The sequence below is a fragment of the Hemicordylus capensis genome, chromosome 1 (assembly GCF_027244095.1).
Source record: "Hemicordylus capensis ecotype Gifberg chromosome 1, rHemCap1.1.pri, whole genome shotgun sequence".
Taxonomy (NCBI): domain Eukaryota; kingdom Metazoa; phylum Chordata; class Lepidosauria; order Squamata; family Cordylidae; genus Hemicordylus; species Hemicordylus capensis.
In genome coordinates this window covers 31,714,121-31,858,299 of record NC_069657.1, presented here as the reverse complement: position 1 = coordinate 31,858,299, position 144,179 = coordinate 31,714,121, and the positions used below count along the sequence as shown (strand labels likewise).

General features: G+C 45.7%; 2 protein-coding genes and 2 pseudogenes across 2 annotated transcripts; 3 read left to right on the top strand and 1 right to left on the bottom strand.

The window, feature by feature from the left end:
* The first annotated feature begins 1,292 nt into the window (after positions 1-1,292).
* Positions 1,293-1,952, top strand: LOC128340307 (thyroxine-binding globulin-like; annotated as a pseudogene).
* A 41,002-nt stretch (positions 1,953-42,954) lies between these two features.
* LOC128340304 (corticosteroid-binding globulin-like) lies at positions 42,955-61,654 on the top strand. Its single transcript, XM_053285278.1, has 5 exons — positions 42,955-43,006; positions 54,721-55,254; positions 56,394-56,664; positions 58,036-58,174; positions 61,601-61,654. The coding sequence occupies exons 1-5, from the start codon at positions 42,955-42,957 to the stop codon at positions 61,652-61,654; spliced, it is 1,050 nt and encodes a 349-aa protein (XP_053141253.1).
* A 21,172-nt stretch (positions 61,655-82,826) lies between these two features.
* On the top strand, positions 82,827-96,408 carry LOC128340960 (alpha-1-antiproteinase-like). The gene is made up of 5 exons (XM_053286900.1): positions 82,827-82,970; positions 86,858-87,505; positions 91,028-91,298; positions 92,000-92,147; positions 95,995-96,408. Exons 2-5 carry the CDS (start codon positions 86,878-86,880, stop codon positions 96,181-96,183), a joined length of 1,236 nt encoding a protein of 411 aa, XP_053142875.1. The 5' UTR covers positions 82,827-82,970; positions 86,858-86,877; the 3' UTR covers positions 96,184-96,408.
* A 15,252-nt stretch (positions 96,409-111,660) lies between these two features.
* Positions 111,661-120,869, bottom strand: LOC128339487 (alpha-1-antitrypsin-like; annotated as a pseudogene).
* Between the last annotated feature and the right edge of the window lie 23,310 nt (positions 120,870-144,179).

Here is a 144,179-nt window from a genome sequence, read left to right as displayed (position 1 = left end):
CTTATGTAATAGTGATGCTACAATGCACAATAGAGAATTAGACAGGCACTTCTGTTTAGTTTTCCAAGTACACCTCCACATAGTATTTGGGTATTTCATGAGCCCCAGCATACTGAAATTTGTGGTTTTCCAGCATTTTTTGGTCTGGCTACGTCCACTTAATCCAAAAGATTAACGAATTTAACTTGTATTTTTGAGCTGATATTATGGTTAAGTTATCTGAAAGATGGGTGTCAGATGTCTGGACAGGGGGCGCAATTTCAGTGCTTGCCCTAGGCGTTATTTCCCCTAGATACGCCTCTGGCTTTCCCTCCTACCTTGCTTCTACACACAATCTCTTCTACCCAGGTTTCCCTCTCACCTTGATTCCACACAAGCAAAAATTGAGAGCACACACAGTTCCCAAACCCGGGTAAAACAAGATTTTTGAATATGTGCATGACCTCTATGTGAAACTGGTCTGAGATTTCAAAATAGTAGTAGTTTTGAGGAAAGGACAGAGGGTGGTGGTGAATGATACAATGAGGGGCACAGAGGTGGAGCGATTCCTCACCCAGATATTGTTTTTCCTTCTCTGGACCATTACCGGGGTGATGGCGCACATCTCTCCCACAAGGGGACAGACATCTATTTGGCAGACCTGCAGAGGGGATTGGCTGCATTACTGCAGGGTTGGTGGGAGATGCATGGGGCCAAGCCAGGATAACCCCCTGCTGTGGCGCGTATAGTGCAGTTTGCAACCAATAGCGTAGGGCTGGTGCGGTGAGCATCTTAGGCACATGTTTTCAGGGAAAGAGAACTCCTAGCCATGACCTAGAAGCTTTATGGCTTAGGGATTTGTGGCTGGGATTTCTTCCAGTTTGTGGAAGCAGCACCTTCCTGAAACACTTTACAGCTTTGTGGTGTTTTTGTGATGCTGTTTGCAGATGGCTGACATTAGGTTGGATAGGAAGGGCAGACTAAACATAGGGCAAGGGGGTTATCTGGAGCCTAGTACATTTTAGTACAGGCTCGCACAATTGGTTGTGAGCCACTGGTTACTGCAGAAGAGCCAATCCCCATCTGTTCCAATTGTTATCAATACAGTTGTGGCCCATTAATACCAGTTTTGCTTGTCTCGTGTCTTCATTGTCTGGGTGCAAAGAGATGTCCTCAGTATCAAGTGCTGTAGAGACCATAAGCACAAAATAAAGATTCTGTCCTCATGTGTGGATAAATATCTTCCATTTTGACACTGAAATGTACAAAGATAATGTGATTCTTTTGTTGCAGATTAACTCCATAGGAATACAATGGCTAATGTTCACCTCTGTCTGCTGTTTGCTGGTCTCTGTGCTTTTACTTATGCTAATGATATTACTCTTCACCATGAGGACCATGTCCTCCAGCATGACACTCAATCTTCTGCTGAAGGTCATCAAAGAAGCAAAAACGAGATTTGTCTAAAGATAGTTGCAGGAAATGCTGATTTTGCCTTCAAATTATACCACCAGGCTGCTTTGGAGGATCCTGGCAAGAACATTTTCTTTTCTCCACTGAGCATTTTCACTATCCTTGCAATGGTCTCCCTGGGGACTGTCTGCCACTGCAAATCACCTTTTTTCAGTTCTTGGTCTGAACTATTCAGAGATGAGTGAGCAAGAAATACATGAATGTTTTCATCATCTCTTCCAAATGCTGAACCGCAATAACTCTGAAATTGAGTTGCATATTGGGAATGTTCTTTTCATAGATAAGAATGGTTGCCACTAGCAGAGTTCTTGAATGACTCCAAACATTACTATCAGGCTGAAGTTCTTCCAATAGACTTGAAAAATTTGACAGAAGCCCAGGCCCTGATCCAAAGCTACCTGAAGAAGAAGAGCAATGGGAAATTAGTCGATGTGATCCAGGGTCTTGATCCAGAGGATGTCATGGTTCTATATTATAAACTATATTATAATGAAAGGTAAAGTAAGTGGACTTTCCCTCCTAAAATAGTTGGAAAGTGCAAGCCCCTTCTCATCATGCAAACCATCAATGTTTTCCAAGCACTTATTGCAAATCGTAAAAAACCATGAAGAGGTTTTATGAGTGCTTGCAAGTTTATTCTGACAAAATTGCTTTTTTTTTTTTTTTACCCTTACCCCTTGGAAGCAAAATAAATTAAAATAAGACCTACCATTACTGTATGATGTGTGTAGGTGGTGGTGGTGGGATTGGTGACAAAAGGCTTTCCAGCCTACCCCAGAATTTCAGATGATGGTCCTGTTTATGTTGAGAATGCTTCAAGGGTCAGACCTGTATGAGAGCAAGCCAATCTCCCTCCTGCTGCCAATTACTGCCCACCAAATAATAGGGGTTTAGTTCTTGAGATGGGGGAGCTGGGAGTGAGGGAAGCACAGTTGTGATTCTTTTTGAAGATCAATCCAGATCTGGGTCTCGTTTGCAGTAATCTTCTCCAAATGAGCTACAATTTGTTCTGAAGTGGGTTTATACATATTGTCCCCCATCAGTTTGTGAACCTGCTCTATCCTTGAAGTGTAGCAATGCCTTTTTTAGTTGCATGTTGTTGCAAACTTCCTTTTTCTGCTATTAGGGATCTGTTCTTTGAGTAGTAGTTCTAGATGCTGCTTTCTCCAAAAGATTAGTTGCTGCTTCTCTCTGGTGTCCTTCTGCTCATTTTCAAGCTCTGTATGATGTCAGCAAATGGTTCTTCGATATAGTCAAAGAAAATCTCCTTGTCAAGAGAACCCCATAGACCTTGATCAGCCATTCAGATTATAGGCTTCTTTTAATTAAACAAGATGCAGAGGGGACGATCCTCAATCCTCAATAGCAGATATTTGTGGGCTTCAGGAAATTCTAGATAAAAAGGGGGATTGGAGAAAATCACTCCTCCATTTTATGCAAATGAAAAGAAGGTTTTAGAACACAACTATGAACACAAATGTACCTCTGAAAACTGAATTTCTAAAGCAAGAAACTGAAAATGTTCACAAGCATAAAGGCTCATATTCGATTTCTGATCTTTTAATTATTTTGGAATACAAATTGCACTCCTTTAGATTTTTAAAATGCACATTTTTTTTTGGCACAGTATAAACCTGATTCTCTTGCCTTTCTTTTCATAAGTCTCCTGGGAAAATCCTTTCAGTCTTCTGAATGCTGAAGAAGATTTCTTCTTTGTGGATGAAGACACAACAATGAAAGTTGACATGATGAAGAAAGACGGCTATTTTAAGAGTTACTATGATAAGAGACTGTTCTGTGAGGTGGTTGAGATCCCCTACAAAGGCAACGTTTCAGCACTGTTCATTCTGCCTGAGCAAGGAAAATTGAAACTGGTGGAAGAGGCATTGGGAAAAGAAATTTTACTAAAATGGAAGGGCTTATTGAAACTACGGTAATGCAGCATTCTATAGGGGATGTTTTGCCTCCATTTTCTGTGCAGATATTCGCTATCCCTATGCAGCTATAACTATGTACACTGTACCCGGTTGTTGTTGTTGTAGTTGTTGTTGTTGTTATTTCTTGTTTACACAGTCAGACAGGTTTTATTGACTGGTTTGTTTTATCCAGACATCGAGTCCTTCCCAAGGTCCTGGGATGGCTGAATTTTATTGTCAATTGTTATAGATATTGTCGCAGAATATAGGCTGTTCCCAGTAAAGCTGCTTTTTGTAATTGGCTGATGGTGATTTCTGTGGCCCCTATGGTGTTGACTTCAAGGTCTTTTGGAACTGCACCCAGGGCGCCAATTATCACTGGGATTATTTTGGTCTTTTTCTGCCACAGCCTTTCAATTTCAATTTGTAGATCTTTGTATTTGGTGATTTTTTCTATTTCTTTTTCTTCTATTCTGCTATGCTAAGTACTGTGCTGGGGGTGGATAGGGACAGTTACTCTCCCCCTGCTAAATAAAGAGAATAACCAAGGGAAAAGGTGCCTCTTTGCCCAGTTAGCAGGGGTTATCAGAGTTATCCTGTCAAATTAGTCCTCCAACCTCACAACAACACATGGTGTAGCCTAGGAGTGTGTGAGCCAGCTTGAAATTCAGCCAGCTCAGCTTGAAGGCTCTCCCTAGAACCGGATGGGGTTGGTGGTATGGGCGGGCAAGTCAAGCCAAACCCCCACTTCATGAGCCAGCTCAACAGGCATATTTGTGAAGGGAAACCTTGAAAACAAAGCCGTGGGTGTAAGGACAGTGGAGGTAGCCGTTAGGGCTCCTTCCACCCCATCACTGGCATCCCAAATAACCAGCCAGCCACACTGTGAATGGGTGGCTATGGTGGTGAGGCTGATGGAGGCAACCTCTCAGATTGCTGGAGGGGCCTGTGCATATGTGAATATTTCATTTTAATTGTGTGCGCTGCCAGAGCCGAGCCAGGGGAGCAGAGAATTCCCTGCCTTGGAGTAGATGTCAGTTGTTTCCCCGGCTTGGCTCTGCAAGTGCACACAATGGGATTTCTCAATTGAAAGGCAACATCCATGCATGCGTGGAAAGAGGGAGGCTGGCAGGGGATGGAAAGAGCCCCTGCTTCCACTTCCGCCATCCAGTGTCCCACTGATGCTGCAGCTTGGTTTTGATGTACTGTAGTTTACATGACAAAAATGCTACCTTCCGTCCATCCACCAGGGTTGTCTTTAAGGTGTGTGTGTGTGTGTGTGTGTGTGTGTGTGTGTGTGTGTGTGTGCGCGCGCGCACGCATTCTCGTGTTTCTTGATGTCCACTCAGTTAATTTTAGATACCGCTCAGGTTGCATCAGGAAGGCCCCTTCTGAATGCACATTCCCACACACTGCCTTGAGACTGCCGCCCAGAACAAAACTCATTACACACGCAGATGAAAAAAATTTAAGAGAACACTGCCCCCCACACTGTTGCCATCCCCCGTCCTCGCTGCTGCCACAATCAAGCCTAATTAGTCAGGGTGCCTCGAATCCCATCTGGATTCAAGCCAAATCAGGCAGTGTAGCCTTTCCCACTGCACCAACCACTGGTACAGCATTTATCTTAAGAGACAAATGTTTTACTCATGGATGGCAGGGAAGATGGGACTGTGTTGCTTCTTGATGTGGATGAGGAGTTATTTCAACTTGTGTCATAAGGCTGATTTTCTATCAAGCCAGATTGTAAATTGCTATAGTGAGTGCCTTGTACGATGTATTCTTGCAGGATGGTAGCTCACATGGCCTCTATTTCTTCTTTCACAGGAGAACAAGTGTGTATCTTCCAAGGATTTCATTGTCTGAAAGTTATGATATCACAGAGATGCTTAAAAACCTGGGTGTTACTGACCTTTTCAAAGAGAGAGCAGAACGATCTGGAATTACTGGGAAACATGAGCTGAAGGTATGCTTTGCAAGAATCGTTATGGGGCTTACACTGAATTAAAAATTCTGGCTTATATCCAGACTAACACTGCACTAGTGCTAACATGTCACGCTAGTGCAAGGATGTTACATTAGCTAGTTTTGCTAAGTCAGGAGTTTGAGTTCAAGACTACTGTTGTGCTGGTGGCATGCATTCTGCTGTGAAACCTGTTCCTCAGCCCATACATGTTCCAGCAAATTATGCAAAGCTATTCTTGTTGTGCATGTGTAGCACTTGTTCAATTGGAGCATCTGCTCAGCTAGTTGAGACTAGTAATGATGCAACCACTCCTAAAGGAATATGCAGATATCCTTGTGTAACCACACTTGCTCAGATGTTGGTCCAAGCACATGTGGGATGATGCCTTTTTCACTGCATTGGGGGAATGAGCAAAAAACCAAATTGGCAAGGATACAAAAACAGAGGTCCACAGTCTGGGCACAGGCAGATATGAGAGTAGCCCCTGAGGAGCAACAGACTCAGGCACAAGAAATGAAATTTATTGAAATAATAAGTACAATTCTAACAGGATTATCTGGCAAACAAGAAAAACATAGGAACATAGGAAGCTGCCATATGCTGAGTCAGACCATAGGTCCATCTCGCTCAATATTGTCTGCACAGCCTGGCAGTGGCTTCTCCAAGATTTCAGGCAGGAATCTCTCTCAGCTCTGTCTTGGAGATGCCTGGGAAGGAACTTGAAGCCTAGATGCTCTTCCCAGAGCGGCTCCATCGCCTAAGGGGAATATTTTACAGTGCTCACACTCCTTGTCTCCCTTTTGTCTGCAACCAGGGCAGACCCTGCTTATCTTAAGGAGACAAGTCATGCTTGCTCCCACAAGACCAGCTCTCTTCCCTAAACAGGTTATGTGGGCACAAATGCATCAAAAGCAAACAGTACAATGACAGGAGCAAAAAAAGTAGAGAAGGGGAGCAGTTATGTAGGTTGGGAAAGGGAATGGGGGTGAGGAGGAGAGAAAAGAGCACAAGTATCTATCTATCTATCTATCTATCTATCTATCTATCTATCTATCTATCTATCTATCTATCTATCTTCTGATAGTAAGTCTAAGGTCATGGTTTTCGCTAGAAGGCCTAGAGTGCTGCATTGGTCCTTTGAGGGCCATCGACTTGAGCAGGTCAACATCTACAAGTATTTTGGTGTGATTCCTCATGCCAGAGGGTCTTGGAAGGCCCACATGGACCCTGCAGCTCAGTTGGCACAAAGGAGTTCTGCTGCCATTTTGAGATTCTTTCGTACCAAGGGTGGTGAGGTTATACTAGCTGCCTTAAGGTTATTTGCGGCCAAATCTAGGAATCAGCTTCTTTATGGTGCCCAACTTGGCCCTTACCCTTCTTATAGGACGTTGGAAGTTGTGCAATCTAAATTCATCTGGGCAGTTCTTAGAGCCACTAGATGTTCTTCTAACAGGGCACTGAGACTCGAATTGGGGATTCAGAGAATGGAAGCCATGGCATGGATCTTAATCTTAATTTATTGGCTTAAGAGCAATTTCCCCCCTCAAGGCTGGATCTCTCTGGTCCTGGCTGCTAGATTTCAGTCATCTTGGATGCAAGCTGTCTAGAATAAAATTTCAGACCTGGGTCTCTCTCAAGATTATCTTTCTCTACTAAGTTATAACCAGGCTGTACAGGTGTTGAAACAAAGAATTCTGGACATAGAATATCAGAATGACCTTAGTCTTATTTCTGACTATATCAGGAGGAGACTTGATTTTCCTTTTGGAGGATCGTCTTCTTATTTACAAACTTTAATCTACCCCCACCATCAAAGGGCTTTTTTCAGGGCGAGACATGATGTACTGCCCTCTGCAGTGCTTTCTGGGAGATTTTTGAAGATCTCAAGGAGTGATAGACTTTGTCCTTGTGGTCTTGGGGATGTTGAAAATGTACAACATGTTCTGTTGCATTGATTATTCTATAGGGACATATGACAGACTTTATTAACTCCAATTGTATTATCTTTACCTGGTCATTCAGAAGAATTTTATGTTGCTTTTTTGCTTGCAGATAAAATTCCTTCCATCACATATAAGGTGGCTAAGTTTTGCTCTATTGCTATTAGGACTCGATAGCTACTAACTTCCTGTCCTCTCTTCTAGATTCTTGGCTCGGTTAGGATGTTGGATAACAGCTATCTTTATATGCAAATGGATTTGTTCTCCTTCTGATTATTACTATTGGTATTTTATGTATTCTTTTTTATCTGTATTTTTCTGTAAAGTTTTAAATTGTATTGCTGATCTTTGATCGTTGATAGTAATAAACTAAACTAAACTAAACTAAACTAAACTAAACTAAACTAAACTTCTGATTTATTTATATATTTTATTTTTTATTTTATTTTTTAATTTTACATTTATATCCCGCTCTTCCTCCAAGGAGCCCAGAGCAGTGCACTACATACTTGAGTTTCTCTTTCACAACAACCCTGTGAAGTAGGTTAGGCTGAGAGAGAAGTGACTGGCCCAGAGTCACCCAGCTAGTTTTTTATCAACTGGGGGGGGGGGGTTTGATAGAGGCCCTCAATATAGAGAATGAAGGGCTTTAGCTGGAGCGTGAGTGGAAGATGGTCACTAGTGAACTTTGGGATAACTTCAAATCTCTCCACCCAGGGGAGCAGATTCAGTGAAACAATAAAATATTTGATGATGCTCATACGGGAGCCAGAGAAATAGGTGAACTTGCTTGTGTGGTTATTTTCAGCTGAGCCATTTAGGATGAAGAGGCTAAGCATGTTGGTTTAGGAATGTGGCAGTGCAGCCCCGCTCGGGAGCAAAACCAGCCCCCCCATGTCTGAGGTTGGACATGGGGGGGGCACCTTGGGACTGTTAGGTACAACCCTTGAGAGGTGGTGGCCCGGGTTCTTTCAACCTGGTCACCCAATAGTAGCTACACCCCTGTCTACCTTGTAGTAAGGGTGTGCAGGGAACTGGAAGTTACAGTTCAGTTCGAGTCTGGACTGGACCGGGCCACTTCAGTCAGCCACACCCTCAAACTCCCCTGATTCGATTTGGTCAGGGGATTTCGTGAACAATTAAATAAATAAATAAATAAATAAATAAAATTTTTACTTGTCCCCTTCGGGGGAGTTGCTGGAGTGTGTGTGTGTCCACGGAGTGTGTGTCCATGGTGTGTGTGTCCACGGAGGTTCCCCCTCCCCCCGCCAGCCTCCCTTCATGCGCATACCAGCCCGTTTGGGAGGCCGCTGTGCCTGTGCTATTGGCCTCTGCAGGACCCGAATGGCCGGTATGGGCATGAAGGGAGGCCAGCAGGGGGAGGGAGAACCACTGGATCCCTCCCACTGACTCAAAAACTCCCCCAAATTGTGGATAAAAATGTATTCATTTATTTATTTAAAAAATGTCCACGAACGCCCCAAACAATCAGGGGTCAGACCAAACGGGATGGTTCAGTTCAACCCCGAACGGTTGAACAAGTTCGAAGTCAAAAATGTTTGCACGTCTCTACCTCAGAGTTGTGTGAGTAGGACTGTTGTTGAGTATTTAGTAGGAATGTGCAAATCGATATGGCTATAAAATGATTTGTAGCCAAATTTACCTATTTTCGGCAATTTGTGGGAAACAAATCACCCCTGTGCTAGCTGGCCCAAAACAAATCGCCCAGATTTCAGACCTGAACAATTCGTAGATTCAGACCTCCATTTTGTGGTGATATCTCTTGCTGTCTCCATTTTGTTTCAAGAATTTTTTTTTGAAAATTCCGCCATCCCAAACTTCAGATTGGTGACCTATAGTGTGCAACGATTGGCTGGCAATTCCCCCCTGGTTCCTGATTGGCACTTTTCCATTCAAATATTATCTTGCGAGAGGTGACTAACCCCACATAGGCTAGGGGAAGGGTCAAAGAAGGGATAAGGGTAGGGGAGTTTGAAGGAGGGATTTTCAAATGTACTTAAGGAGGCAGGCAGCCACCATTCTGTATCTGCCTTGTGGTGGGGGAGGAGAGCAAGAGAGTGAGAGAGAGAGAGAGCGCTAGAGGAGTTTTGCTTACCTTGCCTGCCTGCCTGCTGCCTGGAGTGGATTCACTGCTTTTTGTTCCTGCTTTCCTGATTGAGGAAAAGAAAAGAGATTTTTCCTCCCACCTCATTCCTGCTGCTGAGAGAATCACTGCCTGTGCCTGCGAGAATCAATTTGGGTACAAAATGATTTGTACCCAAATCTACTTGTTTTGGGAGATTTGTGGATAAAACAAATCACCCCTGTGTTAGCTGGATAGATTCGTACCCAAAACAAATTGGGGGTTATAAATTGGATCAAAAAAATTGATTTGTGCACATCCCTAGTATATAGGGTGTGACTCAGCCTTGCATTGAAATCATCTCCCATTATCACAAACGCATTAGGAAGAGAAAGGAGGAGATCAACTACTTTATGTAGTTTTGTAGTTAAGCCCACATAGTTCTGACCTGGAGTTTTCTCAGTTGTGTAGGGAGATAGATATTGATTATCAGCAGTGCACAGCAGCTGAATTGGATAAGAACTGCCATAGCATATTGGTTTGTGGGGGGAGGAGCTTTGAAGATGCACCAAGGGTGGTAGAAACAAGCACATCCATGCCACCTTTACATCTACCATGACCAGCCCCAGGTACCAATCCTACTGTAGAAGACTGAAATCCCTTGAGCGATAGTTCCCCAAGCGTCTATGATTCCTGAATCAAAATGATGTCATGAAGTGAGAGGTAGTCAATGAAGGAGGAATCTGCAGCAGATGCTGCCCACTCGGCCACATTCCAAGATAAAAGAGTCACCTTATGCTGGTCTACCAAGTGTCATTAAGATGAGCTGTGGACTGGAGACTCCCCCAGCACTGGCAGAGATTCATGGTTCAGGAGTTCCTGTGAGGGGGCTGCAGGAAGTGTACTGATGAGGTCCTGAGCACTCATCTCTAGGGTCACACCTGGTCTCCCTTTGTGCATATGGTCTCTTCTCTATGATCCAAAGACTGTTGCTGATCAATGGAATGGGCCATCAAATCCCATGGAACAGGCAAACTGTCTGATGAGATCAGCATATTGATGTCATCAAAATGTGGGTCACTGGCAAATGGCAACTCAGGTCCTGTCACTTGCAGAATGATACTCCTTGGGGCAATGTACACTGGCTTTAGCTTATGAGGTGATGGGTGCCACGCAGAGACACCATCCTCCTTTGAGACATGACTCATGGTGGGGGTCAAAAGGAGCTGGGGAGGCAGTAGTTCCTCTAGGGCAGCCAGGGTTAGTTGTGGCTGACTGGGTTGTGCAGGTGGTGCATGCAAACCTTTCCTTGGAGTAGCAATAGCTGCATCTTGTGGGTGGGAGGGGTAATGATGCTGAGGAACCCTTCTCAAGTTCAGGAAGGCTTGGACATACAAGATATGTGGGAGGTACAAGGTGCTTCTGCCAGATGGGGGAAAGCATGAGCTCCTTACTCTCTTGTTCTGATGGCAAAGCCTTCCTGGATTAACTTCTCTGAGACAGGATCAGGTGGAAGAACTCTTCTCATGAAGGAAGGCTCAAGAGGTTACATAAGAACAGCCCTGCTGGATCAGGCCCAAGGCCCATCGAGTCCAGCATCCTGTTTCACACAGTGGCCCACTAGATGCCGCTGGAAGCCACAGGCAGAAGTTGAGGGCATGCCCTCCCTTTTGCTGTTACTTCCCTGCAACTGGTACTCAGAGACATCCTGCCTTTGAGGCTGGAGGTGGCCCACAGCCCTCCGACTGGTAGCCATTGATAGACCTCTCCTCCATGAAGTTATCCAAGCCCCTCTTAAAGCCATCCAGGTTGTTGGCTGTCACCACATCCTGTGGCATAGAGTTCCACAAGTGGATCACGCGCTGTGTGAAAAGGTACTTCTGTTTGTTGGTCCTAGACCTCCTGGCAATCAATTTCATGGGATGGCCCCTGGTTCTAGTGTTGTGTGAGAGGGAAAAGAATTTCTCTCTATCCACTTTCTTCATACCATGCATGATTTTATAGACTTCTATCGTGTCTCCCCGCAGACGTCTTTTTTCTAAACTAAAAAGCCCAGGTGTTGTAGTCTTGCCTCATAAGAAAGGTGCTCTAGGCCCCTGATTATCTTGGTTGCCCTCTTCTGTACCTTTTCCAGTTCTACAATGTCCTTTTTAAGATGTGGTGACCAGAATTGTATGCAGTACTCCAAGTGTGGTCGCACCATAGTTTTGTATAAGGGCATTATAATATTAGCCATTTTATTTTCAATCCCCTTTCTAATGATCCCGAGCATGGAATTGGCCTTTTTCACAGCTGCCGCACATTGAGTTGATACTTTCAACTAGCTGTCCAGCATGACCCCAAATTCCATCTCCTGGTCAGTCACCGACAGCTCGGATCCCATCAGCATATACTTGAAGTTGGGGTTTTTCATTCCAATGTGCATCACTTTACACTTGCTAACATTGAACCGCATTTGCCATTTTGTTGCCCACTCTCCCAGTCTGGAGAGATCCTTTTGGAGCTCCTCACAATCTGTTTTGGATTTCACTACCTGGAAGAGTTTGGTATCATCTGCAAATTTGGCCACCTCGCTGCTTACCCTGCTTCTAGATCATTTATGAATCAATTAAAAAGCACTGGTCCCAGTACAGATCCCTGGGGGACCCCACTTCTTACTGCCCTCCATTGTGAAAACTCTCCATTTATACCGACCCTCTGTTTCCTGTCTTTCAACCAGTTAGCAATCCACACATGTACTTGTCCCCTTATCCCATGACTGCTAAGTTTCCTCAGGAGTCTTCGATGGGGTTTGCGAGGAGGCAGCATGCAAACTTTTGAGCTCCTGTTTTTATTTTTTAGCAATTGGTTATTCTTCTCTTATTAACTAGGTTTTTGACCTTGGTTTTTATCTACACTGAGCTGCTTAATTTGGAAAATAGCAGAGCTACCTCCAGGATGTTTCTGCTAGATTCTTCTGGCCCGGCGTTCTTCTGTAGGGGAGTATAAGGAGTGCTTGTAAGGAGTGTCAGTAGTTCAGCAAGCAATGAGGAGAAAGCAGTTTAAGGAGCAATCAAAGAAATTAAAGAAAACAAATTTTCTTGGAAAAAGCTCCCAGCGTCCTAAACCTTCTAACATAAAAGACACAGCCGTACAAGCGAACATAGATTCGTCCTTTTTGCAATCACAGTATGTAAGTACTTTGAATGCTAGAGATACTGGGGATACTTATATCGTTAATAATTCAGCTGAGGGACCAAGGATTAGTCCATTGGAGGTTTGCCAAGAACAGAATCATGCATGCAATAAATCATCTAATGCCCATTGTAATCTGAGTGGGGTGAGAGAACCTCCCGTACTATCCATGGATGACTCAGCTAATTCACTTTCTAATGCCTCAAGGAAAACGTCCTCACCTGCTGCCAGCGAAGGAATACCATTCAAAATGTCAAAACTTATATTGGAGACTTTGATATACTTATTCCAGCATTTCTCTGAGATCTTAGCTCAGATGGACTCTTTAGCTGTGGAATTAAAAAAGCTATCTAACTTAGTCTCAACTGGCAGTTCTGAAGGCAACAAACCATCATGACTAAAGGAAGGCAAAAGTTTGCTGATGTTTATGTCCAAACAGGAGTGCAGTCTCCAACCGCTGATAAAATGCTGACAACTGAGAGCCCTATTATATATAGGGGGGATGTTGGTTCGTCCCCTTCTGGCAGTTACACCTTAAGTAGCAAACAAAGAACCTCTCAGTTAATATATCAACCAAAACATATTATTTTGGATATTTGTCTAAACTCAATTAATCGTCAGTGTTGGAATACAAAAGGAAAAATTAGAGCCTCGCTTGCTCAGATTTTGTGCTTTCCAATGCAAGCAGTCAATTTGATATTTTCTGAATGAAAAACCTTTAAATTCTATATGCTTAAATTGCTGCTCAGATTTGACTATGCTTTAATTCCACAGTCTTTGCTTAGAATGCGGAACCGTTTGGCACAATGGGAGATATTTCCCAGGAGGGTGATCAAGGAGTCTTTGAATGTTCCTGATGACCTTGTAGAACTTGGGACCATGAGGAATTGCATGGCTATGCGAGTGAATCAGATCACTGGTGATCTACAGAAGAGAGAACTCTCTTATAGTTCCTCTCCAGTTATGAAAGATCAACAAACTCAGTTTAAGTGTACGGATCAAATCATGAATACTTATGCTGTACCCAACTCAACTCTTTTAAGTCCAAGTGAACCTAATGATCCTCTGTTTGTAACTATCTCGGAAGTGGGAGAACTATCAGAAATTTTCCAACCCCCATATTATTTGGAGGATTGTGAAACATCTGAAATACTGAGGAATTTATCCCTGACATCACAGGCTGTTAATTAGACTAGAAACAAACTATGGGAACACGGGTAATAGAAGCAAAAACTTTATCACAAAACCCATGAACAAAGACAAAGGCAATGATTACAGAGGCACAACACAGATAGAGACCAAATTAAACATGTAATAACAAATTCCCACAGGCACCCATATTATGACAGTAAATTGATACAGTGATAAGGGCTAAAACAAGCACCACACGATAAAGAATGTAAAACTGACAATAGTCACTGGAATGCTGGTCATGAATGATGATGTAAATGGTGCTGCTGTGCGAGAAAACAGTCCTCAAAAATGCAAAGTGCTGCACTCTGCACAAAAACCTTGACCTGAAAGGCTAGGCACAGAAATCTTTAAAGTAGAAACTGGAATCTTGACAGACTTCCTAGGTAGTGGTCTGTTTCGCAAGTATCTTCATCAGAAGTATGACAATCTGTGCATCAATGATCATAATAATGAAGCCCCAATCATACAAAATACATACTGAAAACATGTAATAAATGCAAACAAGCCAGCCTTAAATCTGGAAAAGCCTTGTCACTAAAAGCAGCATCTCACCACCGTGCCTGCTCGGACATGCTATGCTCCTTAATGAATGATGCTTAAACTTAGAGTTAAATACTCCCCCCAACCATCAATCAATTATATAATGAGTGGGAATATTGGACCAGCTGTTCTGATCTTAATTTCCCTTTCTTTGCAATTTATTTATTTAAAGGAAACAGGAGAAATCACAATTAACATTTAACCCATTGGGTATACATGTATTGAACTTGTGAATGAAAAATGATTCTTTTTGAAGAAGGATCCTCTGCTTATCTTGTTTGTCGAAGGACCTTGGTGTAAATTTAAACAGCATGAAAAACTTAAAATCTTGGGTGAGTGAGATTTCTCAACAAAATGTGGCACTAGTGGGGCATCTAATATTCTATTCTTAAGCCTAGATCTGTGTTCAAGAACACGGGTCTTAAAAGGTCTCATAGTGCTCCCAATATACCACAGATAACATGGACACACTATGAAATAAACAGTCCCTTTCGTCTTACAGCTAGCAAAAATTTTTAAGCTAACATGTTTCTTCAAACCCGGGTCTAGGGGTGTGCAATTCGGGTTTTTGGGTGATTCGGCTCGGACCCGAACCGAATCACCCCTGTTCTGTTTTGTGCCCGAATCTGGGTCACCCGAATCACCCTTGATTCAGTTTGGATTCGGATTTAATCTGAATCTGAATCTGAATCGATTTGGGGGGGTAAAAAGGAGCCCAGGGGCAAAATCTTGGGGTGGGGTGGTAGTGCCCAATGGGTAGAGTCTACCACCCCAATTTCAGGGGGATTGGGCAAAGTTCTGATTTTTGGTGAATTTTTGAAGTTTTAGTGACTTTGGGGCAGTTCAGGGGCATAGCATGGGATCTGGGCAAAAGGGGTGGGGTGGGGTGGTAGTGCCTAATGGGTGCAGGCTACCACCCCAATTTCAGGGGGATTGGGCAAAGGGCTGATTTTTGGTGAATTTCTGAAGTTTTCATGTCTTTGGGGCAGATTGGAGCAGATTGTGGCAGAAAGTGGGGCCTGGGGCAGAATAGTGGGGTGGGGTGGTAGTGCCTAATGGGTGGAGGCTACCACCCCAATTTCAGGGGGATTGGGCAGAGGCCTGATTTTTGGGGAATATTTGAAGTTTGGGTGTCTTTGGGGCAGATTGGGGGCAGAAAGTGGATCTGCCCCAAAGGAGTGGGGTGGGCTGGTAGATAGTGCCTAATGGGTGGAGGCTACCACCCATCCCCAATTTAAGAGTGATTGGGCAGAGGGGTGAATTTTGGTGAATTTATTTTTATGAGGTTTGTCTTCATAAGGTGAAGTGTGCTAAATTGATTACTTCCTCATATTATTCATAGTAATAGAGAGTGTGAAAAAGTGAAAGTGGGGTCATGAGAGTTGTTTAATTGAAAAAAAATCTCATTTGCTATGATACAATGAGAATTCACACCTCAGAACCTTCGCACCAGGCAGGCAAGTCACTGTGCGGTCAACACACGGGTCACAAACCCATCTCTCTATCCCCCTAATGATCGAATCACCAACTACAAGGAGGCCCCCACCCCCCAGAGGAGTATCCCCTGTGCGAGAGGATATGGGCTCCTCATCCATGGAAGGGGTCCCTTCTAAAGGAGCATTTCCCTCTTCCTCAGACCGATGTCCTCCTCGCCCAAGACCTTCATTCTCCCTGACAGCAGAGGAGCTACCAGCCCTGGAGTGGGATGCCTCTATCACATCCCTGAAGGTCTCGTCCACATGCCTCTCTGTCTCTCTGAGGTTCTCCAGATCTGCCACCTTGGTCTCAAGGGAATGAATTTGTTCCCTGAGCGCCAGGATCTCCTTGCACCGAGCACACACCCATGACTTCTGCCCATGCGGCAAATAGTCATACATGTAGCACTCTGTGCAATATACTGGGAAGTGCCCCTTCCCCTGTTGACTTTCTATCTTCATACTGTTTTTGTTGGCTGTTTACAGTATTTAGAGATAGTTTATTAGAAGTAGTTAATTATCTGTTTATTAGATAGTTTATTAGAAGGATAGCTCTCAGCTGTAATGGTCAGCTATTTTTCTGTCCAAACAGCCTTTCCCAAGAATATGAGGGCGGGATTTGTACTTACGTTCTCTTCTCCACCAGGCTCCTTGTGATCACAGGGGTTTGTTCCAAACACCCCCGCACACTTCCCGCTAAACTCCTGCAAAACTCCTACGTCCTGTTTGCTATCCCTGTTCGCTATTCTCTTGGGCCTTCACCTCTTATGTAGAGTAGCCTTCCAACTGAGACACAGGATGTGAGTCAAAGGAATGTGGGGCCTCTCCCAGCCCTAGCTGACTCCACCCCCTTCAGGCAGGGACAAAGTAAAACACTGGAGTTTGGTAGCCCTAGCAAATCCTAGCCCTGGGAAATTCTAATCCTAGCAAATCACACACACACACACACAGAGAGACTAAGACCTACCCCTTAAGGAGAAACAGCCCCTGAAAATCTCCCCTCTTCCTGTTAGTTTGTTTGAAGGGGAAAAGGCTAGATGTTTAGAAAAGCTTGCTCACCTTCTCAGCTGTGTCTACTCTTCACAGCGTAGCCTTCCAACTTCCAGGTTGTCAGACATTGCCCCAATCCCTGACACTGTCACTGTCACTTTCTCTGCCATCGTCAAAATCTTCTGCATGGACTGACTGCTTCCTCTTGTATCTAGCCACAACACTTGGGCTGAATGGGGAACACATATCTGTGTATATGTTGAGTAGAGGTACTGTGACTGGACACAAATGTTCTTTAAATGTGTACTTCATGTGTGCCTGATTTCATAACTGTATGCCCAACCATTCTAGATATCTGATATTGCCAGAGCCCATAGACTCTGAATCAAATATTGTAAATTTGGATCGGGTTGATTCCAAATTTTCTGATCAGGCACAGGCCTAATCTGTAGTATCTCCCAAGGATTTTTATTAAATGTTCTCTGGATTGAAGACTGATAACTAGGGATGTGCAATACGTTTCTGGTACAGAACAATCTGGAAACGAATCTGCCTGTTTCAGACGATTTGTGCACAAAAAAAATCACCTATCTGCAAGTTCCAAAAGATTTGGGTCCAAAACAAATCGCCCAAATTTCGGAGCCGAAGGTTTTGTTGTTTCAGACCTCCATTTTGTGGCGATCTCCATGTAGTCTCCATTTTGTGTTTGACATTGCTTTGAATTTCCCACCCTTCCAAGCTTCAGATCGGTGAACAAAAGCATGGGCTGATCTGCTGATGATTCCCTCCTGGTTCCAGATTGGCTCTTTTGGCTCTTGCCACTCCTGACTGACCCCACATTGGCCAGGGGAAGAGTCGAAGAAGGGGCAAGGGTTGGGAGAGAGTTCAAGGAGGGATTTTCAATGAGATCTAAAGAGACAGCAGCCACCATTCTGCCTTTCTGCCTCATGGGAGAAGAGAGCGAGAGCTTTGCTTTGCATTGCCAATTGTCTTCTGCCTTGCCAGAAGACCTGAGCCCAGCCTGCCTTGCCACTCAACCTGCCTGCCCCTGTTGCATGCCAGCCTGGGAATGGATTATCTGGTGCATTACTTTTTTGGTTCCTGAGAAGAAGAGAATTTTTTCCCCACCCGCTTCCTACTGCTGAGACAATCACTGCCTGCCTGTGCCTGCTGTGTCTGTGCCAGCCACCAGCCCCAGCCCCTGTGGCCACTGGCCAGCTACTTTTTCCAGGCTTTTGCCTCACCCCACCCCCAAATCTGAAGACTGAAGGAGAAGAAGAAAGAGTAGACTCAGAGACCAGACAAAACAAGTGGACAACTGGATACACAATGTAGGTGAAGCCCTAGACTGAGTGAGTGTACCCCATTTTCACACACACACAGAGTGACACGCACACATCCCTCTGGAATTCTGTATTCTTGGGGTTTTTTTCCTGTTTCGAGGGAGGTTTTGGGTTGCAATTGAATTGAAAAAGTTTAAACAGGGGTTCTGTTTGGGAGGGATCTCCATTATCTAGAAGGGTAGCATAGCCTTGTGGTTTTTAAAAACAATTCTGTCTTATTTCTCATTCAAAATATTTTTTTTTTGCATTTTTTTAAAAAATACAGAAGCCAGTCCTACAGCCCTCTGTGCCCATGATAATACATCAGTATTAATATTCTCTGCCAAGCAGCCTGCAGGCTCTGAGTGGGCAGGAAGGGAAAGACTCTAGCCTCCTCCCTGCACCCATTTACCCCACACACCCCACACCCAACTGCAGCATTCTGAGGCCATGGAAAAAATTAACTCTAAACCCACTAACCCTTTCGCAGGGCACACATGCACAGGTATATTATGCTTCCCCCCTACATATTCTCAAGTCTAGCAGTATATATATATACTGTATAGATATAGATATAGATATAGATATAGATATAGATATAGATATAGATATAGATATAGATATAGATATAGATATAGATATATAGCAATTGAACAGCCTTGGATGATTTGTTGTTGTGCCTATATTTTGGAGATCTCATGGATGGGCACAGGACAGGGTGTGTGTGTGTGTGTCTGTGTGTGTGTGTGTGTGTGTGTGTGTGTGTGTGTGTTTACTTCTTTGCAATGAAGATTGGGTCATATTGTGACCTAGCATCATCATCATTTTTCTTCGAACTAGATTGCTTGCATCTACAATAGGTTGTGCTGGTGCCACAGGCTCCAACCTGTTTCAGAAATGTCAAAAAAAATGCGCCAAAAACTGTGTGCCATTGTTGTCATCATCACTCTTTTACTTGTGTAGTTAGCGGGGGGGGGGAACCTCATTGTTCCACTGGCAGAATGTTGTTTTGCACCCCTCCTTTCTTAACCCACTTTTATGGCTGGGTGCCACAGATGTAGCTGTGTCTGTTGCTTGTGGATGAAAAATTATTGGGGGAGGGAGGGCAGGGCACATTTGATGCTGTTGATGGCCCTAGTCTGCTGCATCTGTGATATCATGCTTGCTTGCTGGCTGGCTGGCTAGCTGGCTGCTGCTGTTACCCTGAGTTGGGAGGGGGTGCATAGGGTGGTGCATTTCACTGTTTTTGTTTTACACTATTGTGTTGTTGTGTGTAGATCATTTGCATTTCTGGGGGGGGGGACACAATGGATGTGGTGACTGTGTGACACAGTGGATGTGTGTGACTTTTGGAAACCTTGTTCTTTGCAAAGCTCTGCTGTTCTTCTTGATGTGTGCTACATCCACCCTATGGGACAATGGGGACAGACAGTGCCCATTTCTGTCTGTGGATAACTCTTGGAGTGCCACAGTGGGTCAGGTGGTAGTGCCCCAATAAGTGCCTGCTAGCATCCAGGTTTCAGAGTGATTGGGGAAAGGGTTGATTTTTAAAGAATTTCTGAAGATTGTGTGTCTTTGGGGCACATTTAGGTCAGAACAGGAGTTTTGGCGGTAGAAGAGAGGGTGGGGTGGTAGTGCCCCAGTGGGTGCCTGCTACCATCCAGATTCCAAAGGAATTGGGCAAAAGGCTGATTTTAAAATAATTTCTGAATTTTTCACATCTTTGGTGCAGTGCCCCAATGGGTGCCTGCTACCATCCAGAATTCAAAGGAATTGGCCAAAGGGGTGATTTTTAAATCTTTAAGCTTTTCCCCCATACGGAATAATTGGGATTTCTTTTCTTTCTTTATAAAAATCATTTATTGGGTTTTATTGAAGAGAGAGAGAGAGAAAGAGAGAGAGAGAGAGAGAGAGAGAGAGAGAGAGAGAGAGAACAAAAGAATGATAACATCTCTAAGCTTTCAACTTACATCAATGCAATACAACAATATCTTAGCAAAAGATGTTCTTGTCCAACCAAACACCCTTCCCAGATTAAGTACAAAATTGGAAATTGGAAATACAGAAAATACAAAACAAAGGGACAAGCACTAAAATCTCAAATATAAATCAGATTAAACCTGGATTCCATTTGTTTTATATTCTGCATGCATTTCCAACATTTCAGATATTAAGCAAACAAGTTTACAGCTAACTATAATTTAAAATCTTATATGCCCTTAAAATACTAACCTAGCTATAAAAGAAATATAAAAGAAGGAAAGAAGAAAATAAAGGGGAAAAAGAGAACACTTGGGGATGTATCTTTTAAACATTGTCAAAAGTTGGGTCTAATTGATCTTTATCCGGAATAAAAATCACAAGGAGGAAAGAAATGCAGTTAAAACTTATTTTGAATCCAAAAACATATGTAAGCACACTCTTCTGTAACCTCGGAAGGGTTCTTGCCAAGAAGTCACTGCCCATTTACAAAGATGTGACTGTAAAAAGGGGGGTAGATGATCGAGTTGTCTTCACCATTTGCAGATCCACTGTTTAACCAGTTTCAAGTTCTGAGAAGAAAAAACTTTGCGTAGCTGAAATTACTGCTGTAGAAACTGAGCTAGCACTTAGGTCCTGACTTACGATTATGCCGAGAAAACCATCATGCAGCTTTCTGCAGGTTGTATTTTCCATCAAGCAGTTTCCTAACATTGTTTCCCTAATTTGCTCTCAGCGGGGAAAAATGTTATAAACATGGAACTTAACCTCTTGTCTATGCGTGAAAAAGCCTTACTAGTGTCCATAACAACCTTCAAAAACCGATGGAGAGATCTCATTTCCCCACATAGGCCATGTGTTCTCAAGAGAAGCTTCCCCTTAAATTTGGAAACATGGTTAATATGATTAATGTTTAAAGATGTATTAGTCATGTTGTAAAAATTTCTTCTTTAAAAATCTTTCTTCAGAAACAGGCAGGAAATAAGCCATTCAGCATTGGGATATGATTAAGAGAGCTTCTCTATCGAGAATCCCTATTTAACGCAGTACTAAGCCATTTACATCCATGGAAATATCACCTTTCAATCCATAAATTTGTATTAGGATATATAGTCACTATTTCTAAATTAATGCCCTAGAATCAAGAATAATGCAATAGCCATTTATACATCGGGAACCCAAAAGATAAAAATCAATTTCATTATATCTCAAACAAAACAAAACTTAAGCAAATACAATGAAAACAAAAAAAGTAAAACCTAAAAGTAATCCCTAAATTAATTGCCTAACCATGATAAAATCAAAGACAAATTGTAAAATTACAAACAGCCACCATTTGAGAAACAATTTAAATGTCTTTCTTCAAAAGCAAACAAGTAATAAGATCAAAGACAGTTTATGAAATTGCAAGCAATCACCAATCACTGAATAAACACAGTGGTCAGGGAAGAATTCAACTATGAAAAGTCAATATACATTAAAGTCTTGCAGTGTTCATATAATGTCTCTCTAAGCCAAAGTTCAAAACAATTGTTCTCTCCAGTGAAAAAGCATACTTGGTTTAAACGCAGGTCTTCTCAAGGCAATTGGAAGTATTCAGACGAGAGGGTTAATAACAATCCAGTCCCCTCTTATAATAACAAGATTGCAGTAGGGATGTGCGAACTGGTTCGAATTTGAACCGGTTCGAATTCAAACCAGGTTGGTTCGAAGGTTCAAATTCGAACTGAACCAGCCATCAGGTTCGAGCTGCAGGTTCGAATTTGAACCGAACCAGGGGGTGGTTCGATTCAAACTGGTTAGAACTGGTTCAGACATCCAAAAATTGTTAGGATGATAGCTGGCACCCAGGGGTACCTGACGCCCAAACCCCAAAGCAATTGGACACTCATACGATTTTTTATGGGGGTGGTTGGCACCCTCTTTGCACTAGACCACCACTCACTCTGGGCCACCCCAGCACCCCACAAGTGGCTTTAAGGTTTTTCTCCATAGGGAAAAATGGAGGTTTCAGCAGCCCCATAACTGCACATGGGGGGTGCTGGGGTGGCCCAGAGCGAGGGTGCCAACCACCTCCATGGGTTGCTAACCCATGGGGTACTGGGTTTTGTTGTTTCTGAAGTGTCCTGAGTGTAGATTCTTTGGTAGCATATAAGATTTTCAATGACAAACCATGAATCCACTCTCATCTGCTAACCGTAAAGACACATAAACTTCAAAAATCACTTAAAAATCAGCCCTTTGCCCAATTCCTTTCAAATAATTCTGATAGCTTCCTGGCCCCCTTGGGCACTACCACCCACCACACTCTGCTATTGGACACCCCTTTGCCCCCGATGTGAAGCTATACATTTGCTGACACCTCCATGCTTCTTTATGGAGAAAAACCTTAAAGTCGCATAAACTTCAAAAATCACTTAAAAACCAGCCTTTTGCCCAATTCCTTTCAAATAATTCTGATAGCTTCCTTGCCCACCTTGGGATCTACCACCCACCACACTCCACTCTAGGACATCCCTTTCTCCCAGACATGAAGCTATACATTTGCTGCAATCCTCATTATTCTCTATGAGGAATTCCAAAATAATTCTAAAATTCACCAATAATCAGAGGAGTGTCTGATTGCCTTGGAACTTTGTGGATAGTAGGCACCCCTGGTTGTATACCACCCACCCCACTTTTGTGCCCCTAGGTGCTCCACAATAGGGGATATGGGCTGGTTCAGTTCCCGTTATACCCTATGAGAAAAATAATTAAAAATATTTCAAATATTCATAAAAAATCATAGGGGTGTCCAATTGCTTCAGGGTTTGCATGGTTGGTGGCACCCATGGGTGCTCCACAATAGGGAATAATGGGCTGGTTCGAGTCCCATTATACTCTGTGAGAGAAAAATAAAAATAATTTTCAAAAATTCATAAAAATCGTACGAGTGTCCGATTGCTTTGGGGTTTGGGTGGCAGGTACCCCTGGGTGCCAGCTGCCATCCTACCAATTTTTGGGTGTCCAAACAGGTTCAAACCAGTTCAAATCAGTTCAAACTGGTTTGAATTTGAACCAAACCAGGGGGAGGTTCGAACAAAACCAAAACCGAACCACCCCCTCCTGGTTCAAACCTGGTTCAAATTCGAACCGAACTGGGCAAACCAGTTTTGTGCACATCCCTAGATTGCAGTCCACAGATTTTCCATTTGGGGAGAAGATAAAAGAAAGGGAAAACCTTGAGGGGCAAAAACACTACAGCCGAAACGAGATCCGACGGGAAAGTAAAAGCATCAACATTAAGAATTGATTAAACTTGAAAACAACTTCAAACTGTGGTAAAAATTAATTAAAAAGTTTCTTCAAAACATTCAGATGCAGTTTTTTACTGCTTAAACACCACATAAAGTTACGCTTAAGAGCTGTATAAGTTGATTTAGCAAGAGAAAACCAGACACAATCCAGAAGCCGTCTCACCTCAAAACATTAGAATCCTTCTGAGAAAGCCACAAAGCAATAACCCAAATTCTAACCTGATTGATTGATTGATTGATTTGATTTGATTTGATTTGATTTCTGTACCACCCTTCCAAAAATGGTTCAGGGCAGCTTACACAGAGAAATAACAAATAAATAAATGGACCCCTGTCCCCAAAGAGTTCACAATCTAAAAAGAAACATAAGATAGATACCAGCAACAGTCACTGGAGGTACTGTGCTGAGGGTGGAGAGGGCCAGTTACTTAAATAAAAGTTAAACCGGATCCTCCCGTAAAACAATAAGTATGACCTGACTTTACTCCATGAGTGTTTCAAAAACCTCTTATATAAATGATTATAAATGCCCAATAAAATGTGATAGTTCTTTAAATAAATCAAACTAGAAAAAAGAAAGTAAAATATCCACACCACTAAGGCAATAAACGTAACTCCTCGTCTCTGTTGTTTAAAATCTTATTATGTAACAGCAACAAAAATAAATATAATCGAAGAACCAGAAGAACAATGAGGCTATTTTCACGATCACCCAAAAGCAGGTTAAGGGAGCCTAGCCCACTTTGGTGCTATTGTGTGCTGCTATGGGAGCCATCTGGCTCCTGGCACCAAACCCTGCTAAGTGCTTCATCAACTTTTTTCTTGTGTGTTGCCGCAGCGTGTGGTGACACACGAGTAGACCCCCAACCAGGAGGCTGGAAGCAGTTTCCTGGGCTCCGTTGTCTCTCCAGGATGCTCTGCGCATTTGTGAGGGGCATCCTGGAACTTCTGGGGGCCGCACGACCCTCGATCCCCACAGACCCCACTGACTCCGTTATGGAGCTGGCAGTTGTGTGGGCAGCCAATCCAGCTGCCCAGGGCTGCCAGTTGATCGTCTGCGGGGAGAGTGGGCTTATCCCACTCTCCTGGCAAATCCCCTTACGGCTCCTCACACTGATCATGTAAAGAGCCTCAATATATTCAGGATAGCCACGAACAGAAAAACAAGTTCTTAGTCAGTTTCATCCATTTATCCAAAGTCCTGGTAGGAAATTGCAGATTAAAGTTTGCAGAAATATCCCATATCAGAATGCTTTTAGATATCCAGGCTTGAATAACAGCAAAACTCTAAAGAAAGCTTGTAAAAGCTTGAGTGTGTATTCTTGAGGCTGGGAACTAGGGATAGATTGGGGATTCTGTTGGTGTACCGTTCACCCTGCTGCCCAACTGACTCCCTAACTGAGCTGATGGAGTTGGTTGCAGAGTTGGTGTTGGAGTCCCCCAGGCTTTTGGTGCTGGGGGACTTCAATATCCACTTTGGGACTGGCTTGTCTGGTGCGGCTTAGGAGTTCATAGCGGCCATGACAACTATGGGCCTATCCCAATTAATTTTTGAACCAACTCATGTTGCCGGCCACACAATGGATTTGGTCTTCTGTTCGGATCAGGGGGTGTTCCGTGGGTGGGGAATCCGGTGGTTACCCCATTGTCATGGACGGATCACTACCTGGTTAAGGTTGGTATCACAGTCACAATCCACCCCTGCAGGGGTGATGGACCGATTAGGATGGTCCGTCCAAAAAGGCTGCTGGACCCAGTAGGTTTCCAAAAGGCCCTGGAGGGTTTTGATGTTGGTGCGGCTGGTGATTCTGTCGATGCCCTGGTGGGAACATGGAATAGAGAACTCACCAGGGCAGTGGATAGTATCGCTCCTAAGTGTCCCTCCAGGCCTGCTTCTAAGATAGCCCCCTGGTACACAGAGGAGTTGCGGGGGATGAAGTGGCTTGGTAGGCGACTGGAACGCAAGTGGAGGAGAACTCGGCTCGCATCTGACAGGATGCAGCATAGAACCCACTTGAAGACCTATGCAATGGCAGTGCATGCAGCAAAAAAGCGTTTTTGGTCAGCGCGCATTGCGTCTGTGGGCTCACGTACGGCAGAGTTATCCCGGGTGGTGAGGAGGATAATCTCTGCTCCTTCTGCCCCAAATCAGCTCCTGGAGACACTCTGCTGTGACGCCTTTAGTGGGTTCTTTGCAAATAAAATCTCCTGTATTCGGGCTGACTTGGACTCCACTATTTCTGCGGGGTCTGTGAGGGAGGTATCCAGCAATCCCTCTTGGAGTGTTAGGTTGGATCAGTTTCAATCTGTGACTCCTGATGACGTGGACAAGCTGCTTGGAGCGGTACGGCCTACCACTTGTTCTCTGGATCCTTGCCTGACCTGGCTGTTTCGATCTAGCGGAGAGATTGTTGGAGATGGCCTAGTTAATATCATAAATGCATCGCTGGGGGAGGGTAGGGTGCCTCCTTGTTTGAAGGAGGCAATAGTTAGACCACTTCTTAAGAAGCCTACCCTGGATCCCTCAGCGATGGATAGTTATAGGCCAATCTCCAATCTCCCCTGGCTGGGCAAGGTAATCGAGAGGGTGGTGGCTAACCAGCTCCAGGCAGTTTTGGAGGAAACTGATTATCTAGACCCATTTCAAACTGGCTTTAGAACGGGCTATGGGGTTGAGACAGCCTTGGTTGGCCTGATGGATGACCTTTACCGGGGAATTGACAGAGGGAGTGTGTTTAGTGTGTGAACGTCTTTAGGCAGATTAGGAAGATGAATGGGATTTACCCTAAACTGACTGGTGTTCCTGCTTTGGTGTCGGCAGATGGATGTGTTTCTGTTTCGGATGTGGAAAAGGCTGAAACGCTTGCTGACTTGTTTCAACAAGTTGGCAGCTCGGATAATAGACCGGCTTCCTTTGAGCAACGTCAGGTTGCCTTTTTGGAATACAATAGGGAGGTCTTTGACGTGTCTACTCCTTATGTGGAATGTGAGCTTGATGCATTTTTCTCTCATTGGGAGCTTCGTAGGGCTATGTGTTTAGGGAGACGGTCAGCTCCCGGCGAGGATGGCATCAGTTATGAAATTCTTCAACACTTGCCCGAGGACTCAGTTCAGCTTTTGCTTCGGTTATATAACTTAATTTGGGAGGTGGGTGTTGTTCCACTATCCTGGAAAGATGCCATTATGGATCATGTGGGCAAACCGGGTAAGAATCTGTCAGAACCAACGTCTTATTGCCCTATAGCCTTGCTCTCTTGTTTTTGTAAACTCATGGAGCAGATGATCAATGATCGCCTGATGTCATATCTTGAGAAAAATAAGTTGCTTACAGATTTTCAGAGTGGTTTTCGGAGGGGTTGTGTCACTTTAGACCAGGTGATCCAATTGGAAATGGAAAGGGTTTTTGGTTGTGGCAATTCTGGACCTTGAGAAGGCATACAATATGATTTGGAGGGAGGGCCTGCTGTATAAGATGTACTGTTGTGGTGTAAAAGGAAGGCTTTTTTGGTGGCTATTGTCCTTTTTTGAGGGTAGATGTATTAAAGTCCGAGTCCGGGACTCGATTTCTGAGCCTCGTGAAATCGAAAACGGGATCCCCCAAGGCAACGTTTTAAGCCCTACTTTGTTCAATGTGATGATAAATGACTTGCCTCTGGTTTTGCCACAAGGTGTGGCCTGCAGTATATATGCTGATGATTGTGCGATCTGGTATAGGAGTAAAAATTTGGGTAGCGCTGTGGACAAAGTAAATAGGGCTCTCCTTGCTTTGGAGACTTGGGAGAACGAGTGGGGTTTCAAGTTTTCGTCTTCGAAGTCGAAGGGGATGATCGCTCAATATCGGTGGCTCCCAGCCTGTTTCTGTACGGCTCTCGTATTGAGCTTGTTGCTGAATTTCGGTTTTTGGGAGTTGTTTTTGACTCCAAACTGACATGGGTCCCCCATGTTTGTTCCCTTGAGGATCGTTGTAGGCCGCGTCTCAATTTATTGAGAAGTGTTTCTGGTAACTATTGGGGAGCGGACCGGGGGTCCCTTCTGTTGGTGTATCGAGCCATGGTCCGCTCGGTGCTGGACTATGGTTGTCAGGCCTTCTCATCTGCTTCCAAATCTACTCTGCATAGGTTGGATGTAATCCAGTTTGTGGCCCTCCGGACTGTTTGTGGGGCTTTCCCTACTACTCCTTGCAGTGTTCTCCGGGGGGGTGACTGGCGAGATGCCTGGGGCATTGCGTCGGAAGTACATGGATATTGTGCTATGGATCCAGCTCCGGGATCTACCATTTGGGAATTGGGGATCCGTATATGATCAATGTTGGGAGTTTAGCGATCCTGGTAAGTTTGGTAGAGGTCGTTGCCCTCATGCGGTAAGACTGTTTAGGTGGCTTGAGTCGGATCTCACTGAGGGGCTCCAGCAGGTGAGGAATGTGTCTTTGATTTATCCAATTTGGCTGTATAGTCCCCCTGAGGTTCTGCTGGGTGGTACGAAGGTAGGCCCCCTTGGGGAGTCTGACGTTGCGTTAAAATCTCTGATTTTGGAAAGGTTGTTAGCAGATTCTGATTTTTGCAGGATTTATACAGATGGAGCCAGGACCATCCAGGGAGATAGGGTGTCTGCGGCGTTTGTTGTTCCCAGTTTGGGCGTGAGAAGGGGATATAGGTTAACTGAGGGTGTCAGCATTATGACTGCTGAACTCACCGCGATACTCTTGGCTCTGGAATGGGTCCAGGAAATGGCCCCTGGGAGATATGTGATCTTATCGGACTCTATGTTCGGTTTGCAGGCAATTCAAGGGGGTGCTTTTTTGAATAAATCCCCCGTTGTTTCTGACATCTGGAACCTGAGCAACTCTCTTCATTTGGGAGGTTTTTGTGTCCGTTTCTGTTGGGTACGGTCCCATGTTGGGATCTTTGGTAATGAACTTGCGGATGCTATGGTGAAGGAGTCTTTGGACCGCCCGACTGTAGATTGCAGAATCCCCTTTAATGGTATGGAGGTTAGATCTTGGGTGAGGTCAGAATTGAGGAAGGTTTGGCAGGCGGATTGGGATGTGGATTCCATGGGTCGGAGGGTTTATGCTTAGAGCTGCAGTCTAAGCATGTGGGGTGAAGTGGATTCCAGAACAGAAAAAGAATCAAGTTCAATAGCATGGTGCTGGAAGGCAATTTGGCAATTTGAGCTTTAGAGTTCCACCTATCTCGGTTAATTGTATTCAAATAGATTTCCAATAGGGGTGTGCAATTCGGATTTTCTGTGTTTCGATTTTTAACCAAATTGAAACAAACCTGATTCGATTTGGATCCGAATCTGACCCATCCGAATCACCCCAAATTCGATTCTGGTCCGAATCGTAGCTGATCTGAATCGAACCGATTCGGATTTTGGATCTGTCCTAATAATTCCCCCAGATTCCCAGCTTTCATTTTTTTTAAAAAAAGCTAAGCTCTAGCCCTTATAGAAGTGGTGTTATGGAGCAAAATCTGTGGTCACTATTTTTCAAGTGTTCAGATTCTTTGGTGTATAATAACTTTCACTCAATGAATCCTTATGAGGATTCATTACACACATATAAATGTAATCATCATCATCATCATCATCATCATCATGTGATGCAACACTTATTAACTAACAAACAGCTTCCAGTTGAACAGAAAGGAAATTGCCCCAACACCAGAGGCACAAAAGACCAGCTGCTGATTGACAAAATGATTTTAGAAAATTGCAAGAGAAGAAAAACAAATCTAAGTGTTGCATGGATTGACTACAAGAAAGCCTTCGATTCATTGCCTCACACATGGATACTAAAATGTTTAGAAACAACTGGGGTCAGCAAAAACATTCAGATATTTATAAAAAAAAGGAATGAGCATGTGGAGCACACAGTTAACAATCAATGGCGAGACACTTGGACAGGTTAGCATTAGAAGAGGCATTTTCCAAGGGGACTCACTATCCCCTCTGTTGTTTGTAATTGCCATGACCCCACTTTCACAAATACTAAACAAAACAGGCCTCGGATACCAAACATCTAAAACATCAAGTCAAATCAACCATCTGCTGTACATGGATGATCTGAAGTTGTATGGAAAGTCCCAGTCAGAAATCGAATCACTGCTAAACACTCTCCGTATATTCAGTAGCGATATAGCAATGGAGTTTGGACTAGACAAGTGTGCTGCATTAATAATGAACAGAGGGAAAATAACAAAAACAGAAGGAATAAAACTGCCCAATGGAAGCAAGATCAAGAACCTGGAAGAGAAAGAACCTGACAAGTACTTGGGCATTCTCCAGGCTGATAACATCGCACACACTGAAGTTAAAAGAAAAATTGGAAGTGAATACATCAGGAGAGTTAGAAAAATCCTCAAGTCCAAACTCAATGGCGGGAACACCATACAAGCCATAAACACCTAGGCTATACCTGTCATCAGATACACTGCAGGAATAATAGACTGGACCCAGGCAGAGCTAGAGACGCTAGATCGTAAGACCAGGAAAATCATGACCATCAATCATGCTCTGCACCCCCACAGTGATGTAGATAGGCTATACCTCCCTCGCAGCTCAGGTGGAAGAGGAATGCTGCAAGTCCATCAAACAGTAGAGGAGGAGAAAAGAGGCCTTGAAGAATATATAATGGGCAGTGAAGAAGATGCACTTCAAATGGTCAAGAACGAGAAACTATTCAACACCAATGAAACAAAGCAGGCCTACAAGAAAGAACAAGTCAAGAACCGAGCAGAAAAATGGAAAAAGAAGCCACTGCATGGTCAATATTTGCACAATATAAATGGAAAATCAGACATCACCAAGACCTAGCAATGGCTTAAGAATGGTTACTTGAAGAAAGAAACAGAGGGTTTAATACTGGCTGCACAAGAACAGGCACTAAGAACAAATGCAATAAGAGCAAAAGTCAAAAAATCAACCACAAACAGCAAGTGCTGCCTTTGTAAAGAAGCAGATGAAACCATGGACCACCTAATCAGCTGTTGTAAAAAGATCACACAGACTGACTACAAACAAAGGCATGACAAAGTAGCAGGGATGATACACTGGAACATCTGCAAAAAATACAAGCTACCTGTAGCCAAAAATTGGTGGGACCATAAAATTGAAAAAGTTGTCGAAAATGAAGATGCAAAAATATTATGGGATTTCCGACTACAAACAGACAAACATCTGCCACACAATACACCAGATATAACTGTGGTCGAGAAGAAAGAAAAACAAGTCAAAATAATCGACATAGCAATACCAGGGGATAGCAGAATAGAAGAAAAAGAAATAGAAAAAATCACCAAATACAAAGATCTACAAATTGAAATTGAAAGGCTGTGGCAGAAAAAGACCCAAATAATCCCAGTGGTAATTGGCGCCCTGGGTGCAGTTCCAAAAGACCTTGAAGAGCACCTCAACACCATACGGCCACAGAAATAACCATCAGCCAATTACAAAAAGCAGCTCTACTGGGAACAGCCTATATTCTGCGACGATATCTATAACCATTGACAATAAAATTCTGGCATCCCAGGTCCTTGGGAAGGACTCGATGTCTGGATAAAACAAACCAGTCAATAACACCTGTCTGACTGTGTAAACAAGAAATAATAATTTGGGTGGTAGCCTCCACCCATTAGGCGCTACCACCTCACCACACACTTCCACCCCAGATCCGACTTTATGCCCCAAATCTGCCTCAAAGACACTAAACCTTCAACAATTCACCAAAAATCAGCCCTTTGCCCAATTCATCTGCAATTTGGGTGGTAGCCTCTACCCATTAGGCACTTAATTTAAACTGAGTAGTACCTCAATGCCTTGCGGGTTGGAGTGGGGTGTAATTGGCACATGGCAGTTGACAATTGGCACTGTCTAAAAGACAGTCAAAATGAATAGAAGAAATGAAGGTGTGTAATGAATCCTCATAAGGACTCATTGAGTGAAAGTTATTATACACCAAAGAATCAGAACACTTGAAAAATAGTGACCACACATTTTGCTCCATAACTCCACTTCTGTAAGGGCTAGAGCTTAGCTTTCTTTTTTAAATGAAATCTGGGAATCTGAGGAAATTAATAGGACAGATCCGAAACCCAAATCGATTTGAATCGAATCATCCTCATTCGATTTGTACCCGAATCTAGCCAATGGACCACAGGGGTGATTCGTTTTGTCTCCAAATCACCCGAATCAGCTAGATTCGAGTACAAATCAATTTGTATCCGAATCGATTCGCACATCCCTAATTTCCAACATAAGTTGGGTCAGTTGGTAAACCCATTGGGAGCAAGACTTTCCTTGAGTGAGTACAGAGTCAACCAAAGTTGAATGGGCTGTGGGGGCGCCCCTCTAGGGCTATGATGAGTACTCCAGTTTCATGAGGGAGACAGAGTGCTGGAATGAATATCAGTCTGCACACAAACATCAGCAATGGCGGAGGTTTCCTTAAAGCCCACAAAATCGGCCTTCTGGGGCGGCGGGGCTTGGGAACCCTCCTCAGTTCAGTAACCAACACATCTAGAGGCTCTTTTATTAATGATAGACAGTGGAAAAGAAGTTTTAGGGACTCTTGCACCAAAAGAACCATACTGGCAGAAATTCCCTCAGCAGGATCCAAAGAAGGTCTTTGGTAGGGAGCTTACTTATATGCAGGAGCAGGGGAAAGGGTAGAATTGTCCAGAAGGGTGAGGGAGGGTTCGCTCACTACACCCTCCTCACTGCCGCCAACAGAAGTCAAATGAAAATCACAAACTAGAGGGCATTCCATTGATTGATTGCAGGTACTCACTTCAGAATTCATAGAGGTGTTAAGCAGCACAGAAGCGACCTCCTCCACCTCATTTCCCTTGTAAGTAACAGATGATTGCTTGGATAAGGGTAACTGCGAAGACAAAGGTTCACTCCTCTTCACAGGGGTATGCATATCTCCTCCAATTTTAGTTTTTTTAAAAAGGTTGTTTAATGAGGAGCAAGGCTTTTCCCCACCCTTTTTTTATCTTTAGAAGCTTTCTTTCTGTGCTGTGCTCCCATGGTGTGTAGCACTCGGCTTTCAGCATCTTATCTTCCTCAAAAGTGCAGTAAGTTCTAAGGCCACGATTAGTTAAAAAACAATTGCAAATACTAACAACCATTGGCACATAATAAAAAGAAGAAAAGGAAAAACATTCCAGCCAGATTAGCAAGTGGGAGTTTAAAACAAATAAAAACAAGAGCACAAAAGCTCAGAAGCTAAAAACGTGTGCAGCTCCGCCAACAGCTGCAGCTCATTTCTCCAATCCAAAACACCCCAATTTTGTTATTTGTTCAAAATTGCAAAATCCAAAACATTTGGATTTCAATGTTTTAATTTTAAATTTTAAATCCAAATTTTTAGATTCTGCCCCAGGGCAGAACCAATGGGTGGGGGGTGGTAGTACCCAATGGGTGGAAGCTACCACCCAAATTTCAGAGGAATTGGGCAAAGGGCTGGTTTTTGGTGAATTTTTGAAGTTTAAGATCTTTCCCATAGGGAATAATGGAGCTTTCAGCAAAAGTATAGCTTCACATTGTGGGGAAAGGGGTGGCCCAGAGAAGAGTAGGATGGGTGGTAGTGCCCAGTGGGGGCAAGGAAGCTGCCAGAATTATTTCAAAGGAATTGGGCAGAGGGCTGATTTTTAAAGATTTAATGGAATTTACGCATCTTTAAGGTTCTTCCCCATAGGGAATGCTGGAGGTTTCAGCAGCCCCATAACTGGGGGCATAACAGGGGCACCGTGGTGGCTTAGAACGAGTGGTGGTGTAGAGCACATAGGGTGCCAACCACCCCCATGGGTGCCATCTCCCCCTTGAGAGATGCCATGCCATTGCCTATGCCTGCCTTGTTTCCAGCCTGAGCCCAGCCTGTTGATTCTCTGGTAGCATATGAGAGTGGATTCATGGTTTGTCGTTGAAAATCTCATATGCTACCATAGAATCGACAGGCTGGGCTCAGGCTGGAAACAAGGCAGGCATAGGCAATGGCATGGCATCTCTCAAGGCGGTGAAAAAAATTCTGCTGGAACAAAAATGCAATACAACATATAAATCCATTCCCAGGCTGGCATGCAGTAGCCATAGCAGGCTGGCAGGCTGGGCTCAGGTTTTCAACAAGGCAGGCAGCCATAGGCAATGGCACAGCATCATTCTGGCAACTTGAGGCATGCCATGCAAAGCAAACTAGTTCTCTCTCCCTCCCCACCCCCAATGAGGCAGAATGGCGAATGAGTAACTAACTTGTTGAATGAATTGAAAACTCCTCCTTGAACTCCGCCACCCTTGCCCCTTCTTTGACCCTTCCCCTGGCCAATGTGGGTCCATAAAGAGTGACAGGAGGCAAAAGAGACAATGGGGAACAAGGAGGGAATCGTCAGCAGGTCAGCCCACACTTCAGATCACAGATTGGAAGGCTGGAAGGGCAGGAAATTCAAAGAGATGTCAAACACCAAATGGAGACTGACTCAGAGATCACCACAAAATGGAGGTCTGAAACAACAAAACATTTTGTAGCCGAAACAGGGACATTTTGTTTTGCGTACAAAACTTTCGGATTTGGAAAATGGGCATTTTGTTTTGTCTACAAAACACCCAAAACGGCCCGTTTCAAGTAAAAAAAACCTTTTGTACCCGGAATGTTTTGCACATCCCTACTTTCTGATTTGAATAAGTGAGTCATGTGTACCCAGCCAGGTAGCCTCTGAAGTTGTCACCTGAGCATTTACCACAAGTCATCAGAATGTCATGAGATGTCTCTCAGGAGGTACTTGGGACAGATCTGGCCTTTGAAGACATGGAAGGCTGCTCTCACAACTTTTTTGAAGAAATGTTATTGGGACCCTTTCAAATTTTTATTAGGAGTAGAAATCATATTTATATACCACTTTTCAACCAAAAAAACCCCTCTAAAAGCAGATTCTATAACAAAAGAATAGAAGAAAGTTCCCTCTCTTAAAGATGCTCACCATGAAAAGGGGACCCAGTGTAGACACTAGCAAACAGCCTCTGGGAGGAACACTGTGCTGCTGGGATGAAGGCAGGAGCTGTTCTGCCAGATATAAGAGACAAATATGGATCCACTACAAGAGGCAGCAGTATATGGCTGGTGTGCATGTGTTACCTGAGCCAGTGAGTGAAGGTGGGGGTGCGGAACAAAGGTTAGCAGCAGAGTCTCTGCTATAACTTGAGTCTTACTCCGTATGCACACCTTTTATCTTTTCTGTTTTCCCCATTTGTTGCCAATACTATTATTATGTATTGTTTTTTGGACAGAGGAGTGTACTGCAACTCCTATCCAGAGGTAGATGAACACCGCTCTAACTGTAAGTAGGACTCTGAGGGGCATGGCTGATGCATTCAGGGTGGGACTTCTGGTCCTATTTTAGTCACTCTACACAAGTAGAGCAGCTTTTAGATAATATCTGAAGAGGGTTCTTGTTGGAAACTCTAAGGAACTGCAGTATAATCACTCAGCTAGAGAGCAGCTCCGAGCCCCGTCAACCTCAGAGCCTCCTAGCCAGGCAGACCAGCGGGATGACGGAGGGAGGAGGGAGGGAGGGAGGGAGTCAGTCAGAGGGTGCTGCTCTATGGAGGAGCCTCGGCCTTACTTGCTGCTGCTGTGGTGTGCAGCCTGGCTGCTGTGGAAGGCTGCTCCCTCGCTTCGCAGCAGCCTTCACTCGCTCTCGCTGCCGCAGCCCTCATGCAATCGAACACGTGATGTGCAGGCGAGCATGTTGGATCACATGCTTGCTTGCTCCCTCTCTCGGCCCCCTCACCCCTGGGAATCTGGAAGTCATTCTTTGGCCAGCCTCTGCAAGGAGGAAGGTGGGCGGTCCACACACTCCCCCACCGCCACCCATAGGTGAAACTCTGTGTGTGTGTGTGTGTGTGTGTGTGTGTGTGTGCGCGTTCACACACACACACACACACACACACACACACACACACACATATATGTTTTTTGGGGTGGGGTGAGGGTTAAAGTGGAGCTTAATTAGTGACATACTAATTAATTTTAAAATTAGCAAAATGGTATAGGAATTTTCCCCATAGAGGTGAGTGGATTAATAGAAATAAATTCACTATAAATCACTGGTTAGGCCTAGAGCCTTGAAACTTGCCACACATATGGGAAAGGAGGTCATATTCTGCAGTAGTGAATTTGAAGATAATTTGTCAACCTCCTGATTATTAGTGAATTTTTGAAACTTTTGTTTCAAAAGGTTTAAAATTGAGATATCTGTGTTGTTTCCAAGCCAGAACTTTACAAAAACCTATAAGATCCTGCTTGGACCATCATTCCACCATCATTTGGGGGAATCTGCCCTTTGACTTCATGAGAAACAGCGTGCCCCACCCACCCCTTTATATTTCCTGAATGGATGGGAATACAGTTATGAAACCTGCACATATGACATCCACATTGGTAGGACCCTGTGTTATTTTTTTTCAATGCTATGGGTAACTCCTCTGATTTGGGGGAAATTGGGGGGGGGGATAAAATAGGAAAAGGGGGCTAAAATGGGCTTGTTTCAAGCCAGAATCTCACAAAAAGTTCAGTATTGGAAGCCCTCCCAAGGACCATCAATCAATCATCTTTATTCTGGCCATAAAAAGGAAAGGGAAGATTGTGCCATTGAGTTGGTGTCGACTCCTCGCGACCACATATCCATGTGGTTTTCTTGGTCGAATACAGGAGGGATTTACCATTGCCTCCTCCTACACAGTATGAGATGATGCCTTTCAGCACCTTCCTATATTGCTGCTGCCCAAAATAGGTATTTCCTACAATCTGGGAAACATATCAGTGCAGATTTGAACTGACAGCCTCTTGCTCTCTAGGCAAGTTGCTTCCCCACTGCACCATTAGGTGGCTTAATCCAGCATAAAATGCAAGGCGTGATTACACAGTTTTAAGTATAGTACATAATGATATGTTAAAAGGCCTAAGGAAAAATTAAAAAGTAGGGGTGTGAACGAATAATTTTTTTGTTTTGATTTGTACCCCAATTGAATCACCCCGAATTTGTTTTGGGTCAGAACCCCGCCCCCCGAAATCACACCAGATTCTATTTGTACCCGAATTTTCCAAATCCAAATCTAAATCAATTTCCCCTATGGGGAAAAGCTTAAAAGCACGTAAACCTCAAAAATAATTTTAAAATCAGCCCTTTGCCCAATTCCTTTGAAATATGGCTGGTAGCTTCCTTGCACCCATTGGACACTACCACCCACCAACCCCACTCTGTGACACCCCATTGCCCCCCATGTGGGGCTATAAGGCTGCTGGAATCTCGATTATTCCATATGGGGAATATCTTAAAGATGCATAAACTTCAAAAATTCTTTAAATATAACCCCTTTGCCCAATTCCTTTGAAATTTGGGTGGTAGCTTCCACCTATTGGGCACTACCACCACCACCACCACCACTCTTTTGGATCTGGGACTCTTTTTAAAAATCCAAATTGATTCGGATACGGATTTGGAAAATTCAGGTACAAATCATATCTGGGGTGATTTGGGGGGGTCAGATTTGGACCCAAAACAAATAGGTGGTGTTTTGATTTGGGTACAAATTAAAATGAAAAAATCAATTTGTGCACATACCTTGTGTCTATTCAGGAGGAGAGGAAGCGAGCTTCCATGTATCCTCGGGAGGGCTATTGCCCTAATTATTCAGGAAGAAGTGGGACCTTTGCTGGATATCAAGGTGTTCCATAGTAACCAGTTCATTGCTGATTCAACAACTCCCATTTCTTGACTAGGGTATGGACAGAGAATGCTTAACAGGGTGCCTGGAGAGGGAGATGGTATCCCACTCCACCACAGCTCTCCCACCTGTGAGCCAAGGATAATACCGCACTGGGAAACCTGATGGACATCTCTCTCCTCATCCAGTCTGGTTTCCCTGATGCAATCCACAGCAACAGGCAAGGCACAGGTCCATGTGCATCATGCAAGCTTTACTTCCTATAATCTTTACAAATTTTCACATCACTTGACCTGATCATCATCTTCTCTTTCCTTCACGTTTTTAATTAATGCTGGAATGGCACAATTCTGCAACAAAAAGGGGCACAAGGGGAATGAAGTTGAAATATTTCACTGTTCATACATTCTTTACATCCATAGTTTATAAGTAGGGCAGAGAGCAAAAGGCCCTTACAATGAAGACTTTTTCTTGGAACTGGGGTAGCCAGTTGCTTTTGTACAAGTGCTTTTCTATTAACTAAAGTTTTAATTTTTTCCTGTTTTGATTTATTTTATTTTGTTGTAAACCACCCAGGGACATACATTTTGGGCAGTAAAAAAAAAAAATGCTTAGCTTCTATATTTGTAAATAAACTGGACTTGGAAAAGATCCCCGCAACAGGGTCGTGTCAAATCTTAGAAGTGTTCTTTCACACTTCCTGCGTTGTGAAACCGCAGTCCCTACATGGACAGCAGGGTGCCGTTCACAATGCCAATGCCTTGTTTCGAATTTAATCACTGTGATATAGAGCTAGGACATCATATATCCAGCATAAGAAAGTTGCTATTTTTTCAGGTTGTTAGTTTCCGCAAGATTGCTCTCCCTGCTGTTTACATTTTCAATGCGACTTGCCTGAACAGAGGCATTTTGCTGCTGTTGAGCAGCTAGGCTGAAAAGCGCCCAGGAAACCTGATAAACATCTCTCCCCACATCCAATCAGGTTTCTGTGATGCAAGCCCAAGCAACAGCAATACTGACTTGACTTGCATTATGCAAGCTGTTTTCCCCATAACCAGTCTAGATTTTCACTACACCTTGAAGGAGTAAGGAGCTTGCACTTTTCAACACATACTTATATATACATCCATAAATACCCTTTGTACATTATGCCAATCCTCTATCACATAAGGAGCTTCTATGCTTTGAATATAATTCATATATATCCCTAAGCTGATAGATTTGCTTTGAAATACAACCTGACTTGATTAACTTTTTTTCATATTTTAATTAGTGCTGGCCACACACCTGGAACATAATGATGAAGAGGAACAAGGAGTATTACAGAACAGTCCACAGTCATGAAACCAGCTGTTCTTGCCAGCTGGAGACCAGATGAGAGAGCTCCCTGAGCCTGTACAGAAAAACAATTCTGAATGTAATATAGTGTATGTAGCTTTGCAATCATACCATTAAATATCAGAGAATGATTTATGTCAGAGGTAGTTAGCTTTGCGAGGTTAACACTTTTCGAGACAAGGCACTTACTGGGCCCACTGGTTTCCCCAACACATGAATGCTCCCAATTCCACTTCTCTGCGTAGTGAGAAATGCTGTGGGTCAGTGCTTCTGGGAGCCTTGTTTCCTTTAGACGGGCCTAATGGGAACTTTGTAATGTTTAGATTATTTACAAATATACAAGCTAAGCATTAGACAGAATCTATTTATTTATTTATTTGAAACATTTAATATACCGTCCACTCCAAAGACTCTGGGCGGTGTACAAAAACCTACATAGCAAGACAGCATTAAAATTACATTCTAAATTAAAAACTAAAGTAACTAACAACATGAAAAAACTAAATAGGTAAACTGCAGGGTAAAAGCCTGGCAAAAAAGAAAAGTCTTCAATAGAGATTTAAAAATCAATAAGGAAGCAGCTAAATGAATCTGAATCTGAAGGGAGTTCCAGAGAAGTGGGGCAGCAAGTGAAAAGCTCTTTCACGGGTCCTAGCACCCCGAACCTCTCGGAAATCAGGGACAGACAAAAGGGCCATTTGAGAAGATCTGACCGGACGGGATGTAACTGGATAGGAAAGGCGGGTCTGAATTGAATAGCAAAGCTCTTATACAAACATAACAGGCTACCTCGGTTCCAAGAGAGAACCTGCATTGTAAGGGCCTTCTGCTCCTGAGTAGTAAACAGTATGATTTTCTGACTGAAAGTGTCCTATTCCAGTCTATTTTAATTCACTGATGCCCAATATGTCATTCTGAAGTCGATTCATTTAATCTTGCACTGTGTCAAGCTTACCCATATTAATGCTTCTAACATTCAACGTTCCCATTATAATTCTCTTTGCAGCTTCGGATTTTCTTTTGGCAACATGGCAACATCAGCTGCTAGACATCCAAAAGGATTTTACCTAAGCTTGTCATAAACACCATCAATACTCCTCAGAGATTCTGACTCTGAGAGATCCTCAGAGCTTTCTCAGTAGCATGTTGAGTACCATTGGTCCTGAGGAGCCCATCATCCGGCACTACATGATAATCATTCTATTTTGTCTTCCATGTCTACTCCATGCATAATTTTATACACCTCTACCATGTTTCCCAGTAGGTGCCCCTTTTCCAAACTAAAAATCCCCAGATGTTGTAGCCTTGCCTAATAAGGAAGGTTCTCCAGCCCCCTGATAATCTTGGTTGTCCTCTTCAAGAACTCCAAAAGGTTAGTGCGGCAGGACTTGCCCTAGCAGAAGCCATGCTGGTTTTCCTTGAGCAAGGCCTGTACTTATGTATGTTCAACAATTTTGTCCTTAAATATGATTTTCTCAATCAGATTTACTTGGGTCAGAAGTTAAGCTAACTGGCCGGTAGCTGGGCCTGCTTGTCAGGATACCTGGAGGTGATTATGGAATCCCAGTCAACTACACCTACTCCACCTCCCTACGTCTTGAGTCTAGGCTGATGCTGCACTCAGAAACCTGACGGACAACTCTCCCCTTTCAACCAAAATTCTGGGATGCAGTCTATGCTGACATGTTCATTGTTTTGCGTTGTATCATGTCCTGTTTTTCCATCAGGGCAGCTGTTCTTTTCCATCACCAACTTTTACAAGTTTTCCCTTCACCTGATGGGATTTCCACCTTTGTTTAATGTTCTTAATTAATGCTGGGATTGGCAGAAGTCTGGAACATAAACAATGAGGAGGTACAAGGAGAACAACAGAGCAGTCCAAATTAATAAAAGCCCTCCAGGGCTCCAAAGAACTCCCTCTGCTTAATCAGAAAAACATCTCTGAACATAACATACTATTTATTTATTTATTTACTTACTTACTTACTTATCAAGCTTCTATACCACCCCAACTTTTATCTCTGGATGGTTAACATAAAACAATTAAAACATATATAAAAAGTTAAAATAATTCAACAATTTAAAATCAACCATAAAATTAAAACAGTTTTTAAAAGCTGGGAAAGCTTGGGTGATAAGATGGATTTTCAGATGTTTTTTTAAAAATTGCCAGAGATGAAGAAGACCATATCTCAACAGGGAGCACATTCTACAATCTCGGGGCAATCACCGAGAAGGCCCGTCTCTGTGTAACCACAAGATGAGTTGTTGGTAACTGGAGACGGACCTCCTCAAGCGACTTCAATGGGCGGTGGGGCTCATAGTGAAGAAGACGCTCTCTTAAATACCCAGGGCCTAAGCCTTTTAGGGCTTTATAAGTTATAACTAGCACTTTGTATTTTGCCCAGAAACCAATTGGCAGCCAATGAAGCTCCATCAGTAAAAGAGTAATGTGGTCTCTCTGAGATGACCCAGAGACCAACCTGGCTGCTGCATTCTAAACCAACTGAAGTTTCCGGACAACATACAAAGGCAACCCCACATACAGCGCATTACAAAAGTCAAGTCTGGATAGATAGATAAACTTTATTATGATCGTAGATCAGACAGTACAATTGTCTGGATGTTACCAACAAATATACCATTGTTTTGAGGTCATTGATCTTGAGAAACAGGCACAGCTGGCTTATCAGCCGGAGCTGATAGAAAGCACCCCTGGCCACCTCCTCAACCTGAGAAACCAAGGAGAGGTGTGGATCCAGAAATACTTCCAGACTGAGAACCTGTTCCTTTTGGGGAAGTGTGACCCCATCTAGAACAGACAGATCAAGATAGTTTCTGGAGTTCTGACCCCACACATTAAGTACCTTCATCTTATCTGGATTCAGCTTCAGTTTATTCTCCCTCATCCAGCCCATTACTGCTTCCAGGCAGGCATTTAGGGAGGATATGCCAGCTCCTGAAGAAGTTGACATGGAGAAGTAGATCTGAGTGTCATCAGCATACTGGTAACACACAGCACCAAATCCCCTGATGATCTCTCCCAGCGGTTTCATGTAGATGTTAAAAAGTATTGGAGAAAGTATGGAGCCTTGAGGGACAACATACCTAAGCTCAGATCTCGAAGAGCAACACTCTCCAGTTGACACCATCTGGAATCTGTTCAAAAGGTAGGAGCTGAACCACTGTAAAACAGTGCCTCCCACCCCCATCAGACGTTCCAGAAGGATACTATGGTCTATGGTATCGAAAGCCACCAAGAGGTCCAAAAGGACTAACAGAGTCACACTTCCTCTGTCAATTGCCAATTGGAGATCATCCATCAGGCTGACCAAGGCAGTTTCCACCCCACAGCCCACCCCAAAACCAGTTTGAAATCGGTCTAGATAATCAGTTTCCTCCAAGACCACCTGGAGCAGAGAGGCCACCACCCTCTCAGTTACCTTGCCCAGCCATGGGAGGTTGGAATCAGGCCTATAATTGCTCAACTCTGAGGGATCTAATGCAGGCTTCTTTAGAAGAAGTCTAAAGATTGCCTCCTTAAGACAAGGAGGCATTGTGCCCTCCCTCAGAGAAGCATTAATGATTTCCACCAGGCTATCTACAAGAGCCTCCCTGCTAGATAGAACAAGCTATGTCGGACAAGGGTCAAGAGAACATGTGGTAGGCCTCAACACTCCAAGGAGCTTGTCCACATCCTCAGGAGTCACAAACTGAAACTGATCCAGTCGAATCACATAAGAGGAGTAGTTGGACACCTCCAGTTAAGACATCAAATTAATTGTGGAGTCTCCATCTAGGTTGGTCCGAATCCAAGAGATTTTATCTGCGAAAAACTCTTTAAACACATCACAGCCAATAACTGATTACTCCAAATTCTGGTTCAAGGGAGGGTGGGCGGATACTAGTCCCCTCACAACACTGAACAACTCCACTGGGCGTGAACCCGCAGAGGCAATACAGGCAAAAAAGAACCACTTATTTGCTGCATGTATTGCCTGAGCATAGATCTTTAAATGTGCTGTATGTTGTGATCCGTTGGATTTGAGGCGAGTCTTTCTCCACTTGTGCTCCAGTTGCCAGCCTTGCCGCTTCAGCCCCTGTAGATCTTCCATATACCAAGGGGCCAGTTTTGAAGCAGGTCGGAGAGGACGCTTGCGAGCAATCGTGTCTACTGCCCTGGTGAGAAAGTTGTTCCAATTCTCAACCAGGGCATCAGCAGGATCACCAGCAAAGCCAACATTGAATCCCTCCAAGGATTCTTGGAATCCTACTGGATCCAATAAGCTCTTCAGAAGGACAATTCTAATAGGCCCCGCTAGACTAAGAGTACACTAAACTTAGAGTACATACATTCAGTATGGTCTAATACTCGAACAGGGACCCTAGTCAGGGAGATGTTGTCTTTATAGACCACAGCCACTTCACCTCGCCACCCATGTCCCCTCACCTGCTCCTCTACAGAAAGCCTGGAGGGAGTAGTTGGGACCAGACTGGAGCACTAGCCTCCCCCAACTACATCTCGGTAATACATACCAGGTCAGCCCCTTCATCCATAATCAAATCATGGATGAGTTCAGGATAAGTTTGGACTGTCCTGGCATTGCAGACAAGCAAGGTAAGGCTATTGAGGTAGTTGGCAGTGCTCCCCGAGGTCAAAGAACTGGCAGGACAGCCGGAAGGGGAGACATCTAATAAGTTTCTGACTACCCTTCCCCTGGAATGGCTGACTGACCTGCCAACATTTCTTCTTCTATTCCCCACCACCACCAGGATAGCTGCCCCATAGTCAACAAAGGCTACCCTTGTTTCCCCATCCGCAGACGAACCCAAACATATTACAGCAACTTCAACCCAATTCCCAAACAGCTAAAAACTGATTAAAGAGAAGCCCTCTAGCTTTTGCCCTCCTCCAAAGTGGCTTCCCCAAAGGGAAGACCCTGCCAGTGGCAGACCCACCACCACAAGCAGCGTTCCTATAGGCCCAAGACTGAGCAGATGATGAGAGGAACAGCTGAGTCACTTAGGGTCTGTTCCCAGTCCTGCACACACTCCCCACTGATGTTACCTAGAGGTAGCAGCCCCACAGGGGAAGCAGGAGCAGGCAGGTAACAGCAGAAGGATCCCCCAGGACCCACCTGGACTCTCACCCCAGGCAGCAGTGGTGGGGAGCAGATGGACTTCTCCCTCTCCTCCACTGGGCATAAGATGGAATGAAATGATCCCATCTTAATTTGGTATTAGACAATGATTTGTGCCATAGCTAGCTGGTTTTGTGAGGTCAACATATTTCTAGACAAGCTGCTTATAAGACCTACAAGCTTCCCCAACACATCACTATAAATGGTATTATTCACACTCAAGTCCACTTCTCTGAGAGGTGATAAATTCCAGGAATCCATCTTGGAGTATTACTTCCTTTAGATGAAACATATAGTGACATGTTTATATGTGGCTCATTTCCAAATATACAAGCTGAGCATTAGAGCACAATAGCAGAGCTCTCACACAAACACAATATGTAACTGCAGTTCAGTTCCAAAAGAGAACCAGCTTGATAAGGCACTTTGACTCTCTCCCCTTTTTATACACAGCAGTCTCCAAAAACCCTGTATAGCTCTCCATCTTCCATAACTTGCCATCTGTATTTTCCCCCACTGATTTTGCAGACAATTAGGCTCTCCACCCGAGCAATGTGGAGAGCCTAAAGGGGGTTTGAAGGGAGAGTGGGCTTGACCCTCTCTCCCTGCACATGAACAGGAAACCCTTATTGGGTGGCTGGATCATCCACCCAGACAATTACCGGCTCTGTCATGGAGCCGTTTGGAGTGGTGGGGTTCAGGGGGCTTCCGGCCCCCTGAAGTCCCAGAATGCCCCCTGTGAGTGCACAGGGGATTCTGGGGAGCCCCTCAGCACCAGGAGACTTGTTGTAGCCACTCCGTCAGGGAGCTACTTGTGAGTTGCTGTGCCACTGAGCCACGCTGGGATGACACACGGTCAGGAAAATGCACTTAGTGGACTGCGCTCTGCATATCTCATTGGGGGGGGGCATTTAAGTTTCCCTTCCCACCCTCCTGCACCGTGCCCACATGAGCGGCGATGTGGCAGAGGTAGATGCTGGGAATGGGAGGACTTCTTCCCCTCCTGCATCCCAGGGTGCCCTGGGTGACAAGTACAGCGGATGCTCTCATTAGAGCAGCTGCCACACTTGACACAACTCCTCCTTATTCCTGGCTCACTGCCAGAAATCACGGCGGCAGGGCGGAAGACAGGATTGGTGGCAGGGGAAGCACAAAGTTTAGGATCGCTCTTGCCACTTCACACATGCAGCCTAACCTGGGCTGGCCAGCACCACCCTGCACATGTGAATACCAGGCAGCACATGTGAATACCATTAAAATGTAATGTGCTTTAGAGAAGACATTGAGGTGCTTCTCATCCAAGCAGGTGTCTGTGAAGCAACCAGGTCAACATGCTCATTGCATCATGCAAGGTTTCCTGCCCCCCAGTGTGGCAACAGTTTCTAGGGATGTGCAAAAAATTTTGGGCACAGAATGATCTGTGCCCAAAATGAACAATTTCGGGTGATTCGGGGCTGAACCGAATCACCCCCGATGTCCCCCGATATTTTTCGGGCACGAGCCGAATCACCCGAATTTCGGGCATGAAAAATTCGGGTGATTCGGTTCACGGTTGATTTTTGGTGAATTTTTAAAGTTTTAGTGACTTTGGGGCAGTTCGGGGGCATAGCATGGGATCTGGGCAAAAGGAGTGGGGTGGGGTGGTAGTGCCTAATGGGTGCAGGCTACCACCACAATTTCAGGGGGATTGGGCCAAGGGCTGATTTTTGGTAAATTTCTGAAAATTTCATGTCTTTGGGGCAGATTGGGGCATATTGGGGCAGAAAGTGGGGCCTGGGGCAGAATAGTGGGGTGGGGTGGTAGGGCCTAATGGGTGGAGGCTACCACCCCAATTTCAGGGGGTTTGGACAAAGGGCTGATTTTTTGAGAATTTTTGAAGTTTTAGTGACTTTGGGGCAGTTTGGGGGCAGAAAGTGGATCTGCCCCAAAATAGTGGGGTGGGGTGGTAGTGCCTAATGGGTGGAGGCTACCACCCCCATTTCAGGGGGATTGGGCAGAGGGCTGATTTTTTGAGAATTTTTGAAGTTTGGGTGTCTTTGGGGCAGATTGGGGGCAGAAAGTGGATCTGCCCCAAAGGAGTGGGGTGGGCTGGTAGATAGTGCCTAATGGCTGGAGGCTACCACCCATCCCCAATTTAAGAGTGATTGGGCAGAGGGGTGAATTTTGGTGAATTTATTTGTATGAGGTTTGTCTTCATAAGGTGAAGTGTGCTAAATTGATTACTTCCTCATATTATTCATAGTAAAGGAAAGTGTGAAAAAGTGAAAGTGGGGTCATGAGAGTTGTTTAATTGAAAAAAATCTCATTTGCTATGATAGAATGAGAATTCACACCTCAGAAGTTTTTTAATAATAATAAATAATAATAATAATAATAAACCCTAATAAATAATAAATATGCCAGCCTTGCTTCCCCGCCATTCAAAATGAATCATTTCTGTCTACTTAAAATGGTGGATGGCTAGCTTTGCTTTGTGGTTTCTATAACTGCAAATACAGTATTTAACATTTAGCAACTGTTTGTCTTGAGGATTCCTACTTTTCCTAATTATTTATAGTAAATCTTTCAACCTGTTAGGCCAAATATGATAGTTCCCTTCTGAAGACTAGAGGAAAGTTTTCCCCCTTTGAGTTGCATATTGTTCTCTCCTGCCTCCTTCACAGTTCTGTTCTGTATATTCAGACATCATTAAGGTCTTCTGCATTTGCATTAAAAAAGGGATCACTCACCTATTTTGTCTACCTTCCACAGTAGATCTTGAATTGATGAAGGCTTGTTAAAGAGAGATGGAGAGCAATTTGGCTAGTGAATGAGAAGGGTTATGTGGTGGGTTGTGCTTAGGTGACCATATTCCAAAATGGAATGGACTACACATTTAAGCTAGTTTGAAACAGCTTTCATCATTTTGGGCCTCCCAACCCTCCAAAAAACCCAATGGGAATGGCAATTTTGTGCAAATGATGAGAAGCCTTTATTAGAACCCTTTCATCAAAGAACTGCAGCTCCCAGTGCCTGGGTGAGTGGTGAGGGACCATGATGATTAAGCAGGTTTGAATCTGGCTTAAAATGTGTAGTGTAGACATGCCCTTAAGAGCTAGGGAAACTGCACCTGTGGAACACTGGTTTTGATCAAAGACCTTAAAGGAACTGGCATTCATCTACTTTTTGGAACAGCGCTCCTCCTCCAATTTGTGCAAATAATGTATTTGTGTGTTTTCTCCTTAGACTTTTCTTTTATTACAGGAGCTGGTTGTTATTGTGAAGGGCATGTTGCTAATATACAGTATGCTGGAAATAAACATACCTAATAAGGTCATTTATGAAATATTCCTGCCCTGGTTTTGAGGAGTGTCTCCTTCATCTTCCCGTGTCCCATCCCAACTTGTTCCCAAGATTCCTACAACCCCCCAAAGCAACCTTTCAGGGAGCTGCAGGGAAGAGAGGTGGGGGAATTTTTGGCATCCACTTTTATATGCCCAAGCCACCTAATGGCACAGCGGGAAAGTAACTTGCCTAGGGAGCAAGAGGTTTATTTATTTTATTTATTCGATTTTTATTTATTCAATTTTTATACCGCCCTTCCAAAAAGGCCCAGGTTGCTGGTTCGAATCCCTGTTGGTATGTTTCCCAGACTATGGGAAACTCCTATACTGGGCAGCAGCAATATAGGAAGATGCTGGAAGGCATCATCTCATACTGTGCAGGAGGAGGCAATGGTAATCCCCTCCTGTATTCTATCAAAGAAAACCACATGGCTCTGAAGTTGCCAAGAGTTGACACCAACCCAATGGCACAACTTTACCTTTACTTTCCATATGCAAACATGGGAGTTAGTTGTTTGTTTTTGCTCTACCCCTGCACCACTCACTTTGGCTCTGTCCACCATCTGCCCCGTCTGGCACCCACCCAGTCCCAGGAGTCACCAGCCGCCACTGCTGGCTCCATTGTGCCCTGGGATGCAGAAGTGCACTGGAGAGCAAGCACGCTACTGGAGGCTTTGTCTGCCGTGTCTGGTTAGGGCCCCGGGCTGCCTATTTGAACATGCTGCTGATTCTGGCTACTTTGTGATTTGCTGTGAAATGGAAATATAGTTTCCTTCTTGGGCTGAAAAGGAGATTGTATTCAAATTCAGCTGGAGAGCAAAAAGAAAAGGGGGAATTTAGCCCTTTCCCTTTTGTTCTCCAGCGTGCCTCCCCTTCCCCAGCAGTATCCTGTGCCCTTTCTCAAATCCCAGCCGGCCCTCCCCTGCCCTCCCTTCCTCCCACTTTTGCAAGCTGAGGGAGTTGTCTGCAAAGGAAAAGAGCAAGAAAATCAGAGGAGGGGGCTGAAGAAGAGGAGAGGTGGGGGCAGAAAGGAAGTTCTCCCAGAGTGCCACTCACTTGCCTGCAGTTTCTCAGGTCCACATATTAAATACTAAGTAATACTAGCTGGCAGGATGACTCCAACATTCGGTTGTGACAAATATCTTGGCACTGTGGTGAAGTACTTGTACAGAAATGGGTAGTGTTCAGCAACTAACTGCTAGGAAACATTTACAAAACACTATTTCTTTCCACAATTGGCATTTTCATCTCTCTCTCTTTCCCTGGCCATCCTCCAAGGCATGCAGATAGTCAGGGATGGAGCTGTATTTTTGAGAAATGACACCTGCTTTGCATGAAGTGGGTTCCAGGTTCAGCCCCTGGCAGCTCCAGCTAGGGCTGGAAGGACTGGAACCCTGGGCCCGGGGAGCTGCTGCCCATCAGTGTTGGTGGGACCAATGGCCTGACTCAGTGGAAGGCAGCTTCATATGTTTCCCCTCCATTTATACTCACAACAACCCTGTGAAGTAGGTTGGGCTGAGAGATAACAACAAGTGGGTGAGGATTTTGTGGCATTGGGGTGTATTACTGAGTTCTCAAGTTATGCTGGGGATTGGGGCCTTGGAGTCGGTGGTTGTGTGTGTGTGTGTGTGTGTGTGTGTGTGTGTGTGTGTGTGAGAGAGAGAGAGAGAGAGAGAGAGAGAGAGAGAGAGAGAGAGAGAGAGAGAGAGATGGGACTCAAAGAGGGATCTTTTGCTTATGTCAACAACTGTTACAAATGGTTTTCTCGGTGCGTGTTGGGGGTGGTGGCAGTGGTTTGTACTCATTCCCAGCTTCTGTTCAAGCCAAACCCCCTCTCCATCAAACAGAGAAATAGAAATAAATGTGGGGAAAAGCTGAATACTCAACTATGGTTTTGGAAAGAAAGTACTCTCATCCATTTTTTGCAGAGCACTTTCTTTCGTTCTTCATCTCATTTTCCTATCCATCCTTCCTCTTTATCCTTCTCTTAAGTTCCCTATCCATTATCATTTTTCCCTTCCCTGACCCCCCCCCCCCACCGCATTAGAAATAGTTTGGGAGACACTAATAAGTTGGGGATGATGGAAGGCAGGGGGGCAGGGCTGTAAAGGCCTCTAGGTGATGATGCTTAACGGGAGGGGAGATTGCACCAGTGGTGGGTGGGGGGGCTCCAGAGGCCTTTAAAAAATTACCTAGGCATGCCACTGGCCTCCATAGCCTATAGCAGCTACAAAACAAAACAAAACAAAACAAGCTCTCGCGCTTGGGGGAGACTCAATGGCAGGAGCCTCTCTGGGATATGCATTAGCAGATAGAGAGATAAATCAAACGAGGCTGCTTGATCAACCAGAAACAAATTTGGAACTTCGCCATTAGTTTGACAGTGAGGCTATTCACATAATGGGGCAAAATCAGGCTAGCGGAGGGTTGTTGTTTCGGACCACCATTTTGTGGTGAACTCTGAGTCAGTCTCCATTTTGTGTTTGACATCTCTTTGAGTTTCCCGCCCTTCCAGCCTTCCAATCGGTGACCTAAAGCATGGGCTGACCTGCTGACAATTCCCTCCTTGTTCCCCATTGGCTCTTTTGCTTCTTGCCACTCTTTACTGACCCCACATTGGCCAGGGGAAGGGTCGAAGAAGGGGCAAAGGTTGGGGGGAGTTAAAGGAAGGGTTTTCAATTCATTCAGCAAGTTAGTAGTCACCATTCTGCCTTTCTGCCGAGAGAGAGAGAGAGAGAGAGAGAGAGAGAGAGAGAGAGAGAGAGATAACTAGTTTGCAGCATTGCATGCCTCTAGTTGCCATGATGCCATGCCATTGCCTATGCCTACCTTGTTGCCAGCCTGATCCCAGCCTGCTATGGATACTGCATGTCAGCCTGGAAATGGATTCAGGGGCAGAAGAGTGGGTGGAAGAGTGGCCTGCCAGTCTGCCACCAACCAGATTCCAAAGGAATTGGGCAAAAGGCTGATTATTTGTGATTTTTTAAAATTTATGCGTTAAAATTTATTTTTCCTCATAGGGAATAACGGAGGTTGCAGTAGCCCCATAACTCCATTTGGGGGGCACTGGGATGGCCCAGAGCGAGTGGTGCTGTAGTGCACATAGAGTACCAACCACCCCCATGGGTTGTTAACCCATGGGGTGCTGGGTTCTCTTGTTTCTGTGGTGTTCTGAGTGTAGATTTTCTGGTAGTCTATGAGAGTGGATTCTTGTTTTTCACTGAAAATCTCAAATGCTACCAGAGAATCTACACTGAGCACCTCAGAAACAACAAAACCCAGTACCCCACGGGCTTGTGGGTATTGGAGTGATTGGCACCCTATGTGCACTACACAACCACTCGCTCTGGGAAACCCCAGTGCCCCCAGGTGGAATTATGGGGCTGCTGAAACCTCCATTATTTCCTATGGGAGAAATCTTAAAGACATGTAAACTTCAACAAATCACAAAAAAAGCATCACTTTGCCCAATTCCTTTGAAATAATTCTGGTAGCTTCCTTGCCCCCATTGGGCACTACCACCCAATATGCCCCGCTCTGGGCAACCCCTTTCCCTTCAATGTGAAGTGATACATTTGCTGGAATCCCCATTATTCTCTAAGGGGAAATTCTTAAAGATGCATACATTTAAAAAATTCACAAAAAAGCAGCCCTTTGCCAAATTCCTTTGAAGTTTGGGTGGTAGCTTCCACTCATTGGACACTACCACCACCCACTCTTTTTGCCCTGGGCCCCTTTTTAAAAGTCCAAATCGATTCAGATTCAGATTCTGAAAATTCGGCTACAAAACAAAACAGGGGTGATTCGGATTCAGAAATTTTGGGTACAAAACAAAACGGGGGTGTTTTGATTCAAATACAAATCAAAATGAGAAAATTCCAAAATGTACACCCCTAGAAAACTCTCCTGGTGACTTGACATTGATCATTAATTTGTAGTTATTTTAACAGTTTTATACGTAATGATGTTGGTGTTGTTTTTAGTTCTTTTACCTTTTTTATTGATCAATGGCCATGCAATACATATGTAATTAATTAATTTATTTATAATCGATTTATTATCCATATTTGCTGTGTTTTATCCCATTGCAATCTGACTATGACTTATTTTATGGAAATTTCTTTCGATCCCAAATGAAGGCTACCTTTCCCCCATTTTTCTAACATTCAATCAAAATTAGATAAGATAATTTATCTAGCCAAGTGTATAACATTTTAATAGCTCCTAATTGTGTGGTAAAACTCTGTCTTCACTTTAAAAAATCTCAAAAATCGGCTCTCACAATCAAGATTTCAGAATCCAGCCATTCACTATGGTCCCTCTATGGTGTGGCTTGTTTGCCCCAGCTCTTGAACAGAGAACAAGGCAGGGGCCCGATTGGCCCAGCAAAGTTTGGGAGTAGTGCTAGCCAGGCTGTTATCCAGCTCCCATTTCTGCACCTTCATTCCGGCTTGGAAAGTAACCTGATCAGACATGTTTGGGTTGCTTATCGGCTGGGCATTCAGCTGCAGGCATTGGGAGTGAAGGCGTTGGGAGTGAAGGTGCTGGGCAGCAGCAGCAGAGACACATTCTCAACGGCCTACCATAGCAGTAACAACTGTGGTGGCAGTCCTTGTTTTGGAGGGCTAGGCCTCGGTTCACACTGGCCTTGGCATCGATGATGGAGGTGGAATTTGGCCCAGTGAGCCACCTCACTGGGGGAAAGTAGAAAGGGTTTTTTCTGGTCCATGTTGGTATTGCTGGGAGCCATGGGTGTTGGTTTGTTCCCCATTCTTCCCTCTCCTTGCTTTGAAGCAAGATGGGCCCGAAAAAGGCCTAGGCCACCCTTGTAGGAATCCTCCTCCTCGGCTTTCCTCATCTGTCAGTGAGGAAAACCTTGGTCAGATTGTTGGGTCCCGCCTACCAGGGAAGGCTTGCACCCTCCCAGCTAGTCTGGGTAAGGCCCGACTCTTGCCCTTTATTTGATTATGCCAATTAATAAAAGACAAGAAGGAGATTCTGGTCAGTATCTTTTATTTGGCCAAGCAAAGCTACTGGGTGCACACCCCAAGAAGTGGCACACCGCAGAAGAAGTTACAAGCAATTTTATACTCTCTAACAACAAGCAGTGACAAGCAACAAGCCCCCTCCCTCAGTTCCCCTTTTCCATGGAATCAATGCTATTGGCTATATTCAAATAAGTTGTTTCTCCAGACATGTTATCACACCACCTGTTCTCCACTTCCCGTTTTCCCTATTGTGGTTTCGCAGACTCAAGCATTTCTCAATTGCCTATATGTCAAATGTCAAAAGCACATCCTGCTCCGTCTAGCCAATTGTTTGCGGTTTTAACACAGAAATACCTCTAGAATCATTTTGAAACTCCCTTGCCTGCATTTTATTCCTTCATCATTTATTCCCCAATAGCTTAAAACAGTTTTACAGAAAACAAAATGGCATCCCTTATGCTAAGGGTAAAACACAGCTTTTCATTAAACACAGCTTTTTTTATGTCCCCATCAAGATCAGGGCATTTTTTTTCACATTTGGGAAGCCCTAGAGAAGGGCAAGCATGCACCCTCCTCAGGCCCCGATGCTGGTGGGCCCTCTGGAGTCCCATCTCACCCTGGGAGGGAAACTAGGGATTCTAAGCATGCTAAACCTATGAAATCTCTCTCTGATAGGCTGGTACAGTTGCAGGGAGACAACAGAGGGCCTACCTCATCCCTGGTTGATTTGACGCAGGACAACAATACTCCTTCTCCACAACTGTCAGCATCTGGTAGTGGTGCGCTTGAGTAGGAAAGGGTGAGTCTATATATGTGGGGCACAGAAACACACAGTTTCTACCCCACTGTTCCCCAGTTTGCAGGGCAGCAGTTTCTGCCTTATGGTGCTTGCAAGCAGGGGTGGAAAGGGAGTGCACAGCATGGCTTGTTGCAGTGGCTCTCTCTCCTTGCACATGAGCACTAACCCTATGGGGAAGTTTATTTACCATTAGGTGATCACCTGTTGCCAGCAGTTAAAGAACACATCTGGTAAAGTGAACATGTGGATATTTCAGTTGCTCTTCAGAGAACCTGGAAAAGATCTGGTCTTATTTATTTATTTATTTATTTATTTGAGACATTCAATATACCGCCCACTCCAAAGACTCTGGGCAGTGCACAAAAACAAGCAAAACAAGACAACATTAAAATTACATTCTAAATTAAAAACTAAAGTAACTAACAAAAAAAGAAAAGAGAAATAGGTAAACTACGGGGCAAAAGCCTGGCAAAAAAGAAAATCTTCAATAGAGATTTAAAAATCAGTAAGGAAGGGCTAAACAAATCTGAAAGGGAAGGGAGTTCCAAAGAAGTGGGGCAGCAACTGAAAAAACTCTTTCATGGGTCCTAGCACCCCGAACCTCTCGGAAATCAGGAACCGACAAAAGGGCCATCTGAGATTATCTAACTGGACGGGATGTACCTGGATGGGAGAGGTGGGTCTGTAGGTAGACAGGCGCCAAACCCCGCAAGACTTTGAAGGTCAAAACTAGGACCTTAAATTGAACTCAGAAGCGAATAGGCAACCAGCACAATGACTGCAGGAGAGGTGTTACCCTGTCATATTTTCTAGCACCCATGAGTAGGAAAGCCGCTGCATTCTAGACCATTTGTAGCTTCCTGATCTTCCACAAAGGTAACCCTAGATAGAGAGCGTTATAATGATCTAAGCGGGAGATAACAAAGGCATGGGTCACTGTCATTAATGTCTGCCGATCAAGGTAAGGGCGTAATTGGAGAATCAGATGAAGCTGGGCAAAAGCACATCTGGTTGCAGCATCCACCTGGTCTTGTGGTAGCAAGTATGAATTGTCCTTTTTGCTAAGCTGGTTCAATCCTGGTTTGTGTTTGGATGGGAAACTACATGTGAGCACCATAAAATATTCCCCTTAGGGGATGGGGCTGCTCTGGGAAGAGCACCTGAATGCTTGCATGCAGAAGGTTCCAAGTTCCTTCCCTGGCATCTCAAAGATATGGCTGAGAATGACTCCTGCCTGAAACCTTGGAGAAGCCTGTGCCAGTCTGTGTAGACAGTACTGAGCTAGATGGACCAATGATCTGACTCAGTAGAAGCCAGAAACCTATGTTCCAAACCTAAACAAGTTCCCAAGAAAGGAGAGGCCAATAAGGATATGGTGAAGTCAAAATGGAAATCCATAAAGTTTAATTAATTGGCTATCAGGCTTCACCATTTACATGGGCATTGTTCTTTAGGTGCAGCCCACAAAGGGGTCTTCCCTGGTTAAATGTTTTGATATCATCCATAGGAGTACATGGACTTTGTGGGAAACCCTTGGCAAAGATATGACCAGGTGTTCCGCATGAGACGGACCCTTGACTCAACAATTCCCTGGGATGATCAACACCAAGTTTTATGACTACAAATTATGAAACCATTCAGACCCATGCAGGACAAACAGCCTGACAGCCGTCACATTATCTCAAAGGGCCTAGCAGTGCCTGGTTGCAAGTTGCTGTGCAAGGGGTTCAAACCTGCTCATTTGTTGGGAGTTTAATGGCGGCAGAAGATGCACCTGCTCCCAATGTAGATTTCACCATGACTGCAGATTTGTGTGGCAAGAATCTCAGTACTAATTTATTTATTTATTTAGTTATTTAGTTAGCTATTCAATTTCTATACTGCCTCTCCAAAATGATGACACTGAAATGTACAAAGATAATGTGATTCTTTCATTGCAGATTAACTCCATAGGAATACTATGGCTAATGTTCACCTCTGTCTGCTGTTTGTTGGTCTCTGTGCTTTTACTTATGCTCATGATATTACTCGTCACCATGAGGACCATGTCCTCCAACATGACACTCAATTGTCTGCTGAAGGTCATCAAAGAAGCAAAAACCAGATTTGTCAAAAGGTAGTTGCAGGAAATGCTGATTTTGCCTTCAAATTATACCACCAGGCTGCTCTGGAGGATCCTGGCAAGAACATTTTCTTTTCTCCACTAAGCATTTTCACTATCCTTGCAATGGTCTCCATGGGGGCTGAGTCTGCCACTGCAAATAACCTTTTTTCAGTTCTTGGTCTGAACCATTCAGAGATCAGTGAGCAAGAAATACATGAATGTTTTCATCATCTCTTCCAAATTCTGAACCGCAATAACTCTGAAATTGAGATGAGTATTGGAAATGTTCTTTTCACAGACAAGAAATGGCAGCCACTAGCGAAGTTCTTGAATGAATCCAGACTTTTCTACCAGGCTGGAGTTCTTCCAATAGACTTGAAAAATTGGACAGAAGCCCAGGCCCAGATCCAATGCTACCTGAAGAAGAAAACCCAAGGGAAATTTGTAGATGTGATCCAGGATCTTGATCCAGAGGATGTCACGGTCCTTGTAAACTATATTCTAATGAAAGGTAAAGTAAGTGGACTTTCCCTCCTAAACATAGTTGGAAAGGGTAAGCCCCTTCTCAGCATGCAAGCCATCAATGTTTTCAAAGGAACTATTGCAAATCATCAAAAACCACTAAGAAGTTTTATGAGTGCTTGCAAGTTTATTCTGACAAAATGGCTTTTTAAAAAAATCCATGCCCCTTGGAAGCAAAATAAAATAAGACCTACCATTACGTTATGATGTGTGTATGTGGTTGTGGTGGTGGGAATGGTGGCAAAAGGCTTTCCAGCCTACCCCAGAATTTCAAATGATGGTCCTGTTTATGCTGAGAAAGCTTCAAGGGTCAGACCTGCATGAGAGCAAGCCAAACTCCCTCCTGCTGCCGATTACTGCCCACCAAATAATATGGGTTTAGTTCTTGAGATGGGAGAACTGGGAGTGAGGGGAGCACAGTTGTGATTCTTTTTGAGGATCAATCCAGATATGGGTCTTGTTTGCAGTAATCTTCTCCAAATGAGCTACAATTTGTTCTGAATTGGATTTTCACATATTGTCCCCCATCAGTTTGAGAACCTGCTCTATCCTTGAAGTGTAGCAATGGCTTTTTTAGTTGCATGTTACAAACTTCTTTTTTCTGCTGTTAGGGATCTGTTCTTTGTGATGCAGTTCTAGATGCTGCTTTCTCTGAAAGGTTAGTTGCTGCTTCTCTCTGGTGTCCTTCTGCTCATGTTAAAGCTCTATATGATGTCAGCAAAAGGTTCTTCAATATAGTCCAAGAAAATCCTCTTGTCAAGAGAAACCCATAAACTTTGTTCAGGCATTCAGATAATAGGTTGTTCCATTTAAACAGGATGCAGATGGGACAATCCTCAATAGCAGATTTTTCGGGCTTCAGGAAATTCTACATAAAGGGAGGGATTGGAGAAAATCACTCCTTCGCATTATGCAAATGAAAAGAAAGTTTTAGAACGCAACTATGAACACAAATGTACCTCTGAAAACTGAATTACTAAAGCAAAGAGACTGAAAATGTTCACAAGCATATTCAATTTCTGATCTTTTAATTATTTTGTAATACATATTACACTCCTTTAGATTTTTAAAATGCAGAGATGTTTTTCAACAGTATAACCCTGATTCTCTTCCCTTTCTTTTCGTAAGTCTCCTGGGAAAATCCTTTCAGTCTTCTGAATGCTCAAGAAGATTTCTTCTTTGTGGATGAAGACACGAAAATGAAAGCTGATATGATGATGAAAGATGGCTATTTTAAGAGTTACTATGATAACAGACTGTTCTGTGAGGTGGTTGAGATCCCCTACAAAGGCAACATTTCAGCACTGTTCATTCTGCCTGAGCAAGGAAAATTGAAACTGGTGGAAGAGGCACTGGGAAAAGAAATTTTTCTAAAATGGATGGGCTTATTGAAACTACAGTAATGCAGCATGGTGTAGGGGATATGTTGCCTCCATTTTCTGTGCAGATATTTGCTATCCCTATGCAGCTATAACTATGTATACTGTACCTGATTATCCTGTCAAATGAATCCTCCCACCTCACAACAATGCATGGTGTAGCCTAGGGCTGTGTAAGCCGGCTTGAAATTCAGCCAGCTCACCTTGAAGGCTCTCCCTAGAACCAGATGGGAGTGGTGGTACGGGCGGGCGATTTGAGCCAAACCCCTACCTTGCGAGCCAGCTCAACCGGCATATTTGTGAAGGGGAATCCAGCATAAAATTTCAAGTAACTTGAAAACCAAACCACAGCAGCGGGGTGAATGGGGGATGGTAGAGAGGTGGGCAAGGAACAAGCAAGCGTGTTTGTAATGTATACTACAGTACCTTCAAAACCAAGCCATGGTGGCAGGGACGGTGGAGGTAGCAGCAGGTGCTTCTTCCACCACCCCGAGCCTCCCAAATTGCTGGACAGCCCCTCTGTGGCCTCTTTCAGACCCTGTGCATATGTGAATGTTGCCTTTCAATTGTGTGCACCACCGGAGCCGAGCTGGGGGAAGCAGAGAAATCGCTGCCTTGAATTAGAAGTCAGCTGTTTCCCCAGCTTGGCTCTGCAAGTCCACACAATGGCATTTCTCAACTGAAAGGCAACATCTGTGCATGTGTGCAAAGAGAGAGGCTGGCAGGGGATGGGAAGAGCCCCTGCTGCCACCTCCGCCATCCAGTGTCCCACTGCTGCTGTAGCTTGGTCTGGATGTACTGTAGTTTACATGACAAAAATGCTAGCTCCCCCCGCCCCCGCCGCCAGTTCTCTCTAAGGTGTGTGCTCATGTTTCTTGAGCTCATGGTCATGTTTCTTGATGTCTGCTCAGTTAATTTTAGATACCGCTCAGGTTGAATCAGGAAGGCCGCCTCTGAATGCACATGCGCACACGCTGCCTTGATACTGCTGCCCAGAACAAAAATCATTCTGCACAGAGATGAAAAAAAATTAGAGAGAACACTGCCCCATACCCCTTTGCCCTCCCCTGTCCTTACTGCTGCCACAGCTTGATTTGAAGACACTGAAGTGTACATTACAAACATGCTAGCTTTCCCTTCACCCCCTGCCTTTAGTCATTTACTTGTAATGAGGAATCCTTGCCAGATTCCACTTTATAAGTATGTCTGGTGAACCCTTTGAGCCAACTTAACAGCTGGACTGGACAGGGCCTAGGCTCAGGTTCAATCGAAGCTTGCGTCATTACACTGATTTTCTATCAAACCAGATAGTAAATTGCGATGCAGAGTGCCTTGTACAATATATTCTTGCAGGGTGATAGCTCACATGGCCTCTATTCCTTCTTTTACAGGAGAACAAGTGTGTCTCTCCCAAGGATTTCATTGTCTGAAAGTTATGATGTCACAGAGATGTTTAAAAACCTGGGTGTTATTGACCTTTTCAAAGAGAGAGCAGAACGATCTGGAATTACTGGGAAACATGAGCTGAAGGTATGCATTTCAGGAATCTTTATGGGGCTTATACTGAATTAAAATCTCTGGCTTATATCCAGACTAACACTGCACTAGTGCAAACATGTCACACTAGTGCAAGGATGTCACGTTAGCTAGTTCTGCTAAGTTAGGAGTAGGGGTGTGCACAGAACCGCCAACTGCGGTCTGGCACTGGGTGGGGGGTACCTTTAAGAGCGGCGGGAGGGTTTACTTACCCCTCCCACCACTTTCCTGCTTGCCGCCTTAATCTTCTGAGTAATTGGGGTGGCAGAAGACCAGCCGCCCCCGCCGCCCCCCCCCACGACTGGATTTGGGGCCAAATCGGCCCAAACTACTCCTCCTCAGGGGCTACTCTAACATTCATATCTGCCTGTGCCCAGACTGTGGACCTCTGTTTTTGTACCCTTGCCAATTTGGTTTTCTGGCTCATTCCCCCAATGCAGTGAAAAAGGCATCATCCCACATGTGCTTGGAGACCCATGTCTGAGCAAGTGTGGTTACACAAGGATATCTGCATATTCCTTAAGGAATGGTTGCATCATTATAAGTCTCAACTAGCTGAGCAGATGCTCGAAGTTGCTCAGCCTCTTGCACTCTTGATCCACTTGCATTAGTGCTACACATGCACAACAAGAATAACTTTGCATAATTTGCTGGAACATGTATGGGCTGAGGAACAGGTTTCATAGCAGAATGCATGCCACTGAGTGAAAAAGTGCACCCTGCTACACCAGCACAACAGTAGTCTTGAACTCAACTCCTAACTAGGGGTGGGCCCGGACCGGTTTGGAGGCCATTGAAAAGGCCTCCGGACCGGTCTGGACCGGTCTGGAGCTGGGGGGTTCAGTCCGGGGGTGGGGGTAACTTTAAGAGCGGCGGGAGGGTTTACTTACCCCTCTCGCCACTTTCCTGCTTGCCGCCGTAATCTTCTGAGTAATTGGGGCGGCAGGACACCAGCCGCCCCCGCTGCCCCCCCTCCCGCAACTGGATTAGGGGGCAAATCGGCCCAAACTACTGCGGCCGCTGCCGCCGACCACCCACCCAACCGCCCAACACAAGGCCCGATCTCGGGCCAAGGTAGCCACGGGGGGCGACCTGATTAGGAGGCCAAATCGGCCCAAACTATTGCCACTACCGCCAACCGCCCGCCCGCCCGCCCTCCCAGCCGCCCGAGTCTTCACCATAAGAAGGCCCGCGTTAGTCGGGCCAATCAGGGCCCCACAATTCTAAAAGGAGAGGAGCTCGCAAACAGAGCTCCTCTCTCTGCAAAGTCTCGGCCCGAACTGGGGCTCTACTCCCAGGCGTCCTTTGCGCCTAAAGCCCCAGTTTGGGCCGAGACTTTGCAGAGAGAGGAGCTCTGTTTGCAAGCTCCTCTCCTTTTAGAATTGTGGGGCCCTGATCGGCCCGACTAACGCGGGCCTTCTTATGGTGAAGACTCGGGCGGCTGGGAGGGCGGGCGGGTGGGCGGTTGGCGTTAGTGGCAATAGTTTGGGCCGATTTGGCCCCCTAATCAGGTCGCCCCCCGTGGCTACCTTGGCCCGAGATCGGGCCTTGTGTTGGGCGGTTGGGTGGGTGGTCGGCGGCAGCGGCCGCAGTAGTTTGGGCCGATTTGGCCCCTAATCCAGTCGCGGGGGGGGGGGCGGGGGCGGCTGGTGTCCTGCCGCCGCAATTACTCAGAAGATTACGGCGGCAAGCAGGAAAGTGGCCGGAGGGGTAAGTAAACCCTCCCGCCGCTCTTAAAGGTACCCCCACCCCCGGACCGAACCCCCCAGCTCTGGACCGGTCTGGTCCGGAGGCCTTTTCAATGGCCTCCAAACCGGTCCGGGCCCACCCCTAGTTAGGAGTTGAGTTCAAGACTACTGTTGTGCTGGTGTAGCAGGGTGCACTTTTTCACTCAGTGGCATGCATTCTGCTATGAAACCTGTTCCTCAGCCCATACATGTTCCAGCAAATTATGCAAAGTTATTCTTGTTGTGCATGTGTAGCACTAATGCAAGTGGATCAAGAGTGCAAGAGGCTGAGCAACTTCGAGCATCTGTTCAGCTAGTTGAGACTTATAATGATGCAACCACTCCTTAAGGAATATGCAGATATCCTTGTGTAACCACACTTGCTCAGATGTTGGTCTCCAAGCACATGTGGGATGATGTCTTTTTCACTGCATTGGGGGAATTAACAAAAAACCAAATTGGCAAGGGTACAAAAACAGAGGTCCACAGTCTGGGCACAGACAAATATGAATGTTAGCGTAGCCCCTGAGGAGCAATAGACTCAGGCACAAGGAATGAAATTTATTAAAATAACAAGCACAATTCTAACAGGAGTATCTGGTAAACAAGAAAAACATAGGAACATGGGAAGCTGCCATATGCTGAGTCAGACCATAGGTCCATCTCGCTCAATATTGTCTACACAGACTGGCAGGCAGCTTCTCCAAGGATGCAGGCAGGAATCTCTCTCAGCTCTGTCTTGGAGATGCCCGGGAAGGAACCTAGAGCCTAGATGCTGTTCCTAGAGTGGCTCCATCCCCTCAGGGGAATATTTTACAGAGCTCACACTTCTAGTCTCCCTTTTGTCTGCAACCGGGGCAGACCCTGCTTAGCTTAAGGGGACAAGTCATGCTTGCTCCCACAAGACCAGCTCTCTTCCCTAAACAGGTTATGTGGGCACAAATGCATCAAAAGCAATCAGTACAACTATAGGAGCAAATAAAGAAGAGCAGGGGAGCAGTTATGTAGGCAAGGAAGGGGAGTGGGGGTGGGGAGGAGAGAAAACAGCACAGGTATCTATCTATCTATCTATCTATCTGATTTCTATACTGCCTTCCAAAAATGGCTCAGGGCAGTTTACAATAAAGCAAAACTAAAATCAATTAACTATTAAAAACTAAAACGGTAAAAACAGTATAAAAGATTATTAAAACAATTAAAACAGTTTGTAATACCCTGCAAAACCAGGCCAGACCTTTACGGTTTAAAAACAGTTTAAAAATCCTGGAAGGCCAGGCCAAACAGATAGGTCTTAAGGGCTCTCTTGAAGGCCAATAATGAACTCAGAAGACGGATTTCTGCCAGGAGTGCATTCTACAGCCCAGGAGCAGTTACAGAGAAGGCCCGCAACTCTGAGTCACCACCAGATGTGTTGGTGGTAACCAAAGACAGACCTCCTCAGATGACCTTAACGTGCGGTTGAGACTGTGCAGAAGAAGGCGCTCTCTAAGATCTTGAAAGAGATAGTCTTGTCAACTCATCCTTAGTCCGCTGATTTCATGTGTGATGCCAAAGGAGTATTTCCACCCATGGGAAGGGGTGAGATAGTTCCTTTTTAGGCCTTCCTGTCCTGAGCCAAGCCAGAATTAATTTATGGGAAAAGGTTGGCAGGGGGAAGCAGGGTGTCTGTGAACCTTTTTAACTTCTGTTACAGGCAGACATAACCCCTTTCGAGCAGGTCTGCCTCAGAATGGGGTATGCACCCTAGCCCTATCCTCCTTCCCAGTCTTCCTTCTTTCAGGCCCAGAGGGAGGAAATGTCTCAAACTGGGGAAGAGTGAAGTTTTAGCAAGTGGCTAAGCTTCAGTAAGCACAGGAGTGCCCCCAAAGGCCTCTTGTCTGGTAACAAATGGTGCTCTTAGTGTATTTTCCTGGCCAGGTACATAAGGTTTGTTCTTAGCCCTTCATCAGTAACTAGCACTGGGGAGGGTCACAGACATGTACCAGCCTGACTCTAAGCTGGAAATCCCTGAAAAGTGTATAGATAGCATCCTTTTTAGAGTCAGACCCTCATCTGTCTGTGAGTCCTCACTGCTGCTACTATCTGCCTTCACCATTTCATAGGTAATATTTTCCTGATGAATGAAATGGGGAGGAACTGGGGGCTTGGGGCCTTTTCAAGTCTTCCTTTGGAATACTCCCAAAATCTATAAAATTCAAATCTGATCTTTTTTAAAAAAAGTAGATTGTTAAAGTCAGAATTAATTTCCAGATATCAAAATTGATTTTGCCAATACTTCAGAATTTTCAAATTAGCAAAAGGGTATAGGAATTTCCCCCATAGAGGTGAATAGAGAAATAGAAAGAAATTCACTATAAATCACTGGTTAGGCCTAGAGCCTTGAAACTTGCCACACATATGGGAATGGCAGTCATATTCTGCAGTAGAAATCAAATCAAATCAAATCTTTATTGTTACGGTCATTCGACCAGCAAAACACAAAGTACAAAAGCTTTACATAAAAGCGAGCTTTACATAAAAGCGAACTTAGTCAAATAAAGTAATAAACTGTTAAAACATAAAACAGAACCATAACACCCAAATTCATCCATTACATAAAACAGAGGGCTCCATGCATTATAATCATCTAAAATTTAATTCAATCCAACCCCATATCTCGCTTCTCAACATTTCTTATCCTAGTCTTATTAGCCAGAAAACAATACTTCGCCACGTTATAAGATACTACATCCCAATGGTCTCTTTGGTCTGTCAAACGTAATTCCAGATAGAACTGCTCAGAACAACTGGGTTATGCTGTTTAAAAAGGACTTGTATATCTCTCCCGCAAAGATCAATAAAACTGACAATTCAAGATAACATGGGCCGTTGACTCCACTTCCCCAGAACCACAAGGGCAGACATGCTCCTTATAGGGGATCTTACAGTATCTCTCCTCCCAGACAGCCATTTCTAAGGCATTACACCGGGTCAGCGTCACAGCCCTCTGGAAACTCAGTACTAATATTTTATTAAAGTATCTTGCTGGGCCAGACAGTGATGTTTGATTGCCTAAATAAGTGTCAACCCCTATCTGGCTTCTGTCCATCTGTTTCTCCATATCCATAATGTGTTGGCGCAGACATGATCTCGCGATTCTGCAGTAGTGAGTCTGAGATAATTTGTCAACCTCCTGATTTTTAGTGAATTTTTGAAACAGCATGCCCCTCCACCCCCTTTATATTTCCTGAATGGATGGGCATACAGTTATGAACCCTCACACATGAAGTCCACATTGGTAGGACCCTGAGTTATTTGTTTAAAGGCTATAGGTAACTCCTCTGATCTGGAGGGAATTTGGGGGAAAAATAAAATCGGGGCAGGGGGCTAAAATGGCCTTGTTTCAAGCCAGAACCTTACAAAAAGTTCAGTATCTGAAGCCCTCCCTAGGACCATCAATCAATCATCTTTATTATGGCCATAAAAAAGAAAGGGAAGGTTGTGCCATCGAGTCTGTGTCAACTCCTTTGCAACCACAAATCCATGTGGTTTTCTTGGTCAAATACATGAGGGGTTTACCATTGCCTCTTCTTCACTCAGTTTGAGATGATGCCTTTCAGCACCTTCCTATATTGCTGCTGCCCAAAATAGGTATTTCCCATAATCCGGGAAACATATCAGTGCGGATTTGAACTGAAAGCCTCTTGCTCCCTAGGAAAGTTGCTTCCCCACTGCGCCATTAAGTGGCTTAGACCAGCATAAAATGCAAGGTGTGATTACACAGTACAAAGTATAATGCATAATGATACGTTAAAAGGCCTGAGGAAAAATTAAAAAATAGAGGTGTGCACAAATCTTTTTTTTTTAATTTCGATTTGTACTCAAATTGAATCACCCCCAATTTATTTTCAGTCGGAATCCCTCCTCGAATCACCTTAGATTCGATTTATACCTGAATTTTACAAATCCAAATCTATTTGGATTAAAAAAGGGTCCCAAGGCCAAAAGAGTGGGTGGTAGTGCTCAATGGGTGCAAGAAAGTTACCACCCAGATTTCAAAGGAATTGGCCAAAGGGGTGATTTTTAAAGAATTTTTGAAGATGGCATGCCTTTGGGGCTGATTTGGGGTTTTTAAAAGGGGTTTTGGGGGCACAAGAGTGGGTCAGGTGGTAGTGCCCCAATGAATGCCTGCTACTACCCAGATTTCAAAAGAAAACCTGCTCTGGGCCACCCTGATGCCACCCGCCCTTGGGACGATGTTTGATAGAGGTTTTGGCTTGATCATAGCCCATATTAAGTAGAATCGGGGGAGGGGGGGAAGCCCAAGGATGCTATTTTTGTCACAATTGACCATTTCCATTTAGATTGGTAATCATCACATAAGGTTAAGGGAGAAATGCCTATGGGGCAAAAGGATAGTCTGAGCCAATAGCTGAGTACGGCCACCCACACCCACTTTGATCAGGCCTGTCTGCAAGCCCAGAGTGGTGTTAGAGACACAACTTTGAACTTGAAGGACTGCTCGCAGGAATCTGGATTGCACGCATTCCAGTGGGGTGAAACTGTGGAAGGGACCCAATTGTGCACCATAAATAACCTGGGCTAGTGGTTTGGCAACAGGTCGAGGGTCAAGGGTACATAATGTCTACCTTTTGTATTCAGGAATTTGATGTTGAATCCTCTTGGCATTTTGAACCACATTTCCCCTGTGTGCTTTCTTAGAGCTGCCAGAGTTAAAAACTGCCCCCAAATATTTTAAATACCTGCTCAATCATATGTCCATCCAGCTGCCAAGAGTGAATTTTGGGTTGTTTGGCGAATACCATGATTTTAGTTTATGGTAATTATTTTCCAGGAGGTCTTCCTTACAATACTGTGTTAGGGCCCTCGGTGCTCTTCTAAGGCTGACGGGGGTCCTCGAAAGGATGCATATAGCAGAGTGGCAATGTGTCTCCCAGCAAGTTTAGGGGGGTGAAAATCCAGGTTGTTGAACTGGCCCACCGTTTTATTAATGTAGACATTGAATAGGCCAGTATGCATCCTTGCTAGACGCCCTTCTGGGTTGAGACTGGTGGCCTTGGGGTTTGCACCTTACCTTAAGTGATGTCTCTGCATGCAGGGTGTGAATTAAATATAGCAGACTCCAGTCAATGGGGGAGGCTTCCAGCTTCTCCCACAAGAGATAGATTCGAATGCTGCTTTGAGATCAATAAAGGCAGCATAAAGGGAGGTAGCACTGCAGGAGGAGTATTTCCTAACGAGATGCTGAAGAATGAAGCACTGGTCATTGGTAGAGCGGCCTTTCCTGAAACCATCTTCTTCCTCTGCGAGGAGAATTTATTGTTCTAACCAGTCCTTAAGTTTGCCATGTAAGTGTCTTGTGTATAGCTTACTGACTGTGTTGACCAAGCTGAATGGTCTGTAGTTGGCAAGGTCATCCTTTCTGCCCTTTTTGAATATTGGGACAATGATTGCTGTCCCCCAGTCCTTAGGGATTTGGCCATGCAAATCGATATGTGTGAAGAGCAAAGCCAGAATAGGGGCCTACATGTCCAGATGATTTTTAATTGCCTCTGATGGAATAAGGTCCTCCCCTGGGGCCTTCCCCACTCTCCATTGGGCAACAAGGCTCTTAATCTCAGATGTGGACACTGGTGCCCACATGGGCATGTCCTCCATGGAAAATGCAGAGCTGCCACATACCATACCCATACCGGCCCATTCTTTGGCCCATTCTGGCCTTCGCCCTCCGGCACGGCAGCCATTTTGGAGGCCACTGCACCTGTGAAATTAGCCGCTGCATGACCCAAACACCCGGTATGGGCATGAAGGGAGACCAGCAGGGGGAGGGGGAACCTCCATGGGACACCCCCCAGCACCACCTCCAACAACTCCCCCCAAGGAGATAAGTTTAAAAAATGGGAAAAAATTGTTCACGAACCCCCTGAATAGTCAGCGGGTGTTTGGTCCAGGGCTGGACCAAACGGGATAGTTTGATTTGACCCCGAATGGTCAAATAAGTTTGACATCAAACCTGTTTGCACATCCCTACCTCAGAGTTGTGTGGGTAGGACTGCTGTTGAGTATGTAGTAGGGATGTGCGAATCGATTCAGGTAAAAAATGATTTGTATCCAAATTTACCTATTTTGGGCGATTTGTGGACAACAAATCGCCCCTGTGCTAGCAGACCAAAAACAAATTGCCCAGATTTTGGACCTGAACAATTTGTAGATTCAGACCTCCATTTTGTGGTGATGTCTCCTGCTGTCTCAATTTTGTTTCAGGATTGTTTTTTAAAAAAAATCCACCCTCCCAAACTTCAGATTGGTGACTTATAGTGTGCAACGATTGGCTAGTGATTCCCCCCTGTTTCCAGATTGGCACATTTCCATTCAAATATTGTGTTGTGAGAGGTGACTGACCCCACATTGGCTAGGGGAAGGGTCAAAGAAGAGACAAGGGTGGGGGGGGGGAGTTTGAAGGGGAGATTTTCAAATGTACTTAAGGAGGGAGCTAGCCAACATTCTGTTTCTGCCTTGTGGGGGGGAGAGGGAGAGAGGGAGGAGCTTTGCTTTGCCTTGCCTGCCTGTTGCCTGGAGTGGATTCTCTGCTTTTTGTTCCTGCTTTCTTGATTGAGGAAAAGAGAAGGGAATTTTTTTCATCCCCTTCCTACTGCTGAGAGAATCACTGCCTGTGCCTGCTGTCTGTGAGAATCAATTTGGGTTTAAAATGATTTGTACCTGAATCTACTTGTTTCAGGAGATTTGTGGACAAAACAAATTGCCCCTGTGCGAGCTGGCTAGATTTGGACGCAAAACAAATTGGGGGTAATTCAATTCAGTTATAAATCAAATTTTAAAAATTGATTCATGCACATCCCTAGTATATAGGGTGTTGTTGTCGGGATCCAGCCCTTCATTGAAATCATCTCCCATTATCACATACGCATTAAGAGTAGAAGGAGGAGATGAGCTATTTTGTTTTGCAGTTCAGCCCACATAGTTCTTACTTGAAGTTTTCTCCGTTGCATAGGGAGATCGATGTTGATTACCATCAATGCACAGCAACTGAATTGGATAAGAACTGCCATAGCATATTGGTTGTGTGGGGGGAAGAGCTTTGAAGATGCACCAAGGGTGGTAGAAACAAGCACACCCATGCCACCTTTACATCTACCATGACCAGCCCCAGGTACCACTCCTACTGTAGAAGAGTGAAATCCGTTGAGCGATTGTTCCCCAAGCATCCATGATTCCTGAATCAAAATGATGTCATGATGTGAGAGGTAGTCAATGAAGGAGGAGTCTTCAGCAAATGCCCACCTGGCTACATTCCAAGATAAAAGAGTCACCTTATGCTGGTCTACCAAGTGTCATTAAGATGAGCTGTGGACTGGAGACTCCCGCAGCGCTGGCAGAGATTCATGGTTCAGGAGTTCCCGTGAGGGAACTGCAGGAAGTATACAAATGAGGTCCTGAACACCTGCCTCTAGGATCACACCTGATCTCCCTTTGTGCATATGGTCTCTTCTTGATGGTCCAAAAATTGTTGCTGATCAATGGGATGGGCCAGCAAATCCCGTCATACAGGCAAACTGTCTCATGAGATCAGCATATTGATGTCATCAAAATGTGGGTCACTGGCAAATGGCAGCTCAGGTCCTGTCACTTACAGAACGATACTCCTTGGGGCAATGTACACTGGTTTTAGCTTCTGAGGTGATGGGTGCCACGTAGAGGCCCCATCCTCCTTTGAGACATGGCTGGTGGTGGGGGTCAAAAGGAACTGGGGAGGTGGTAGTTCCTCTAGGGCATCCAGGGTTAGTTGTGGCTGACTGGGTTGTGCAGGTGGTGCATGCAAGCCCTTCCTTGGAGTAGCAAGAGCTGTATCTTATGGGAGAAGTAATGATGCTGAGGAATCCTTTTCAAGTTCAGGGAGGCTTGGACATACAATATATGTGGGAGGTACTAGGAGCTCCTGCCAGATGGGGGAACCATGAGCTCCTTACTCTTCGGGTTTATTCTGTTGGCAAAGCCTTCCTGGATTAACTTCTCTGGGACAGGATCAGGAGGAAGAACTCTTCTCATGAGGGAAGGCTCAGGAGATTCTCAGACATTGCCCCAATCCCTGACACTGTCACTGTCACTTTCTCTGCCATTGTCAAAATCTTCTGCATGGACTGACAGCTTCCTCTTGCATCTAGCCACAACACTTTGGCTGAATGGGGAACACATATCTGTGTATATGTTGAGTAGAGGTATTGTGATTGGACAATTGGACAATGTTGAACTGGGGTTGAGAGAGAAATAAGGTTCTGTGATTGGGCTGTTGGGTAGTTTGGGTTGGGGATAGAAGAGTGCACCTCCATATCACTGTCACTTTCTGTAGATGCTGTTCCCTGGCAATCCAGGAAGTTTGGGAAGGTCCTTACTTGCTTCTGCACTTCAGTGAGACAGCTGGCTAAATCAGCACATTCATCCAGAATAGATTTTAGCTCTGGTTGTTCTGGTAGCAAGGGGTTAATTTGTGGAGTCTTGGAGTGTGTAAACAGTTTATTGTAAGGCAAAAGATTTGTATTGACCATTTTATCTCCAAGGTCATGATGGCCATTAAACATCCTCCCAGGAAGGAGGGGCTTCACCAGGAATTCAGGAAAAACTCTGATAACTTTGACACTGTAATTCAAGTGAAGGAATTCACCCCTTCACACTAGTTGATATGGAAGCATTCGTTTTTTGAATGTCGTCAGCAGCTGTTTGCCTATAGTTTAGGTGGCTTGGCAGAAAGTGACATGGTTTTAGGTGAACAGTTTTTGGGTGGCATTTTAGCAGCTGGGTTAGAAAGGTGGTTATCATCCTACGGCTTGACCACGTATGCTCACCCCCAGTGAATTCCAGCAAAACCTGCAATGACTGCAGCACTCGGGAGAAGTTAATGGAGCTGTTTATAATCGTCTGCCCTATTGGCATCATGCAAGCTAAGGTGACATCAGACACAGTGAGAGGGGCATACTGGGAGTTGCTGGGGTTGCATTCTGCTGTTTTTGGGGGGCTAGGTTTTTAACCCCTTGGTTCCCTGTGGATACTGATGCTGCCCATGTATTACTGGTGAAGCCAAGCTCCACTGGGCTATTAACCCCAGAGGTGCCCTGTGCAGTAAATAGATCAAGGGCTTGCCTGAGACCTTCAGTTTTGACTGCAATTTCATTTATATGCCCTAGAATTGGGATGTGAGTTTCTGCTGAGAGTAAACATGCATCTTTAAGATGTGGTTGTGGGGGATGCAGTGGGCTTGTCTGTGGGGACTGCCCCCCCTGCCTCCCTGCTCTGGGGAATTACTTGGGCTGGGACTTTTAGAAGGCGTTGAGGCAGCCTGATTAAATGCTGGCATCAGTGAGACAATTTCCTTTGAATAGGAGGTAGGGCTCTACAAATCCAGAGCTGCATATCTATTCTTGGTAGGCAAGTTATTCATGCTTCGAGTCATCTCTGGAGGACTGAGATAGATGTTGATTTTGATCTGCTTTTCTGCACGGTTTCATTTATGCACCCTGGTATCATTGCTGAGGCTGTTGCACAACCTTTTTCTGCCTCTAGACAGCATAATTTGTCTGTGTGGGTTGACTCAATAGGAGGTAAGGTAGATCTCTGGGCAGGAGCTTGATTGTGGAGCTGTTAGCCGGTCCCCATCTTGGCTCTTCCCAAGGACCATCATTTCACCCCTATGTGGAGGAAAAGGGAAATTCCTTGATTTTATATTAATTTGTCTTCCCCATTGCAGAAGAACACAGTCAGTAAAAATGAGAGTCCTTTGAAAGTTTATGTTTTATTAGGAACAATTTCTCACTTTCCCTTCTAACCATTAAGGGTTTAAAAGGTATGAAGTCACTTTAATTCCTTGTAAAAGGTCCATCTGTTCCTACAATGAGGAAGAAAAAAATAATATAAAATCAAAGGTATATTCTTGTTCATCCACATGGGGATGGGATTACGGACCTAGGAGGGGCTTCAGATCCAAAATGTTTCATAAAATGCAGGCTTGAAACAAGCAAGCTTTCACTGGTTTTAGACATTTTTTAGTTTAAAAAATAATAATCACCAAAAGTCAGAGGAATGACCCATAGATGTGTGTGTGTGTGTGTGTGTGTGTGTGTGTGTGTGTGTGTGTGTGACAGAGTCCTTCAAATGTGTACTTCATGTGTGCCAGATTTCATAACTGTATGCCCACCCATTCCAGATATCTGATATTGGCAGAGCCCATAGATTCTGAATTAAATATTGTAAATTTGGATCAGGTTGAATCCAAATTTTCTGATCAGGCACAGGCCTAATCCTTAGTATCTCCTAGGGGTGTGCAATTAGGATTTTTGGGTGATTCGGCTCGGACCCGAGCCAAATCACCCCCGTTCTGTTTTGTGCCCGAATCTGGGTCACCCGAATCACCCGTGATTCGGTTCGGATTCGGATTTAATCCGAATCCGAATCCGAATCGATTCAGGGGGGTAAAAAGGGGCCCAGGGGCAAAATTTTGGGGTGTGGTGGTAGTGCCCAATGGGTAGAGTCTACCACCCCAATTTCAGGGGGATTGGGCAAAGTCCTGATTTTTTGTGAATTTTTAAAGTTTTAGTGACTTTGGGGCAGTTCGGGGGCATAGCATGGGATTTGGGCAAAAGGAGTGGGGTGGGGTGGTAGTGCCTAATGGGTGCAGGCTACCACCCCAATTTCAGGGGGATTGGGCAAAGGGCTGATTTTTGGTAAATTTCTGAAAATTTCATGTCTTTGGGGCAGATTGGGGCATATTGGGGCAGAAAGTGGGGGCTGGGGCAGAATAGTGGGGTGGGGTGGTAGTGCCTAATGGGTGCAGGCTACCACCCCAATTTCAGGGGGTTTGGACAAAGGGGTGATTTTTTGAGAATTTTTGAAGTTTTGGTGACTTTGGGGCAGTTTGGGGGCAGAAAGTGGATCTGCCCCAAAAGAGTGGGGTGGGGTGGTAGTGACTAATGGGTGGAGGCTACCACCCCCATTTCAGGGGGATTGGGCAGAGGGCTGATTTTTTGAGAATTTTTGAAGTTTGGGTGTCTTTGGGGCAGATTGGGGGCAGAAAGTGGATCTGCCCCAAAGGAGTGGGGTGGGCTGGTAGATAGTGCCTGATGGCTGGAGGCTACCACCCATCCCCAATTTAAGAGTGATTGGGCAGAGGGGTGAATTATGGTGAATTTATTTGTATGAGGTTTGTCTTCATAAGGTGAAGTGTGCTAAATTGATTACTTCCTCATATTATTCATAGTAAAGGAAAGTGTGAAAAAGTGAAAGTGGGGTCATGAGAGTTGTTTAATTGAAAAAAATCTCAATTGCTATGATAGAATGAGAATTCACACCTCAGAAGTTTTTCTGTGAAAAAGTGAAAGTGGGGTCATGAGAGTTGTTTAATTGAAAAAAATCTCATTTGCTATGATAGAATGAGAATTCACACCTCAGAAGTTTTTTCTGAGGTGTGAATTCTCATTCTATCATAGCAAATGAGATTTTTTTCAATTAAACAACTCTCATGACCCCACTTTCACTTTTTCACACTTTCCTTTACTATGAATAATATGAGGAAGTAATCAATTTAGCACACTTCATCTTATGAAGACAAACCTCATAATAATAAATTCACCAAAATTCACCCCCTGCCCAATCACTCTTAAATTGGGGATGGGTGGTAGCCTCCACCCATTAGACACTATCTAGCAGCCCACCCCACTCCTTTGGGGCAGATCCACTTTCTGCCCCCAATCTGCCCCCAAGACACCCAAACTTCAAAAATTCTCAAAAAATCAGCCCTCTGCCCAATCCCCCTGAAATTGGGGTGGTAGCCTCCACCCATTAGGCTCTACCATCCCACCCCACTCTTTTGGGGCAGATCCACTTTCTGCCCCCAAACTGCCCCAAAGTCACCAAAACTTCAAAAATTCTCAAAAAATCACCCCTTTGTCCAAACCCCCTGAAATTGGGGTGGTAGCCTGCACCCATTAGGCACTACCACCCCAGCCCACTATTCTGCCCCAGGCCCCACTTTCTGCCCCAATATGCCCCAATCTGCCCCAAAGACATGAAATTTTCAGAAATTTACCAAAAATCAGCCCTTGGCCCAATCCCCCTGAAATTGGGATGGTAGCCTGCACCCATTAGGTACTACCACCCCACTCCACTCCTTTTGCCCAAATCCCATCCTATGCCCCCGAACTGCCCCAAAGTCACTAAAACTTAAAAAAATCACCAAAAATCAACCATGAACCGAATCACCCGAATTTTTTGTGCCCGAAATTCGGGTGATTCGGCTCGTGCCCGAAAAAATTCGGGGGACATCGGGGGTGATTCGGTTCAGCCCCGAATCACCCGAAATTGTTCATTTCGGGCACAGATCGTTCTGTGCCCGAAATTTTTTGCACATCCCTAGTATCTCCCAAGGATTTTTTGTCAAAGACCTCTGGCTTGAAGACTGAGAACTAGCAATGTGCGAAATGTTTCGGGTACAGAACAATCTGTACCCAAATCTGCCTGTTTTGGGTGATATGTGCACAAAACAAATCACCCATCTACAAGTCCCGAAAGATTTGGCTCCAAAAGAAATCGCTTGAATCTCGGAGCTGAAGGTTTTGTTGTTTCGAACCTCCATTTTGTGGCAATATCCATGTAGTCCATTGTGGCAATATCCATGTAGTTGATATTGCTTTGAATTTCCCGCCCTTCCAAGCTTCAGATCAGTGAACAGAAGCATGGGCTGATCTGTTGACGATTCCCTCCTGGTTCCAGATTGGCTCTTTTGGCTCTTGCCACTCCTGACTGACCTCACATTAGCCAGGGAAAGGGTGGAAGAAGATAATTCTTTTTTCACCCCCTTACTGCTGCTAAGACAATCACTTCCTGCCTGTGCCTGCTGTGTCTGTGCCAGCACACCAGCCCCAGCCCCTGTGGCCACTGGCCACTTGGCCCCCAGATTTACCAGGCATTTGCCCCACCCCAAATCTGAAGACTGAAGGTGAAGAAAATTGAAGAAGAAAGAGTAGACTCAGAGATCAGACCGCAAAAGTAGACAACGGGATACTAGGGGTGTGCAATTCGGGTTTTCGGTGATTTGGTTCGGGACCTGAACCGAATCACTCCCGTTCTGTTCTGTGCCCAAATATGGGCTTCCCAAATCACCCCTGATTCGGTTCAGATTCGGATTAAATCCAAATCCAAATCGATTCGGGTAAGAAAAACGTGTCCCAGGGGCAAAATAGTGGGGTAGGGTGGTAGTTCCCAATGGGTGGAGGCTACCATCCATGTTTCAGGGGAATTGGGCAAAGGGCTGATTTTGGGGGAATTTTTGAAATTTTAGTGTCTTTGGGGCAGATCAGGGGCATAGCGTGGGATCTGGGCAAAAAGAGTGGGGTGGGGTGGTAGTGCCTAATGGGTGGAGGCTACCACCCCAATTTCAGAGTGATTGGGAAGACGGCTGATTTTTGGGGAATTGTTGAAGTTTACGCGTCTTTAAGGTTTTTCTCCATAAAGAAGCATTGAGGTGTCAGCAAATGTATAGCTTCACGTGGGGGGCAAAGGGGTGGCCTAGAGTAGTGTGGGGTTGGTGGTTGTGCCAGGTAGGGGCAAGGAAGCTACCTAAATTTTTTCAAAGGATTTGGGCAGAGGGCTGATATTTGGTAAATTGTCGAAGATTACGTGTCTTTAAGCTTTTTCCTCATAGGGTATACATGGAGCTTTCAGCAGCCCAATAAGTGCACTTGGGGGGTGCTGGGGTGGCCCAGAGTGAGTGGTAGTGTAGTGCACATAGGGTGCCAACCACCCCCATGGGTTTCTAACCCATGGGGTACAGGGTTCTGTTGTTTCTGAGGTATTCTGAGTGTGGATTCTATGATAGCAAATGAGATTTTCTTTCTAATGCTGTGGATCTTTCTAATTCTGTGGATCTAATACTGTGGACCCACATCATGTACATGCAGACTGGAAGTGGTTGTTTGTTTGTGCCATTGTGTGCTTTTGAAAAGGCTGGGCTCCTTATCTGAGGTTTCTTCTGTTCGGCTTTTAGAGCTACAGAAGTGAATTTCCCCTTTTCAAAAGACCATTCAAAATGGCTCCTCTTCCTATTATAATGCTTGGTGGAGAAGATGTTACTTCCTCCACGTTAGTGTAAAATTGCCACTGCTCCCTGATCTGTGATTTTAGTCTCTGATTTCCTTGCCATTTCAATGGCTTGATTGAGAGTAAAATTTTCAGCAAGTTGCATTCTCTCATAATCCTTTGTCTAGAATCTCCTTCCTTTCAGCAAAGTCACAGTGCTCAGAGAGCTCATGCAGTCCTTTGTGGATAAAAGCAGGTCCTCTCATAGAGCACCTATCCAACCCCAGCACAGCATCCCTCCAGTGGCTGTTGCTGTTGCTTCTTTTTAGATTGTGCGCCCTTTTGAGACAGGGGAGCATCTTCTTTATTATTTATTTTTCTATGTCAACTGCTTGGAGAACTTTAGTTGCAAAGCAGTATATAGAGCACTGAGAAAAAGTGTGTGAACCCCCTAGGATGGTCTATAGGTCAGTACAATTCTTATTCAGAACTTGGTAAGGTCCTAAGGTGAGAGAGAAAGGCAACCCCAATGAATTAGTAACTCAGGCAAAAAGGCTATATCTTGAATATTCACTCAACAGAAAGTGTCAATAACTTGGATGATGGAAGGCGCACTCACCCATGCAGGTGAAGGGGGTGGGAGCACCTGCACAGATGAAGAGGTGGGGGTGCCAAATCTGCGCTTGGATTTGCCTTGAGCCCAGAAATATTTTGAGACCCACGTTCAAGTACCCCTGTGCAAGAGATTAAAGAAACTCCTTCACTTGGCAGGACCAGAACAAATGAACTTTATAAAATCTGGCTCTCTCTTCAGTCCTAATCCTTGTTTCATTTCCATGCAGGCTATTCACAGAGCTCATCTGAACATCCATGAGGAGGGCATGGAAGCTGCAGCTACCACTGACAATGAAGTCGTTCTCACTTCATTAAGCCCTCCAATTGCATTTAACAGGCCCTACTTAGTTACTGTTTATATGGAAAAAGAGATATAATATTCATGGGAAGAATTTCAAACCCTGTAGGAACCTACTTCAAAAGACAGTATTCTTCTTGCAGCCCTGACAACACAGACCTGGTTTGATGTGCAGTGTGCATGAAAAGGTCTTTAGACCCCAGTTACTATCAGAAATGCCATTGACAAGCATTCCCCAACATATTAAACACTAAAGTGAGGAATAAGTTTTATTTTTGTTTTCTTTCTGGTTTCTCTCTGTCTAGTACAAAATTCCTAATCTAAAGTATAGGCAACTATCAACATAAAAATATTTGTTGGTTCTTGTAACTACACAGTGATTATTCTATGCTCATGTGTGCTTTTGTGTGAAAAAGAATGAAGAATAGGAAGATTTCTTCTTTTTAACAAGTCACATTCTACCAAATATCTGTTCTGTGATTCAAAAGGTGGTCCATTAAATTGGAATATTTTGAAATTTTAGGGTAGATGGAATTTTAATGGATTAAAAGAGCCATTATACATATCTTATAATTGCAATGTTTGAAAGGATTACAGCATGTGCCTCAAATATCTGCAACACACCCAGGTGCTGGAGGAGCTGTTGAAATATCACACTCTGTAAGAGAGGCATTCCTATCCCTGATTCATGGCTTCCAAGGTTCAAGGGGGGGGGCTCCAAATGGCCAGGGAAGCCTCCTGAAGCCGTCCTGAACTCACCCTGCCGCTGCCTCACCGCGCTGAACCTCCATCCCCCCCCCGTCAAAATTTCCGCTGCCATGTGCAGCACGTGGCAGGGGGGTGGCAGCCGGGCGGTGAGCTGAGCAGGCCTTGTCCCCACCCCGGGGTGGCCACTGGAGTGACCGCTGGGCCTGTCCTTCTGGCCCATAAGCTCTTGATAACTGCGAGGCACTCCAGCGTCCCTGCACAGTTGAAATAGATGGTCACATACCCGTGACGTCACAGGGCTATTCAATTTCAGCCCACCTGAGGATGTTGGCCTACAACTCCGATCATCCCTAACTATTGGGCAATATGGTTGAAGTCTGGGGATTCTGGGTAGTGTAGTCCAACAAAATAGAAAAGCTGCAGCTGAGTAGCCCTTTACTAGTCAAATTAAGAACAGAACTGAAGCCTTGGTACAATTACTGCCTGTAGATACAGTGAACAACCCTGCAAATTTTCTTGACATCCATGCCCTAACCCAGTGAAAGTGACTAACCTCTTCCTCCAATTTTCACTTCAGATATCAGAGTCAAAAACTGAGTAAGGGTTTTAAAACAGCATGAACTGGGGCTTAGCCACACAATTATGAACCAAAAGAACCCCTTGTTGACTGATAGTAAATAGTTATAGCAGATGTCACTAGGTGGCACTGTTATCCACTATTGCTTATTTTAAAATATGCTGGCTTACACAAGACTTGCCTTCTGATTCGAATGAGTCAGGTGTATACAGCCAGGTAGCCTCTGAAGGTGTCACCTGATCATTTACCACAAGTCATCAGAATGTCATGGGATGTCTCTCAGGATGTACTTGGGACAGATCTGGCCTCTGAAGACATGGAAGGCTGGTCTCACAACCTTTTTGAAGAAATGTTATTGGGACCCTTCCAAATTTGTATTGGGAGTAGTAATCATATTTATATATCACTTTTCAACAAAAAAAAGCCCTCTAAAAGCAGATTCTATAGCAAAGGAATAGAAGAACGTTCCCTCTCTTAAAGATGCTCACCATGAAAAGGGGACCCAGTGTAGACACTAGCAAACAGCTCCTGGGAGGACCACTGTGCTGCTGGGATGAAGGCAGGAACTGTTCTGCCAAATATAAGAGACAAGTATGGATCCACAACAAGAGGCAGCAGTATATGGCTGGTGTGCATGTGTTACCTGAGCCAGTGAGTGAAGGTGGGGGTGCGGAACAAAGGTTAGCAGCAGAGTCTCTGCTATAACTTGAGTCTTACTTCATATGCACACCTTTTATCTTTTCTGTTTTCCTCCATTTGTTGCCAGTATTCACCATTAGGTTTTGGTTTTTTGGACAAAGAAGTGTACTGCAACTCCTATCCAGAGGTAGATGAACCCCCTCAGAGCCTTTAAGCATAAGTGGCGCTCTGAGGGGCATGACTGATGGGTTCAGGGCAGAACTTTTGGTCCTGTTTTAGTCACTCTACTCAAGACGAGCAGCTTTTAGATAACATCTGAAGAGGGTTCTTGTTGGGAACTCTAAGAAACTGCAGTGTAATCATTTAGATAGAGAGCAGTTCTTTTCTACTTTGAAATTTAACACCAGCTTAAGGAGAGTTGCAATTTGCAAATGATCTCTGAATGCTGATCGAACACGTGTATTCAGAAACATGCTTTCCAATATAAAAGGCTGGGGGAGTTGTCAATGTCTGGAATGAGTCTGAGCCACATCCACCTTGGAGCCTCCTAGCCAGGCAGACCAGCAGGATGAGGGAGGGAGACAGTCAGAGGGTGCTGCTCTGCTATGGAGGAGCCTCGGCCTCGCTTGCTGCTGCAGTGGTGTGGAGCCTGGCTGCTGTGGAGGGCTGCTCCCTCTCTCTGCCGCCGCCCTGTGCAATCAAACATGTGATGTGCAAACGAGCATGTCAGATCACAAGCTTGCTTGCTCCCTCTCTTGGCCCACCCTCACCTCTGGGAATCCAGAAGTCTTTCTTTGGCCAGCCTCTGCAAGGAGGCTGGTGGGTGGTCCACACCAGGGATTCTCAACATTGGGTCCCCAGATGTTTTTGGACTTCAGCTCCCATAATCCCCAACCAAAGGTCTCTGAGGCTGAGAATCATGGGAGTTGAAGTCCAATAACATCTGGGGACCCAACATTGAGAATCCTGGCACACTATCCCCCTCTGCTGCAACCCACAGGTGAGAGATTGGGGCTGGTGGCAGCAGGCTGCTAGTATCAGACTGTGGGTGGGTCTTGCACACGTGGTCACCCAGTGGTGGCATGGTTGCCACCACCAGGACCTCAGGGACATTTTGGAGCTCCCACACACATGGCAGGGGACTGGACTTCGGAGCAGCGGTCTGGCCCAAAGTGCGCCTCTGGGTTCTAAACTGCACTAGAGCAGCCTGAATCATCCCTCTGTGTATGCAGCTCTTATGTTTCATTATCCGGCTTTTAATGGGTCTAATTGTTTTACCTACCTATAGCAGAGAGCATGGATGGACATTCAATGATATATATCACCCTTTGACTGTTTGATGTGAAGAAGTTCTGTAGATGGTGTTCCCTAGAATTAAGTGGATTAGTGAACAACTTTCGCTTCACAAAGTTATTGCAAGCAGAGGCAGGATTCAGGCCCCTCTAGGGAAAGGTCTGACAGAATGATGAACATGAGTAATATGATGACAGATAACAGGATCCAAAGGGACACTTGAACTCCAGATTGTTTGCTTTGCTTTGTGAAGTTGTTTAGGAAGTCCCACAAGAAAAAAGTGATTTAATGAGTATATCTCAGAGGATGTGCAGAGTGTATTTATTTTTCCACTAAATAACCACTTCCAGTTTCCTGGGATTACAAATAAAGATTTTTAAAACTCTGTCTGTGTGCACGCACATGTGTGTGTTCACATGTGTGTGTGTGTGGGGGGGGGAGTGAGAGCTAAAGTGGAGCTTAATTTGTGCCACGCAGAACATTTTCACTCTCACAACAGTATCTTGGACTTTGTGAACAAATGCAAATAATAGTTGCTGAGCATGTGCAAACTGCCTTCAAAACCTCAGTACTCACTTATCAAGCCATAAAGAGGGGTGTATTCAAGATTAAAAAGATAATGATTGCTGGCATCATACACCGATTCAGACATTTAAAGCATTACAGACAGTGCCGGAAGTGGGCCAGAAGCCCTGCCCCCATCCGTAATACGCCCCCTGAACCTCCCCGCTCGTTAAGAAATTGTGAAGCATGTTGGGAAACACACCCTGCAAGAACGAGAAGATCGGTTGGAAGAGAAATAGCGGCCATCGAGTGGGAGGGTGGGACAAAGGCAACCTACCTCCCCCCTCATAACTGGTGGAGACTGGGAGAAAGCCAGCCTCAGGGGGAAATGCTGGCCTTGATTGGCCAGAAGCCAGCTGTTGGGCTTGATCACAGCTGATGAAAGAGACAATGAGAGACCAAACTGAATGCTAACTGGGCAAAGAGGCACCTTTTTAACATGATGATTCTCTCTATTTAGCAGGGGGAGAGCAACTGGCCATACCTCTAGTGACTGTTGCTGGTGTCTATCTTGTGTTTGTTTTTAGACTGATTGATTGATTGATTGTTCAATTTATAGACCGCTTTTCATTGAAATAATCTCAAAGCGATTTACAATATAAATAAACAATACATAATTAAAATACAAAAGAAGAGATAATATAAATATAAAAATAATCTTTATTTTAAAAATAATAACAACCCATTAAAATAATAATACATAAAACACAAAGCAGCAGCAGCAAAAGCAACACTTTCATTTAAAAGGCTGGTTGAAGAGCCATGTCTTTATTTTCCTCCTCAAAACTGCCAAGGAGACTGAGGAGTGGATGCCAGCTGGGAGGGGATTCCAAAGCCTGGGGGCAATGACTGAGAAGGCCCTGCCCCTCATTCTTGGTAACCAAGCCTCTCTCACCATTGGCACGCAGAGAGCCCCCTCTGATGGTCTTGTCAAGTGGGCAGAAACTCTTGGGAGCAGGGGGTCCTTCAGATATCCAGGGCCTCAACTGTTAAGGGCTTTAAAGTTCAAAACCAGCACCTTGAATTAGACCCGCAACAAATTGGTAGTCAGTGCAGTTCTTTCAGAAAGGATGTAATATGATCCCAGTGGGCAGCTCCAGATACAATCCTTGCTGCTGCATTTTGCACTCGCTGCAGTTTCTGAATATGCCTCAAGGGATGCCCCACATAGTGTGCGTTACAGTAATCCAGCTGCCACGTGACTAGAGTGAGGGTAACTGTGGTCAGATCTGCCTTCTCAAGAAAGGCACGCAGCTGACGCACTAGCCCAGGCCTGCTCAACTTTGGCCTTCTGGGAATACCTGAGTTCAGATCCCCTATTCAGGCATGATACTTGCTGGGTGACTCTGGGCCATTCACTTCTCTCTCAGCCTAACCTAAACACAGGATTGTTGTGTGGAGAAGCTTCACTATGTACACCACTCTGGGCTCCTTGGAGGAAGAGCGCAATATAAATGTAAAGAAAATATAAAATAAATAATAATAAAAAATAATCCCTGGCTGTTGACCACTATGGCTGGGGATTATGAGAGTTGTAGTCCAAAAACAGCTGGGGACCAACGTTGAGCAGCCCTGCACTAGCCAAAGCTGTGCAAAAGCACCTCTTGCCAACACCTGAGCTTCCAAAAGCAGAGCCTGGTCCAGCAGTACTCTCAAGCGGCGCACTCACTCTTTCAAGTGGAGTGCAACCCCATCCAGAATCTGGTTGGAAACGTTTGTTGAGAAACGGTATTTAAATATTTGTCTGTCGTCCTTGAATCCTGCACTTGTGCCCTTTGCTCAAACAAGCTATGTTGCTTCTGTAAAGAGAACACACACCGATTGCTTCTGTAACAACTGATTGCTACCATAGCCCTGTTTGAACATTATCAAAAAGCCACTCTACTCGTGCAGAGCATCTAAAGTGGGTGCCTGCATCTCCCAATCACAGAAGCACCCCCACCAGCACGGACGAACCAGTCGCCTCTTTAGATGAACTTTGCTTTAATCATAAGTGGGGCTCTGAGAAGCATGGCTGATGGGTCCAGAGTGGGACTTTTGGCCCAGTTTTAGTCAACACAAGTAGAGCAGCTTTTAGATAACATCTGAAGAGGGCTCTTGTTGGAAACTTTAAGAAATGGCAGTATAACTGTTCAAATAGAGAGCAGCTCTACTTTACCTTGAAATTTAACAGCAACTAAAGGAGAGCTGCAGTTTGCAAATGATCTCTGCTGATCAAACATGTGCATGCAGAGACATGAATTCCAATAGGAAAGGCTGGGGGCAGTTATTCTCTGGAAGGATGGTTGGAATCTTAAAGCACGTCACCCCAAAGATAGCATCAGTAAATAAAGTCTGCTCTTGCTAGAGGCTGATTGAACACACACACACACACACCAGCTACAGTAAACAAGGGCCAGGGATTTTTCTGCTGTGGTGTCTGCCTTTTCACTGCGCATGAGCTGAAGGGTTTTGGGGAAGGGGAAAATCTCCATGCATGCTGTGCATGTTTTCTGCTAGAATTGAGTCCAATGGGTCTGATAGGTTAAAAAGTTATTTTTTCTTGTGTTGGGTGTGTGCTGTGTGTTTTAGTTTATCACTGCAATTCAACTGCTCTGATTTAGAACCTGCTCAGCTCACTGGTGGATTGACATAGTTTGGGTTGCCACCTGTCCCCTTTCTCTCTCCCCTCCCAACTCTCTGCAGCTTGCTCCCTTCTCTAGGGAAGGGAACAGGAGGGTTGGTTATTGGTCACCATAAAGGAGGTTTCTGCTAAAAGGTTTCATGCAGATTGGTGAGCGGGAAGTCAGTATTTACTTAATTAGATGTAATGGGATTGTTAAGATATTGTAAAAACCAATAAAAATTTTAAAAAGAAAAAAAAAGTTTCAATAGGTAATAATCACCAAAAAATGCCCTGGGCAACTGGCAATTGGAGCCGAGTGTTCCTCTCAGGCAGAGGAAGTAGGAGAAGGCCAAGAAGAATTAGGAAGATTTCCTAACCTTTCCGACTGCTTATGACTTTTGGAATCAATAAATTCTTTAACATAATCAAAGGAAACACTGCATGAGCCTGCTGCTGTCACCAATTCAGTCTTGATACGAAAAGGGGGTGGGCATTGGTGGTGGTTGATCTGCCCCTTATCCTATCACATGCAGTCCACAAGTTGTCTCAATGTTCGTTTCTGAAATTCATGAGTGATTCTGGAGAAGGAAAGATCACACACAGACACACACCCACAACTGTGAGTTTAAATGGGCTTTATTAAGGCTAATGATCACAAGTGTAGGTGATTAGGCATATAGGCAAGAAGTTATCCATTTCATTTTTCTATGATTGTAGTGCAGTATTCAGTAACAGCTAAAGCATTCCTAAAGTCATTTTTGCTTTTCTCAAAATGCAGAGCTGCTAACTAGGAAAGAGTTTTGGCCTCACCAAGAAACAGATAGTCATGTATCAGTAGACTGAGAAATTCTTCTTCTTTGTGCAAGAGCACCTTATCTGCTGTTATGCAGCAACAAGTCACAGCAATTCCCCAACCTCGCAATCAGTGTTTTCCCTTTAATTTGGTCTAATAATTTCTATGACAATTAACCAATACCACTAATAAATGCAAGGCATCTTTGACTCTTAACAGAAAAGGCATTTCTTTCTAACCCTTCTATAAATGTGAATAGTTTAAAACAGTTTAATTTCTTTTGGAGCAAGTGGCTGAAGGCCTTTTGCTATCTCCTGATTGTTCCCAAACAATCTTAGAAGCTGTGTTGGCAGAGAGAGGGGGAGACAGACCAGACTGCTGTGTCCTGCCACCTGGCTAATAATGGCTGCAGGAGGGGCTTCGCTGGAGCTTGTATAGGTAAGAGATAGATCCAGGGACAGAGAGGAAAGGAGAGAGGGGTGGGGAAAAGATGTGTTAGTCAGAAGTGGCTGGTTCATGAGGCATAGCTCTGTGTTATTGGATGTTATTTGTGGAAGACACCTAGCCTTGGGCACCAAACCCCAAGACAATTGGATTTTTCTGTTCTGCTCAGAAACATTTTGGGTCTGCTTTGGGGCATATTCACAACTTGTAACCCACATATTGGTCTCTTCATATTGTGTCAATTCTTCATTCTAAGGGAGAGAAGGCCATGGACTTTAGACCTGGATGGCCCAGAAGAATACATTTTGAGTATTTGTTTTTCAATGTAAACAACCCCTGTTTAATGTTTAGTGGACAGCATACATTTCTCAACCATGTCCTGCCAAATAAAAGGTAGTCCAGTGCAAGGATCTTTCTCTGCTGCTTCAGAAGGGCACCTTTGAATGTAAGTATCAAAAGACCTTTCCAGACTTTGACATAAACAGAGATGGTGCCAGGGCTGGCAAACTGGGGCTGCAGCAGAGAGAGGTCCTGGGCCCCAACCCCCCTATAGCATTCTAACATTCCCCCAGGGTTCAGTCCATGATGGCCAGTGTTCCCTCTAGTGTTCTTGGTTTGTTTTAATCTATGTGTGGAATGAGTTTTGTTCGGGTTGGCAGTATTGAGGCAGTGTGCATACATGCATTCAGAGTGGGGCCTTCCTGATTCAACCTGAGCGATATCTAAAATTAACTGAGCGGACCCCAAAAAACTTGTGAGTGTGAGCATGTGTGCACACCTTAGACGGAAGGAACATAAGAACAGCCCTGCTGGATCAGGCCCAAGGACCATCTAGTCCAGCATCCTGTTTCACACAGGGGCCCACCAGATGCCTCTGGAAGCCACAGGCAGGAGCTGAGGGTATGCCCTCTCTCCTGCTCTTACTCCTCTGCAACTGGTACTCAGAGGCATCCTGCCTTTGAGGCTGGAGGTGGCCTTTAGCCCTCCAACTAGTAGCCGATGATAGACCTCTCCGCCATGAAGTTATCCAAACCCCCATAAAGCCATCCAGGTTGTTGGCTATCACCACATCTTGTGGCAGAGAATTCCACAAGTTGATTATGCATTTTGTGAAAAAGTACTTCCGTTTGTTGGTCTTAGATTTCCCAGCAATCAATATCATGGGATGACCCCTGGTTCTAGTGTTGTGCGAGAGGGAGAAGAATTTCTCTCTATCCACTTTCTCCACACCATGCATGATTTTATAGACCTCTATCATGTCTCCCCAGAGTCGTCTTTTTTCTAAACTAAATAGCCCCAGATGTTTTAGCCTTGCCGCATAAGAAAGGTGCTCTAATCCCCTGATCATCTTGGTTGCCCTCTTCTGCACCTTTTCCAGTTCTACGCTGCAGATGGCCCCTTTCATAGTCTTGCCACCTGAAGAGCTCCAAAATAAGGAACACACTGAAAGACCTTTAAAAAATTGAGGGAAAACACTTTGACCAATGGGGCGGGGGGGGGAGTGGCCAGAGACAAAGGCAGCATGGTGTAAGTCGGCAGATGTACATCCCTGTGCTGTACCTAAGCTTACAGGTATCATGACAGAAATTTAGTTTGCAAAAGGTAAGTCATACTTAAGGAAGAATAAATTGTTGCTAAAACATTGCAGAATTAGGCTCTGCTTCCCAAAGCCCTGTATTATCATATGTCCTTGTGTGTCCAGAAGGGGTGTGCACAGAACCGGCTGGTCTGGTTCAGTTTGAGTCCAGACCAGACCTGAATCAGACTGGGCCAATTCAGTCTGGCACTCCCTAGGACCACCACCCTCGGGTTCAATTAGGTCTAATTGCGCTGGAGCAGCAACCTCCAAAATGGCTGGGGTGCTGGAGGGGGAAGGCCCGAATGGGCCAAAGAGCTGGAAGAATGGCGAGTATAGGCATGAAGGGAGGCCAGCAGGGGGAGGGGGAATCTCTGCGGAGCTCCCCACCCCACCACCTCCAACAAAAATTTATTTTTTTAAAAAATTCATGAACCCCCCGAACAGTCAGCGGGTGTTTGGTCTGGGGTCAGACTGAACAGAGGATGGTTCAGTTCGACCTAAACAGTTGAACCGAACCAGTTCGACATCAAACACGTTCAACGTTGAACCTGTTTGCACATCCTTAATGTCCAGGCAGTAGCAAAGTTAATTGCTGCATCTTTCTCAACATAGATGAGAGTAATAATAATTAATATTATTAAAATAATAATAATAAAATAATAATAATAATAGATATTATTAAGATTAATAATAGATTTATTGTCCTTGTTTGCTAGTCAATCCACATGACCCAAATCACTTGTGACTGGAAGAACTACTCAGAATATTTTCTATGAATATTTATATACCACTCTTCAACCAAAGTTCTCAAAGTGGTTTACGCAGAAAAATAATTAATACATAAATAAGATGGCTCCCTGCCCCCAAAAGGCTCACAATCTTAAAAAGAAACTTAAGGTAAACACCAGCAAAAGTCACTGTGTCTCTTTGCTCAGTTAGCAACCATGGAAAATTCATTATCCAGTCTTGCTGCATTTACCACACTGTGATCTGACCATGATGTATTTCATTAAATTTTTTATCCATCCTAAACAAAAACTACCTTGTTCCCGTTCTTTAAGAACTGGATCAGTACTAGCCAAGAGAAAGTAACTGGTTTTTTTCTCGTTGTCTAGAATGGTGCACAAATTTGGAATAACTCCTAATTGTTATTCCAATTCGGTGCTCTTTGTTCTGCAAGCATAGCCCTATTCATGAGTTTTGATCAATTCCCATGCTCTGGGGCCAGTCACATGACCTAGCTGGCAGGCAGGCGGTGGAAGCTGCCCAAACTTTGCCTGCCCCTTGGATGGTAGTTTGTGCAGCGCAGAACGGGTTGCATTGATCTGAGCCGGGACTCATTTTCTTGGACTCTGGGAATCCGACAATACACAGTGTTAGTGCACAGTGCGTTGTGGGGATCCCACCCCCCCCCCAGTGACAGGTGGGTGCTTGTCAGTGTTTCAGCACTGCCTGAAAGCAGCCGGTACTCACACATGGTCCCTTAACCTCGATTAACAGCCCAGCTTCTTAGCCAGGTTTTCTGCTGAAGCACTGCTGGGAGCCGCTCAGATCTGAGTGGTTCCCATGGGCAGCCAAGCCCAGGCTTAGCTGTCCTAGCTCAGTCTTGGCTGCTCGTTCAAACAGCCTCAACGAGTACACAGTGTTCACAGGTACAGATCTATACAAGGTACAGGTATTCACATGTTGAGACTGTTCTCACACACAGCCTAGCGCAGGCTAGGGAAACCCAGTCTGCGTTAGGCTGTGTGTGAAAATGGCAGGATTGGGCCTGATCCTGGTGGGTGAGTGCTGGCTAACTTGGCTTTCTGGCCCAACTGTTAGCCTGTCAGCGCCCCATTAACCCAGGCTTCAGGACTTGTGTCTCCTTGGGCTATTATTATTTCTTGTTTACACAGTCAGACAGGTGTTATTGACTGGTTTGTTTTATCCAGACATTGAGTCCTTCCCAAGTTCCCAAGTCCTTCCCAAGGATGATGATGATGATGATGATGATGATGATGATGATGATGATTTATTCGATTTCTATACCACTCTTCCAAAAATGTCTCAGGGCAGTTTACACAAAGAAATAATAAATAAATAAGATGGATCCCTGTCCCCAAAGTGCTCACAGTCTAAAAAGAAACATAAGATATACACCAGCAACAGTCACTGGAGGTACTGTGCTGGGGGTTGATCGGGCTTTGTTTAGCATGAGGAGACACTGAGATGGGTGCCTAGAGTACCCATCTCCTGGGGAAGTCCCTCAATGTGAGATACCGTCTAGAACTCGGCACAGCACCATATCATCTAGGAATGTGGTTGAAACTCCCAGCAATGTCCCATGGCTCATCTGGGGGGAAGGTAGGATTAGTGAAGCCTTCCCCTAGCCCACCCACTCTCCCTCCTGCTCATTCGTGTGAAAGGCCCTCTTACATTGAATGCAGTTACAGAGGTATACTTCCTATCTGTACCATGCTTTTGTGGAAGCCTGCACCCAGGTACATTTTTTAAATGAATGCATGAATGCATTCACACAAAAACCATGTACAAGTATGCAGACCTCTGAACATTCATACAATGCAATGGGTAATCTCTCCTTCAAACTGTGGTTCTGTGGGCCAATTTGAAAAGAAGTGCTCCCATTGAAAGCTCCCATCTTGCAATGGGAGCGCAAAATAAAGAGATTGCATCTCATTCGAACTGAGAGGATGGACCTATTTGGCTATTTTGGTTAAAAATGCAAAGATACTGTGATTCTTTCATTACAGGTTGACTCCAAAAGGGCACAATGGCTAATGTTCACCTGTGTCTGCTGCTTGCTGGACTCTGTGCTTTAGCCTATGCTCATCATGTTCCTGACCACCACGAGGATTATGAACACCAACATGATCATCACTCTGAGCCTTGTCAAAAGATAGCTGCAGGCAATGCTGATTTTGCCTTTAGATTCTACCACCAGGTTGCTTCAGATCAGCCTGCTGGCAAGAACATTTTATTTTCTCCCCTGAGCATGTCTACCGCCTTTGCCATGCTGATGCTGGGGGCTAAGTCTGACACACTGAATCAGCTTCTTTCAGGTCTTGGTTTTAACCAGACAGAGGTCAGCGAGCAAGAAATACATGAAGGTTTTCTCCATCTCCTCCAGAAGCTAAACCGCCCTGATGCTGAAATCGAGTTCAATATTGGGAATGCCCTTTTCACAAACAATGAATTGCAACCACTAGAGAAGTTCCTGAATGACACCAAACATTACTATCAGACGGAAGTTCATCCTACGGACTTCAAGAATCTGACAGAAGCTGAGGGCAAGATCAATGAATTCATTGAGAAGAAAACCCATGGAAAATTGGTGGATGTTGTCAAGGGTCTTGATCCAGAAGTTGTAATGGTCCTTGTAAACTATATGTTCCTCAAAGGTAAAGCATATGAGCTTTCTTTTTCTAAACATAGTAGGAGCGGATAAACCACTCCCTTCTTGGCACAGAAACCATCAATGTTTGCCATATATATATTCGCAAGGACTCAAAGCCATATAGGGGTTTTACAAATATTCATGCTGTGTTAACAAAAGTGGATTTGTGATTCTTTCCCTTTAACCTGCCAACTTCACTAGCAACTCCCCCTGCCCCGTGGCCATTACATGAGGCATGGTTTGACTGAAGACCGAAGGAAGCCCAGTCTACCCCAGATTGTGAAATAATGGTCATGATTATTCTGAGAGGTGCTGTTTCAGGTTTTAGGGCTATCTTGCAGCCTGCCTATCTGATAGCAAGGCAGACTTTCTTCTGCTGCCAATTGCCCTCCTTCATAAGAGTAAAAGATTAACTAACATTTATGCAGGATAGCTAAACAGGATCCTGCAGATTAAACACAGCAATTTTACCATGATAGCCTGAAAATCATGGGTTCTTATAGTCAACTCTTCAAGGCTCAGTGATCCTGGTTAACTCTTCAACCAGGTTCTTTATGACTGTGTGAATGCAGCTTTTCTTGAGAAAGAGAGGAAATGAGAGTGAGGGGAAGGGTATTTGTAACTCATTTCAGGGCCCAATCCAGATACAGGTCTGGTCCTGATAACTCCGAAATGAGTCAACATATAATGGTGAGGTGCATTTTTTAGTACAGGAGAACCTCTCTATCCATGGATTCACCATCCACGGATTCGCGTATCCATGGCCGTGTAATAGACACCTGACCTCAGCATACGAGGGGGGAAAGCCAGGGGGGTAAACAGGGATGGCTGGAAATGACTTCAGAGGTAATTTCCACCCACCATTTTGTGGTTCATTTGTTTTTGTTTTTTAAACCCACATTTTTTCATGGAATTTGGGGGGTTGTGGGGGCATCACCTGACTGAGTAAGGCCCACAGAGCATGGTAGGGCACTTTATTTGGCCCATTTTAAAAGGTTTTTTCCCAATTTTTCGTGAACCCAACCCCCACGATACCATTGACTTCAATGCTTCGTTATCTGTGTCATCTGTGTTTCCTGGTGTAATTTGCGGGAATGGAACCCCTGCAGAAAATGAGGTCCACCTGTATGCATTTTAATGGTTAAATGAAAGGAAGAATGGGGGAAAGCCTGCTGTTCTGCCACACTATTAAGTAAACTTTCTCCTAAAAATTAGCAGAACCGTGAACCAATGGTCATTTGTTACAAAACGTGTGTGGTTACAATAGAACACTGGAATTAGTCAAAATTACAAACTATGAAACAAATGGCTGCCGAGATGTTTCCGGGCAAAATACAAGGTGTTGGTAATAACCCATAAAGCCCTAAACAGCTTGGCCCCTGGGTATTTAAGAGAACATCTTCTTCATTATGAAACCTACCGCACATTGAGATCATCAGGAGAGGTCCATCTGCATTTGCCACTGGCTCGTCTGGTGGCTACTCAGGGACGAGCCTTCTCCGTTGCTGCCCCGAGGCTTTGGAATGCGCTCCCTAGTGCAATAAGAGCCTCCCCATCTCTGACATCCTTTAAAAGTCCTTAAAGACGCATTTCTTCACCCAGGCTTTTAACTGATATTGTTTTGATTGTTTTGAATGTTGTTTTTAGAATATTGTTTTAAATTTTTAAATTGTGTTTTAAATTTCTTACTTTTAATTTTTTTTGTTTTTGTTTTTAATTAATGTTTTATTTTTTAATCTTGTTGTAAACCTCCAAGAGACATAAGTTTTGGGTGGTATAAAAATATGTTAAATAAAATAATAAAATAATAAATAAATAAATAAATGGAGAAGTGAACAAAAAATCATTGCTTAGCCCGTGTATCTATGGCAGAGATCAGTTTTTATTATTATTTGAGTGTCTGCACGTGAAACTTGCACCCCGCATTAAAATGTACTACTAAGAGATGAATCAAGAATAGGTATTAAATCTAAAAATCAGAAGTTGATTAAAGACAAACATTAAAAAACATTTAAAAAGCAAATCTTGGGTTTTACAATCTTTACAATTATTCCAAGTAATATTATATTTGGATGTGAATTTTTAATTTTTTTAGTCAGGTGCATTCAAAGGGGTCAGAATGACTAGCACTATTAATCGTAATAAACTAAAATATGGTTAAATTGCTACATGCATTTAAACAATGTATTTTATCACTGAAATTAATAAGAAATAAAACTATATTTACATCTCTTTCACCAGTTCTAGAAACTTATGTTGCAGCTTGTTATATTTAGGCACTAGTAGAGAACAAAGAGGTGACAAAAATATTGATACTAGAAGTTGATACTCAGTGCTGTTGCCTTATTAATTTTTTTTATTTTGTCATTTGTTTATATTATTTATTATTTACTGCATCTCTATACTGCACCATACAAAAAGGTCCCTGGACGGTTCACAATCGAAAAACAACCTTCAAAAGTTTAATACGATTAAAACAATGTAAAATACAAATAAAACTCTAAAACCCCAAGCTTTAGAACTATAAATGAAAAGTCTGGCTAAACAGGTATGTTTTCAAGTCCTTCTTAAAAACCCATTCAGAAGGCTGAAGTCTTAATGGTTGTAACCAAAGTGAGAGGGCTTGAGGGCAGTCAACAGGGAAGGCAACCGAAACTACCCTTTCCCACAGAGGGGTCACGTGGAGTCGCTGGGTGTGCGAATTGTGTGTCCAGATGGTCTGAAGCTGCTGTGGGTAGTACAAGGGTGTGGGGGTTGAGATGCTTCACCCCGGCCCCTGGAAATCCCACAATGCATCATGCGAGTGTGCTGTGCATTGTGGGAATCCCCCCAGTGACGGGGGGACTCATTGGTGTTTCAGAACCAGCTGAAAGCACCTTGTGCCGATGCAAGATCAATTAAATGAGGTAAAGGGAGCACTCGATCCCTTAACCTCATTTAACAGCCTGGCTTCTTAGCCGGGTTGGCCACTGAGGTGCCGCAGGGACTCCCGTGGCTCTCAGCAGTTCCCATGGGCAGCCAAGCCTGGGCTCAGCTGCCCTAGCCCAGTCTTGGTTGCTCATGAGAATTGCCTCATAGACTTATGTTTGTGGAAGAAGTACATCTTATTTATTTATTATTTCTCTGTGTAAACTGCCCTGAGCCATTTTTGGAAGGGTGGTATAGAAATCGAATGAATGAATGAATGATGATAAGTACGTATTGCACAAGGTGGGGAAGATCCCAGGTGCACGTTTTTAGGGAGTGCAAGGGACTTCAGAGAAAATAAAACATTGGGGGGGGGGAGGACCAGCCCTCCCACCTGTACTGATAGAACGGTTCCTAGGAGACAACATGAAGCATTGAAAATGTATCTCTCCACGCTGAGTTCAAAAAGCTATAATTGAAAACGTTCACAACTCAATATGCTCATTTTAAATTCCTCATCTTACTGATTTCAGAATATGTATGGCTTTTCTTTTGATCTCTAAAATGCATAGATCTTGCCTTGCATGACCACAACTCTCTTGCCTTCTGTTTTCATAAGCCTACTGGAAAGAACCTTTCAATCCTCTGAGCACTCGAGAAGGTGACTTCTATGTGGATGAAGAAACAACAGTGAAAGTTGATATGATGAAAAAAGAAAGCCTTTTTAAGAGTTATTTTGACAATGATCTATCCTGTCATGTGGTGCAGCTCCCGTACAAAGGCAGTGCTTCTGCATTGTTCATTCTGCCCAAACAAGGGAAAATGAAACAGGTGGAAGAAGCATTGGGAACAGCTCTTGTGGCAAAGTGGTTGAATTCATTGCAGTCAAGGTAAGCCATTGTGCTGTACTGGATAGAGCGTTGTCTCCATATCCTTCATTAATATTTTTTATTTCACTATTTCTACACAGGCACTCTTGTAACTGTGCATAATGTACCCAGTTACTATAACAAAAGATCTGCACCTCTCACAACAGCATAGCAATGTTCACAAACCTGTTTGGAGGCCCTTTTACAGGCATCCAAACAGGTTCGAACACCCAGCGGTTTGGCTGCCCTGTCCTCTCCTCAGACTGGAAGTGACCAGAAGTAACCCACATGCCTGTGTGCATCAGTGTGTGCATGCACACGTTGTGCTTGCTCATGCCGATGTGTGTGGGTTACTTCTGGTCACTTCCAGTCCAAGAAGAGGACGGGGCAGCAGGGTGAGGAGGAAGTGAACCCTTCCCTGCCCTTAAAGTTATCCCCCTGCCTTCAAACCGGCCCCCATTGGTTCCCTACAACAGCATACCCTCGCCTTCTGCAATGATCATGAGTGCAGCATTTGTATGAAGAGACAGCTGCTGTACTCGTGGATACCATCAGAGATGGGGCTATGTTGCATGTTGCTGTGAAGGGGTGGAACTTCAACCGGTTTTGAAACAGGAGTGGTTATTTTAATGTTTATCAAGCCAAACTGCAAAGTTCGGTACATTTTGCCTTTGTGTTTTGTCAGAGTAGCAGCTCACCAGCCTCTTGTTCTTCTTTCACAGGAGAATAGATCTGTCCATCCCCAAATTCTCAATGTCTAGTAGTTATGATGTCAAAGAAATATTACAAAAAATGGGAGTTACTGATGTATTCACAAATGGAGCAGACCTATCTGGAATCACTGGGAAGCGCAACTTGAAGGTTTCCAAGGTATACTTTTCAAAAATTAACATGGGGCATATACTGAGCTCCAGACTCTAGCCTCTCTCAGTTGACTTTCTGAGACCACAGGTACAGTCCTGTCTGAAAGTACATGGAAAGATAATGAAGCTATTGACAGGCGTAGGCAAAACTGGGCTAAGGAAGCCCAACCTGGTTTTTCCTGTGCATGCGTACTGCCAGGATCAGGCCCGATCCCAGCGGCACCTCGGTGGTAAACCCGCCTCAGCAGCCATCCTGTAAAATGAGGTTAGGAGAGTGAGCACTCTCGCATAATGGTGAGAGCACAATGGTGCATTATGGGAGCTCTGGGGGTGGGTGATGTGGGGTGACACATCATGGCATCCCGGCACCCCAAGCTACCAGCAGCAGCCAGTAGTAGTCTGGACCAGCACCCGGTCCGCCGAAGAGGAAGCCCACAATCGTCTGTGGGGAGGAAATCTTTTTGAGGCTTCCTCTCTGCTAAACCTCTTGCCCTTTCTCATTGCTTGTGAGAAAGGGCTCATTGTGTGCCAATGTGTGCAACAGAATTGTTTGTTTGCTTGTTTGTTTGTTTGTTTAACATATTTTTATACTGCCCAAAACTTACGTCTCAGGGCAGTTTACAACTCACTCTCTGTGAGCAGCTTCACTCATTAAGGTGTTTCCCATGTTAGAAAAAACCATAGAGCACCCTCCTTATGAGGCAAGGCAACAACACTGGCAAAACTGCCTTGGGGTTGTCTTTTAACGAAAGGCGGTATAGAAATGTAGCAATAAATAAAAACACCTGAGGCTTTTTAGTTTAGGGGGGGAAAAGATGACTGAGGGGAGACATGATAGATGTCTATAAAATCATGTATGGTGGAGAGAGTGAAGAGAGAGGAGTTTTTCTTCCCTTCTCATTCCATTAGAACCAGGGGTCATCCCATGAAACTGATTGCCAAGAAATTTAGGACCAACTAAAAGAAATACTATTTCACACAATGCATAATCAACTAGCAGACTTTAAAAGAGCCCTAAAAACATATCTTTTTAGGCTGGCTTTTAGTGATTATTGAAATGATTTTAAATTGGTTTAAAATGGTTTAAATTTGTTATTTATTTGTTTTTATCAATTTTTATATTTGTGAACCACCTAGAGCCATCTGGGTGAAGTGGTATAAAAATCGAATGAAAATGAATGAATGAATGAATTTAGTCAGTCAGTGGAATCTGCCAGAAGCTACTTGAAGCATCCAATTTAGAAAATATTTAGCTTCAGTCACTTTTGGTAGTAGATCTTCCAGTGTTGGGAGTGCATGTTTTTCTCTAACAACTGCGTCATTTAGCTTTTTAAGGTCTATGCAGATATGGATTTTTCCTTTTTTCTTAGAGACTGGGACTGCTGGGGCACACCATGGTTTAAGCCATGGTGAGGAAAGGAGAGCAGGTCTTGTGGTAGCAAGCATGACTTGTCCCCTTAGCTAAGCAGGGTCCACCCTGGTTGCATATAAATGGGAGACTAGAAGTGTGAGCACTGTAAGATATTCCCCTTCAGGGGATGGAGCCGCTTTGGGAAGAGCAGAAGGTTCCAGGTTCCCTCCCTAGCATCTCCAAGATAGGGCTGAGAGAGTAGTTCTGCTCACGTGGTGCATTGTGGGATACCTGATGGCTTGACTTCCTCTCCCTGCTCCTAATTGCTACTAGGCTTGCCACAGCACTGGGCGTGTAGTTGCACATGTGGAGGAGCCCAGAATCTGCTCAGATCATCTGGTAATGTTCCTGCCTTCCCCCAAGCCCTCCTCACTTTGGTTGTGTGAATGACCTTAGTTTCTGCTTTCTGTAGTAAAAGTCTTCCCTGAAATAACAATGACATCTGTTTTGGAGTCTTTTTTGGAATTAATAGTCATGCCTTGAATTCAGAGGCGTAACTAGGGAAAACGGCGCCCGGGGCAAGCACTGAAATGGCGCCCCCCCACCGTGCCCCCCCCGCCAGCCCCCCAACATACTACATTATACTTAGGTTTTTCCTCACAAGTGCCCGCCGCCGCCGCCAAGCCAGGCCACTGACTGGCCGCCAGGCGCCAGCAAAGCAATGGGGGGGGGCCGCAGGCGGCGTGGAAGGGACCGCTCGTGGGGAAGGAGGCACCGACGTGATCCCTTGACTGCTGCAGCGCTGCTGCACTGAGCAGGAAACATTTGTATTAACAAAATTTTTTTAAAAAATTTAAAAACAATTTGGTCATGGCGGCGCCCCCCACGTGACCAGAAAAGATGGCGCCCGGGGCACGTGCCCCCCCTGCCCCCCCTATAGTTACGCCTCTGCTTGAATTGTTAGGTTAATTCTCCATGCAGATTCAGTGTCTCTGCAAGCAATGGAGACTTCGAAAAACTGATCCTCCACTCCTGTGGTAACATCTTGTATCCTCTGTGTATGGCATGTAATAGCAAAGTACCTGGTATTTAAACATTTCTTGTGCTGTGGTTCTCTAGCTGGACAAAACTTTTTAATGCTGTGTATCTTACCACATCTTGTACATGCACACTGGAAATGTATGCTTTAACACACACACACCCCTTTTAGCTGATGTGTACTTTTGAAATGGCTGGACTGCTTATCTGGGGTTTCTTCTGTTCAACTGTTGCAGCTAGAAAAGTGAATTTCCCCTTTTCAAAAGGGCTGCTCTTGCCTTTTTCAAATGACCATCCAAAATGGCTCCTTTCCCTATGTCTAATGCTTGATGGAGAAGAAGTTACTTCCTCCATGCTAATGTAAAATTGCCACTGCTCCCTGAGCTGGGATTATAGTCTGATTGCCTTGCCATTTCAGTGGCTTTATGAAGAGTTAAATTTTCAGAAAGTTGCATTCTCTCATACTCCTTTGTCTAAAATCTCACGCACAAGTCTGCCTCTAAGATTTTACTCTCTTTTCCCACCAAACTCACAGTGCTCACCGAGCTCATACTTGCTTGTGTGTTATTTGATAAAAGCAGATCCTCCAATAGAGGACCTATCCAACCCCACATAGGAACATAGGAAGCTGCCATACTGAGTCAGACCATTTGTCTATATAGCTCAGTATTGTCTTCACAGACTGGCAGCAGCTTCTCCAACGTTGCAGGCAGGAATCTCTCTCAGCCCTATCTTGGAGAAGCCGGGGAGGGAACTTGGAACTTTCTGCTCTTCCCAGAGCAGCTCCATCCCCTGAAGGGAATATCTTGCAGTGCTCACACATCAAGTCTCCCATTTATATGCAACCAGGGCAGACCCTGCTTAGCTAAGGGGACAAGTCATGCTTGCTACCACAAGACCAGCTCTCCTCTCCAGCGTAGCACCCTTCCAGTGGCTGTTGCTGGTATCTACTTTATGTTTCTTTTTAGACTGTGAGCCCTTTTGGGACACAGAACCATCTTATTCCCTCCATCCATCCATCCATCCATCCATCCATCCATCCATCCATCCATATGAAAACAGCTTGGAGAACATTCATTGCAAAGCAGTATATACAGTGCTGAGAAAATCTTTTGTGAACCTCCTAGGGTGGTCTATATGTTAGTGCAATTCTTATTCAGAACTTGGTTAGATCCTAAGATAAAGCTGGTGATAAAGAAAGGCAACCCCAATGAATTAATAACTTAGACAAAAAGGATATATTTTGAATATTCACTCAACAGAAAGTGTTAACTTGGATGATGGAAGGTGCTCACCCATGCAGGAGAATGGGGTAGGGGTACCTGCACAGATGAAGGGAGGGTTGCCAAATCTCCACCTTTGCCTGGGGTGCCAACAATTCCTTCAGTTGGAAGAACCAGAACAAATGAACCTGATAAGATCGGGCTCTCTTTTCAGTCCTAATCCTTGTTGTGTTTCCTTGCAGGCTGTTCACAAAGCTCATCTGAACGTCCATGAGAATGGCACAGAAGCTGCAGCTGCCACTGTCCTTGAAGTAGTTTTTTTTACTTCCTTTACCCCTTCAATTCAATTTAACCATCCCTTCTTTATGGTTTTTGTTAAGGAAGATAAGATAGTACTCATGGGAAGAGTTGCAAACCCAGTTGGAAACTAATCGCACCAATAGTATTCTTCTTGCAGCCCTGACCACTTAGACCTGGTTTAATGTATAGTGTGAATGAAAAGGTCTTTAGAACGCAGTTACTTTCAGAAATGTCACTGATATACATTTTTCCCAACAAATTGAACACTGATGTGATAAATAAGTCAAGCCGGAGTGTCACTTTCTCCAATATATAATTCCTAATTTAAAATAAATGAAATCATCAACCTAAAAATATTTATTGGTTTAAGTAACTACACAGTGATTATTCTATGCTCACGTGTGCTTTTGTGTGAAAAAGAATGAAGTGCCCATTCAGTGGAAGATTTCTTTTTTTAAAAATCACATTCTACAAAACACCTGTTCTGTGATTCAAAAGGTCCTCTACTAAACTGGAATATTTTGAAATGTTAGGGGTTATTATATGTATCTTTTAATTGCAATGTTTGTAAGGCTTAAAGCATGTGCCTTGAATATCTGCAACACACTCAGCTATTGGACAAACTGTTGAAACAGCACACTCAGTAATATATCTGTAAGTGGCACTGCAGCAGCAACATCCCAGCAGCTGCCAGATGCCATTTTCTTTCCCTGACTGCACCAGAGAATGACGCTTTCCTGATGTATCCTGAGGGGAAAATGGCAGCCCACATCTACTAGGAAAGAACTATTCAACTTCGACTCTCCTGCAGAAGTTGGCCTACAACTCCCATCATCCCTGACAGTTTGCCAACATGATGAGGAATTCTGAGAACTGAAAGGCTGCAGCAAAATAGCGCTTTACTGATTGATTGAGGAACAGAGTTCATGCACTGCTACAATCACTGCCTGTAGAGACAGTGAACAACCCTGCAAAGTTTCTTATTTGTTTGTTTGTTTGTTTGATTGATTGGTTGATTGATTGATTTACCACCCTTCCAAAATGCTTCAGGGTGGTTTACAATTAAAACAAACCACTAAAACAGTAAAGAGCTAAAACAAATTAAAACAATATAACAACAATTAACAATTTAAAAACATTTTAAAACAACAATTAAACAATACAGTGATTAAAAGACCCAAAATCGGTTTAGAATATTAAAACCGATTTAAAAACCCTGGAAAGCCAGGCCAAACAAATACATTTTAAGGGCTCTCCTGAAGGATAATACAGAATTCAAATTGCGAATTTCTGCAGGGAGCGTAAGAGCAGCTACAGAAAAGGCCCCGTCTCTGTGTAGCTACTAGACGAGCTTGTGGTAACTGGAGACGAACCTCCTCAGATGACCTTAATGTGTGGTGGAGATCATGAAGAAGAAGGCGCTCTCCAAGGTATCTCGGGCCTAAGCGGTTCAGGGCTTTAAAGGTAATAACCAGCACTTTGTATTTTGCCCAGAAACATATTGGCAGCCAGTGCAATTGTTTCAAAATAGGCGTAATATGGTCTCTCTGGGTTACCCCAGAGACCAATCTGGCTGCCGCATTCTGAACTAATTGAAGTTTCTGAACTACATACAAAGGCAGCCCCACGTAGAGTGCATTGCAATAGTCAAGCCGGGAGGTTACCAGTTGGTGCACCACTGTTTTGAGGTCATCCTCCTCAATGAATGGGTGCAGCTGTCAAATCAGCCGAAGCTGGTAAAAAGCACTCCTGGCCATGGCCTCCACCTGAGAAACCAGGGTGAGTCCTGGGTCCAGGAGTACTCCCAAGCTGTGCATCTGCTCCTTCTGGGGGAGTGTAACCCCATCCAGCACAGGAAGATCTAACTCACCCCTCAGATTCTGAACCCCCACAATGAGCACCTCCGTCTTGCTTGGATTCAGCTTGAATTTGTTCTCCCTCATCCAGCCCATTACTGCCTGTAGGCAGGCATTGACTGCCTTCTTGACTTCCATGGCAGCAATAATGATGAACGTCTTCCTCTATTTTTCCACTGTTAATGAGACTGCTCTGGAGTGTTGGCTATGTACTCCTGAATAATGTTTGGGCTTATGTGGGGAACCAGCAAATCTAAAGTGAGCAGCTCATTACAGAATAAATTTGTGCAAAGCTTCAGTCTTGGAAAGTACTGACAGAAAGTTGAAGTCAAAATGCATTCAGGTTTATTTAGGGTTATTTAGGAGTACAGAAAAGAAATATTGATTAATAAGCAACACAATATTAACTAATAAAACTAACAAGACTAATAATACCAATAATACTGAATTGAAGCTTGCAAAGATGTGTTTTAGCTTTAGGTACAAACTACAATCAACTCAAGGCTGGCTAGAGAAATGAGCCTTAGAGAACAACTTCAGAATTTAAAGAGAGCAAGCAGGGTCGTCCCTAGCTGGTGCTGGTGCTGGCGGGTGAATCAGCATGTGCAGGGCCTCCTTAATGTTTCATATCATTACAGAATCGTACTAATTGATGACATACAGTGTAAACAGTGTGAGTGAGGTTCTTTGACACGTCCAACCAGCTTGGACATATAATGCATTTCTAAAGAAATAAAAATAAAAAGCACAACACATGCTTCACAGTTCTCAGACCTTCGGGGTTGCAAATCAACTTGAGCATAGTGCATTCATAAATATAAATATAAAAATTATATAGATAGAGATATAGATATATAGTTTGTTCAAGAAGTTTTTGTAATTTTTCTGCCATGAAACAAGCCACTTATAGGACTTTTTGGATGTTTTTTTTTAAAAACCCAACCATTTGTCCAATCCACTTCAGTTTAAATATACATATTCCTCTCACCCTGTCCTACCTCTCTGCTCAATACCAAAGCCCTATGCCAAGTCATTCCAGGACAGGTGATCTAAAGACTGGGGCAAAAAGGGGGATGTTTTACCCTTTTTTATGATGGCAGATGATGGTCTAAGGGGGGGCTTCTGTTCCAGACATTATTGTAATTTTCTACCATGAAACAAGCCACTTATAGGACTTTTTGGTTTTTTAAATTATAAAAATTAAAAACCAAGAATTAGTCCAATCCACTTCAATTTAAATATATATATTCCTCCCACCCTGACCTACATCTCTGCTCAACACCAAAGCCCTATGGCAAGCCAATCCCTAAATATTCAAGTGGGGGGGATAACCACAAAAAGGAAATCACATCATAGCTCCATCACTAAGGCTGGGCTGGGCAGGGCTGGGTCTGCAGAGAGCTCTGATGCTGGACACTGCCTGCCTGCCTGATTCCTTGCTTCCTCAGCTTCAGCCTTAAGTGAGGCCTGCATGGAGACCTCTCTGGAAGCCCCACCTACCCACCGAACAGCTGAGAGGTGGGGAGAGAGGGAACTCCACCAGCTTGCCTGGGAGTCATTCAAGCTGCACACAGACACAAAAGATTGGCTGCAGGGAAAGATAAATGGCTGGGACTTGGGGGGAGAGGAGGGCAGGCTGCACTGCAGTGTCCCCAGAGCGGAGCCTGGATCAGGGCAGTTGCCCTGGTTGCCCCACTCTAAGGACAGCCCTGAGAGCAAGGAGGGAGCAAAAGAGTTTGGAGCAGAGGTTTTAGTATAGCTGGATCCTTTCCGATGGTGTTTCAGATACATGTTGCTCAGCCTCTCTCTCCAGGAACAAGCAGGAAAACAGGATGCAAGAGAGGAGAGGGGGCCTGTGCACCACTCTTGGTTCAAGCCAGAAAGAATCTAAAGGTGGTCTGATCCCAGGACACCGGTTCCCTGATGCAGCCAACCATGCTGCACAGATTAGGCCTGGAGATGGGGCCAACCTGGAAGTTGAAAGTGGGATGGGCACGAGGGCCAAGGCACAGCCGGATGGTATAGCTCATGCCCAGACTCACGTACACACAGCAGGTCAATCCAGAGAAGAGATTCACCACTGCTCGGTGGTCCCTGTGACAGAAACAGGCAGAAATCTGCCTTGGGGCTAAATGCTGACCACACCTTTTTGCTGGAAAAGGTGACATCCGTGATGAACAAAAGAATACATTTTGTCCTGTACAATCTTAGGTGGGTGTGTTCTAGAGCACAGTGAAGTGAAAAGGTTTAGACAACCTGTATGTAAAACTTTGAATAGGCGGACTCAGAACTTGTCTTGTGTCAAGAGGACCTTCAGAGGAAAGATAACTGATGTCCTTGCCATAATAAGCACATTTAGTCTACTTCATGCCAGCCATTAATGCTTGGGTCAGAATTAGCGCTCTTAACTGAGCAAAGATGCACCTTTTTAATGTGGTGATTCTCTTTATTTAGCAGGGGGAAAGTAACTGGCCCCATCCACCACCAGCACAGTACCTCCAGTGAATGTTGCTGGTACCTATCTTATGTTTCTTTTTAGATTGTGAGCCCTTTGGGGACAGGGATCCATCTTATTTATTCATTCATTATTTCTCTATGTAAACTGCTTTGGAAACTTTTGTTGAAAAGCAGTATAGAAATATTTATTGTTGTTATCTATTCCTTCCTGGGAAGGTGATTAGCTAGAAGGCTAATCTTTTGTGCCAACATAGAGGGGAGTTCTCAGCTACTCTTTTTAGAGGAATAACTTCTTGTTAACTTTTGTCTACTTCAGCATCCTCATCTGTGTTTGAACAGAGAGGAGAGCATGAGGAATACTCCTCTTTCAGTCATGGGTTAGGCTTGACCTGGAGTTACCTTTCCTATGTTTGCCTGCTAAGCGACTTACCCTCGTGAGTTAGTCCATATAAGCAAATGGTGTGCCCGCAATCCTGTGAGCCATAATGAAAACTACAAGTCTGTGGTTCCAAATCATATTCAGGAGTGCAGCTGGGAGCCCCCAAACAGGCTGTTTTCTTAACACCACTTCAGATTTCAGAGTGAAAAACTGAGCAAGGGTCTCAGCCCAGCACTAACATGACCTGGGGCTTAGCCACATTAATTAATTAATTAATTAATTAATTAATTAAGTACTTTTATATACCACCTCATACAAAAATGTCCCTGGGCAGTTGACAATATAAAACCATTAAAACATTAAAACAATCAAAACAATTTAAAATACAATAAAAACCCTAAAACTGAAGCTATAAAACTATAAACTGAAAGCCTGACTAAACAGGTATGTTTTTAGGCCCTCCGTAAAAATATTCAGAGAAGGGGAGACTCTAATTTCATTAGGAAGTGAGTTCCAGAGGCATGGGGCAACTCTCGAAAAGGCCCAGTTTCAAGTCTCCACCAACCAAGCCAGTGGCAACCGCAACCAGATCTCCCCAGATGATCTTAACAGGTGATGGGGATGAAGAAGAAGAAGGCATTCTCTTAAATACCTTGGACCCAAACCATTTAGAGCTTTATTGGTAATAACCAGCACTTTGTATTTCGCCCAGAAACTTACTGGGTTTTTAAAAAAAAATGGGTGTAATATGACTGTAGGCTTTACAGTTACCACAGAGTCTATTGTGGAGGTATCCAGCAGCTCCTCTTGTGTGCCTAAATTGGATCAATTTCAGTTTGTGACTCTTGAGGATGTGGACAAGATACTTGGGACTCTGCACCTTACCACTTGTTCTCTTGATCCTTGCCCAATATGGCTTATACAATTTAGCAGTGAGGTTTCTGGAGAGGACCTTGTTAAGATCATTAATGCTTCTCTGAGGGAAGGCAGGATGCCTCTTTGTCTCAAGGTGGTGGCGTCTTAGCTCCATGATGTTTTGGAGGAAGCAGAATATCTGGAAGCAGAATATCTGGCTTTCAGGCAGGCTATGTGGTTGAAATGGCCTTAGTTGGCCTGTTGGATGATCTCCAATTAGGAATTAACGGGGGTGTGTGTGTGACTTTGTTGATCTTTTTGGATCTCTCTGTGACGTTCGATACCATCGACCATGGTATCCTTCTGGTGTGCCCGAAGGGGTCGGGAGTGGGAGGCACAGCTCCTACTTCTCAGGTAGGTTCCAGATGGTGTTGCTTGGAAACTGTTGCTTTTCAAAACATAGGCTCCAGTATGGCGTCCCGCAAAGCTCCATACTGTCTCCAGTGCTTTTTAACATCTACATGAAACCACTGGGAGAGATAATCAGGGGATTTAGTGCAGAGTGATCATCAGGGGATTTGGATCATCAGGGGATTTGGTGCAGAATTGACCCAAATCTATATATCCATGTCAACTTCATCAGGAAATGACCTAACTTCTCTAAATGCATGCCTGGAGGCAGAAATGGGCTGGATGAATGAGAACAAACTGAAGCTGAATCCAAGAAAGATGGAGGTACTCATTGTGGGATGTCGAGACTTAGGAAGTGGTTTAGATCTCCCTGTTCTGGATGGAGTAGCACTCCCCCGGAAAGGGCAGGTACATAGTCTGGGAGTACTTCCAGACCCAAACCTATCCCTGATTTCTTAGGTTGAGGAAGTGGCCAGGAGTGCTTTCTATCAGTGCTGATTCACCAGCTATGTCAATTTCTGGAGATAAACAACCATAAAACAGTGGTGCATATGCTGGTAACATCCAGGCTTGACTACTGCAATGCACTCTATGTTGGGCTGCCTTTGTACACAGTTCAGAAACTGCAGTTAGGACAGAATGCAGCAGCGAGGTTGGTCTCTGGGGTCACCAAAAGAACCCCTTGCTGACTGATTGCAAATAAAGCTCCGGCTTCTGTCAGATACTCCAGCTGCTAGCGCCCAACTACCCCTCAAGGACCACATCCAGCCGGAACGTGATCCCCTCCCTGTACATGTGGTGCAGGAAGCTTGCATCAGCCATGCTGTGTGCAGCATCACCTAGCACCAGTGGGCATTTCACCACTGATCTGTGGAACTGTGTGAGTGGGATGCACACTGCTTTTCTGGCCCTGACCGCCCTCTGGTAGGGTCCGGGGGAGGGACCCCAGTGCTGCCTCTGGTTCCAGCACGTCTCACACCACATTTCAGCACAGGTGGGCCATCATGCATGTGGAGACCTTGGATGTCAAGCACACCAAGGAGGAGGTGGCAACCATACTTGGCTGCCAAACTGAGGAGTGGATAGGCAGGTTGCCACACCTCTCCCAGGGCTTAATTGTGACAGACAATGGCTCCAATGTCACAGCAGTGATAGAGTCAGTGTTGGAGTGTGTGAACATCCACTGCATGGCACACATGTTCCACCTGACTGTCAGGGACGCCCTTGGCCTCAAGGAAGCAAAGGCATCCAGGGAACATGGCCGCCCCATGGTAGGTGCTGTTGATGCCATGGCTGGGCTTGTAGAGAAGTCCTCCAAGATTGCAGCCCACTTCCACCAGAGTGAGAAGTCCAGGTGCCTGCTTTGCGAGTGGCATCATGTCCATCAGCTTCCACAACATCTCATCCCCACAGATGTAGATACCTGGTGGAACTCCACCTTCCTCTTGTTCCAGTGCCTGCTAGAGCAGGAGGTGGCCCTCGATGACCTGGCAAGGATTGAGTCCTTGGGCGTGTGCAACCTATCCAATGTGGAGTGGAAGCTCATTTCTGAGATGGTGTTGGCACTCGAGCCTGTTTGCCAAGAAGAGCTTGAGTGGCAACACCACTCCTCTGAGCCAGGCCCTGCCCGCAGCTCTCCTCCTGGAGAAGCTGATGGGTGAACTCCGGACTTCACTGACCACACCAGAGGGGTGTGCTCTGGCTGGAAGGCTGAGGGCAGGGGTTGTCGACAGGCTGGTTGATGAGTTGGGTGACAGGGAGGAGTACGTCCTGGCTTGTCTCTGTTACCAGACCATCAAGGGCAATGTAGTTTGCGCCAATGACTTGCCCAGGTGGAGGGACCTCCTGGTCGATAGAGTTAGGGAAAAGGAGGTCACTAGGACCTGCAGAGACCAGGAAGGTGGTGATGGTGTGCCCTCTGAGCATGCGCGACACAAACCCAGCAGCAGTGTGGGGGACCCTTCAGCTCCCACCCCTTCTTCATCCCAGTCCAGCAGCATGGCATCCCAGGCAACAGCACCAATGCAACAGGCAGTTCCTCCCGCTAAATCAGCCCAGTGATTTAAGTGGGCGTGCCTTGGAGCCTTGCCTGGTTTGCGGGCGGCTCGGCCTACCAGGCCCACCACTGCTGCACAATGTGTTGCCCAGTACTTGGAGGAGCCTGTGGAGGAAGACCCCGAGATGGACTGCGCACAGTTCTGGGTAGCCCACTGCCAAGTCTAGCTGGACCTGGCAGTGATTGCTGCACCCCTCCTCTCCTGCCTGCCAACTAGCGTCCAGAGCGAGTGGGTTTTTTCACATGCTGGCGTCTTGGCAACTGGATACAGTTTTAATGCTGTGACTTGGCAACTGGATAAACAATCCTACTGGTGTAAGCTGATGCTGAACTAGCCTCTGGTTCCACCTGACCATAGCAGGGGGGCTGTGGGCACACATACTGACACTAGGCAGTTTGTGCCAGTATGGCACTGTGTAGATGATGTGTAAATATTTTGATGTGTGTTGTGTAGCTTGTTGTTGTACATAGTTGTCCTGTGGGGAGAGGGCAGCAGGACTGCCAGAATGTATATTTGTAAATATTTCAATGTGTGTAAATGTGTGCTTGTGTAGATAGAAGCATTGTGTGTGCATATGTGTGTGTGAGTGTGTGCATGCATGGAGGTTTCTTTTGTTGTGTGTGTTGGGGGGGTGGATGTTGTCAGTAGTAGAGGTTTTGGGTCTGGTTTGTGTCAATAGATTGTTGGTGGTTTAAATATTACTGTATAGCTACTGTGTAGATGGATTTGTATATATACTTATATACTGTGTAGATGGATTTGTATATATATTTGTGAATTGTTTTTATAAAGTGTGCCCCCCACTCTTTTCCCTCTCATTTGGTTCTGCTGACACACACACATACACACACACTCCAGACACGCATGCACCAGCCATGATGAGTAAGTGGTCTCCCGCCACATCACGTCGTGTGGCCTCCACTGACCCTCCTCTGAGCCGAACGTTCCTATCCCCTTAATTTTTTCAGAGTCCCCCCTCTCTTTCCCCTCTCCAGGTTGTTTCTGCTGACACGCAAACTCACACACACACACACACACACACACACACACACACACCAGACATGCATGCACCAGCCCTGATGAGTAAGTGAGTAAGCTACTCTATGATGAGTAAACTACTTTAATAGAGATAGACTTGTTAAAAGGACAGTAACTGGAAAAAAAATCCTGGGGGGGAAACCATGAACCCCACCGGCTTGGGGCTGCCTGGGAGGAGTTGTGGTACAACCTACCGTACCACCAGACCCACTTTGGGGTGCCCTGACACCCCACAAAGAGGGAATGGGGCTGCCTCAAATCCCCATTATTCTTTATGGGGGAAATGCAAAAGTTGAAAAAATCTTCAAAAATTCATTAAATATTACAGAAGTATCTGATTGCTTTGGGTTTCGGTGGGTGGTAGGCACCCCTGGGTGCCTACCACCCACCACAGTTTTGTGCCCCTAGGTGCTCTACATAGGGAGTAATGGGCTGTTTTGTGTCCCCATTACATCCTATGTAGAACCTTTTAGAACTGGTTCGAACTGGGCTAAAATTCAAACTGAACCTGGGGGAGGGGCTTGAGCAAAACCAAAACCAAACCTTCCCACCCTAGTTTGAAGCTGGTTCAAATTCAAACCAAACAGGCCAAACCAGGGTTGTGCGCATCCCTAGCAGTGCGTGACACACAGGGTCACATCAATGGCATAATTTGTGCTGATGTCATCCACCCTGATCCAAGATGGTGGATGTGTTAAATGGGAATTAATGGGAATTAGTGACAGTCCATGTGCCAACTACCCCCCAATCTGCAAGCCACTGGGTACTCAGTTTATATTTTAGAAATTTTTGAGATGTTTAGACTCTTGGTGTGTAATGAATCCTCATAGGGATTCATTATGAGGAAAGGTTATTGGACACCAAAGAGTCTAAACACTTGAAAATATTCCTAGAACATAAACTGTGTAGGATCCCACCGCCTTGCAGGTGGGAGAGGAATGTAGTTGGTACATGGCAGATGACAGTTAGCACTGTCCAAAGATAGTCAAAATGAATATAAGAGATAAAGGTGTTTAATGAATCTTCAGAGGGATTCATTGAGGAAAAGTTATAATACACCAAAGAATCCAAACACTTGAAAAATAGCAACCACACATTTTGCTCCATAACTCCACTTTTACAAGGGATAGAGCTTAGCTTTTTTAAAAATAATGGAATCTGGGAATCTGGAGGAATTAATAGAGGAATCCGAATCTTGAATCTATTCAAATTGAATCTGGTGTGATTTGATTTTGACCTGAATGTAGCCAATGGCCCACAGGGGTGATTTGTTCTGTCTGCAGATCACTTGAATCAGCTAGATTCAGGTACGAATAGATTTGCACCTGAATAGATTCACACATCCCTAATGAACAGTTCATGATTTGTTCCATAATCAGCCCCCGGCCACATCTTTGCTGTTATAACTGAGGTCTTCCACCTCCTTGCACCAAGAATGTAATCAATTTGATTTCTGTATACTCTATTTGGTGATGTCCATATGTATAGGCACCACTTTGATTGTTTGAAGAATATGTTGATCTTGGTGATCCCAGGCCCTAGGGATATTAAATTGCAATCAACGAGAGCCAGAGCCTTCTCATTGGTGGCCCTGACTCTATGGAATGGTCTCCCAGATAATATCAGAGCTCTCCATTATCTGTTGGCCTTTCGTAAGGTATGTAAGACTGAAATGTTCCACCGGGTGCTCAGTCGCTGAGATAGCTGGTTGTAGAGTGATCTTGTAATCCATGGTTATTATGTCATGTGGAATGAGTATTGTATTGGGTTGTGGTTTATGAGGCTAAGTAAGATTTTTTTAAATGAAATTGTGTTGTGTACATTTGCTTGTAAGCTGCCCTGAGTCCTATGGGAGTAGGGCGACATATAAATCTAAGTGACTAAATAAATAAATAAATGATAGCAATGAAGAGATAGTTGGATTGGCAGAAATGAATAAGTCATTCTTCTGCTTCATTTCTGTTTCCTAGGCCATACAATCTGACTGTGTTTTCCTCCTTACCATTTCCAACTATGGCATTCCAGTCTCCAACCATCACAGCACATCTTGCTTGCATGTTCTGTCAATTTCAGACTGAACTTGAACATAAAACTCATCAACTTCCTCTTCTTCTGCATCAGTTGTGGCATAGACTTGAAAAACTGTCATGTTAAAGGGTTATCAGAGAAATCTAATTGATATTAGTTGGTCACTGACCGCATTGTACCCAAGTACCGCCATCATTATATCCTTCCTGACTATGAAAGCAACACCATTCCTTTCTTGTTTCTTGTGTCCTGAGTAGTAAACAGTATGATTTTCTGACTGAAAGTGTCGAATTCCAGTCCATTTTAATTCGATGATGCCCAAGATGTCAATCTGTAGTCGATTCATTTCATCTTTCACTGTGTTGAGCGTCCCCATATTCATGCTTCTTAAATTCAACATTCCCATTGTAATTCTGTCTTTGCAGCTCCGGATTTTCTTTTCTCACATGGCAACATCACAGTACCACCACAAAAATAGTACCACCACACACACAAAAAAGCTCTGGTCTCATGTATGTCACCCATGTGTCACAGCAGATGCTAGAACAGCTGAGTGTATTGAAGCTATCCAAGGCTAATAAATGGAGATAATACAAGATGGCGGGGGAATAGCAAGAGAGGTGCCTTAAAAATGGAAAGAGAAGGAGCTTACTGACAGGCCTGTGCAGAACTCCCCCCACCCTCCCAGTGGTGGCATGCTCGGATGCCATTTACCTGCTGCTACGGCTGAGAGAGTAAGAGGAGTCCCGAGCAGGTCTGCTGGTAAGTGCCTTTTCTTTCATTTTTAAAGCTTGTCTCTCTTGCATCACTCCCCCCACCACCTTTTATTACCTGTGGAAGCAAAGCAGAATCCTCATTGGATTCCTTTTTTACAGGTGCTCTAACTGGCAAACCAGTTCGAGCCAGTTTGGTCAGATGGACTGAACTTGCTGGATAGTTCAACCTAACCACTTGGAGGACCACTGTCTGGTCCGAATTCGGTCTGAATTTGGACCAAATCGCTCAAACCAGTTCCATGCACACCCCAAATGTATAATAAGTGACCCCAGGAATTTCAAAATATTCCAGTTTAGAGGACCACCTTTTGAATCAAAGTATGGATGTTTGGTAGAATGTGGGGCTATTCTTACGATCACAAAAATTGGGCTAGGAAAATCCTAGCCTGATTTTTGTGATCATCAGAACCACCGGGCTCGCAGCCGAGCCTGGTGGTTCTGGAGCGGCTATCCTGCTCCTGTAGCCCGCCCCTTAGCCCGGGTTTGCAGAGTAAGTGCTCCACAAACCTGGGCTATCTGCTCGTGAGTAGCCGTGGTGTGGCTCCGCGCCATGGCTACTTGTGAGTAGACCCCCAGCTGGGAGTCTTAAAAGCAGCCTCCTGGCTCGGGGGTCTCCCCAGTATGCCCTGCGCACTCGCACAGGGCATACTGGGGCTGCGGCCCCCGAGCTCCCCAGCCCCCGCCGGCTCTGTCTTGGAGCCAGACATCGTGTGGGCAGCCGATCTGGCTGCCCAGGGCTTCCTTCCCGCTTACCAGGAAAAAATGATTCTCACTTATCGTGAGACCCGGTCCTATATATATACTACATGTAAAATACAAGCCACCTAAGGGTGCAGCCTAGCGAGCAAGGTGTTGCTGGTTTGAATCCCTGCTGGTATGTTTCCTAGAATATGGGGAACACCTATATCGAGCAGCAGCGATATAGGAAGGTGCTGAAAGGCATCATTTCACACTGTGTGAGAGGAGGCAATGGTAAACACCTCCTGTTTTCTACCAAAGGAAACCACATGGCTTTGTGGTCACCAGGAGTCGACACTGACTTGAGGGCACAACTTTAACATGTAAAATATTCCACTGAATTAAATGTTCTTTTTCCCACACACACACAAAAGTACGCATGAACATAGAATCAACACATATTTTAATGTTGATGGTTGCACATACTTTAGATTAGGAATTTTGTACTGGAGAAAGAAACGGCAGGGTATGATGTAATTATTTTATATATTTGTACACCATCCCATACTTATGTCTTTGGGAAGTTTACAACAACATAAAACAAATAAAAACAAAATTTGAAACATGCCATTAAATACTTTTTAAAAGTTCTCAGAGGCTCTTATTTCAGCAGGTAGCACACTCTAGAGGCTCAGGGCAGCAACAGGGGACTATCACATTTATGTTTTCTATGTTGGGAAATATATATCAAAGGCACTTTCTGGCCGAGTTAGCCACCCTTACCTCTGAGGATGGGGCAGTACAACATTCTGAGGAAGCAGGGAAGGATGACCAGCAGCAAGAGGTGGAGAAAGAAATGCCAACCAGCAGGAGTGCAGCCGCAACAATCCTCCACATCCTGCGGCAGGCTGAAGCTTTGGCCTGGGAACCAGGACACAGCAGGAGGAGGCCTAAGGAGGCCAAGGGGGAGGTGCACAGTGTTGGAAGTTAAAGGACTTTGTGCTGTCTCTTGTCTCAGACAGTGGAGGACGGACTAGTAAGTCAGAGGGCTAGAGGGTCAAGACATTTGTCATCACTTCTCCACTGCTCTGATGCTATCCCTTTGATGTGTAGATTGCTAATCTCAGGGACTTCCTTCCTCCTTCTCTCTCTTCCTACTTGCCCGCCTACCTTGCAACATGGCAAGCTTCTCTCCCTGCACCATATGTGCAGAGAGGATGCAGAATCCATCTGCATCCAGTTAGATAGTTAGATTAGAGATCCTAAATCCTCACTTTCCTGTCTAGAATGGAGTTGCTTAATAAATGCCTTTTATATTGATTTGAAACTATGAATTGGCTCCAAGTTACTTTACTCTCAGCACATACGCATGCCTAACTAAATCCGCTGTGTGTTGTGCCTCTGTGCACTCTGCTATAATGAGAAAGGAATTCTCTCACCACAGAGAATTTCCAACAGGTTATGGGAGCCCAGTATTTTGAGCTGCGTGTGCTGCAACTAGAGAGTTAGGTTTGTTCCAGGAGATCCATTGAGATCTAGCGTGGACACTTTGAATTGCTAATCTACGGCAACTGCCTTTTGGAGCCAGTGAGAATGGCTACTTACCTAGAGGGAAAACTCAGGCTGACTATCCTGAATGCAGACAACTATTTGGAATGGAAAACCAGACTGAGGATTGCACTGAAAGCAGAAGGACTCCACCAAGTTATTGAGGAGACCCCCCTGCCAGATGGATCCACAAATGCTGAGAAAACTTTGAAACAAAATTGGCTGGTCAAGGATGCGAAAGCTACAGCTTTGATTACAGCTTCTGTGAGTAAAAATCTTCTTTTTGCTATTTGTGATCTTGGAACCTCAAAGGAAATGCTAAGCAAGCTAGATACCTTGCATATGAAAAAAGGGTGGGCATACACCTTTAATTTATGAAAGAAAATGCAGGATCTTCAGTATAAAGAGGGGGACTGTTTTTCTACTTTTGTAAGAATTTTGGAAGATTTCTTTTTTCAATTTAAAGAGGCAGGGGAGGAATTTTCAGACAGTCAGAGGCTGGAAGCTCTGTTCCTGAGCATGCCTCCCAGCTATAGCAGTATAATCGGCCAATTGGAAACCCACACCAATCTAAGCTTTGAAAAGGCTGTGGAGACGTTATCCTTTGAAACAAGCAGGAGAAAGATTTTGAACTCACGCTATGAGAGTGAATTGGCAAGTATGAATTTGGCCACAGGGTGGCGAACTGTCCCAAGAATCAGACAAAGGCTGAACTGTTTGATATTCCTGAAGAGACTGTTTATTTGGGCAATAATACTACAATTAAAGCCAAGAAGAAAGGCGAAGGAATTTTGTATTGCAAATTGCTGGATGGATCTGTTAAGCCATTTTTTCTTAAAGATGTTTTGTATATCCCTGACTTCTCAAGCTCCTTGATTTCTATATCCAAGCTAGAAAGACAAGGCTGTGAACTGTATATTAAAAATGGACAATGTGTTGTTACCCAGAATGGAGAAATTTGCCTTGTAGGCTCTGAATCTCAAGGTCTTTATTGTGTGGAAGAGCACTCTACAAACAGAGAAAGACCTGAGGCATACAAGCCTAATGAAGTGAACCCTGCCAAGTCATGCCTGCATGAAAACTGCTCGCAACTGTGGCATAGACGGCTAGGACACAGAAGTTTTGAATCAATCCAGAACATGAAGGAACAGGGATTAGCTAATGGCATTGATTTTGTACCATGTGACATTGTAATTAACTGTGTTTCTTGTCTTGAGTTCAAAGCAGTAAACAAGCCATATCCAAAGCAGAGTGAAAAGAAGACTGAAAAACCCCTGGAATTGATCCACAGTGATATATCTGGACCACTACCAGCAACCATAGGTAATAAAAAATATTTTCTAACAATAACAGATGATTTCTCATGATACACGTGTGTTTTTCTACTAAAGGGAAAATCAGAAATGCGCATGTAGCCGGGCAGGCACTTCCTAAATTAACTGGGGTCTAAAGACATTTCCATGCACACTGTACATTAAAAGAGGATTATGTTATCAGTGCTGCAAGAAGAATACTGTCTGCGTGATTAATTTTCTACAGGGTTTGCAACTTTCCCCATGAATAATATTGTATTTTCAGTGATGGTAATGAAAAGGAAAGGCCGGTTGAATTTAATTGTAGGGGATGTAGTAACAGTAGTGATTTCAACGATAGTGGTAGCCACAGCTTCCGTGCTGTACTCACCGACTTTCAGAAGAGCTTGGTGAATAGCCTGCAAAGAAATGAAGCAAGGATTAGGGCTGCACAGAGAGTCAGATTTTGTAAGATTGGCTTGTTTTAGTCCTTCCAAGCAAAGACATTTCTTTTCTTCCTTAGGAGATGCTAGTAATGTTGTAATTTTTTCTCTCTCCCATGATCCACTGATTTGCCTCTTCCAAGCGATCTGAGGGTGGGGGGCGAGGCGTGTTTGTGCACATGTCATATTCCTTCACCATTTAGCCTGGAGGACTTGGGGGAGTTTCCCTTATCCTTTCCTATGCAATCTGTGTGGGCTTTGTTTAGTTCCAACTCTCATGACCATTTTAAACAGCTGGTTGAAATTTTTCATGGATCTGAATGTATACAACTGATCCTTTGTGATATGTGATGTTGAGGCAAGGTGGCAGGGGTGGCAAACACCATTTGGACCTTTTGAGTGGTCCTTTTCAATACTCAAAACACATTGTTATTTGTACATTCAAAAGGGAGATGTTGAAAGCCCCCAAGCCCCCAGTCCCTACCCACTTCATCAGGAACGGCTCGTGAACTCACCTTCGGCTGGGCGGCGGGCGGCTTCTTTAACTGTAAACAGAGCCGGTGCTCCATGCCACCCAGCAGCCCCCACAGTGGGGAATCACCTCTGCCACTCACCTGACCGCTGGCGGGGGCTCACCTCCATTGGAGTCAGGTGAGTGGTGGAGGCGATTCCCTGCCATGGGGGCTGCTGGGTGGCATGGAGCACCAGCTCTGTTTACAGTTAAAGAAGTCACCCCCCCCCTCCCGGAGATGCATTCACGAGCCGCGCCTGCACTTCATCAGTAAGTTCACTCTCAAGACCAAGTTCACTTATAAAATGGTGATGTGGGTAAGCAGCAGCAGTGAGGGCTCACAGGCAGGTATCTTCAACTCTAAGAAAACAGTGCTAAGAACTTTGCAGCGTTTTCAGCTTAGATTTTGGCTGGTGCCTGTTTGTAGCATTCCCTATGGCCAGTTATTTCTTCCCTTTCTTAAGGACAAAGGGGCCAGCATCCTGACTAGTCTAGAGCACATGAAGCCAAGAAAGTGCAAGTTCTGTATCTGTGCTCCGGTTCATGTTCCATGCACACTTGCATGCAGTAGTGGCCACTGACTTAAATGGCAGCAAACTTAGCCACCACTGGTATGCAATAGGCTCTATGCTGTTGCGGCGGTTGACCTCAGTTGGCCTCCACGCATACGTATAGAGCCCATTTGTATTGGAAGGAGAGTTTATTTAGCTGTCCCTGTGACTTCAACACAGATGAGAGGAGCAAAGCTAAGGGTATCTGGAAACACGTAATTAAAAGTCAAAGTGAAAAGATTTATTTGGGAAATATATACTTGACCGAGAGAGCCTACATAAGCCTAACAGTGCTCACAAGGTATTCTTGAGCACTGCTATGCCTGCTAACTACATGAGGTGTGGGGGAAGAAGGGAGAGAACAGATGTCTCTCTCGATGAGAGAACGAAACCAGAGACTATCAGTCTAACAATGGGGAAATTGAACAGAGACAGAGAGTGGACAGAAAGGATCCCCTAACTTCCTATCTCTGTTCCCTAATGCCAGTAGTCAATAGTCAGGTTGCTGGTGCAAAGAGTCAGTGCCTTCTGGAGCTCTCATCTTCTATCAATCTGAGGGATTAGTATGGTGTGTATCCACTGTGCTAACCCCTCAAATGGCCTCTGCACATGCATGGAGGCCAAGTGGGTGTGGGCCAGCTTCCCCAAGGGTTACTGAGTTGGCTACCACCACAGTGTAGAGCATATCCGGTACTACCAGTGGCTAAGTTCACTGCTGTGTAAAGTTGTAGTCTTCCACTTGGAGCAGCCCTCACTGGCCGCTATTGCTTTTGCTGGGAGAGGCATTTTCCAAATTGCAAAAAAGGGAAGCCCCTTTTTGAGCCCAACTCTCTCTCAAAGGGGCCTCTGGCCAAAACCCAAAGGGATGTGGTTTGAAATGAAGAGAGCCATTTGCTGCCAAAGAGGAGAGCTTAGGAATATTGGAAGCTGCCACATACTGAGTCAGACCATTGGTCCATCTAGATCAGTATTGTCTTCACAGACTGGCAGCTTCTCCAAGGTTGCAGGCAGGAATCTCTCTTAGCCCTATCTTGGAGATGCTGCCAGGGAGGGAACTTGAAACCTTCTGCTCTTCTCAGAGCAGCTTCATCCCCTGAGGGGAATATCTTGCAGTGCTCACACTTCTAGTCTCCCTTTCATATGCAGCCAGGGCAGATCCTGCTTAGCTAAGGGGACAAGTCATGCTTGCTACCTCAAGACCAGCTCTCCTCTGGTCTTCTTTTTCTCTTGCATAAGATTTCTCCTGCAATCAATACCCACACAATTGAGAACTGGTGTGGTGTAGTGGTTCGTGTGTCAAGACTAGCATTTGGAGACTTGCATTCAAATTCTTTCCCATTTGGTCATTAAGCTCACTGTGGCGAGATATACTTGCTCTCCTCCAGACCTGCCTCACAGGATGGTTGTGAAGCAAGAACATGTACACAACTCTGAACACTTTGGAGGAAGAACAAAATATGTGTCATAATAAAATATATGTATATATGTCTGTAACATTTTTTTTTTATTTTTTTATTTATTACATTTATATCCCGCTTTTCCTCCAAGGAGCCCAGAGTGGTGTACTACATACTTAAGTTTCTCCTCACAACAACCCTGTGAAGTAGGTTAGGCTGAGAGAGACGTGAGTGGCCCAGAGTCACCCAGCTCCAATCTTAAGCATGTAAACTCAGAAACATATTCAACCAAGCTTTTTAACAGCTATCACAGCAGGAAGCAGCCCAGTTTGATCCCTTCTATGAACTACGTTTATGCAGAAAGCATATCTGACTATAATGTGTGTCAAACAGAAGAAAAAGCCATAAATTTGCTATCCATTTAGGTCTATTATCCACCAATCTGATTTCAAACAGGACAGCAGAATGGCATACAAGGAATTAACCCAATTCCTTAAGATTTAAAGTTAAGCAAGCATCTCTGGGTTTTAAGAGGGAGCATTTAAAAGGAGTTTCCTGTGATCTGATTTGCAAAGCCTTACTGAGATTTTTTTAAGATATATTTTTGAGAAAGTCTTTTTTAAGAGATAAAAAAGATGTACTTTGGGGGATGGAGGAGGGGGAATACTTAATTTTCATTCTAGCAATTTGTAGAGCTACTTTCAAAAACCTGGAGTATTTTATTCCACTACAAGCTAATAAAAATGATGATGATGCCATTCACATTAACAATAATGGGGTGGCGAAGGTGGGTGGGGCAGGGAGGCAAGGTTCAACCTACCTTCCCCCAGATGATTGATGTTTGTGCCTTATTGTGCGGGCAACATGCCCACATGATCCGCACCATTGGGAGCAGTGTCAATCACTAGATGTGCTACTCCTGGCACCACAAATCAACAGAGGGATTTGTTTTCCTGACCTCTAAATATGCCCCAAGTCACAGTGCGATGAATGCAGGACCTTGGAGGATCCCCCCATCAGATGGGCACTCTAGGCACCAGTCTCTATGTCTTCTCAGGATACTAGTTGGTGACTATAGGCCACCTCCAGCCTCAGAAGCAAGATGCCTCTGAATACCATTGTAGGGGAGCAACAGCAAGAGAGAGGGCATGCCCTCACCTCTGGCCTGTGGGCTTCACGGAGGCATCTGGTGGGCCATTGTGTGAGACAGGATACTGGACTAGATAGGCCTTGGGCCTGAACCAGCAGGGCTGTTCTTATGTGACTATGTTCTTATGTGTGCAACCCAAGGAAACACACAATCCCGGCTGCCAGGTTAGGGGAGCACTCACTCCCTTCACCTCGGCTAAAAGTCACTCTATGAAGTGGAATTAGGTTGGATGGGAGAGCTGGGATCTGCGCCGATCCCATCATTCCACATGAGCAACCTAGCCCTAGGGACATGCATGGAACCATTTCAGAGCAGCAGCACAATGCACTGGCAAAGCTCTGAGGTGCCTGGCCACTCCTTCCCCCGGCTCTATCATAAATGTGGCTGCTGGCAGATCAGGAGCAGCTGCCGACAGCACAGTGCCCCAGATGACCAACAAATGAGAGAGGAGGCTCATGCTTGTCTTCCTACCTCGCTTTAAACCAGGGTAGCCAAACAGGGCTATCAAGAGTTGGAGCAGCAGGACTACGTGTGATCCTGGGGCCCCGGACAACAAGCCCTACCTGGGTAGGACAGGGCTAGCACAGTTAGGGCTAGTTGTGAAAATGGACTCAGAGTCTGTAGCTCAAGCTGATTTTTGAAAAGCATACCTTGGAAACTTTCAGCTTGTGCTCCGCAGTAATTCCAGATAGGTCTGCTTCTTCTGTGAATACTTCAGTAACTCCCAGGTTTTGAAACAGATCTTTGACATCATATATACTAGATACTGAAAACCTTGGGATGAACAGATCTATTCTCCTATGAAAGAAGAAACAGAGGCTGGGGATCTGCTGCTCTGAGAGAACACAGAACACAAGCCACAATGTACAGAAATTTGCAATTTGGCTTGATAAAAAGTCCCAACCACTCCACAGCAACATAACACAGTCCCATATCAGTTGCCATCCACAAGTATAGCAATGATCTCTTGAAACAAATGCTGCTTTCATGGTCATTGCTGGAGGCAAGGCTATATTGTGTGTTGTTATGAGGGGTGCGGTCTTTTGGTATCATAACATTGCACGGCACTGGAAAAACAAAAACATGATGCTTTCCACTTGGTATCAGCAAATGTGGCAGATTGCTATATCAGAAGAACTGACCCACTTTATTCATCTTCAATCAGGTCAAACTAATTCCAACGGGTTTTTCAACCACATAGTCTGATTTTATCTTATATACAAATCAGGAAAATTTCACTCACTCTCCACCTTCCAACCATGTTAATATCTGGAAAGATTGTCAAATCAAGTTATTGTGTAATTAAGTAGAAACTGGAGTTTATATGTTTGTAAAAAGGGATATCATTGTTTTTTAATAAATGATTTTTGTGTGTGTGTTGTGGTTAATCAATTTTTAAAAAAAAAAAAAAACCCCTAGGTAAATTATATGCAGTCACAAGAATGCCTGAGTAGAAATAGTGAAATAAAAAATATTCATGTAGGATATGGAGACAATGCTCTATCCAGTACAGCACAGTGGCTTACCCTGATCTCAGTGAATTCAACCAATTTGACACAACAGCTGTTCCCAATGCTTCTTCCACCTTTTTCATTTCCCCTTGTTTGGGCAGAATGAACAATACTGAAGCATTGCCTTTGTACAGGAGCTGCACCACCTGACAGGACAGATTCTTGTCAGAGTAACTCTTAAAATAGCTGTTTTTCTTCATCATATCCACTTTCACTGTTGTTCCTTCATCCACAAAGAAATTATCTTCTCGAGTGGCCAGAGGACTGAAAATTTTTTCCCAGTAGGCTTATGAAAAGGAAGGCAAGAGAGTTGTGGTTATGCAATTCAAGAAGATCCATGCATTGAAAGACATGTCATATATATCCTGAAATCAATAACATATGAGAAATTTAATATGAGCTTTTGGAGTTGTGAATGATTTCAGTTTTAGCTTTTTAAACTCAGCTTTGAAAGATACATTTTAAATACTTTGTGTTGTATGCTAGAACACGTACTTTCATCTGCACAAAGGGAAGGGGTGATTTTCTCCAGTTCTCCCCTTTCTCTGCAGTTCCTGCACCCATTAAAAACATGCTCCTGAGGAGCGGTGAATCCTCTCCCCATGTGCAAATGGTACTTCTTCCACAAACAGAAGTCTTTGGATCTAACCAATTAATCTTCATTCTTCAGAATGGATTTCAAGGCAAGAGCATTGATATAAACTGCTAGTATCGATATCTTGTCACCTTTTGTTTTCTACAGATGCTTCAATATAACAGTCAGCAAATCAGTTTCCAGGCCTGGTGATTTACATTTTGTTTGGGGGTTTTTCTTGTTAATTCCAGTGACAAAAGACATTGAGGCAATTCAAACGAGCAGCAGAAACTGGTCTAAGGGTTTCTGCTGCTTGTGTGCAGCAACGAGAGCCCTGCAGCTCCTGGTGGCAAGACCACCTAAATGCCCTCCCCCTTAAACAAGGTTAAAAGAGTGAGAGCTCCGTTTTAACCCCATTTTTTTTCTGGTCATGCGTCTGCTGCGTCTGCTTGCAGCTGCAGCAGACACACTAGGGGGGAGGGGAGAGGGGAGGGGGAATCTCAGGAATGCACCACGCAGCAGTGCTTCTCTTCACCCCACCCCCGGTGCTGCCAGATGAGCTGCGGACAGGCGGAGGAGTGCCCGAGTGAAACCACCGTTCATCTGCGCGGGTGATCCACCAGCCTAGCAACAGGCTAGTGACTGTCTGCGGGTAGAGTGGGTCAGACCCGCTAGCCCGATTTTTGCTGATCGTCAGAATAGCCCCAATGTATCTACATCTGGGATAAGCAATTATTTTTGTTTCATTGCTCCATTTTCTTTCTTTCTTTCTCTCTTTCTCTCTCTCTCTTTCTCTCTTCCTTTTTTTTTTTTTTTGAAATTTTAACTCATCTCAGAGTACTTTCATTGCAGCCACACTCATTTTGCGACAAATGATGGCCATTGCTCCTTGTTCTGTAATTTTTAGGAGGGAAAAAAGTTACTCTATAGTGCAGCACAAGTTCAGACTTTTCCCATTCCTCCCTTCTTTTCATAATTTAAAATACATTGGGGGATTACATGAAAATGCACCTCACTGCTGAATTTCAACTCATTTTGGAGTTATTAAAAAGCTTGAGGCTGTTCACAAATGCAGTCAAGGCCAGGCTAAGGCAGCCACATGTGAACCCACCTGCAGAGGCAGCCTCTTAAATGGGGTTAAGGGATCCCCACAATGTATTTGTATTGTTTATTTCGGCCAAAGGCCAGCATAGATCCCCACAATACACCACTTACTTGCAAGACATGGAGGTTATTCCCACGAGCAGCAAAAATCGGGCTAGGAGAGCCTAGCCCGATTTTTGCTGCTCGTGTAAACCACTGGGCTCGCAGGCGGGCCCAGTGGCTTACAAGCGGCTAGCCTGCTTAGGTAGCCCGCCCCTTAAACCGGGTTTGTGGAGTGAGTGCTCCGCAAACCCAATTTTTAAAATTGTGAGTAGCCGTGGTGCGGCTCTGCGCTGCGGCTACTCACAAGTAGACCCCTGACCGGGAGGCTTGAGCAGGGTATGCTGGAGCTTCAGGGGGGTGCACAGCCCCCAAATTCCCCAGCCCCCGCTGGCTCCACGACGGAGCTGGGAGTCATGTGGGCTGCTGCTGCGGCCGCCCAGAGCAGACTGTCTGCTCATCTGCGGGGAGGGAGGGCTAATCCCGCTCTCCCCGCAAACCCCCAGAGGCCCCTCTTCACACTAATCGCGTGAAGAGCCTCATGATGTGTCCTGGCCTCCGACTCTCTGCACTGCCTGGGCCAGCAGAGGATTGTCTGGGCATGTGTGGAGCATGCCCAGCAATAGAGGAGCAGTCATCTGTGGAGAAGGTAAATTTAAGAACTCTTCATCATCGTCGCCCGCCCTCAAGCCCTCCTTACTGATTGTGAGAAAGGGCTCTTTATCTGGACTGGTTCTTGGAAATGAGTCACAGACACCCTCCTTGCACTCTCAGTACGCCTCCTTCATGAAAGGCTGCATTTACACAATCACTACTGTGACTATGATGACAACGACAACTACTGCTGCTGCTGCTGCTGCTATCTATATAACGCTCTTTAACAGAAGTCCCCAAAGCAGTTTACATAGAAAAAGAAATAATAAACAAAAAGAGGGTGTGTTTTTTTTAATTGATCCAGAAGTTCACAATCACAGCAATCCTGTCTGAAGAGTTAACCAGGATTGCTGAGCCCTGCAGAGCTGATTGTGAGAACGCAGAATTTCCAGGCTATCCTGGTCAAACTGCTGTGATTAATCTGCTTTTAACTAGGATAGATAACCAGAATCTTATCCTGGTTAGCCATCATATTTAAATACAGATTAACCATTTACTCTCCTGAGGAAGGGTAATTGGTAGCAGAAGAATCCGGCTTGCCATTAGATAGCAGGCTGCCAGATAGTCCTGAACCTTGAAACAATGGATCTTGGTATAAACACAACCATCATTTCAAAATCTGGGGCAGTCGGACTTCCTTCTGCCTCCATGTAATGGTGGGGTTTATTGCTTCTGAAGATGGCAGGTTTTAAAAATAAAGTTGCCAGATACACTTTCATTAACATAACTTGCAAATATTTGAAAAACCCCTACATGGCTTTTGAGTCCTTGTTAGCAAGTCTTTGCAAATATAAATGGTTTCTGTGCTGAGGAGTTAGTGCTTTGACATCTCCTAGTATATTTAAGTGTGTGTGTGTGGGGGGGGGATGATCTGCTTTACCTTTCAAGAAGATGTAGTTTACAAGGACCATTACAACTTCTGGATCAAGACCCTTGACAACATCCACCAATTTTCCATGGGTTTTCTTCTCAATGTACTCATTGATCTTGCCCTCAGCTTCTGTCAGATTCTTGAAGTCCGTAGGAAGAACTTCTGCCTGATAGTAATGTTTGGTGTCATTCAAGAACTTCTCTAGCAGTCACCATTCATTGTTTGTGAAAAGGGCGTTCCCAATAATGAACTCGATTTCAGCATCAGGGCGGTTTAGCTTCTGGAGGAAATGGAAAAAACCTTCATGTATTTCTTGCTCGCTGAGCTCTGTCTGGTTAAAACCAAGACCTGAAAGAAGCTGATTCAGTGTGTCAGACTTAGCCCCCAGCATCAGCATGGCAAAGGCGGTAGACATGCTCAGGGGAGAAAATAAAATGTTCTTGCCAGCAGGCTGATCTGAAGCAACCTGGTGGTAGAATCTAAAGGCAAAATCAGCATTGCCTGCAGCTATCTTTTGACAAGGCTCAGTGTGAAGATCATGTTGGTGTTCATCATCCTCGTGGTGGTCAGGAACATGATGAGCATAGGCTAAAGCACAGAGCCTAGCAAGCAGCAGAAACAGGTGAACATTAGCCATTGTGGTCTTTTGGAGCCAACCTGTAATGAAAGAATCACAGTATCTTTCCATTTTAAACCAACATGGCCAAATAGGTCCATCCTCCCTGTTCGAATGAAATGCAATCTTTATTTTGTGCTCCCACTGCAAGACTGAAGAATAAATTACCCCTGGTTATTCAGGAGACATTTCTTCTAATCCCAGGTGATTCAGGTCATGTGCATTTAGCATACAAGGACAAGAAATGAAACGTCTGTCAATCTTATCTATGATGAGAGAGACACAGAAATGAACTTAGCTTCTGCTTGGGCACACATCTATATGAAAATATAGGACATTGGAAGGCAGAGCCTAATTCTTCAATATTTGGGCAACATAGCTACATTTTAAAAAGACTTGCTTAGTTATGTTTTGCAGCCTATATTTCTGTAATAATAATACTTATAAGTAAGTTTGGATACAGCTCAGGGGCATAATGAAGGATTGTATATGGGTGGGTCTGACTCCAATTAGGGGAGAAGGGAAGGGCCCACAATAAAATTATGAAGGAAGAAACCTACAGAAGAATGGTGCTGGGAGGTGTTGCATTCTATTCAGTAATATTTTGCAGTTTGGACATTTGTCCAAAAGGGGATCCTATATCGTGTATGAGGGAGGCGTCAGAGAGAAAAAAGGGAGGGAAAGCAGAAGGAGAAAATGGAACTGTTGCTGAATAAACCTTTAGTTAACTCTACATCATATTTCATTGTGCGTATAAGGGAACAAGCTAAGCATGTGAGCCTGCAAAGCTTGTGAGTGTTTCAGCAACCTCATTTCATTGCCTCACTGGGCCCAATAGCTGCACCACTTTTTGCTATCACTGCTGCTGATTGTTTCTCCAGCTTCCTGGCCTGCACAACAGGGGTATGCATGAATTAATTTTTTTTAATTCTATTTGAGCTCGAATCGAATCACAAAAACTCAAATTGATTTGTCGAAAACAGCTGCATCGATCAATCAACCTCTAATCACTTGAAATGATTTGAATGATTTAACAGCCATTTGGGAGCCCATTTTTTCCAGGGAAAAGCTTTTTCCATAGCTGGTCTACTAACTGGGATTGGTGGGTAAACCACCCCCACTCCTCTGCTCTGGACTTTGTATGTCTGCCCACCTCAGAGGACTGATCTACCCCGGCCCTCTGTTTTTCCGGAGAGCAGAGAGCTGGTGTATCCAATTAGTAGACTTGCTGCACCGGTCAGCAGACAAACCAGCTCTGCACTCTGGACTGGCCTGCCCAAGGCATGCTGCCATGCTAAGTCTGGAGCAGAGGGCTGGTCTACCCACTGATCTCAATTGATAGACCAACTCTCCCCAGAAAAAAGCACCATTTTGAGGCCTGTTTTCCCAGCCAAATGGGCCTCAAAATGGCATTTGAATCACCCGAATGGGTTTTGATGGAATTGGGGGTGATTCTCCTTGACCCCACATTGGGCCCTCTGTTTTGAGGGTCATACAATTTGGGGCTGAATTTGTGAATTACCCTTGATTTGACCCAAATTAATTCAAGCTGGAATTGCACACCCCTACTGTGGATGAAAAATGCTTGGGGGAGGGAGGGCAGGGCATGTTGGCCGTAGGGCCTAGTCTGCTGCATCTGTGTGATATCATGCTTGATTTAGAAACCTGGTTCTTTGCAAAGCTCTGCAGTTGTTGTGGGTGTGTGCTGTTATGTTCTTTGGGGGGCTTCAGGGGCCTTCAGGGGTGGAATAGTGGGATGGTGGTATGGCCCCAATGGGTGCCTGCCACCACCCAGATTGCAAAGGAATTGGGCAAAGGCTGATTTTTTTGTGATTTTTTTGAAGTTTGAGCAACTTTGGGGCAGATTTGGGGCAGAAAGGGGGCTTCTGGGGTGGAAGAGCTGGTTGGGTGGTAATGCCCCAATGGTTGCCTGCCACCACCCAGATTTCAAAGGAATTGGGCAAAGGGCTGATTTTTAAATGATTTTTGAAGTGTACGTGTCTTTAAGAATTTCCCCAGAGGGAATAATGGAGGTTTCAGCAGCCCCATAACTCATGTGGGGGGCACTGGGGTGGCCCAGAGTGAGTGGTGGTGTAGTGCACATAGGGTGCCAATCACCCCCATGTGTTGCTAACCCATGGGGTACTGGGTTTTGTTGTATCTGAGGTGTTCTGAGTGTAGATTCTCTGGTAGCATTATGAGAGTGTATTCTTCTCAAATGCTACTAGAGAATCTACCCTGAACACCTCAGAAGCAACAAAACCCAGTACCCCATGGGCTTGTGGGTATGGGGGTGGTTGGCACCCTTTGGGCACTACACCACCACTTGCTCTGGGCCACCCCAGTTGCCCCCAAGTGGAGTTATGGGGCTGCTGAAATCTCCATTATTTCCTATGGGAGAAATCTTAAAGACACATAAACTTCATTCATTCTTTAAAAACCAGCCCTTTGCCCAATTCCTTTGAAATAATTGTGGTACAGGTAGCTTCCTTGCCCCCACTGGACACTACCACCCATCTTAGCCAACCTAATGTCAAGGCATCTGCTTCAGGGAACACCAGCCCCAAGCCACAAAGCCTTTAAAGCTGACAATTCCACACTAGGTTGGAGTAAACCCCCAACCCAGCACTCCCTGAGATGCAAAACCTCTAGGGAAGGGAAGGGACTCCTCCACATGACTAATATATTCCTTCTCTGTTGCTGCTCGACATTCTGGAATGCACTCCCTGCTGAGATGTGAGCCTCCCATCTCTAGCAATTTTTAAAAAGCGATTAAAGGCTTACCTTTTCACCCAAGCCTTTGAATTTAATTGTGGTTTTAGATTGTTTTACTACTACTACTACTACTACTAATTCGATTTCTATACCGCCCTTCCAAAAATGGCTCAGGGCAGTTTACATAGAGAAATAATAATAAATAAGATGGATCCCTGTCCCCAAAGGGCTCACAATCTAGAAAGAAACATCAGATAGACACCAGCAACAGTCACTGGAAGTATTACTCTCCCCCTTCTAAATAAAGAGAATCACCATGGTAAAAGGTGCCTCTTTGCCAAGTTATCAGGGGTTTATAAGGTTTTTACTTTGTGTTTTGGTTTGTAGGGTAGGTAAAAAAGACTCCTCACTGATGCCAATTTGCCAAGAGCCAAAAAATTCCTGCCCGGCCCTCTGAGGGACAGCCAGCCAAAGCTCAAACCATGAGGGGTCGCTTCTCAAAGGTGGACTGAGGGCTGGAGCATGGCTGAGGCTACGGCCATGCCAGCCATGCCCCCATCAGCCCACTGTCCAATGGGAGGCCTGTCCTTGCCTTGTGCCTCATAATGAGGCCAGGGCAAAGACACCCCCCTCCAGACAAGCCAAGGGGGTACATAAATATTCCAAATTGGAGCAGTTGAACTGCAGCAGAAAAGTAATACACCCCCAACCCACCCAGAACAAGGGGAAAAAACTTAAAACAACAACAACAACAACCTACCTTTAGACAAAACAACCCAGCTTGCATCCCATGAAAAGAGAGAATGTTTCCTCTTCCTAGCATGAGGAAACTTTAATTACTGGGGGACGTCTTAGGTATGACGTGCTTCAAGGAACCTGCCACCATTCAAGAAAACAAGAGTTAAGACACTCCCCTAGCCTTGTATATTGGTATACTATGCACACATTTGATGAGCATTCAGAGACAATTGAGACCTGCATTTGCAAACTGCAGCAATCCTTTGGTTGTTGTTTTTCTTGCCTTGTGAAGGCCAGCATTTCCTTCTAAGGCAGGCTCCCTCCTGCCTTTCCCCAGCTACACTCTTCCAAGTAAGCTTTTTGGCTAACTTGTTGGCTAACAATTGTTATGTGGCAGAATAGACTGAGAGAGACGTGACTCACTAACTCATTAAATCAAGCAGAGGAAATGTAACTCACTAAACCAAACAATTTTATTTGGTATATATATTGTTGAAGTCTAGGCAATGATCTGAGACATAAAATAAAGACAATGCCATGTAATCAACTTCAACAGAGAGCTAATAGTCATTTAAGGGGTTAAGAATTATAGAGTCTAAAAATGGAACTACTACAGTAGAGCCCCTGGTGGTGCAGTGGTAAAAACTGCCGCCCTGTAACCAGAAGGTTATAAGTTCGATCCTGACCAGGGGCTCAAGGTTGACTCAGCCTTCCATCCTTCCAAGGTCGGTAAAATGAGTACCCAGAATGTTGGGGGCAATATGCTAAAATCATTGTAAACCGCTTAGAGAGCTCCGGCTATAGAGCGGTATATAAATGTAAGTGCTATTGCTATTGCTATTGCTATTGCTACAGTGACTAAAAAGTAATTTTAAAGCTGACAGTGAGAGAATATGAAACAGAAAGTGATGCAATGAAATTATTCAATGGCTAACCAGACAGATGAAACAGAAAGAAAAACAGAAAAGGCATCAGTCTGCTGGTTCAGATCCTTTGTGCAAACTAGGGGTATGCACGAACCAAAAATTGAGGTTCTGTTCAAATTCAGACTTAATTCAAACCAAACCACCGGTTGCGGAAACGGTTTGGTTGAACTAACTGGCTGGTCCAGTCTGTTCAACCGAAACGGTCTGGCAGTTTGATAGGCTTTACTTGTAATGGGGAATCCTCACCAGATTCCTCTTTACAAACACAGCCCCTGGATCTCAAACCAGTCTGCCTGAACCGGATTTGGTTCAGTTCAAACATGTACCAAATTACCTCCAGTTAGGTCCATGATCAAACTGCCGAAACGGCCTTGTTTGAGGTGAAGCAGTTCGGATCACATGGTTCATTCACATCCCTAGTGGAAATTAATAATTCTTGGATGTCATGACCTAGGCCATGCAGAGGCCTATTGTGTAGTCACGGCAGCCTCCAAAATGGCCACCAGGCTGAGTGGGGAAGGCCGAAAACTGACCAAAGAGCTTCTGGAATAAGGGAGGCTGATTGGGGAGGGGGACCCCCATTCTGCCTCCACGGACCCCACCGCCCCCCTCAGGACCAGACCGGGGGCAGTTAAGGGGGTGCCAGACTGAATCGGCCCAGTCTGGTTCGGGTCCAGTTTGGATTTGAACCTAACCACACCAGCCAGTTCTATGAACACCCCTTGCTGGCAGTGCTGGGGAGGAGCCACCTGCCTGTGCTTCATATCCATTTCTGAAATGCCTTTTTCTTTCTGGACTTTGTTTTCATAAATCTGGACCCCAGTCCTGCATTCACCTTGTAGACTCCTTGGTGTAAACTGGGCTGAAGCAGAGGTCTGTTCCAACATGTGTCTTGCCAGGAGGGACAGCAGTACCCTCATAAAAATAACAACTGCTCATCAAGTATTAGATCTGATGCAGAACGAAGCCCTGGGTTAGCATATATATTAATGAAAAGGAAAGATAAAAACTGGATGAAAGAATTAAAAATGTATAATGGAATGATACAGAAAATATATGGGCTATGTTTGCACAACCAGAATGATTTTGGTAAAGAGTTTACCAGGATTTGTGAACCCCGCACACTCCCAGGGAGTACATGAGGAGAACCCAGAAATTCTGGTCAATCCAAGTTGAACTGCTGTGTGCGTAACCAGCCTTTAACCAGGATTCCTAACCAGAATGCGATCTACTACTGAGATCTACTGAGAACTGAGCCTCTTCCTGTAGACATAGCCTTTCTCATCCCTTCCCTATTAACACTCCTGGGGGCTTCCATATTCTAGACAAGGTATTTAGATATGATGTAATTTTTCACCAGTGAAATAGTCTTCTTGGAAAGAGACATCTTGCAGATTTTTAATAGTGACACATAAAATTAATGTACAAGCTTACAATGTTTTTAAAAACCATCTTTATTAAATAATTATTTCCATCACTTGTCTTGTCCATCCTCTAAAGAACTGTTAAGGCACTAAAGGGGCTGGGCCCATGTTAGAGAAAGTGTACTGCAAATGGGAAGAATAATCTCTTAATCCCCAGAAGGCTGTCTGCTCATAGTCTGTCCATATTAGGCACCTATGTTAAGAACCAGGATGTCACTTGCTAGAAATTGCCAGAACTTGGCCCTCCCAACTTTGGCTTCAGAATTCGCTGTGGGCAGACTCGGTTATGCTCTTAGCTAATGTTCCTTTAGTGATGAAGCTGTATGCATTGTTTGCTGAAGTGGGACTGGGGCCCTCTTGGTGAAATGTGATATTGAATCTGCATTCCGGTTATTGCCGCTACATCCAGGAGATTTTGATTTGTTAGGTATTGCATCTGGGGGCCATTATTAAAAAAGTAGGGCCCTCCCTATGGGTGTTTCAGTTTCCTGTGCAGCCTTTGAGGCAATGACCAATGAGCTCCATACTGGAATGGCCACTTCACAGGCGGGCAAGCTGTCCTTCCGCAGCCCACTTTTTGGATATTTTTCTGTTTTGTGGGCCCTCATGAAACAGGGCAATGTTCTCTTCTCCATACACAGCTAACTGAACTTTGTGGGGAATTGGGTGTACCTCTCTCCAGAGATAAGATGGAGGGCCCAGTGGATTGCCTTTTCTTTCTAGGGACAGAGTAGGACACTGTAGCCTCCTGTTCTTGCTTGCCTTCTGACAAGCTAGATGACTTGTGAAGCAAGGTTTGGGACTGTTTGGTAGGGATGTGCACAAAACTGGTTTGACCAGTTCAGTTTGAATTCAGACTGGGTGTGAACCAGGGTGGGGAGGTTCGGTTTTGGGTTTGCTCAACCCCACTTTGGTTCAGTTTGAATTTGAACCTGGTTTGAACCATTTTGAACTGGTTTGAACCATTTTGAGCCTCCAAAACTGGATTGGTAGGCACCCATGGGTGCCAGCTACCACCAAACCCCAAAGCAATCGGGCATTCCTGTGATTTTTAATGATTTTTTGAAATTTTTTATTATTATTGCCCATTATTCCCTATGTGGAGTACCTAGGGGCAAAAAAGATGGGGTGGGTGGTAGGCATCTAGGGGTGCCTAACACCCACCAAACAGCAAAGCAATCAGAGACTCCCATGATTATTTGTGAATTTATGAAGTTTTGGCACCCATGGGTTCCTACCACCCAACCCAGTTTTGGAGGCTTGAACCAGTTTGAAACAAACCAGGCTCAGTTTGGTTCAAATTCAAACCGGCAGGTCGAACCCAATGCCTGGTTCGGTTCAAATTCGAACCAGTTTAAATTCAAACTGGTTTGCACATCCCTACTGTTTGTTCTAGAACGTTACTAGGGATGTGCGGTTCGGTTCGGATCCGGACCGGTTCGTCCGAACCGGTCCGGATCCGGCGGCTCGATCCCGGACCGAATCGGGCCCTCCCGGGGACCGAGCCGGACCGAATTCGAGCCGGTTCGGTACCGAACCGGCTCGGGTTTCCCGAACCGGTTCGGGAATGAAATTGAGTCTCACTCAGTGTCTCTTTAAAGTGTGTCCTCCATTTTGTGTCTCCTTCCCGAAACTTTTGCTCCTCCTTGCATCCATTTTGTGATGCTATTTCCAGGCATTGTATTGGCTGCGCTATTGATCCTTGATTGGCCAGAATGAGTCCTTTGGTCTGGTAGGCTGCTTGGCTGTTGCACTGTTGAGAGCTGGCACCCTGTTGGCCGTGGGGGGAGTGCAAAGGTGGGGGCTCCCAAAGGAGGGAATTTCAAACCTATATAAACCCAAGCCTCTTCTCTGGAAACTTCTCTTGGCTGCAGTTGTGGGATCATCTCTGAGACCTGCTTGCCCTTTGCTGGCTGCTCTGGTGTCTCTGTGAGTCCTGACTGTGTCCTGTGTCTCTCTGTGTGTGCTCTGTCTAATCCTTTGTCCACCTGCCCTTTGTGACTCTCTGTGTGTCTCCTCTCTCTGTCTGTCTCTTGTCTGTATACTGTGTGTTACTTCACTGTACTTTCTTCTTAATTTCCCCCAATTTTCCCTGTTCCTTGTCTGTCTGCTTTTCTCCCCCCCCTCCCCCCCCTTTCCCTTCTCATCCTTTGGGCCTACCCTCCCCCTCCCCCACTCCCACCCACTGCATCCTCATTGCTTTAAATCTTCTTCCATTAATTATTGCTCTTTGTCCTGCCTTGTTGTTGTCCAACTTTTTGATTTTCACATTGCATTCCATTGGTTTCAGTTATATATTGCTTGCTGGTTTTGCTTAAATTGTACCATTTTGTTTGTTTCTGCTGACTGCTGCTGCCCTGCGAGTTGGTTCCCTGAATCCCTCCCCCCCACCCCCAGAGGATTCTGTTGTTGTTTCTTGTTGTCCCATATAATCAGTTTTGGTTCCCTGCTCCAAACTTGCCCCTCCAAGTCCAACCACACCCCACCCCAACCCCACCCCATCCAGCCTTCTCCCAAGTTTGCTGCTGCCAAACCGAGTCCAGTTTTCTTTGCTTGGTTCCACTTATTCATTTGCTATTATTAATTTGCAGCAATTGTGGTTTCATTGTCTCTGTTCACTTAGTGGCCCCCCTCAGAGTCTGTGTTTGGTTCCCCCTCCCCACACCCCCACCCCCAAGTTTTTTTCTGCTGGTTATAGTCTTTCTTTTAATTTTTTTTTTAAACTTCTGGCTTGTGTTCTCTTGATATATATTGCTTTATATATTTTGCTACCCTCCTCCTCCTCCTCCCCCCCCTGCCTGCCCCCCCCACCCTCCCTCCTCCCAGACCCTACCCTAGCCCAGGCCCAGCTCCTCCCCCAACCACCCCATCCAGCCTAATCGCTGCTGCTGCCCGAGTTGTTCCAGTTTCTCCTTTGCTGTTTGTTGTTGCCCCCTCCCCTTCCCCCCAACACCCCTCTGCCACACACTAGCCCCCAACCACACACACCCTCTCTGCTCCCCCCACCCCACCTCTTTTCCTCCTTGCCCCTGACTCTCTCCACTTACCCCAGGCCCCCTGCCACACACTAGCCCCAACCACACACACCCTCTCTGCTCCCCCCACCCCACCTCTTTTTCTCCTTGCCCCCGACTCTCTCCACTTACCCCAGGCCCCCTGCCACACACTAGCCCCCAACCACACACAGCCTCTCTGCTCCCCCCACCCCACCTCTTTTCCTCCTTGCCCCCGACTCTCTCCACTTACCCCAGGCCCCCTGCCACACACTAGCCCCAACCACACACACCCTCTCTGCTCCCCCCACCCCACCTCTTTTTCTCCTTGCCCCCGACTCTCTCCACTTACCCCAGGCCCCCTGCCACACACTAGCCCCCAACCACACACACCCTCTCTGCTCCCCCCACCCCACCTCTTTTTCTCCTTGCCCCCGACTCTCTCCACTTACCCCAGGCCCCCTGCCACACACTAGCCCCCAACCACACACACCCTCTCTGCTCCCCCCACCCCACCTCTTTTCCTCCTTGCCCCCGACTCTCTCCACTTACCCCAGGCCCCCTGCCACACACTAGCCCCAACCACACACACCCTCTCTGCTCCCCCCACCCCACCTCTTTTTCTCCTTGCCCCCGACTCTCTCCACTTACCCCAGGCCCCCTGCCACACACTAGCCCCCAACCACACACACCCTCTCTGCTCCCCCCACCCCACCTCTTTTTCTCCTTGCCCCCGACTCTCTCCACTTACCCCAGGCCCCCTGCCACACACTAGCCCCCAACCACACACACCCTCTCTGCTCCCCCCACCCCACCTCTTTTCCTCCTTGCCCCCGACTCTCTCCACTTACCCCAGGCCCCCTGCCACACACTAGCCCCCAACCACACACACCCTCTCTGCTCCCCCCACCTCTTTGGACCGCTGCTACTGCTGTGTCCTCCCCCCACACCTGAATCCCCCCTCCCTGCTGCGCTGCGCTTCTCCTCTCTCCTCTTTCTCTCTATCATCTCTCTTTCTCCTCTCTCTCTCTTTCTTTTCTCTCTCTCTCCTCTCTTTCTCTTTGTCCCTGCCCCCCCTCTCTTTTCTCTCTCTCTTAGTCTTTTCTCTCTCTGCTCCCCTTCACTTTCCACCTCCTCTCCCACAGCTGCAGCCGCACACAGTAGCCTACCCACCTGGCGGCTGCCATCGGTTTTTTTTTTTCTTTTTATAGTTTTTGGTTGATTTTGTCTCTGCTTGGGGGTGAGTTGAGCGACACAAATAGTGTTGTCTCCTCACTTCTGCCCCTCCATCGTTGTTGAACTACCCCGGTTGCCTGTGTGCCTCGTGTGGCCGCCCTGCTGTGTCTCAGCCCAGGGTGGCTGGCTGGCGGCGGCGAATCCGTGACCAGCAGTGAGTGGCAGGAGAAGGACCGGAAGAAGAGGGGTTAGTGCGTGTGCGATTGTGCACCTTTTGTTGCCCCTTTCTCTCCCTAGCTGGCGGTTTTAAATAGGGACACCCCTATTCTGAAATGCATTTGGGTGTGGGGAGGAGGGAGGGAACCTTGGAGAGGAGATGTACTGTTGTAAAACTTGTGTCTTCATGCCCATGCCCAGTAAAGAAATTGCTGCTGTGTGTTGCGTTGCATTGCATGCGTCTTGCAGGTGGTTTTTGAACAGGTGCCTTCCAGAGTGCTTCCTTGCCTCTGGGGCAGTCTGAGTGGGGTCCAGGGTTCTGATGCGATGCTGCCACTACATGCTGGGCCCATGCCATGCCAGAGTGCTTCCTTGCCTCTGGGGCAGTCTGAGTGGGGTCCTGGCTGGGCTCTGATGCTGCCACTACATGCTGGGCCCATGCCATGCCAGAGTGCTTCCTTGCCTCTGGGGCAGTCTGAGTGGGGTCCTGGCTGGGCTCTGATGCTGCCACTACATGCTGGGCCAATACACACGTATGATGATGATCATGATGTTCAATCCATGAGGCTGCCATCAAGTGTTTGCTGCTGCTTGCTTGCCATGGCATTGGGCAGGCAGAGTCACAGAGTGGGTGGGTTCAACCTCTGTGTTGGTGTGACTGGGTTCTGGTTTTGGTTGTGTGCAATTTAGAGTCACTAAATAGGCTGCATTGAGTTTGATGCTCCCCCCACAGGAGCATTACTTGAGAGCCACCCCCCAGAACCCACACTTTGTGTTCCAGTTCACTAAATAAGGGTTTCCTCCTTTGATCTGCAGGTTCCCAAGCGTTGACTGCATCCCTCCCCCACCCCCGGTAGGTGCTGTGCCCTCCCCCCATCCACTCTCCCCCCCCCAAAAGCTAAAAACTTGCCACCCACACCACAACTACTCCACCCAACTGCCCGTGCCACCCTCCCACACCGGGGTTCCACCCTTTAACCCCCTATTTTTCTAAAAAAAAAACCCTCCCAGACCCATCTCCCCAATTGGCTTGGTGGTTGACTCCCAAATTCAAAAAGGACACCCTCCCCCTCACTTCGATTGGCTTCCCCCCCCATATCAAAAAGTCTTCCTTTCCCCCCAATTGGCTTCCTTTTTTGAAAACAAACTTCCCCCCCCGCCGCCTCCAAATCAGCTGCCTTTTTTTTGGCCCCTAAGCCCCTCCAAATTATTTTTTTGACCCTGTCTGGCCTTCCTCCTAAAGTCTCCCTCCTTCTGACCTAGCAGCATGTCTGAGCGCCGTGTGGCGGGCAGGGCTCGCTCAAGGCTGGCAGGCAGAGGTGGGAGAGGCCAGGTGCGGGGTGCGCCTGCGGCACGGGGAGGGAGAGGACGCGGGGAGCCTGAGGACACCCCAGTTCTCCCCATTGGAGAATTCTTTGCTCCGGCCCCATCTTTGGTGCGCAGGATTCAGTTCCCCACGCCTGCTGCCGCCAATCGCGGCAGAGGCAGAGGCACTGTTAGGGCTGTGGCGGGTCCCTCCTCGCCGGCGGCACCAGGTGCTGCTGAGCTACCGCCAGTTGTTGAGGTGGAGGAGACTGTGGAGTTGGAAGAGCAGGTAGAGGGCGGTGAGGACCGTGCGGCTGGCAGCGATGCAGCCAGGTTCTCCCTCCCTCTGGGGCCCCTTCCCCCTATCCTTTCGCCGCTCAGTGGGGCCCCCCCTCGTGAAGCCCGACACTCTGGTGGGGAGCGGTCTGGCGAGGTGGTGGAGGAGAGGCCTGCCTCTCCGATGCCAGTTGAGCCGGGCCCTTCCTCCGCTGTGGAGGGCGGAAGGGGCGGGTTGGGTGGCAGCAGTGGGCAGGCAGCGGCGGCCGCCCCCCCCCTAGGACTGCAGCCACCCTGCGAGAAACGGCCTAGGACGGCGCCCAGGGCGCAGGAGGCCAAGGGCAGTGGTGCATGGGTGCATTTTGAGGTCCCTCAAGATGCCCCATTCCACGCCCGCTGTGTCCACTGCAGGATGCTTGTCAGCCGTGGAAGGGACCCTGCGCACCTGGGTACGACGCCTATGTGGAGACACCTAGAGCGTCACCACCCAGGTCTCAGGGGACAGGCTGGCAGCGCTAGTGCGCCTTGTGCATCTGCCACTAGGGCGGGCAGCGGCAGTGTGCCAGCCAGCAGGCAGGCTACACTGCCCGTCCAGCGGTGGACGCAGTCCTCGGGCAGCCAGCGTATTGTTCGCGTGGACCATCATCACCTCACCCGCCTCATAGGGGAGATGATTTCCACCGATGACCAGCCGTTTCAGGTGGTCGAGAACAACGGCTTCCGCCGTATTCTCCAATACCTGGCTCCCGAATACGTCATCCCCTCAAGGACGACGTTCAGCCGGAACGTGGTCCCCTCCCTGTACCGCCGGTGCAGGGAGCTCGTGTCGGCCGAGCTGCGTGCAGCTCCGGCCGGGACAAGCGTGCATTTCACGACTGACCTCTGGACCAGTGTCAGTGGGATGCACGCTTCTTTCCTGGCCCTCACTGCCCACTGGTGGGGACCGGAGAGTGAGGGGACCTCCGCGGGCGATGCTTCCGGGTCCGGCGCGGCTCCCGATGCACTACGGCACAGGTGGGCCATCCTGCACGTGGAGACGATGGACACGAGGCACACCGCGGAGGAGGTGGCGGCCGTACTCGACCGCCAGATAGAGGAGTGGATTGGCGGGTGTCCACACCTCTCCCGCGGCTTCATTGTCACCGACAATGGAGCCAACGTTACCGCCGCTGTCGAGACAGTCATGGACTGTGTGAACATACGGTGTATGGCACACACGCTCCATCTGACCGTCAGGGACGCCCTTGGCCTTAAGGAGCTGAGGGCATCCCAGGAGAAGGGCGCCCGCCCCATCGCAGGTGCTGTTGCTGCCACGGCTACGCTTGTGGATAAGTCCCGCAAGCTGGCCGCCCACTTCCACCGCAGCGAGAAGTCCAGGAGACTGCTTCGCCAGAAGCAGGATGACCTTGGCCTTCCTCGCCATCTCATCCCTACGGATGTGGAGACGCGGTGGAACTCCACCTTCCTCCTGTTCCAGCGCCTGTTGGAGCAGGAGAGAGCCCTTGTCGCCCTGGCGAGGGACGAGTCCTTGGATGTCTGCGACTTCTCGAACGCAGAGTGGAAGCAGATGTCCGAGGCGGTGTCGGCACTCGAGCCCTTCCAGCTTGCCACGAAGGGCTTGTGTGGCGACACCACTCCCTTGAGCCAAGCGCTGCCCACAGCTGTTGGTCTCGAGAAGCTGATGGGTGGACTCCATATCTCTCTGACCACGCCAGAGGGTCGTGCTCTGGCTGGGAGGCTGAGGTCTGGGGTTGACAAGCGGCTCGTTGATGTGCTGGGAGACAGGGAGGAGTATGTCCTCGCTTGTCTCTGTCACCCAGCCCTCAAGGGCAATGCCGTGAGTGCCGACGACTTGCCCAGGTGGAAGGGCATCCTGGTCGAGAAGGTTAGGGAGGAGGAGGCCGCTAGGGCCCGCAGAGACCAGGGTGTTGGTAGTGGTGCGGGGGCAGCCCTCGCAGCCCAACCCGCACCCAGCAGCAGCATGGGCGGCCAGCCGGCGTCAGCTTCCCCTTCCCCTCCCTCTTCCCAGTCCAGCAGCGCGGCATCCCAGGCGGCGCCATCGCAGCAGCCATTTGCTACCGACTCGAGATCCGCCCAGTGGTTTCAGCGGTTCTGCTATGGCGCCATGCCTGGTATGCAGGAGGCTCGACCTGCCAGGCCCCCCTCCAGTGCTGAGCAATGCGTTGCGCAGTACTTGGAGGAGCCTGTGGAGGGAGACGGCGTGGACTGCGCACAGTTCTGGGCGAGCCGCCGCCAAGTCTGGCCGGACCTGGCGGTGGTGGCTGTGCGCCTCCTCTCCTGCCCCCCAACCAGTGTCCAGAGCGAGCGGGTGTTTTCACGTGCCGGGGACGTGGTGACACCCTCTCGCTCCCGCTTGGACCCTGGTCTGGTGGAGCAGCTGGTCTTCCTTAAGGTGAACCTCCCCCTGTTGGGCTACCCCAAGCTGCAGTTTGAGACGGGCGAGTGATTACCGTGGGTTGCCCCATGGTTGGTCACCTGCCTGGCTCGAACTCTGTGCTTATCCCTACCCTCCCCCCTTCCACCTCTAGCTGAGCTGACGTGACAGATGCTGAGCCGTGCCAGCCAGTCGCAGCGTGTAGTGTGCCCACACAGAGATGCAGTTGTAGTAGTAGTTGTAGTGCTGCGACTGGCCAGATGTTTACAATGCCCATGCCCACCTAAAAAGAAACCCAATGCTGACCAGCACAGGCCCTTTATCTATCCACCTGTCAGCATTTGGGGACCTGGCGTGGGCACGGCACACCCCCCCAAAGTAGCACAGCCCACGGAGTACTAGACTTAGCGGCAGCGGCGGGTATACGTTCAAAAATGCAGTGTAGATATGTAAATACTGTATGTAAATAAACATGTAAATAATTTTTTCTTTAAAAACCCCATGTCACAATCAAGCCTCAAAATTATGCAAAAGAAAGAAAAAAAGGTGACAAAGGGAGAACAAAATGATGAATGCCAAATGAATTGATTTTATTGAAAATGTCACCAGAAATCATGTGTGGGGGGCTTGGTTTACATGGAGAAGATGATTGGGTGATTTTTTGAAATGAAACGAATGAATTATTATCATCTTATGTTCATCTTGATTGTGGTCACTGTTGATGTTGGCTGATGGCAAAAAACCCAAAACCATCAGAATAGCAATGAACTGGCTGCCAACACAACATATTGATTGATAACTGTGCAGGGGGGGAATTGGGTCTGTGTGTGTGTGTGTGGTGCAGGCTCAGTCTGTCTCTTCCTGTTGTGTGTCTGTCTGTCTGTCTGTCTGTGTGAATGGATGCCTAGCACTGTCTCTGTGTGTGGATGCTTTCTGTGTGTAGTGTGGTGTGTGTCTGTCTACATGTTTTTTTTTCCTCCCCCCCATGCCTCCCTCCATCCTTCCCCTCTCATCCTCTCCCCTTCCTCTTCACCACCTTCCATCCTCCCTCCCTTCCAGCCCACCACCGCCTCACCTGCCCCCAACCCCGGTCTGGCAGATGATGAGAGTCTGGTCTCTCCCACCGAAGCACACACGTGAGCACGTGTGTGCACAAATATGTGGCTGACCAACTCTGAGCCGGACCCTCCCCCCTTCAATCCCCTCTACATCCCTCTCCCCCTCCCCTTTCCTCCCCCCTGCCTCCCAGCCTCCCTCCCTGCCTCCCTCCCCCCTCCTAGCTAGCAGCGCACACATACACACACAAAACACCTGTGGTGGCAAACACCACCAGCACACATGCACTCACACTGGTGCCACCACCTCTGCCTTGGGCCTCTGTGTCCTTGAGCAGATATGTGGTGGTGGACCAGAGAAGCATTTCTTTCCAGCAAGGCAAAAGGCATGCACTCACTGCACACACACACACACACACACACGAAGAGGTGAAGACGAGAAGAGGCAACTTCTAGAACCAGCAGCAGCAGGTGAGTGTCGTGTAATTGTGTTGCTTCCCAAGGCCACTGCCCATGCTCAATGCTCAGTCTGCTGAAACTAAAGAACTAGCTACAATCACCCTTCCTCACATGCAGCTCAGCTCAGCTCAGCTCAGCTGCACAGCACACTGACTAACTAGACACTACAGCTGGTGGTAGAAAAAACAGAAGTCTAGATTCTAGAAGATGTCCTGGTGGATTTTAAACTTTCAAATCTGTGCTAGGATTGCCTCGCCCGCCTCCTCCTCCTCCTCCTCCTCCTGCCTGTAATTGTGCCCTCTCCCCTTGCAGTTGCGCCGTCGTGATGGGTTGGTGATGTGCGTGCGCCGTCTACTTGTTAGCTCTCTCCTCCTCATGTTGGCTGGGCTTGCCAGGCACTGGCTGGCAGCAGCTGTTGGCTGTGTGCTAGGCTCAGGCTGTGGCGCGTGTGACTGGACTGGGAATGTTATTGTAGCGGCAACACTGGTTGTGGTGGTAGCAGTAGTAGCTGTTGTTGTTGCTGGGCTGGTGGCTGCTGGCCTGTGCTGACTCTGCGCACTTGGTCTGGTCTGGTCTGGTCATTGGGATGCAGATGTAGGGTGTGTGTGCATCATCCATGGGGAGCATCAGAGCAGAGCAGAGCAGGTTGGCTGGCTTCTGTCTGTCGGGCCTAGTCAGTGGCAGGCACTGAGTGAGGCGGTGGTTCCTTTGGGCATCACGTCACCCATCATGCAGAGCGGCAGGTCTGCTGCTCTGCTGCTCCGCCTCCTGCTTCTTCTCTGTGTGTGCTGCTCTTGTGCTTAGTGTGCTGCTCCGCTGCTGCTGCTGTGCTGGCAGGCAGCACAGCAGTGGCCTTTTTGTTAGATCAGAGAGTGGGTGTTGTCTCTCTGAGTGTCCTCCTCTTACTTGCTTGGATAGGAGTGGTGGTAGTAGGTAGGCATTAAGATGGACTGACTAGGTGTTACGTGTTAGGGCGCCCAGAGAGAGGGGCCAAAAAGATGGGGTGGCAATTGTTGGGTTGCTCCTAGTATTATTGGTGAATTTCTGAAGAAAATTTTTTTTCCATTGGCTAGAATGGGGGTTCGGGGCTGCCCCAGACCCGCCTCTGTGGGGTGGCAGCACCGCCAAAGTGGGTCCGGGGCCATGGCAAAAATGCCCTCAGTCCCTCCCAGCAATCCCCGTAGAGATAGGAGTGATGGTTCTGTTGTTTTTCTGAGGTGTTCTGAGTGAGTGTGGATTCTGTGATAGCAAATGAGAGTGGATTCATGGTGTCTCATTGGAAATCTCATAAGCTATCATAGAATCTACACTCAGAATACCTCAGAAAAACAACAGAACCATCACTCCTATCTCTACGGGGATTGCTGGGAGGGACTGAGGGCATTTTTGCCATGGCCCCGGACCCACTTTGGGGGTGCTGCCACCCCACAGAGGTGGGTCTGGGGCAGCCCCGAACCCCCATTCTAGCCAATGGGGAAAAAAATTTTCTTCAGAAATTCACCAATAATACTAGGAGCCACCAATTGCCTTGGGATTTTTGGGGTGGAGGACACCCATGGGTGGCTACCACCCACCCCAGCTTTTTTGCCCCTAAGGGCTCCACATTGTGAGTTATGGGCAAAAATTTATTTTTTGAAAAAAATTTGTAAAAAATCAGAGGAAGGTCCAATCGACTTGAAATTTGGGTGGCAGGTAGAACACAATGTCCCCTTCAAAACCAGCCACTTTTTGTGATCCGAACCGGTTCGGTTCGGATCCGAACCGGTTCGAAACCGAACCGGACCGGGGGGGTGGTCTGGCAAAACCAAAACCGAACCACCCCGGTCCGGTCCGGACCCGGTTCGGACCCGAACCGAACCGGGAGAACCGGTTTTATGCACATCCCTAAACGTTACCTTGAGGCAAATTCAGATTTTAGTAGGTCACCTTAATTTTGAATGCCATGTGGGAGCTCCTGGCTGAGCCTTTTTATGCTGGCTCTGTGATGTCATAGCAGCTTTGAGGGAACCGGACCTCAGTCTCCACTGTCATGTGAGTGGACCTAGAAATGTGCTCTTTTTTCTTGGAGACACTTAATGGGGTATATATTTGGTGATCTAAACACCTTCGGAAACCGACCTTTAGGTTCACTCTGATGCAGTTGCAGGTATTGGTTTTGGTGTTTACCATGGTTTAGGAACCGCTGGTGCACTTACCAAGGGACAATATCCTGGGTGCAGCCAGGGGTCACCAGGGACCTTACATTCCTAGAATTTTCCCCATTGTGTTTTCAGTGTACACTTGGGCCGAACTGTTAGAGAAATCCATGGTACGGTTTTAGTGTAACAACCAAGCTGCAGTACATTTTGTTAATCCTCAGTCCTCCAAGTCCACTGTGGTTATGGGACTGGTCCAGGATTTGTGCTACTGTGCTTATGCCCATGCTCTGACCCGACTTGCCTCTCCCCCCACACCTATTGGCACATGCCCCCCATGTCCTTTCTGCCATTGGCCTGTACTTGGGGCAATTCCCCACAGAAATTTATGCCCTCCCTCACCCACCCATGGGGTGCACCTTGCTGAGGACCTTCCTGTCTTCCTTACCCAGCAGCGGTGGCAATGACACTATTGCCACTGCTCCTCTCTGTTTCTCAGCACCCCCATATATCAGTGGTGAGTGGTAGCAGCCTGCAGGAACAGTGGTGGCCTTGCCACTGCTGCTGGGTAAGGAAGACAGGAAGGTGCCTAGTGATTAAGTTCAGCATGCGCCCTCCCCGCTTGCTGCTGGGGCTAAGCACACTGGACCTGCAGCAGAAGGTGTGGGGAGGGCCCTTCCCCCTGCAGCAAAGGGGGGAGGGTATGCACCCAGCAACTCCCACTACAAAAAATAAGTGAAGATCACTGGCTTACACCACCACCACCACCACCACCACCATCATCATCTTTTGGCCAAGCATGTATTGGGATTAAGGAATGGAACTGTGGATTCCCTATCTCAATTGAAGGTATGATGTTTCTGTCATCTGGTCCCAGGTGCAAGATAGGCGCTCGATGCATTGCTGAGTTGGTTGTGGAACTTTGGTGCTTAGACACCGATTTGGCTCTGCGGCTTCTTTGGCCCCAAATACCAGAGCCTCCTGTGTCAAGAAATTCAGTCCTTTTCAATCATTTAGAGAGCAGGTAGGCCTGTCCAACCTTTGCCCAGCTCCACCAGAGCAGCTCATGTAGCATCTGGTGCATGACAGTTCCCTGGATTTAGCAGTGGCTATATTGTTGGGTCACCTGGTGAGTTTGGACTTTCATTTTACGGCACAGGGCATAGAAGACATCCACCGTAATTGTAGGGATCGCAGGATGCTGGTAGGAGGTTGCGGCACTGCCCCCGCCCCCAGCCCAGTGCTAGGCATCTGCTTTTCCCTGAGGTGTTTGTGTCCTTAGTCTGAGTTTATCCTAAATTATGCACTTCCGCTTATTTAGCCCTCTTTTGGGCAGCGAACCCTTTTGAGGACCTTTCAGGCATTCTGAGCTATGTTTTGTATGGTACAAAGGTTAGATGTGACCTTTATCTGATTCTGTAGTCAGAGGGGCTATTCTTACGATCACAAAAATCGGGCTAGGAAAATCCTAGCCCGATTTTTGTGATCGTTAGAACCACTGGGGCTTCCAGGGGCCGCATGGCCCCCGAGCTCCCCAGCCCCCGCCGGCTCTGTCTCAGAGCCAGCCATTGTGTGGGCAGCCGATCCGGCCGCCCAGGGCTCCCCCCGCTCATGAGTGGGGAGAGCGGGCTTAGCCCGCTCTTCCCGCTCACCAAATGAAACCTGGTCTCACGGATCGTGAGACCCAGCTCAGTGTCAGACAAAGCATTTAAAAAGTTTTAAAAGTAACTGTGGATACTCTCTGTGAGCCCAGAAGAAAACTTCTACAATACCAGAGAGTCACAGGGGAAGTGAGGTAACTCCAGAGAGTAAGGGGAAGTTACCTCACACCAGAGAATAGCAAAAGAAACCCAGAAATCAGTTGACAGGCTAAAAAAACTTACATTTTTTTAAAAAGTTGAGATATGGATGGGAAGATAGAGGGCAGAAGATGGGCTACCCCCCAGCCGTGATTGTTTAAACACACACACACACACACACACACACACACACACACACACACACACACCCCTATTGCCACTTGTGAAAGTGGCCAGAGAAGTCCTGACTGCAATCCTGATCTTGACCTCAACTTTGCGAAGGGTCCAAAGACCCTGAAGCAACATTTTGTGGGTCAGATTAGATTAGATCAGGTCAGACCCAGTCCTGACATTTGTTCTCATTAACAGGCCTATCTGGAAGATTGATCTGATATTTATTTTCTGACATGTATTTAGAAACTTTTCTTACCTTCGTGAGTCATTACCCAGTATTATATGGCTGTGGTCTGAGTTGTATGACACCTCAGAAAACTAGCTATTGAGAGGCAGAAGATTAACAGGGGTCTGGGGATTCCTCATCCAGACATAATCTTTATACTGAATTACCCGCCCCAAATTATTTTGTGGTAGGGGGGTACAATTGTCTCCGCTAGGTTCAGATCTGTTCCTGACTGATCTGCAGTGGGGATTGGCAGCAGTGCTATGTAGTTGGTGGGCAGGCAAGCAGCTAAGCTAGGCTAACATCTCACTGTGGCAGGAACAGTACACAGGTGGATTTTTTCTGCAGGGCTGGTGAGCACCTTAACGTGCATTTTGTAGTGGTGAGGAGTCCCTACCTAGATTATGGCCCAGGGGCACTTTCTTCTGTCTTCCTCTAATTGGCTGAAGTATCACCAATCTGAAATGCTTTACAGTTTAGGATGGGTGATGTTGTCAGATGCCAAGGTGTGTCACCCCTGGTGTTATAGGTGAGACTGCACCCTGAGTAGCAAGCCTCTAGAAACTGCATTGTTGGAGGTGGCACATGTCCTAATTGAGGGTAGGGATGTATGAGCTTGCACTCTAACTGGACTGGGGAGGGGGTAGTCCGGGGGGAGGGAGTCGAGTCAAGCCCCCACCTTGTGAGGCTCAACAGGGATTACCCTTCACAAGTAAAGGGTTTAATGAGGAGGAGGCATGAGGGAAAAACTAGTGTTGCTTTTAGCTACCTTGAAAACTAAGCCACGTCTGCAGTGGCAAGGACAACGGTGGCAACAGGGACTCTTTCATCTCACCCCCCCCCCCAGCCTCCCAAATGACGCCTCTTCCCATTATACATGGTGCCATCAATCCCGGCCCCAAATGGGCCAATGTATCACTTGTGAGGCTGGCAGGGGGGCCTTCAGCATCCCCCGTCATTGCTGCTACATCTGCAGCTCGGTTTTCAAGGTAACTGAAAGCAACACTAGCGTTTCCCTCACCCCCGCCCTGCATTTAACCCTTTACTTGTAAAGGAGAATCCTTGCCAAATTCCCCTTTACAAGTATCCCCATAGAGCCACTTGAGCCGGCTCAATGGCGAGACTGGACAAGGCCATCGATCGACCCAAGCCACCCAGGGTGGTTCAAACCCATTCCTGATTTCAGCCAAACTGGGCTAGCCAGTTTTGTACACATCCCTAATTGAATGTGGGTGCAATGATTCATTCTGGCAAAGTTCCCATGCCCAGCCCTCACAATGTTATTAATTTCTGTCCATGATAGCAAACAAATGTCAAAAACTATGTGTTATACAAAGGGAGACATTACTCTTTAAATAGATATAGAGGGTATTCTCACGATCAGTCAAAAGCGGGCATAGGGAGATTAGCCCACTTTCCATGGATTGTGGGAACCACTGGGCTTGCAGGCGAGCCCAGTTTTCACAAAGTGGGTCACCCTCTTAACTATCCCTCCCCTTAGCCCAGGTTAGTGGAGCGAGCACTCGCTAACCCGGGTTTTGTGATCGTGTTTTGCTGCGGCGTGGCTCTGCGCTGTGGCAACACATGAGGAGACCCCGGGCTCGGGGGTTTCTCCAACATGTCCTGTGCATTCACACGGGGCATCCTGGAATTTCCAGGGGTTGCATGGCCTCCGATCCCCATAGCCCCCGCCAGCTCCATGACAAAGCCGGCAGGTGTGTGGGCGGCCGATTCAGCTGCCCAGGGCTGCCTGAATGATCGCCTGTGGGGAGAGCAAGCTAACCCTGCTAACCCTGCTCTTGGCGAGTCTCACTGATCATGAGATTCACCTCACAGTATCTCTGTGTATAGTGCTCAACACCAGAAGAAATCTGGACTATGATAGGTAGTGCCTACTTGAACAGCTCAGTGTGTTGCAGGCCCATAATTCAGTCCTTACACACAATTCAGTGAAAATATCTGTATAATAACAGCTAAAAGTGCAAAATACTCAAGTTTAGACTAGCAGTCTTTTAATTCTGTTGGTCCTTTTGGACCTCTCAGAGGCTTTTGATACTATCGACCATAGTATCCTTATGGAGCGTCTGAGGGGGTTGGGGGTTGGAGGCACTGTTTTGCGGTGGTTCCGCTCCTACCTCTCGGGGAGGTTCCAGATGGTGTCCCTTGGAGACTGATGTTCTTCAAATTCTGAACTCTTGTATGGTGTTCCCCAGGGCTCCATATTGTCTCCGATGTTGTTTAACATCTACATGAAACCACTGGGAGAGATCATCAGGAGATTTGGTGCAGGGTGCTGTCAGTATGCAGATGACACCCAAATCTATTTCTACTTGTCAGCATCATCGGGAGAGGGCATAACCTCCCTAAATGCCTGCCTGGAGTCGGTGATGAGCTGGATGAGAGATAACAAACTGAGACTGAATCCAGCTAAGACAGAGGTACTCATTGTGTGGGGTCGGAACTCAAGAGAAGATTTTGATCTGCCTGTTCTGGATGGGGTCACACTTCCCTGGAAGGAACAGGTATGCAGTCTAGGTGTGCTTCTGGATCCGAGCCTCTCCCTGGTCTCTCAGGTTGAGGTGGTGGCCAGAAGTGCCTTCTATCAGCTTCGGTTTATATGCCAGCTGCATCTGTTTCTTGAGGTGAAAGACCTCAAAACAGTGGTACATCTGTTGGTAGCCTCCAGACTGGATTACTGCAATGCACTCTATTTGGGGCTGCCCTTGTATGTAATCTGGAAACTACAGTTAGTCCAGAATGCGGCAACCAGGTTGGTCTCTGGGTCATCTCAGAGAGACCATATGACTCCTCTATTGAAGGAGCTACACCGGCTGCCAATATGTTTCCGGGGAAAATACAAGGTGCTTGTTATAACCTAGAAAGTCCTAAACAGCTTGGGCCCTAGGTATTTAAGAGAACACCTTCTTCATCATGAACCCCACCGCCCACTGAGATCTGCTGGAGAGGTCTGTCTGCAAGTGGAACCGGCTCATCTGGTGGCCACTCAGGGACAGGCCTTCTGTGCTGCTGCCCCGAGGCTTTGGAATGTGCTCCCTAGTGAATTAAGAGCCTCCCCATCTCTGACAGCTTTAAAAAAGTCTTTAAAGACACATCTGTTCACCCAGGCTTTTAATTAATATTGTTTTAATACTGTTTTAAAATATTCCTTTAAAAATTTTAAATTGTTGTAATGTTTTAAACTTTTCATTATTGTTTTAACTAATGTTTTACTTTGTTTTTATTTTGTTGTAAACTACCCAGAGACATAAATTTTGGGCAGTATAAAAATGTGTGTGTAAATAAATAAATAAATAAATAA

What these genes read in the sequence shown, in the direction of transcription:
- LOC128340304 (XM_053285278.1), top strand. Translation starts at nt 42,955, where the DNA reads ATGGATGAGTTCAGGATAAGTTTGGACTGTCCTGGCATTGCAGACAAG. An exon ending in TGGCATTGCAGACAAGCAAG is followed by an intron (nt 43,007 to 54,720) that starts GTAAGGCTATTG and finishes TGTCTGCTGAAG; the next exon opens with GTCATCAAAGAAGCAAAAAC. An exon ending in ATGGGCTTATTGAAACTACA is followed by an intron (nt 56,665 to 58,035) that starts GTAATGCAGCAT and finishes CTTCTTTTACAG; the next exon opens with GAGAACAAGTGTGTCTCTCC.
- LOC128340960 (XM_053286900.1), top strand. Translation starts at nt 86,878, where the DNA reads ATGGCTAATGTTCACCTGTGTCTGCTGCTTGCTGGACTCTGTGCTTTA. An exon ending in TTGAATTCATTGCAGTCAAG is followed by an intron (nt 91,299 to 91,999) that starts GTAAGCCATTGT and finishes CTTCTTTCACAG; the next exon opens with GAGAATAGATCTGTCCATCC. An exon ending in GCAACTTGAAGGTTTCCAAG is followed by an intron (nt 92,148 to 95,994) that starts GTATACTTTTCA and finishes GTTTCCTTGCAG; the next exon opens with GCTGTTCACAAAGCTCATCT.